Source organism: Chanodichthys erythropterus, chromosome 19 (genome assembly GCF_024489055.1).
Source record: "Chanodichthys erythropterus isolate Z2021 chromosome 19, ASM2448905v1, whole genome shotgun sequence".
NCBI classification, from domain to species: domain Eukaryota; kingdom Metazoa; phylum Chordata; class Actinopteri; order Cypriniformes; family Xenocyprididae; genus Chanodichthys; species Chanodichthys erythropterus.
The window spans coordinates 9398713-9542891 of NC_090239.1; the positions used below are offsets into that span (position 1 = coordinate 9398713).

General features: G+C 37.3%; 10 protein-coding genes and 1 long non-coding RNA gene across 26 annotated transcripts in view; 6 read left to right on the forward strand and 5 right to left on the reverse strand.

The window, feature by feature from the left end:
• Positions 1–469: 469 nt before the first annotated feature.
• On the reverse strand, positions 470–8235 carry prph2a (peripherin 2a (retinal degeneration, slow)). Of its 3 annotated transcripts, none has more exons than XR_010892686.1 (6): positions 8114–8235; positions 6783–7109; positions 4824–5413; positions 3789–4035; positions 1613–1892; positions 470–787 (listed from the first exon to the last, which is right to left on the reverse strand). XR_010892686.1 is itself a non-coding variant. In XM_067369578.1 (6 exons), exons 2-5 carry the CDS (start codon positions 6921–6923, stop codon positions 1683–1685), a joined length of 1188 nt encoding a protein of 395 aa, XP_067225679.1. In that variant the 5' UTR covers positions 6924–7109; positions 8114–8235; the 3' UTR covers positions 470–787; positions 1643–1682. The 3 variants fall into 3 exon arrangements, 2 of the variants coding, with proteins under 2 accessions (XP_067225679.1, XP_067225678.1); XM_067369578.1 differs by having other exon boundaries at positions 1643–1892; XM_067369577.1 differs by lacking the exon at positions 470–787 and having other exon boundaries at positions 1391–1892.
• A 1996-nt stretch (positions 8236–10231) lies between these two features.
• Positions 10232–12027, reverse strand: tbcc (tubulin folding cofactor C). The gene has a single exon (XM_067369546.1). It carries the CDS (start codon positions 11448–11450, stop codon positions 10395–10397), a length of 1056 nt encoding a protein of 351 aa, XP_067225647.1. The 5' UTR covers positions 11451–12027; the 3' UTR covers positions 10232–10394.
• A 171-nt stretch (positions 12028–12198) lies between these two features.
• On the forward strand, positions 12199–25474 carry bicral (BICRA like chromatin remodeling complex associated protein). 3 transcript variants are annotated; one of them, XM_067369145.1, is made up of 11 exons: positions 12199–16219; positions 16355–16400; positions 16518–16566; positions 16642–16707; positions 18015–19397; positions 19483–19537; positions 20955–21033; positions 21144–21289; positions 21378–21472; positions 22251–22353; positions 22598–25474. In XM_067369145.1, the coding sequence occupies exons 1-11, from the start codon at positions 16165–16167 to the stop codon at positions 23056–23058; spliced, it is 2538 nt and encodes an 845-aa protein (XP_067225246.1). In that variant the 5' UTR covers positions 12199–16164; the 3' UTR covers positions 23059–25474. The 3 variants fall into 3 exon arrangements, with proteins under 3 accessions (XP_067225246.1, XP_067225245.1, XP_067225248.1); XM_067369144.1 differs by having other exon boundaries at positions 12199–13252; XM_067369147.1 differs by having other exon boundaries at positions 12199–13524; positions 22598–25473.
• Positions 25475–25651: 177 nt separating this feature from the next.
• On the reverse strand, positions 25652–32454 carry si:dkey-21c1.4 (mitochondrial nucleoid-associated protein 1). 2 transcript variants are annotated; one of them, XM_067369149.1, is made up of 5 exons: positions 32184–32454; positions 30745–31818; positions 26248–26358; positions 26053–26169; positions 25652–25964 (listed from the first exon to the last, which is right to left on the reverse strand). In XM_067369149.1, the coding sequence occupies exons 2-5, from the start codon at positions 31754–31756 to the stop codon at positions 25936–25938; spliced, it is 1269 nt and encodes a 422-aa protein (XP_067225250.1). In that variant the 5' UTR covers positions 31757–31818; positions 32184–32454; the 3' UTR covers positions 25652–25935. The 2 variants fall into 2 exon arrangements, with proteins under 2 accessions (XP_067225250.1, XP_067225249.1); XM_067369148.1 differs by having other exon boundaries at positions 32180–32454.
• A 1057-nt stretch (positions 32455–33511) lies between these two features.
• On the forward strand, positions 33512–40999 carry si:dkey-21c1.1 (uncharacterized protein LOC100150256 homolog). The gene is made up of 4 exons (XM_067369377.1): positions 33512–33666; positions 34156–34277; positions 38296–38407; positions 39324–40999. The coding sequence occupies exons 2-4, from the start codon at positions 34246–34248 to the stop codon at positions 39573–39575; spliced, it is 396 nt and encodes a 131-aa protein (XP_067225478.1). The 5' UTR covers positions 33512–33666; positions 34156–34245; the 3' UTR covers positions 39576–40999.
• A 262-nt stretch (positions 41000–41261) lies between these two features.
• On the reverse strand, positions 41262–51253 carry tepsin (TEPSIN adaptor related protein complex 4 accessory protein). Its single transcript, XM_067369376.1, has 13 exons — positions 51107–51253; positions 50684–50756; positions 50508–50599; positions 49354–49447; positions 48251–48318; positions 47805–47886; positions 46952–47020; positions 46639–46827; positions 46383–46569; positions 45203–45316; positions 44942–45020; positions 44679–44813; positions 41262–43343 (listed from the first exon to the last, which is right to left on the reverse strand). The coding sequence occupies exons 1-13, from the start codon at positions 51143–51145 to the stop codon at positions 42843–42845; spliced, it is 1722 nt and encodes a 573-aa protein (XP_067225477.1). The 5' UTR covers positions 51146–51253; the 3' UTR covers positions 41262–42842.
• Positions 51254–51507: 254 nt separating this feature from the next.
• On the forward strand, positions 51508–53258 carry ndufaf8 (NADH:ubiquinone oxidoreductase complex assembly factor 8). The gene is made up of 3 exons (XM_067370021.1): positions 51508–51881; positions 52007–52117; positions 53057–53258. Exons 1-3 carry the CDS (start codon positions 51801–51803, stop codon positions 53075–53077), a joined length of 213 nt encoding a protein of 70 aa, XP_067226122.1. The 5' UTR covers positions 51508–51800; the 3' UTR covers positions 53078–53258.
• Positions 53259–54598: 1340 nt separating this feature from the next.
• On the reverse strand, positions 54599–86157 carry slc38a10 (solute carrier family 38 member 10). Of its 4 annotated transcripts, none has more exons than XM_067368742.1 (18): positions 85933–86157; positions 85037–85247; positions 84634–84751; positions 83910–83955; positions 83728–83821; positions 82998–83141; positions 79935–80059; positions 73522–73624; positions 71485–71667; positions 69052–69163; positions 67027–67133; positions 64833–64995; positions 60579–60752; positions 60026–60487; positions 59695–59793; positions 58947–58967; positions 57946–58197; positions 54599–57578 (listed from the first exon to the last, which is right to left on the reverse strand). In XM_067368742.1, exons 2-18 carry the CDS (start codon positions 85124–85126, stop codon positions 56413–56415), a joined length of 3459 nt encoding a protein of 1152 aa, XP_067224843.1. In that variant the 5' UTR covers positions 85127–85247; positions 85933–86157; the 3' UTR covers positions 54599–56412. The 4 variants fall into 4 exon arrangements, with proteins under 4 accessions (XP_067224843.1, XP_067224842.1, XP_067224844.1 ...); XM_067368741.1 differs by lacking the exon at positions 79935–80059 and adding an exon at positions 81617–81741; XM_067368743.1 differs by lacking the exons at positions 58947–58967; positions 79935–80059 and adding an exon at positions 81617–81741.
• Positions 86158–99369: 13212 nt separating this feature from the next.
• Positions 99370–105626, forward strand: LOC137007323 (uncharacterized). The gene is made up of 4 exons (XR_010892597.1): positions 99370–99669; positions 102427–102631; positions 104516–104616; positions 105357–105626. It is a non-coding gene; the product is annotated as an uncharacterized lncRNA (long non-coding RNA).
• Positions 105627–111091: 5465 nt separating this feature from the next.
• LOC137008323 (transcription factor Adf-1-like) lies at positions 111092–112412 on the forward strand. Its single transcript, XM_067370290.1, has 3 exons — positions 111092–111260; positions 111571–111752; positions 111936–112412. Exons 1-3 carry the CDS (start codon positions 111110–111112, stop codon positions 112410–112412), a joined length of 810 nt encoding a protein of 269 aa, XP_067226391.1. The 5' UTR covers positions 111092–111109.
• An 11239-nt stretch (positions 112413–123651) lies between these two features.
• The window catches only part of bahcc1b (BAH domain and coiled-coil containing 1b), a 112583-nt gene continuing 92055 nt past the window's right edge, over positions 123652–144179 (forward strand). For 3 of the 8 annotated variants that reach the window (XM_067369023.1, XM_067369030.1, XM_067369028.1), the window contains exons 1-2: positions 124507–124799; positions 133222–133555. In XM_067369023.1, coding sequence (XP_067225124.1) covers positions 133384–133555 — 172 coding nt within the window. In that variant the 5' untranslated portion in view covers positions 124507–124799; positions 133222–133383. Of the gene's footprint in view, positions 123787–124506; positions 124800–131030; positions 131205–132568; positions 132643–133221; positions 133556–144179 lie in introns of those variants that run through there. The other 5 variants (XM_067369025.1, XM_067369026.1, XM_067369024.1 and 2 more) reach the window with 5 other exon arrangements.

Here is a 144179-nt window from a genome sequence, read left to right on the forward strand (position 1 = left end):
AAAGTCACTTCCCTTTATGTCCTTATCATTTTTCATAGTATTCCAGGATAATATGCTGCTTCTTTCCTAAAAGCATAACAGAACTGTTAGTGTTGTTAACATCAATTTTCAAGTTAACCTAGCTTTTATGTGGCTTATCTATGTTTCCATATCATGTTATTGAGCACTGTGAGGTACTTAAATGTACATCACTTTTTAAATACAGATCATACAGTGAAACTCACCAGACATGCTATTCAGATTCACTACCATGTGCCATGTACGACAATGTGACACCGTGTGAACGCAATAATCACATAATTCTCTGCTGATCTTATTGGATGAGGCCAACCTCCCGCAGAGCTCCCAGAATGCCCTGCTCTTTGATCTCAACAAATGACTGGACAACAGAAACCTGCATGTTTTTACAATTAAACAAGTTTTATTCACAATAATAATCACTACGCACCAAACACTGTCCTAGAGTAAAGTCAGCTTTTCTTACAAGTAATTAAATTGTATTTTTACAAAAGGAAAAATATATTTTGTAATAATTCTACACTATTTACATAGACACATAATTTGAATTAAAATAAAATAATTACAAAAAATTACAGGTTTGAGCATAGAGATTCAGTCTCTGGCCTGGGACGTTTCGTGGAGTAATTGTGCAGATGTAAAAGCACAGGAGCTCCCAGCAGTGGGAATGCAGAAGTCACAGGTCAGGGTTTAGCTGCCAGTCTTAAGCTGTCTCCTTAACTCCAGGGGCTTCCTCAAGCGTCCCCTCACCCTGTACCTGGTTATCCCTCTGTACCACAACACACATTGGGGCCTCAAATGTTATTAGTCTCCTAAACCTGCGAAATCAGCCTCTCCTTTCAGTGCTGATGAAATCGTGTGAGTTATCTGATGCACAAAGCAGAGGCATAGAATACTCTTCATCAGGCAGGTCACAAAAATATATTTTATACCCCTTTCCCAAATTACAACCCTGGTACTTTTTTATTTTTATAAAGCATTACTTTAAAATAAAACAAATATAAACAACTAACTTCTTGTTTCTCCATCCATTAGTCAAGTATGTACATTCTCACCTGTACACATTTCATACCTAAGTCCACAAGGGTGAAAAGACACCTGTCTATCTTCTCATAGAATAGAAAGTGTTTTTGTTGCATTTGCCATACCTGTCCCATGACAAATTGTGTTGTTTATTCCTAATAAATAAAAGTACTGACTGTACTGAGGCTAGTTTCCATATTTTTACCTTTCACACTATGCCAAATCTCTGACTAGCCATTCTTAGGTTGAATATCAACTCAAATATGAAATAAATAAAACATAATATGACTATAAAAATGTTTAGTTTTTGTGTAGCAAAGTACAAAGGAGAAAAGCGAAGCTGGTAAAATTCAAATTTGATAGATTTTATTATATTCAAAGCCCCTCTTTTTAAGCCAATCATATGTGAGGTTTTTTTTTGGTAATTTCACCATAATATGGGTTTCTAATATACCAAATTATTTAAAGGAATAAAACTGACTGACAAAGGTTTGTATTTATATATTTTCATCACCAGTTCTTCATTAATTGGCTTTGTCTACACTTTGTGTAGTGTGGGTGCTATAGTTACAGTTTTAGGCTGTGTCCCACAGCTCTCTACCTCAGGTAGGTGTGGCCAAAGTTTGGTGGGCGGGGTTCGCTCAGCTATCAGTGGCAGCAGCCTCTTCATTTGCCCCCTCGTCCACTTGATTGCCTTTGCCCATGGCCTTCATCTTAGCCATGATATCAGTGAAGGTCTCTTTGACAGTTTTCTCCAGGATCCAGCCCTCGCTCTCACTCTCGGGGTCTTCTGGGTTGACCAGCGTGGACAGAGAGGTGTTTATGTACTGAAGTCCAATCATTACTGCAGACTAAAGCAAAGCATGAAAGATACGAGTTAGATAGCGGCACAGAGAGATATGCTTATTCACATTAAACATATGTCAGAGCTACTATCACACATAGATAGATAGATAGATAGATAGATAGATAGATAGATAGATAGATAGATAGATAGATAGATAGATAGATAGATAGATAGATAGATAGATAGATAGATAGATAGATAGATAGATAGATAGATAGATAGATAGATAGATAGACTTTTTTTTGATTTTATCATTCCATTTGTTTTGTTGTTTTACTTTTATATATAATATTACAGTAACACTTTACAATAAGGTCTCATTAGTTAACATGAACTATGATGATCAATACTTCTACAGCATGTATTAATCTTAGTTCATCTTGATGTCAATATGTATTTGTTAACATTAGTTAATGCACTGTGAACATGAACTAATGTTAACAAAAATGAATAAAAATGTGTATACAAATGTTTTGCTCATATTACTTAATGTTAGTTAATACCAGAACTAATGTTAACAAATGAGACCTCAGTGTAAAGTGTTACCAATATTTCTATTAATCTCAGTTCCTTTGATTCTCATTCTGTAATTCTGAACAGCAATAAAATCATTTTCTTATATGTATTATTAATGTTTATGACAGTAATAAAACAATGATGTTCAAAACAATGTATGTTCTTACATTGTTATAATGTTCTTACAAATGTGTATAATGACATGGGTATTACAGCATGAACATGGTTCCTGAGGACTCTTCATAAACCAAATGGCTTAAAAAAACATACTAAATGTTTTTTTTTTTGAAATTCAAAAAATGCAGACAGTTTTCTGTGATGGGTAGGGGTAGTGTAGGGGATAGAATATACAGTTCGTACAGTATAAAAACCATTATGTCTATGGAGAGTCCCCGTAAACAACATATATAAGTGTGTGTGCGTACATAAAATCAATGAATGGAATGTTCTACATCTTTAATTGGTGATTTGAAATCACCTTTTCCAAGAAAGCAAGATTTAGCTCCATCCCCCAGATTAGAACATTTGATCCCTGTGAATCTTCAGTGTCATCACACCATCTCAAACTCCTAATCTCCACCAACCCCTAGTTCAAGGTCTTGTTGTTCCTACAGACTGTTGTAAGCCTGGCAGATTTTGTTTAAATCAATGTTTTTAGATTATTTCTGAAATGTTCTATTACTTCTAATTTTTATATATATAAATATATATATATATATAAATATATATATATATATATATATATATATATATATATATATATATATATATAATATTAAGTCAAATAAAGTATTATTAATATTATTTACACAATCTTTTTAGTTAGATCAGGTAAAAACAGCTCCTTAAGGGAAAGGCTGAGGATGCCTGAGTCATGTATTTTATTTTATTTATCCCAGCAGGTCAATTAATATTTCAGTACTACTACAAGGTAGTCAGAAGATTTATCCCATTTAATAATACTCAGGTCAGTTAGATGTTTTCCCTGATCGTGCCATGAGATGATTGATTGAGTCGGGAATGAGGCTCCTGTCAGTGAACATGCTATGACGTATTACACAGATTAGCCATTACTCCTCTTAACTATCCATCACTTTTGCACCTTTGGGAATTGTCTCATAAAAATGACATGGTCCTAAAAAATCTGTAGCCAAAACAATTTGTAGTTAACAATGACCTTATTAGGGGGCGGACAACAAAAACACCTTGTATTGGTTGTTTACAAGATTAAGTATCTTTACTGGACAAAACGTTCCTTAAGTACTGATCAAAGATCAGTTTGACCTTTACAGCACAATCCATTAAGATAAGAGGTACGTAATGTAAGTGATTAAGGTCTGATCCTGGATCAGCACATCAAGATATTCCAAAGCTAAACTCTTACTTGCAAGAGGGTGACCATAAACACAAGTATCCCAATAGTGTTCATCATTCCACCATAGTAGGCTATAAGAGCGTCTCGGCAGCCACGCTTCCAGATGTTTAGCTCTTCGGTGTAGTGGTCGTAGCTGTAGTGAGCCGAGTTGTTGGTTATTTGCTGTTGGATGCAGGGCCGTGGCGAGCTAGGGTTGCAACAGCTGAAGGGAACGCCATCCATTAGGTATTTTCCATCCACATTGCTGCTGATTCGGCTAAAGACACAAAAAAAAGTTTTGCAAATGCACTTCAGTTAATCATTTTGGTATGATTTATATTAGATTTCAGAATGCATAGTAGTAATCTTAAAATTGGCAAAATCAGTATACCACTGTGAAACTTTCACTTGTCTTCATTTACAATTTCAACACAAAATTCGTTACATGTTCGTGTCTTAGTCAGAATGTCTTGCTGAAATTATTTTTTTCTATGATTGAAAACTGTGAATGCTTACAAAAATAAGCAACGTCCAAAAAATTATAAATCATAACTTCATTATTATTGCTAATATATTTAAATGAATTCATTTATAATGTATATAAATCATTTAAATCACTTTGGAAAACTTTTGATTGACTTTATAGGTTAGATGTTAAACACCAAAAACCTCTGAGATGAAAATATTAAACCCTCTGATATTAAGACTATTAATTTCAATGTCTATTCCAAGCCAATCTACCAGGAATTGAACTGATTGAAAGGGACAGTAAGCTCTGAGGGCAAGAAAATGTGATCCAAGAAGATTAGTGACTAAATCTAAACTGGTTAACATACCTGATACCACTTACACTGCAAATTGACCCCTGCAAATCATGCAGTACCTAGCCTCACTTTAAACTTGCTAAATTATTCCATAAACGGCGTAAAATCACTGCTTTCGGTCAAATGAAATTTCTCTGCTTGTTATCTAAACATCTAAACTACATCTGAACAAAATGGATTAAAAAGAACTAAAAGGAAAGAATGTTCACATTTAACTATTAAACTGCAAAGAGACACTCACTCTTTGACTTCCTTGGCGCTGAAGTCCAGGTAACGGTTGCTCACCCACTGGATCTCGAACCAATCTTTGTAGTTGTTGTTGCCACAGCAACGGAACTCCATCTGCATGAGATCCAGAGTTCTCTTCATGTAGCAGCGACCAGGTGTATCAGTGTCCTTGTAAAACTTCATTCCATTTTTCAGGCCCTCAGCAAGCGTATACTCTAGAGGAATGCGCATGGCAAAACACAGAGCCGCCGTGACGATGAGGAGGAAGTTGAAGAACAAACAACAAATGAGAAAGGGCTTCAAAATGGACTTCCATTTTGCAAACTTGGTGGAGTCGAGCGAGTCATAGCAGATTTTGCCTCCAAAGGCATTGAGACAACATGCTAAAAGACCCACACCAATTAGAATGTTGGGTACAAAATGACTCTCATTGTTGTCCATAAGTTCACTTCTCTTGCGAAGTTCGATTTTAAAGAAAAGGCCCATGCTGAAGACCAGAACACCGGCCATAACAGAAAACCAGTACATGAGCCATAGCATCTGGGCCAGCTTTACCCGCTTCTTAAGGTCAAACTTTACCTTCATGAGAGCCATGTTGAAAAACTAGTTAAAGTCCAGAGAAAGAAAGAAAAAACAGTCTTTTAGCTGTGCAGTGTAGCTTAGAGAAGCTGAACGTTGGAAGTACGTTCAAGGCGCAACGTGTAATCCATTCCAGTACAGCGAGAACTTGATGGCTATTTTCATGATGATCTTCGCACCCATAATAGAAAAAATCCAACTCAGGTTCTTTTAAAGGTAAACGCCAGTGTAATACATTATCTTTACAATCTTAAAAATGGATTTTCATCTACGATACTTAAAAACAACAGTGTGCCCAGGTACTGACACAAATAGTGGTGTCCCTCTATCTGCAAAGGGAGGACAAAAGCCAAGGATCCAAATGATTAAACACAAAGTTACCGTACGTCATCCTAAACCCAGCTAATCGCCCTCATCCCATTTACAGAAATCCCTGGCCAGCAGATGAACCTATCTATAAGCTGCTGCCGTGGCCTTTGATTGGCTTGATTGGTCACATGGTATGACTGGCATAACTAAAGAGACACCAAAAACCATGAAGGCAAAGACTTAAGACCACTACACTTCCACTTCAGGTCTTTGAGTTCATGACAAACATGCCACTGTTTGAGAAGATCTCTAAATTTCTCAAAGTTGAAATATTCATGGAACTAATGATAATGAAAACACTGACACAGTTCTCATTTGTTAACATTATTTTAAACTGCAATGAGCAATATAATTGCACAGCATTTACTAATGTGCAATATGTAAGATTTTTGCAGTAAAATATCCAACTAGGCCAGTGTTATATATTTTGTTCACTTGAGTACAATATCCCGAATGTTTTCAACTATTTGTAAATCGTAAGAAAATTGCAATTTTAACCAAGGATCCGGGACGTGTGAGGAGTCTCTGTCAATTGCATCATACCCGCGTTACCTTCGGTTTACGGTTTTACTTTGTAGAAACCATGGAAACACCAGACGCTTTAATATATTATGTTATGGTTTTAATAGAGAACGAAACAACTGTTTTCAATATTTATAAACAGAAAACTAATTGTTGTTATAGCTCAACATGTTTAGTCTTATTATTTAAATCTATTTTTCTTGATTTTTTGAGAAACACTATTTTGTGAAGTAGCTAACATAGCATAATCAGATGCAGCTTTATTTTTAGTGACAGTAATACAGAATTTTCTCCATCATACAATATGTTTTAAAATGAATTGCATGCCATTTATCAACACAAGCCATCCAGCATTTAATATGATATTCTAAATTTGATCTATCTTGCTGCAGTGTCTAACAGTGTCTCACAGCAGCCGCCAAGCGAACGCACAGAGTAACGTTATAACATGATTTTCAACACACTCAAATGTATCTAATATAATAAAACAGAGCTGTGTTACCTCATACTCATGACTGGAAAAGCGGAAGCGGCGCCAGCGACTGTGGCATAATAAAAGTCCCGCTGCTCGTGAGGCGTGTGTTGCGCAGTCCCTCCAGTGGCCTCGTTCAGCTCCACAACACTCGGTCCTGCTCTGCTTCATACTACAGTAACGTTAATGATCACATCCATGAAAATGATTTCTTCCCGAGTCCAATCCCTATTCTTTTGCACCGGTCGTTGAGGTGGAGATCACATGTCCCAAGATTCCGCTCTCAAACTTGGCGTCATCAAACTACGCCTTTGTTTTGAATAGGCCTCTAGCGGACAGAAATCTTATATATTGCACCTTTAATAAAAGCAATTGTTCATGTTAGTTCATAAACTAACCTTAACAGATACAACTTTCGAAGAAGCATAGTTCATTGTTAGTTCATGTTAACTAATGTAGTTGAATAAATAGTTCACTCAAAAGCGAAAATTGTCCCATAATTTACTCACCCTCAAGCCATCCTAGGTGTATATGACTTTCTTCTTTCAGCCAAACCCAATCGTGATTATGTTAAATAATATCCTGGCTCTTCCCAGCTTTGTAATGGCATTGAATAGTGCCCGAATTTTTGAAGCTCCAAAAAGCACATCCATCCATCATAAAAGTAATCCATACGACTCCAGTGGGTTAATAAATGCTTTCTGAAGCAAAGCCATGGGTTTTTATAAGAAAAATATCCATATTTAAAACTTTTTGAACTATATTCACTGGCTTCAAGCAATGGCCTTACATGAGTTCATGAGAGTTGAGTTCTGGTGGAGGGGTGACCTCTGACCCGACGTATGACGTAGGCATAAGGTGAGAAGGTTAGGTGAGAATTGACAAATGTGGAAGCGCAGAGGATAGAGCAAAACAAAACGCCGGTCATGAGAAGTTTTAAAGAAAAATTCCACACCACATGAACGTCATACATTGGGTCACACTTCCGCTGGGACACAATTCTCCCGTGAACGCACACATGGCTATTGCCGTGATTACAGTTTATAAAGTTTTAAATATGGATATTTTCTTACAAAAACCCATCGCTTTGCTTCAGAAGGCCTTTATTAACCCACTAGAGTCGTATGGATTACATTTATGATAAATGGATGCCCTTTTTGGAGCTTCAAAAACTCGGGCACTATTCAATGCCATTACAAAGCTGGGAAGAGCCAGGATATTATTTAATATAACTCCAGTTGTGTTTGGCTGAAAAGAAAGTCATATACACCTAGGAAGACTTGATGGTGAGTAAATCATGGAATAATTTTCATTTTGAGGTGAACTACTCAAAAATTAAAATTATGTCATTAATGACTCACCCTCATATCGTTCCAAACCCGTAAGACCTCCGTTCATCTTTGGAACACAGTTTAAGATATTTTAGATTTAGTCCGAGAGCTTTCTGTCCCTCCATTGAAAATGTATGTACGGTATACTGTCCATGTCCAGAAAGGTAATAAAAACATCATCAAAGTAGTCCATGTGACATCAGTGGGGTTAGTTAGAAGTTTTTGAAGCATCAAAAATACATTTTGTTCCAAAAACTACTACTTTATTCAGCACCGTCTTCTCTTCCGGGTTTGTTGTACAGTACAGTCCAAAAGTTTGGAACCACTAAGATTTTTAATGTTTTTAAAAGAAGTTTCGTCTGCTCACCAAGGCTACATTTATTTAATTAAAAATACAGTAAAAAAACAGTAATATTGTGAAATATTATTACAATTTAAAATAACAGTGTACTATTTAAATATATTTCACAAAGTAATTTATTCCTGTGATGCAAAGCTGAATTTTCAGCATCGTTACTCCAGTCTTCAGTGTCACATGATCCTTCAGAAATCATTCTAATATGCTGATCTGCTGCTCAATAAACATTTATGATTATTTTCAATGTTGAAAACAGTTGTGTACTTTTTGTTTTCAGGATTCCTTGATGAATAGAAAGTTCAAAAGAACAGCATTTATCTGAAATACAAAGCTTCTGTAGCATTATACACTACCGTTCAAAAGTTTGGGGTCAGTAAGAATATTTTTATTTTTTTGAAAAGAAATTAAAGAAATGAATACTTTTATTCAGCAAGGATGCATTAAATCAATCAAAAGTGGCAGTAAAGACATTTATAATGTTACAAAAGATTAGATTTCAGATAAACACTGTTCTTTTGAACTTTCTATTCATCAAATAATCCTGAAAAAAAATATTGTACACAAATATTTTGTACAATTGTACACATTAAATGTTTCTTGAGCAGCAAATCAGCATATTAGAATGATATCTGAAGGATCATGTGACACTGAATACTGGAGTAATGATGCTGAAAATTCAGCTTTGCATCACAGGAATAAATTACTTTGTCAAATATATTCAAATAGAAAAGTTATTTTAAATTGTAATAATAGTTCACAATATTACTGTTTTTACTGTATTTTTAATTAAATAAATGTAGCCTTGGTGAGCAGACGAAACTTCTTTTAAAAACATTAAAAATCTTAGTGGTTCCAAACTTTTGGACTGTACTGTATATCCGCTTCACTCCAGAGTAATGCTGCTTCTTCTTCTTCTTTCCCGTTTTATGGCGGTTGGCATCCAGCTTATTGGTGCCTTACTGCCCCCTTCTGCTCCGGACCTTTAAGTAACGTTTACAAATGAAACCATATTGTAAAGTTTTAAACAAGTCAATAAAATTACTAATCTACAGCTAATGCATTTTTAGATAACTCTATTTGTATCAAAGACTATAGCCTACATATCTGAATATAACAGGCCACTTGCATAACTACAATTATGTTTAAGTAGTATCATTTTAAAATGTAGTAGTCAACATTTGAAGTGGATTAAAAAAGTTAATCAAGTTGTCCTAAGAAGAAGGTTTTAGGACAACTTTGATGAAAGGTTTTGATGCACTTCAAATGTTGACTACTGTATCAAATGAAATCCTCCATATGTATATTGTTTTGCACATAATACACTTTTTTCCCTGTTGAAAGACAGAAAACAACTGAAATTTGTTACCAAATATATATATTTTTTCAAATAAATGACATCATCTATGAATAAATGTCTGAGAGTAACAGAATTAAATGGGATGGTTCACCAAAAAACTGAAAAGCCTCATGTCATTCCAAAACATGTATAACTTTCTTCTGCAGAATACCAAAGGGGATATTTCAAAGAATGTTGGTAATCAAACAGTTTTGGTGACTTCCATTGTATGGAGAGAGAGAGAGAGAGAAAAAAAAAACAGACATTTATCAAAATATCTTCATGTTCCACAGAAGAAAGCAGATCTAAAGTTTGATTAAACAATGACAGAAATTTCACTTTTGTGTGAACTGTACCTTTAACAACAATTTTATTAAACGATAACTATAGTATAGTTAAATGCATACCAAGTCTTGGTGAGTAAGTAACTACAAATACACAGAGGTGATCACGGTGTTGAACTTTATTATTTTCTTGCAGCATTTTTCTAATACAGCAGCATTCAATTAATTAATAAGCTTTGTAAGTGCAGAATTTGGGAACATTCAATGTTTATGGCATCTCTATATTAGCGTCATATTTTACTGAGCACACAATAATGTAATCACATCATTGTTTTAAGAGGCTGATCCCACAGAATCCCAACTACATATTCTCTCAGTCTCAGGAATGACAGTCCAGTTGGGCGAAGGTGTTCCAGCAGCAAGCCAATTGAAATCATCCACATCTGTCCAATTATTCCTGTCTGGATCAAGTCCGGCTACTTTGTAATGATCTTGAATACCTGGATAAGTCCAAGTGAATGGGGCAAACCTGACCCCATGACAATCCTCTATTATTGCCCGGCTGGTCACATGGACATATATCTGAGTGGCAGTGGTGTTATGGGTGCGCAGCTGCTGACAGGACAACACTAAAGTGCTGTCAGCGCACTGGTCTACAAAAACAGAGCTGGACACTGGCCCGCAGAGGATCTCGCAGCTGCGGACATTTTTGATATGCAAGGTGCTCGGACAGCCATAAAGTCTCACTTTACAGTTTGTCAGATGAGATAACAGAACATCTCGTTGCTGGATCTCCTCAGCTTGCTTGATCAGGACTTGATTTTCAGCATTAGAGAATCCACACTGATATACATCCACTGCAGCATCCACTACCACAGTAACACCAACATCAGATGGAGACTTATCTGTTGTTTGTTGACTCGGTTCAGGCTGCTTACTTGCTCCGGCATTCCTAGATCTGAAAGCGAATTTCTTTTTAGGCAACACCGCCTCCCTCTTCTCAGCAAGAGAGCTCTGGAGTTTCTGCATGGATGCCTGTGCCTGTCTTATTTCATACTGGGTTAGAAACATAATGCTGTCATTGAGAAACTTCTGGAGTTGTTGAATTCTCACAGTGATCTCCTCCAGTGTTTTAGCGGCTTTGTCGCGGTCACTGTAGTTAGAGCTGGAGAGCATCTCCTCGACTGCAGTCTTCTCAGCATTAAAGGTGGACGTGAAGAAATCGCTCTTTTCTTCCTTCACGGCCTGCTTCTCCTTGACATTTCTCCGGCGCTCTGCCTCTTCCAGCCTCGCTTGATCTCTTCGTAACACGCTTTCGGGAACATTGACAGCTGTGTTTGTATCTCCGTCATCATTTGCCACATTAACTTCCACTCCTAGTGCCGCCATGTTGCTTCTCAAAAAAGGTGTGGTAAAAACACGTTGATCATGTGACAATACGTCTAAGCGTGCTGGTCAATGATTGGATAAAGAATCGGTACATTTAGTAACGCGGCTTTCTATTGGCGCATTAGATTTTGTGTTTTCCCACACATCATCACTGGAATGAAAGACTGTTGGACTCTGGCATTATTGTTATATGACAATTATGACAATTGTTGTTACTTTTTTTCTTCTTCTTTCAAGCATTTAATAAATAATAATAATAAAAAAAAATAGATACTGGAAGAAAATTATTATTACTTTGTTTAGACCCCATAGATATTTAGACCCTTTTCTTCTCTCGTATTTGATTCATATTTTATAATTCAAATTATTTATGTGAGATTTATTTTTCACCACATGAAATGTTGAATTTTTTATTTTTTTTTAGAATTGCAAAATGAACACATGACTGTAGAGAAAACAAACAATGGTTAGTTTTTTTTTTTTTTTTTTTTTTTTTTTTGCACAATTTGCCTACTGTTTGTTATTTCTATTTTGATATACCTTACAATTTATACTGATTTAATTTTGTAGCCTACATAATGTGTGTATTGTATGGGCATAAAAAAAAAAAAAAAAAAAAAATATATATATATATATATATATATATATATATATATATATATATATATATATATATATATATATATTTTTTTTTTTTTTTTTACAAATGAATGAAAGTTTTTTTGTTACAAGTTTTTTAAAATCGTATGTTTAAATATGCAAATGAAGCATTATCTAATTAAATATGCGCTAAATCGCATACGTTTCTAAAACAAAAAATCTGAATATTGGATGACGTCAGGTTCAAATTCTCGTTTAAATTTTTTTGACATATTAAATTCAAAGGTTTTTACAGAGGGAATTTTGGCTATCTCTTTCTATCACTCCATAATTCAGAAAATACTATAAACAGCCAAAAAACAAATAATTTTCACCCTTTTTTTGGAATCAAATGTTGTATAAAAACAGGTAAATTATATATCAACAAATCCCTCTGTAAAAACCTTTAGAATAAACATAGGAATAAAACTGTAAAGTTTGGTGTCTGTAAGTGGAGATTTCTGACTCAGAGCAGGAGAAAAAAACTTATTTTGAGAAAACAGCGTTTAAAGATTTACTATAATTGAATATAGACGCAAATAGATAAAGTGCTATAAAATATACACTTAAAAGTGTATTTTGGATATTTTCTTTCCACCAGTCTGAAAAAAACACTTTATGAAAAGCCAAAAATCTCAAAATGCCTGAAAAAACAGTGTTTTTGCCTGTAGTGTCTCCCCTTAAAGTAATGAAAATGTCAATAAATTTTACTTTTTTTTTTTTCTGTCAGTTTTCAGTAGCAACAATCTCAAAATCATATGCAGCTTATGAAAATAAACCAATCAAAAAGATCAAATGATACTATTGTTATATTATATTTCGCTCTAGGTGGTTCACACTTGTGGGTGATGTGCGATCTCGGGACACAAAGGTGTGGTCGATGAGGGCCCCGCCCCCTGTCACAAACACAATTATTATTCAGTTATTCATGCCAGGCAATTGAAGTGATTAATCAAAACAGCAGCTTTAAGTAATATTCTTGCAGAAACCTCAGAAGAAGGCTTTACAGTAGTAAACAAACAGAATAAGAGTTCAAGTAAAGAGCCCTTGGTGTCTAGTGCACTATGTAGTGATGCTGCCTTCTGCTGGAGCCGCACTGCTCCACCGGCCCGTGCAGAGATGGCGAGGAAACCCCGTGGACACGGCACTGCTTTTTCATGACGGTGAGTTTCCCCTTTGAGTGTATTATAATTTTGTGATAAAAATTTCAAGGAAAAAACACACACAACCTCCTTCCTCCCCTTCCTTCGGGGAGGGAAGAGCAAGCGTGGAGAGAGAAAAATCTATCTGAGACTGAGCAGCAAGGACAGTGAGGGAAAAATATATGAGTGGGAGAGGGAGAAAGAAGAAGAAGGAGGAGGAGGAGGAGGAGGAGGGGGAGCAAATTAAAAGTTGCCAAATGGAGATATTGGGTTTCAAGAGGAGTGAGACAGGAGTAAGGGTTTGCCTCTTTTTCAAGTCGTCTTTATGTGATGCAAATTCAAATAAATATTTATGCTTCGCCAACGATTTGTTCTCCGTTCGGTTTTTCCTCGACGAATTCAGCCGTTTCTTAATAGGTGTTGGAAAGGTCCACGACGTCAAGAAGGCCATCAACAACTCGGATCACGAAAGACTCGCTTCACCAAACCTAAGACATCCGTCGCAGTATTAAACGAGCCGTCCGATACCGAATACGCGTTTCCTTTCGCCGCCCGTCCTGCTGCGCTGCTCGGCTGTCAAAGATGCGCAAATACGCCTTTTAGAAAGGCATTTTCGAGACGTGCGATAAAACGAGCCTCTCCAGCCTCGGTCTATTTATGGACAAAGTCCCTGTGTGTTTCTAGCTGTTACTTTCAGCGAGATTAAGGCGGGTTTTGTGCGTCCTGCCCTTGCGCCATGGAGAGCCTTTTTAGTCCACCCAGCCACCCTTGTTTGACAAGTGAATCATAAAATGCGTCGCCTTGCTTCAACAGGGTTTTACTCTGTATTTTGAGGGGTTGCTGTTTTTCTACGTGTCTCTTTTCCGCCCCTTTGACTTATCAGGCAAAGAGGATAGATAGTTTTTTTTTTCTGGTAGAGAGGAAGAAATAATAAATCATCTCCTCCCTCATTTGGCTTGCTAAGTTGACTACAGCCTTAACGAATATAAGTGTTTATATATCACATCTCTAGTACATAGTTTAGTTAATAAAAAACGTTTTTTTACATGCAAATTCAGGTTTTTATAAATATATTTTGAAGTGCCTTATCAAGGACATGTAAAAAGGCCGGATTAACCTGTCATACTTTTCTTTTTTCACTACACTGCTTTATGCTTAGACTTGCTAGTTAAAAACGTTACGTTTTAAACATAACTAGCATATATAAATCCTAATATTATTGACTAATCTTATAATTCATTCGCATCCATAGCCTAACATTTAGACTGTCCTATCAGTGTTTTTCTGTTCTTGTGTGTATGCTGTTTAATTATGAGTTAGTCATTTTCTGCAAGTTCAAGCTGTTTTTTAACAACCCGTTTGTTTTGAAACAAAGGCAGAAATACATATCAATCGAATGCTGTTCAAACTTTTAATCACTTTGGGAAAAACAGACAACGCATTTCGTTCCCTCAACTAATATGTTTGAAAACATTAACAGAAGCGAGTGAACAATCAAACTGGCCAAACATGTTTCACCCATCCCCCACGGCTCTTCCTTTGTCACATTTTCACACATGAATTTTCAAGTTGTTCACATTTCTATGGCAGCTTTACAAAAATATGATATGAAATTACAGTCGAGTAGCATTTTAACACTCCACAAGTCATAACGCCCTTTTGTCTGTCGACTGTAGCGAGCAGTGGCGCAGTTTCAGTCAGCAGCCGCCATTTTGATGTCTCTAGGCTGCAGCAAAGAGTATAGCCATTCTTTATCACACAAATGACTTATGCATTTTTAATCATAAATATCATATTCGTGTTTAAAAACTGAAATGAATATTAGACTGTTTTACTTTTCAATTGTGTTCTTAAACACTAAAAACAAGTTTCCTAGCTGATAAGGATTAAATTGTATTTGGTGCTAAGTCAAATAATTTCTTACTATACAAGAATATCAGCTATATAATTATTTTTATGTGTTTATTCTCCACTGGAAAAAAAGAGAATATACCAGAGGTGGTCACACCATAAACACTAGATCTAAATTTCAGATTCTTATTTAATTTCTGTTTGTCACAAGTTTTCGCATTGCTAACCTAGAGATATGTCAAAAACCTGGTATAGAGGGCTGTAACTGCAGAGAACAGTAATTTGGCCTTTGAATGTCAAATATTTGTAGGTATTATAATAATATTATACCTGAAGTCTCATATTACACCTGTCCCAAGATCGTTCTTTATCATCTGGTGCGCCTTGCATGGCGGTCAATATTTTTTCTTCTTTCAATGAAATGAATGTACTATGTTTTAGCGTGATAATGGTTGTTTTGTTTAATATTTTGTATTTTTAGGGGATTCTATGGTACTAAATTATATTTATGCAGTAGTTATTATCCATTTATTACCTGTGAAACACTTTTTGACCATAGACCTGAAAATGAAATTTCCAACTTAAACTGTCATAAATCTTTAATGCTTTGGAGCATGGTTTGGTCTCTTTTTAAAGACGACATATGATTATTGCTGAAGTGAAAAAAAGTTATATAAGTTTAAGTTTATTGTTATAAAAAAATGTTAATTTCAAATTCTATATGAAATATATATTTTCAAAAACTTTATTTACTTTAAAACTGTGAGAAAATCAAAGCCATAAATCTAAACATGTTGTGTTCCAAATTTGAGATCGATATCTGTAAAAATTAGCTTTCAGTAAGATTTTGTTTGGGTGCAGTGCCAAACGCTTCCACTAGATTTGTTTCCCCATTCCCAAAAATTGCTGTCATTTTTGATAAAAATTGACTTTTTTTTCAGGACAAATTTAACCTTTTCGAAACATGTCCGTGATAGTTCTTTGTGTTCACATAAGAAAGTGCCAAAACCTTTACTGAGTTTTGTACCATTCTGATTAAGTTCAAAATTCTAAAAAACTAAAACAAAATTTTTCTGTCAAAAATGACGAAAAAGCACCAAACTGTTAACACACTGTGGACCCTGACATATTACAATGGTATGTTTTTTTGTAGAACATTATATTTATTAGATCCCTAACAAATTTATATACAAAGTATGTCTCAGTGTAGCCAAACGGCAGGGAATTTGTGTCCATTGTAAAATCTCAAAATCTGTAATTACTGTGTCGCAGGTGTCATGGATGATGAAGACGACCGCCGTCTTCTGGATTTTTTAGGGTAATCAGCTTTATAATTTGATGGTTATGGTTTAAAGAGCTACAAACATAATTTAAAAATATGTTTTCCCCTATAAACTGAACAAACAAGCTTTAATGAATTGTTTTATTTTAACAGAGATGTGCAAGCATTGAATGAGTATCTTCATGGTTCAAACAGTAAATCTGTAAGTATGCTTAAACTATGACATTTGTGTTTTATATTGAAAGGTTATTGACAACTTTTTTTGACATTCAAATAGATTGGAGAAGACGATGTGACAAATGCAGCATTTGGGTCGGCCAGCTCATTCTTCACCAGTGACACCGTGAGTACAGTTAAAGTCCTATCAGTTAACATGTCGGACATATTTGCAACACTACCAGGCAGCTATTTTTGGCATTAAGACTAGCTCCTATCTACTTGAATTGGGAAATACTGAAATCTCAAAAACTGCTTGCCAAACTCACATTTAAAGGTGCCCTAGAATCAAAAATTTAATTTACCTTGGCATAGTTGAATAACAAGAGTACATGGAAAAGACATATATTGAGTTTCAAACTCCATTGCTTCCTCCTTCTTATGTAAATTTCATTTGTTTAAAAGACCTCAGAAAAACAGGCGAAGTTACATAACAGTTACATGTTACGTAACAGTCGGGATCATTAAAATGTACGCCCTCAATATTTGCATATGCCAGCTCATGTTCAAGGCATTAAACAAGCCAGTATTAACGTCTAGATCTGTGCACAGCTGAATCATCAGACTAGGTAAGCAAGCAAGAACAATAGCGAAAAATGGCAGATGGAGCAATAATAACTGACATGATTCAGTTAGGGGGGGCGGGGAGCGCATGATTTAAAGGGGCTGCGCGCTGAATCGGTGCATAGTTAATGATGCCCCAAAATAGGCAGTTAAAAAAATTAATTAAAAATCTATGGGGTATTTTGAGCTGAAACTTCACAAACGCTTCAGGGGACACCTTAGACTTATATTACATCTTGTAAAAACTGGTTCTAGGGCACCTTTAAATAACATATTTCAAATCAGCAACTAAATCTAACATGAGCGGTCCCATAAATGTTGTTTCTTGCCCAAATAACTTTAAAAAGTGCATATCTCAGGTTGTGAGCTTACAATGACAGCTGCAGTGACGTGACAAACATGGAACACACAACACTATTATACTTTACTTAAAACACTTATTTATATTTCAATTTGCACACATCATAACTGTACATAAAAATTGTTTTTTGCACTTTGTCTATCTTGTAAATTTGTATATTATTCTTTTATTCTTTTTATTATCTGTGTCTTGTGTTGTCGCTGTCACTCTGTTGCACTGTGGAGCTTCTGTCACTAAAACAAATTCCTAGTATGTGTAAACATACCTGGCAATAAATCTCTTTCTGATTCTGATTCTGATGACTTAACCAATTTGCGATTGGCTCTTTTATTTAGAAGGCTGTATTGTTTTTTTGCCATATCGCATGTTGCACTTTCTCCCATTCATAGTAATATGAGTGAACCGTCTTGGTAAACATACATTCTGGCAAAGTTTGCAATTAATGGGGATACCTAGAATGGAATTTAGTAAGAGAATCTGAACAACAACTTCTTTGGTTTTCTACTCAGAGTGGCTCCAATGAAGAACTCAAAGATGGTCACAATCATTTGGGAGAGTTTGGGGAGGCTGGTGGAGCTGAGCTTCAGCTCTCAAGCAGTCTTCCGTTCATCGAGGATGAGCTTGACGGTGGATCCTCACCAGGTGGGGTCGATCTCAGTGGCGAGGACCAACCATTTGACATCCTCCAGAAGTCATTGCTGGAAGCAGATATCACAGAGCAGACATTGGCTCAAGAAGCTCTTTTGGACTCCCAGCCATCTCTCATTCCCTCAGCTACCTCCTTCCCTCAGCAGCTGGTCTCTGGAGGGTTTGGAGGTGTCGCGGGTCCTGGTGTGGTGGCACCATTGGCACAACCTCAGGCTTTTATCCAGCAGGTTCCCCAACTACCCTTGCCAAATGGCCCAGCTGGACAAATCCAGGTAGTGGGATCCTTCAATGGCAGTGCCTCCTCTATGATGACTATCAACAGTTTGGAACAGCCTCAGATCCTGTTGAGGCAGAGTGGAAATGTTGTGACAAACAATAGCGGTCAGGGTACCATGTTCACCCCCTCCGCAGCTGGTCAGGTGTCAATGTCTTTCAATAAAGGAGCAATACCACTTCAGAATATTATCATCCAGAGAGGCCCTACACAACAGGCATTGATTAGACCGATTCAGCCTAAACCCTTACAGACAGGGGGACAAACTGTATACAACATCAGCAACATCGGGCTTCAACCTAGCACCACAGCTGCGAATTTAGTCAGTAGCCCCTACACAGCCTCTGGCTCTCCTCAGTCTACTCAACAGGTGAAAGTGGTCAATCCAGCCAGCAGCATTGTAATGCATTCACCGCTGGGGCAACAAGTGCAACCACAGTCCCAGTCCAATCTGCCTCAGGGGCAGTTTTTGCTACCCAGTTCTATTTCCCTAACCCCTGGTACGACTGTTCACAGTTTCCAGGCTGTGAATGGGCAGGTGTTACAAACAAACACTCAAATGGGCGACCCAGCGTCAATGTGCACTACCACCTACTCCATCCTCACCAATCAGAACACAACAGTACAGCTTATCGCTGGGCAGAACTTTTCAGCTGGAGGGCAGCTAATAGTCAATCAAGGTTTGGTCAGTGGAGGTCAAATAGGCCAAGCTTCACCCACACCTGTTGTGCAGGTGTCTCAAAGGCCTGGTGCCATGGCCAAAGTTTGGAATGCCAGCGCGTCGCCTAGCCCAACCCCTGTACAGACGTCCCAGACTTCAAGCCACCTCACCATGGTCAATTCTGGTGTTCAGGGCCCACAGGTTTGTCAGCAGTTATCTGTGAACCCAGGACAGCATCTCCTTATGCCCATGGGCCAGAATGCTCCAGCTGCTTCTGGCGTTTCAGAGTTTCAAGTCTCTCTAAACCAGGTAAAACATATTTAGTTTTTTTACTTTTTTGCCTCTACAAAGTGGTATTTTTTCATTACATTTGATTGTTTCTTCTATTTCATAGGACACAGCAGCACAAAGAGGGCAAACACAATTAATTAATCTCCTTGGTACCAAAGGTAAGACTGCTTTGAAATTGACTACTCTGTATGTTTACATATACAATTTAAAATAAATGTTTTCTATTTTAATATATTTAAAATGTAATTTATTTTTGTTATAGCATCATTCTAATATGCTGATTTGGTGCTCAAACATTTTGTGTTATTATCAGCATTGAAAACAGTTTAATAGTTGCTTAAAGGGTTAGTTCACCCAAAAATGAAAATTATGTCATTAATGACTCACCCTCATGTCGTTCCAAACCCGTAAGACCTCCGTTCATCTTTGGAACACAGTTTAAGATATTTTAGATTTAGTCCAAGAGCTTTCAGTCCCTCCATTGAAAATGTATGTACGGTATACTGTCCATGTCCAGAAAGGTAATAAAAACATCATCAAAGTAGTCCATGTGACATCAGTGGGTTAGTTAGAAGATTTTGAAGCATCTAAAATACATTTTGGTCCAAAAATAACAAAAACTACGACTTTATTCAGCATTGTCTTCTCTTCCGGGTCTGTTGTATATCCGCTTTCACTCCACAGTGACGCTGCTTCTTCTTCTTCTTTCCAGTTTTACAGCGGTTGGCATCCAGCTTTTTGGTGCATTACCGCCCCCTTCTGCTCCGGACAGTGACGGGATTAGGACATCCGCGACATGCACACTTACGCACCATTTAAAAAAATATAGCAATACCAAAATAAAAACAATGTAGAATAGTCTCCCTCAGACTGTAAAGCAGAAGGAGGCGGTAATGCACCAATAAGCTGGATGCCAACAGCCGTAAAACAAGAAAGAAAAAGAAGAAGAAGCAGATTGTGGTTTGAAAGCGGATATACAACAGACCCGGAAGAGAAGACAATGCTGAATAAAGTCGTAGTTTGTTATTTTTGGACCAAAATGTATTTTCAATGATTCAAAAAATTCTAACTAACCCTCTGATGTCACATGGACTACTTTGATGATGTTTTTATTATCTTTCTGGTCATGGACAGTATACCGTACATACATTTTCAATGGAGGGACAGAAAGCTCTCGGACTAAATCTAAAATATCTTAAACTGTGTTCTGAAGATGAACGGATGTCTTACGGGTTTGGAATGACATGAGGGTGAGTCATTAATGACATTATTTTCATTTTTGGGTGAACTAACCCTTTAATATTTTTGTGGAAATTGTGATACATTTTTTCAGGATCCATTGATGAATAGAAAGTTCAAAAGAATAGCATTTATTTGAAATAAAAATATTTTGTAATATAATAAATGTCTTAATTGTCACTTTTGATCAGAGTATTAATTTCTTTAAAAAACAAACAAATATACTTACCCAAAAAATTTGAACGGTAGTGTATATATTATTGCGTGTTTTTTTGCAGCTGAATTTGCTCTCTTGGATCTATAAAATAATTTTTTCTTTATTCTATTAAATATTAGCTGTGAAAACTCCTGCCAGTCAGGAATTGCCTCTCACACCGAAGCGACCTGCAACTCAGCAACTTACTAGAGGAGGAATGTGAGTGCTCAGATTGTACTCTACACCTGTTACATATGAAGTGCGTAATTTATGCGTCAACGAATATAATTGCAGAAATAATGATTGTAACACTGGGCCTTATTTTACAGGGTCCTCCAGCAGTTAAGACAGGATCACAATAGAGTCTTGTCTTCAGAGCGGACACCATTCACTTCATTAAATGATGGCATTGAAAGATTACTGCCCTATCATGTTTTCCAAGGCTCACCACCACGAGATGAAGATTTCGCCAAAGGTGCGTTTTCAACTTTTCCTCTGCATAATTAATATTTATCCGTAGATAAAAATGCCATAGGTTCTGATGATCGTTTTTGACTTTACAGTTGATGAGGAGTTTGAAGCAGTTGCTACACAAGTGCTAACCAGAACGCAGGCCATGGTGAACAAATACAGGCGCCTACTCATGGTAGAAGCAGAGGTAGGTTCAGAACATGCTTTTAACTTTAATGCACAAAAGACCACATATAGTTATTTGTAGGTAATTAACGGATTAGTTCACTTTCAAATGAAAATTAGCCCAAGCTTTATTCACCCTCAAGTCATTCTAGGTGTATGACTTTTTTTCTTTCTGATGAACACAATCGGAGATATTTTAATAAATATCCTGAGCTTTATAATGGCAGGGGTCACAAATATGAGCTGAAGAAAGTGGTTCCATCCATCATAAACGTGTACTCCTCATGGCTCCAGGGGGGTTACGGAGAAAGTGTAAAACTCTCGCAGTTCACAAAGCTTACGCTACGTCCTACGCCTTCCGTATTCAACTTATGAAAATAAGTGTAACTGTCGCGATGCCATTTTAGATTTTCTTTGTACGTTAAATATAGAAGGCAGTCTGGCTGAAGCTAGATATTTTACTTTATAACTTGTTAAATATGGATATTTTTTTACACAAACGCATCACTTCGCTTCAGAAGGCCTTTATTAACCTCCGGAGCCATATGGAGTACACGTTTATGATGGATGGATGTGGATGGAAGCACTTTCTTCAGCTCATACTCGTTGGTATCGCTCACTGTCATTATAAATCGAGGATGCGTCAGGATATTTATTACTATATCTCTGATTGTGTTCATCAGAAAGAAGGATGGCTTGAGGGTGAGTAAAGCTTGAGTTAATTAAGTGAACTAATACTTTAATTACTCTAATGTCACTTGCGTTAATGCAAAACCATTCACTGCTTAATGCTCTTTCAGAGGTCTAGCCCTTCATCAGAAATGGTGATGATTGACAGGACTTTTAACCAAGAGGAAAGGGGCAACTTGACCCAAGACAAACGAATGGTGTTAGTGGATCCAGGTGAGAGATGGGAGCCTGGTTGTATTTAGCTATTTTCACTGTTATATTAAAATATTCCACAAATGTTGTGCGTAAAACCATGTTATGAGTTGACGTAAAGTAATTTTACAGCATTTCCAAGTGGTTTTATTTTGGTTGAATACAATGAAGTAGTATTTGCAACTAAAATGTGTTTTTGGAGGGTTTTTTTGTGATCAAATTATTTAGTATTTAAATATTTTTTAATATTTAAATGCTCTCTCAGATAGCTTCCTGGAAGACTTCTGCTGTGGCCCTAAACTAAGGAACCCAAGTCCTAAAGTCTTGACCCCAGCCACCAATGAGGGCAGTCCCAGCATAATGGAAACATCCCCAAGGCATTCCATAAGTCTCACCATAAAAGATGGGCAGGTTATGAACAGCCACACAGAACCTGCTTATAGGACAGAATCTCAACAACAAGGAATGGAAGAAAACAGAAGATCTCCCATCAAGTGCATCCTGGACCTAAAAAAAAAGAAATCCATCAACCTAATCAGCAGCAACAGTCAACATGCTCACTACCCTACATCTCCCAGCCAATCACAGCATAGCTCTGCCCAGGGCTACCCTTCGAGCCTGGGGCGGGGCCACGAAGAACAACTTCCCTCAGATCATAGTCACACGTCATTGGCTGACACAGACTCTGTGCTCGAGGCTGCCGTGAATAGCATCTTAGAATGTTAGACAGTGCCATATTTATGTTTGTTAGTTGTTCCATGTTAATCTCATTTCATTTCATGCCATGTGTGCGAGCTGAACTCCACGGCATGTGTGAACGGATGTACGTTGGCATTATCACGGTTTGAAATGCACACAGCAGCTCTGACTATGTTGAGGAACAGGAAGTCGAATCTAACGATAGCGATACTCTAATACTGTGCCTGTTCTAGAGAAGTTTACATACGAAAGCCTTTTTGACAATGCTTTACAGGATACACTTGCAATCACACACACATATATGCACGCACACACACACACATACACATACACACAATCAAGCAGTAAGTAAGTGTGATGTTTGGAATGTCAAGAGTAGACATTAATATTTGTAGCGTATCGATCAATATCAGACACTTAGTCTAATAGTCTGTCCACACTTAAGGTTTTATGGTTGTCTCAACACTTATGTTGTATCATTGCAGTAGACTTTGACCAAGTGAGGCACACAAACACACCTGCGCATTTAATTGTTTTTAAACATTGGTTGTGCTCTTTTTTTTTTTTGTTTACTTTTGTTTTTGCGATTAGTTTTGTACCTTACAGGTATGTTACCTCTCCACAGAGACAAAACTGTGTGGTTTTGTGCAGTGGAAAGTTAAGTCCTCAGATTGAGGTTACAATGTTACATGATGTTTATCTTTTTTGTTTAATTCATTTTTTGAAATGATGCATTATATATATATTTTTTTGTGAAGTCTGTGCTGCTCCCTGTCTGGAGAAAATGTGCTGTTTTGCACTTTAAGTTAATATCTCAAAGAACCCACATAGGTGAATCTCATGAAAACATCGCATTTTGACCCAAAATCAATGGAAATAAAAAAGAAATTATATTTTGCAAAAAGAAAAGGAAACCTGTTTTTGGACCAGTAATATATTGCATTGAGGTATGTTTTTTCATCAATTAAGCACATTTTAATCACAATGACATATTTTTTAATTAATTCTAAATTCTTATTACATTTCAAAAAGATATCTTCTTTCTTTAGTAAAGTATGTTATATATTTTTTACATTTAAATATGTGAATTTAAGCCAGTGCAACAATCACTACCAATATTTACAGTACACATTATCACACATTAGACTACAACAGGCTTAATTTCTCTGAGCAAAATATGATTTCTTATTTCTTTCCTTTGATTTTGGGATTTTTCTGAGATTTACCCACATTTTCCCTTGTACGTTGAGTCCCCTGCTGGTCAGGCTGTAGTCTTGGCAGTCAGTTTGCAGTTTCTGCCTCTAGTGGCAGCTTATATTTGCACATGTGGACGTGACCTTGTACTTTACAGATAGCCATGATCACCGCTTTCACAGCCCCTCTGCAGATCACTTCTCTCATTTGCAGTTTTAAATTGGTGAAAGCAGAAGTAGCGATGTCACAGCACATCAGGATTTTCATTCATTATTGGTATATAGGAAATGGCTGTTTACTGAGATAATGTAGTTTGGTTGGAGGACAGGCCCACATTTCATCAACCCATTTTGAGAAATCATTTCTAAAGAAATTCAGTTTTGTTTTATAGACTAGAACCTGTATTAATTGTGCCATTAACAGGGCTTTGTCAGCTTCAACGATGGGAGTTTGACCAAGGCTATTTCAAAAACTGACCAGGGGAGCGTTTCCGAAAGCCAGCTATGGTCGCAAGTTCCGTTGTTATCGACAGAGTTCAGAGGAAATTGCGACCATAGCTGGCAAGCGACGCTTTTGGTGAAACGCACCCCAAAGCAGAGAAACTGCAGTGTGCGGACATTTTCACAAGTCTGCGTTTCCATTAGCATCCATTCCAGAGCCGAAGGGAAGGTTGCTTGTTTTCATCTATACATGTCATCCCATTGTTTTTACATCATTAACACTAAACACCACTGTCTTTCCCAGCAGTTCAACCAAAAATGACAGACAGAAAAAAAAAAAAAAAAAAAAAAAATCTTCTCTCTGATCTGAGCTCTAGTGGTCGGTGTAAGGGAGCATTATGAAAGACCTTCACTTCGAAGGGCTTCTTTGCCTTAGGACAGAGCGAGTGAAAACAAGTTTAAATAGTCTATCATTTGTTTTTACTGGTTTTTGTTGTGCGAGTGTGGCCTTCAGTTATCGTAATACCCCATGGTAAAAGTTGCTTTTATCGTTTTATTTTCTGCATCACCTAAAACTTGATTTGTAATGTTTGTATTACAAAAAATAAAAACATGAAACACAAAATATTTATACTTTTTGTAAAGAAAAAGAATGTAAAACAAAAAAGTTATTTTTATTATGTTAGGTGTACACGTCATACTGTATGTGGTCAGTTCATGATTTGATGTTTTTGTGAGTGTTCATTACAACAGCAGAGATAAATATTAAATTCATTTTGAATACAGCCAATCTGTTGTAATGTCTTCCTTTTTAACAAATTGTGGATATTTACATCTAACAATATTGCATAAAAATTAGGAAATTAAAGTATGATCATGCAAACAACAAACAAAAGAACCATATGACAAAAAGGTAGTGCAGAACAATACTGAATAATTTATTAGATCTCAGGTAAGTCCTCTTTTTTTGCTTGCAGAATAACAAAGTAAAACTATAAGTTAAAAGCATTCTTTTTTTTTGCAAATAAATGGACATTTAGAAATATTTGATACAAATAATTCCATTATCTGCACTTCCAGATAGTTTCCTATCAAAAATTTTATTTCATAAGTACTTTATCAGTCAGTCTTGATACTAACTTTTCAACAAAAACACAGCAAACCTCAACTGTAGTAAACTAATAGTTCCTGGTATTATAATCTTACCCTATTAATAATCGTATTGTGCCCTCATGGCCCTGAACACAATTACGAAGACCACCAAACATCCCTAATGGTACTTCCTCCATCGTTCTTTCTCTGTAAAACAGAATAAAACAGACATTTCAATCACAAATGCTTATGATTATGAGATGTTTGTTGATGACAGATGTTGATTCAGACTCACTGAGATGGGGGTAGCTCCATATGTAACACAGAACACAGTATCCAGTCAACAGCATGGATATCCCACCGATTCCTCCTCTACGAGCATCAATATACTTCCTGTAGTACCACTGCCAACCTGATCGCATAACCAGAAAACACTAGAAAAACCACTAACCCAAATGTTATGTAATATTATGTTGGATAAGGAACAAACCTTGCTTCAACATGGTCACAATCTCTCCGGGTGACACCGGAGTTCGGGCAGCAAGCCAGACACCAAGTTCATTCAATCTGACATCTCCAAGTTTCCGCTGCACTAGGGGCACTACATGAACAAAGGCATGTTTTTGTAATTGGTAAGAGAAATTCATTATTTTTAATGTACATGTCATGAAAACTTGTGTGAAAGCACAACAAGGATATAAGATCAAATGAAAGATTCACATGAAAGAATGAATGAAAATGTAATGGAAGAATGAGATGAGAAGCGGTTTCATGGACCAACATCCAACGTCCCGCAATCAGAATGGCACTGAAGAATCTGCACAACAATTCGAAGATACCTAAATGTAAACCGAAACCTAAATTTTTGGGATTTAACGTTCTTTTCAGGATTGAGTTGCTCAACTTTGGTGCCCATAGCACAATTAGCAAAATGTCAGCTATATTTAAAAGACACTTTTTTAAAATATACTTGAGATTTGTATTATAAAGGGATAGATAAAGTCAGTACAGTACTTGTGTTTTGTAGTACCATTCAATACTGATATTAACAGGAAATGCTTGTGGGCAGCATACTGTTGCTATGGATACCGAACACGACTTCTGTATGCAAGTGTCTATAGAGTGCAATAGTGCCAGCCCACTTTTTCAGTGGCGTTGGTTCCAGAATTATTTTTCCATTCATTTTTCCCATAGGGTTATAAGCCATGAACCAAGCCAACCAGCTACAAGGTTAATCATGGCATTACAAACATTGAGTTTGATTTGAAGCAAAAAAGTATTTGAAAATCAGACAAAAGCATAAAAGGTACAAGACTGTGTCCTTAAAGGCTTTACTGAGGGAAAGAACTACAATCCCATGAAGCATTATCAAACTAAAAATTATGTAAAAATATAAAACTACTAATTTGCTGAAATGTTGATTGTATCTATGAAAACAACAATGTATTAAGTTTATTGTAAAGTATTTTGAAAGCGTAGAGAGACCGACTCGGTTACATTCACAGTGCTTCATGGGAGTAGGCGGAGCCTATGAGATCATTACTTGTTTCGACTCTCTGATTGGTGGAATTTTCTGTACAGCATCATGGGTAATGTAGTTTTCACGACAAATTCCACTGTTAAATACAGTAATTTTAAAAATAAATTGAAATAATGCGGGTTCACAGCTTCAAGAGAAGCATATACCACCGATTAACAACCTTGTAGCTCAGAGCAAGAATGTCTAAAAAGGTTTCCAAGTTATCATTAAAAATGTATTTCCCTATGGAGAAAATGAATGTACTTCTGAGTTTGTAATTCTGGAACCAACAGTTGAATTTAGTGTGCTCTACAAAAAATGCTAAAAAAAATGAATTTTAATGAGTGAAATGCAGTCATTTCAATAGGAATCCAAGAGTTTGGGAATTTTGTCTGAGAGTGAAAGTTTTTCCACAGATTTCACGATGATTTCAGTTTGGTCACACTGATTTACCATGTGGCCTAACCCTTAAAGGATTAGTCCACTTTCAAATAAAATGTTCCTTTTAATTTACTCACCCCCATGTCATCCAAGATGTTCATGTCTTTCTTTCTTCAGTTGAAAAGAAATTAGGGAATTGATGAAAACATTCCAGAATTTTTCTCCTTATAGTGGACTTCAATGGGCACCAAATAGTTGAAGGTCAAAATTACAGTTTCAGTGCAGCTTCAAAGGGCTTCAAACGATACCAGACGAGGAATAAGGGTCTAGCGAAACGATCGGTCATTTTCTACAAAAATACAACTGTATATGCTTTATATAAACAAATGATCGTCTTGCATGTGCTTCCACTTTCCGTATTCTTCAAAAAGCTTACGCTGTATGACCTACACCTTCCCTATTCTACTTACGGAAAAAAACAAAACTGGTGCCGCGTTAGTTTCATAAGCTTTTTGAAGAATACGGAAAGCGGAAGCATGTGCAAGGCGATCATCTGTTTATATAATAATAAAACCTTAATTTTTTTTTGACTGATGAAAGAAAGACATGAACATCTTGGATGACATGGGGGTGAGTAAATTAAAAGGAAAATTTTATCTGAAAGTGAACTAATCCTTTATTAGGTGACTGCACCTTAAAATGTAAGCTTTCGTGATAATTAAATATTAGAAATTGTATACTATCAAATAAAATGGTAAAATGCTCATGAAGTGAACTCTCAGAGCAGCTCTGAAGTTCATGTGACATGTCATCATATAATGAGACTGCAGATGTGTCACACGTGCTTGAGTGCCGCTCATTCACATAGAGACACAGAACATGTAGACTTCATATTTCAATAGCAGGCTTTTGTGGTTTAACTTTCACATATTGCATTCGATTAAGTGTGCATGTCTACTTTTGATTTATTCATGCCAAATTCCGTGACATTCCGTTCGGCATTACACAGCAAATTCTATTTTTATTACTTGATTCCACGACTCGCATCCACATTTTCTGCATTGTGGAAATTAGAGGGCCCCAACAGAGGCCAACTTTTAGTTTCGACTCCTTTTAGGGCAGTTTCAAGCTTTAAAGGGTTAGTTCACCCAAAAATTAAAAATTATGTCATTAATGACGCACCCTCATGTTGTTCCAAACCCGTAAGACCTCCGTTCATCTTCGGATGAGTTTAAGATATTTTAGATTTAGTCCGAGAGCTTTCTGTCCCTCCATTGAAAATGTATGTACAGTATACTGTCCATGTCCAGAAAGGTAATAAAAACATCATCAGAGTAGTCCATGTGACATCAGTGGGTTTGTTAGAAGTTTTTTAAGCATCGAAAATACATTTTGGTCCAAATATAACAAAAACTACGACTTTATTCAGCATTGTATTCTCTTCCGGGTCTGTTGTCAATCCGGGTTCACGACTCTGCAGTGGCGCTGCTGATGTAAGACGCTGATGACGTGTTATCCGGTGCGCCCGAGCTTCGTTTATAGTCTGAGGGAGATGCACGCTGTATTCAAGCTATTCTACATTGTTTGTATTTTGGTATTGCTATATTTTTTTAAAATGGTGCATAAGTGTGCATGTTGCGGATGTCCTAATCGCCAAAAACAATGACGTAAAAGTGCATTACCAACGCCGACAGATAAAAGGATTCAATGGAATCAATTCAATGGAATCAATTCAATGGAAAGGATTCCGGAAGAGAAGACAATGCTGAATAAAGTCGTAGTTTTTGTTATTTTTGGACCAAAATGTATTGTCAATGCTTCAGAAACTTCTAACAAACCCACTGATGTCACATGGACTACTTTGATGATGTTTTTATTACCTTTCTGGACATGGACAGTATACCGTACATACATTTTCAATTGAGGGACAGAAAGCTCTCGGACTAAATCTAAAATATCTTAAACTGTGTTCAGAAGATGAACATAGGTCTTTGGAACGACATGAGGGTGAGTCATTAATGACATAATTTTCATTTTTGGGTGAACTAACCCTTTAGTTAAACTGTAATCTAATTAAGTGAAAGTTGTAAAGAAACATACAACTATCAACCCCTGTTCACAGCAAGAAAGATAACTATAAAGATAACTATATTAGCGTAGCATCCACACCAACACACAATAATGTTCTGTTTATTATAAGCATACACACAGTTGTTAGCCTTGTCCAAATACCCACACTTGCAGTCTTTGCACTTGACCACTTGTCTACTTACATGACGTATTTCCTATATTTGGCCCTAGTGTTCAAGTCAGCGTGAAGACCGCAAGTGTGTGTAGAACTTTTGATTAACCGATGGGACACACTTATAGTGTTTTAAGAAATGCAAGCGTTTACATAACTTTTTAAAAAATTATTATTTTCAGTACTTTGCATTTTAAAATACACTTGACTACATATACAAGGTCTGTTCAGTGGTCGCTGTGTAACTAACAGAAGTCACAATTGTGGTGCTTCTTTAAGTGATAAATAGCAGTTGCAAATGATGTACAAAATACACATAGCCCACTGATCATTGCATCAAAAAAATGTGAAACATTTTATATTTTTCTACCAAATTATATGTAATATATAATTAATTTATCTTACAGTCGTATGTTTTCATTGACATCTCACGATTTCAGGACATGTGAGTTCCCGAACATAATGCATGATGGGATACGCTTAGTGTGGGTTTAGTGTGCATTAAGGGCACTGCACTTGGGCATTTTTAACACATGGGACAGTCTTGCGCACTTACTTCCTGTCGCATACACGCGCTCTCAAGTGGCCAAGACCGCAAGTGTGGGTATGTGCAGCCGTCTACTGCTTTGAATGCTTGTGCTCTTTAAAGCAGGTTGGATTCTGATTGGCTGTCAATGTTGTTATCAGCTGGAAAAAACTTTGTGATCATTATCACTACTGTTGTGTTGTGCTATTCTCTTCATCCTTGGTGTGAAGAGGCTTTTAAAGTGATTTCTCTTTTTAAAAGGATTTCTCTTCACATAAAAATAATGATATAAACAACACATAATCACATCATGCATTACCTTCACTTTGGGAGGATGCCCCAGGAAATCGATCCTTCTTCCAAATATTTTCATTAGCATAGCTGCCTAAAGGTGCAGTGGAGGTTCTGTAAGCAGTCTCTGAACTACATGATAGACTTCTTACACCTTGCAATCTTGAATTAAGGATGTCATCTGCGGGTTGATTAATGGTTTCAGATACAGTCAGTGAGGGAAAGGCAACCTTGGTAACTGCTGTTTCAGGCTTGTTTGATTGTTGCATAGTCTCCAGAGCAGAATCTTTGGATGTTTCAATAATAGGATAAGGCACAAACGGATTATAAGACCTCTTGTAATACAAACTGTAATTGATGTGGTCCCACACTGAAGTCTTGGATGTAAAGAAAGCATGAGCTTTATGCTCTTTTGCTCTTGATACTAGATCGAAATTCTTGTTCTGGCTGTTTGTAAGTCTTTCAAGCTCCTCCAAGATGTGAACTTTTGTTTTGAGTTTTGGATTTTCATGTTGTACACTGCACTCAGATGCAAGGCTAGAGTTTTTCAGAGTGGCTGGCACAAATCCAGGGGGATTGATTTTACTTGTGGTGATGGACAACTGCTCTGATAATGGTGCCATCTTCTTAATGCCTTTAGTACTTTTTCCATTACTTTGAGATGTTCCCTGATTTGGTCCTTTGGAGATCTCAGAAAAGCTTTTATCTCCTTCATGCTTGGATAATGAGGTAGGGCTGCTTGGCTTCTTTGAGACTGGCACTAACAGCTGTAATCTCTCGAGCTCCCTTTGTCTTTTAGCAAGCCATTTGCTTTTAGGTCTCTCCATGTCCAGAGTTTCAGATGATGAGACTTTGACCTCAGTATTTGTGAGAAGGCTGTTGGCATTGTGAATCTCTTCTTTCCTCCTGCTTTTGGAGGTTAGTCTCTCATCAAAGATGACATCAGTTGTCGTTTTTCTATGGATCTTCTGTCTGGAAGTGACTGCACCGAGTTCTTTGGGTGCTTTAACGCTTTTCTTGGGTTGTGCAACTGGTGCCATTTTGCAGTGTGGTAGGTGGGTTTTCAGCCTCTTGAATGGCTTTCCACAATATGGACATTTTTCTGAAAGAGAAAATAATTTGCCAGATATTACAGGACTGGGTTGAAATCCCTGTAATTCTTGTAGAAACCAAGAACTTTAATATTTTCCCCTATATCTCTCAGAAGGAAACATGAAATCACTTTATGAGCAGTTTTCTGTTGATGTAATTCCTTTAACCTAACCTATCTATTACTTAGCTTTATATTTTAAATATCTGTATAACTGCTACGAGTTATTTTTGTCAACTTTCAGTCGAACACCAACATCTCAAAACAGATATGGGCTACTACTAATATCCACAAAACACCGATTTTGATTTCATGGGTTCTTAAAAACTAAAATGGACAAATAATCTATCAAATATGTAGATTTGCCACTCACCTACACTCATATTTTATAATTTCACTGCCATCTTTCAATGGAAGAGGGAAAGATCTTTTCTCTGGTGTCTTTAAGTCAATTATAAACTCTTGAGTTGGGAACCTTCCTCATGCTGCCACTTTTAACCAAGTCAGTGGCATCTTTAACTAACTCGTTTGCGTATATATGAAACTTGCCGTTTGTTACCATGGGAGAAATGCAGTAAAATAACGGACACTGCGATAAGCAATGGACCCGCTAGTGGACATGCTAGATTATTTTGAGTTACGAAAGACCCCGTTAGCCGTCTCTATCAATGCCTGTGTGTAAGAACTGCACGTATATAACGCCGTTGGTCACGTCGTTCCTACGCATTCTTTTCTGGACGTAATTTTATATATATATATATATATATATATATATATATATATATATATATATATATATATATATATATATATATATATTCAGAAGAAATGTTTTTTTATTTTTAAAACGGAATATCTAGTCTTTCCAGATATTTCTCCGAGGTAATTCACATTCTCGCAAAAAAAAAGAAAAAAAGTTTGTATTTAGTTTGTAGTCATAAATCTATCTATCTATCTATCTATCTATCTATCTATCTATCTATCTATCTATCTATCTATCTATCTATCTATCTATCTATCTATCTATCTATCTATCTATCTATCTATCTATCTATCTATCTATCTATCTATCTATCTATCTATCTAGCGACAAAGAACACAACATTTATAAGTAGAAAGGCAATAAACAAAATATTATAAATAGGTAGCCTATATATATATGCCTATTTATATTTTGTAAATATAATAATAATAATAATAATTGTAATATGTATAAATATAATTATTAGGCTAATAAGTATAAATATATGTATATATAATGGTATTTACATGAAATTCTAAAATAAACTAAAACGTATTATATTATCTTAATATAAGTATTACACCATCAAAGTGTCTTACAAGCAATTACAAGTCATTTTAGAGTTCTTTAAAGATTTCCTGAAAATAAAAATAAGGTATTTTCTTTATAAATGTACATTTTTAATATATATATTTTTCAAAGAATAGTATTAAAATATTTTCAAATAAACGTAATGTGAAAAGGGTCTATTTTCAAAGAGTCTAGGGGTAAATGGCGAATTAGCTTTGCGGATTGGACTACAAATTGACGTCATGACTGAATAAAATGTTGAATGAGATAACATTACAAATCAACGGATAATTTGTCTAAATCAAATCCCCGTTTATCTCATGTAGAAAAAAAAACCCTGAAAAAAATAATTTAATTAAAAATAAAACGTTACGTGCGAATCGTACGTCACCCCTCGCTCAAAGGCACGCAAGTTACGTCATTATGACAGCAACAGATGGAAGAGCGAGCGAGTGAGATAGAGAGAGAAAGAATGAGATCCGGCGAGATGGATACGTTGTAACTTCAGAAAATGACTGAACTCAATATCCATCTGTGAACAGAGAGAGGTAGAGTACATCACACCCCTGTCGTCGCTTTACAAACTCTGTTTATTCCGTCTAAATCACTTCGTTGCTTTTGTAGTAGGAACAGTTCATCGCTAAGAGGAAGTAAAGTGAACTACACATAGCATTGTGCTATCTGTCTCTCTGCTTGACATTCTCAACGCACTATTTTTGCATGGCAACATTAGTATCGTTTTGTATCAGCGTGACTTGTGCACACGAGCCATTTTGTCTCAATAATGTCAATTAATACTAGACGTTTATATTACAATTATATATAGATAAGGTGGTTCCCTTCCGTTCTTCGTCACTCCTATGCAGATCATTTTTCTAATATGACTATAATAGCTCAGTGTATCTCACGAATGCTTATTAGCTGATAATATTAGCTCTGAATATAGATATGAATGCTTTCTGCACACCTGCACTGCAATGTAAACGCGTCTGCAGCTTCTCATAATGAATTATATTTGTCATTTCGCTCATCATTAGGGGAAATCTTGGCAGATCCCTTCATTTTGCTGAAAAGAAGCCGGTGGTCTCTGAGACTGAGACTGTTGTGTGCCCATATTTGGCTGTCAAATGCACAGATACGACATGTTGACAGAAAACAGGTAACATCATTTCTACATAATTGTGTTTGCACGCATGTTTCATGTTGCTTTTATGTAACACATGTCCTGTAAACATCCATGTGGCTGCTGTTGTCAGTGTACATGCAGATTTGGTGTAGTACTTCATGTCTGGTGGTTATTTTTAGATGTTCTTTTAGAAGGCTGATCCTCTTGACTAGCTACTACTATATCGGTTAAATGAGTCTGTGCTGTAATGCAGCATCAGGCTTTTGTGTTGATGACATTTTTATTCTTAAATCTGAGTCATAATCCTGCAGTGGACATATTGATGACTAATGGTTGCAATCAAGTCTGCAGTGCTCCATTTCTTAAGACAGGGGTTTTCAGTCTTCTTTCTTTTCAGTCCATGGATAAATATATATGAGAGAATGGGATAGTGAGGGACCCCCAACCTAAAATTTTATAGGCATCTATTTAGTTTCTTGTATAAAAGTTAGTTTCTATAAGGTTAATTATTACATTATTACATTCAAACCCCTTTTTTAAAGGGTTAGTTCACCCAAAAAATGAAAATTCTGTCATTAATTTCTCACCCTCATGTTGTTCCAAACCCATCGGGACACAAATTAAGATATTTTTGATGATATCAATGAGCTATCTGGCCTCTGATAGACTGAAACACAATTACCACTTTCAAGGCCCAGAAAGGTACTAAAGACATTGTTAAAATAGTCCATGTGACTACAGTGGTTCAACCTTAATGTTATGAATCGATGAGAGTACTTTTTGTGTGCAAAAAACAAACAAAAATAATGACTTATTTCAAAATTTCAACAGTGCAGCGCTTCCGGCTTCTCATAAGAACAAATAAAGTCATTATTTTTGTTTGGTTGAACCACTGTAGTCACATGGACTATTTTAATGATGTCTTTACTACCTTTCTGGGCCTTAAAAGTGCTAAGTGTTGCAGTCTATCGGAGGCCAGATAGCTCATGGATTTCATAAAAAATATCTTAATTTGTGTACTGAAGATAAATGAAGGTCTTACGGGTTTAGAGTGACATGAGATTGAGAAATTAATGACAGAATTTTTGGGTGAATTAACCCTTTAAAACATGGGTTTGAATGTAATAATTAATTTTTGGGTGAATTAACCCTTTAAAACATGGGTTTGAATGTAATAATTAATTTTTGGGTGAATTAACCCTTTAAAACATGGGTTTGAATGTAATAATTAATTTTTGGGTGAATTAACCCTTTAAAACATGGGTTTGAATGTAATAATTAATTTTTGGGTGAATTAACCCTTTAAAACATGGGTTTGAATGTAATAATTAATTTTTGGGTGAACTAACCCTTTAAAACATGAGTTTGAATGTAATAATTAGTTTTTGGTTGAATTAACCCTTTAAAACATGAGTTTGAATGTAATAATTAATTTTTGGGTGTATTAACCCTTTAAAACATGAGTTTGAATGTAATAATTAATTTTTGGGTGAATTAACCCTTTAAAACGTGAGTTTGAATGTAATAATTCATTTTCAGGTGAATTAACCCTTTAAAACATGAGTTTGAATGTAATAATTAATTTTTGGGTGTATTAACCCTTTAAAACATGAGTTTGAATGTAATAATTAATTTTTGGGTGAACTAAACCTTTAAAACGTGAGTTTGAATGTAATAATTCATTTTCAGGTGAATTAAACTTTTAAAACATGAGTTTGAATGTAATAATTCATTTTCGGGTGAATTAACCCTTTAAAACATGAGTTTGAATGTAATAATTAATTTTTGGGTGAATTAACCCTTTAAAACGTGAGTTTGAATGTAATAATTCATTTTCAGGTGAATTAACCCTTTAAAACATGAGTTTGAATGTAATAATTAATTTTTGGGTGAATTAACCCTTTAAAACATGAGTTTGAATGTAATAATTCATTTTTGGGTGAACTAACCCTTTAAAACATGGGTTTGAATGTAATAATTCATTTTTGGGTGAACTAACCCTTTAAAACATGGGTTTGAATGTAATAATTAATTTTTGGGTGAATTAACCCTTTAAAACATGAGTTTGAATGTAATAATTAATTTTTGGGTGAACTAACCCTTTAAAACATGGGTTTGAATGTAATAATTCATTTTTGGGTGAATTAACCCTTTAAAACATGAGTTTGAATGTAATAATTCATTTTTGGGTGAATTAACCCTTTAAAACATGAGTTTGAATGTAATAATTAATTTTCAGGTGAATTAACCCTTTAAAACATGAGTTTGAATGTAATAATTAATTTTTGGGTGAATTAACCCTTTAAAACATGAGTTTGAATGTAATAATTCATTTTTGGGTGAACTAACCCTTTAAAACATGGGTTTGAATGTAATAATTCATTTTCAGGTGAATTAACCCTTTAAAACATGGGTTTGAACGTAATAATTCATTTGTGGGTGAATTAACCCTTTAAAACATGAGTTTGAATGTAATAATTCATTATTGGGTGAATTAACCCTTTAAAACATGGGTTTGAATGTAATAATTAATTTTTGGGTGAATTAACCCTTTAAAACATGAGTTTGAATGTAATAATTCATTTTTGGGTGAACTAACCCTTTAAAACATGGGTTTGAATGTAATAATTCATTTTTGGGTGAACTAACCCTTTAAAACATGGGTTTGAATGTAATAATTAATTTTTGGGTGAATTAACCCTTTAAAACATGAGTTTGAATGTAATAATTAATTTTTGGGTGAACTAACCCTTTAAAACATGGGTTTGAATGTAATAATTCATTTTTGGGTGAATTAACCCTTTAAAACATGAGTTTGAATGTAATAATTCATTTTTGGGTGAATTAACCCTTTAAAACATGAGTTTGAATGTAATAATTAATTTTCAGGTGAATTAACCCTTTAAAACATGAGTTTGAATGTAATAATTCATTTTTGGGTGAATTAACCCTTTAAAACATGGGTTTGAATGTAATAATTCATTTTCAGGTGAATTAACCCTTTAAAACATGGGTTTGAACGTAATAATTCATTTTTGGGTGAACTAACCCTTTAAAACATGAGTTTGAATGTAATAATTCATTTTTGGGTGAATTAACCCTTTAAAACATGAGTTTGAATGTAATAATTCATTTTTGGGTGAATTAACCCTTTAAAACATGAGTTTGAATGTAATAATTCATTTTTGGGTGAACTAACCCTTTAAAACGTGAGTTTGAATGTAATAATTCATTTTTGGGTGAATTAACCCTTTAAAACATGAGTTTGAATGTAATAATTCATTTTTGGGTGAATTAACCCTTTAAAACATGAGTTTGAATGTAATAATTCATTTTTGGGTGAATTAACCCTTTAAAACATGAGTTTGAATGTAATAATTAATTTTCAGGTGAATTAACCCTTTAAAACATGAGTTTGAATGTAATAATTCATTTTTGGGTGAATTAACCCTTTAAAACATGGGTTTGAATGTAATAATTCATTTTCAGGTGAATTAACCCTTTAAAACATGGGTTTGAACGTAATAATTCATTTTTGGGTGAACTAACCCTTTAAAACATGAGTTTGAATGTAATAATTCATTTTTGGGTGAATTAACCCTTTAAAACATGAGTTTGAATGTAATAATTCATTTTTGGGTGAATTAACCCTTTAAAACATGAGTTTGAATGTAATAATTCATTTTTGGGTGAACTAACCCTTTAAAACGTGAGTTTAAATGTAATAATTCATTTTTGGGTGAACTAACCCTTTAAAACATGAGTTTGAATGTAATAATTCATTTTTGGGTGAATTAACCCTTTAAAACATGAGTTTGAATGTAATAATTCATTTTTGGGTGAACTAACCCTTTAAAACATGAGTTGGAATGTAATAATTCATTTTTGGGTGAACTAACCCTTTAAGAAACAGTGATGCTCAGTGGTACTCTTACTGCTAGAAAAGATCTGCATCTAAAATATTCTGAACCAGCTCATACAGACCTGGCTGTTATGAATAATTCTATGTATGCTGAACAGAGTAGTCAAAGATGATGGTCTCTGTTCACAGAAAACGCAGACGCAGCTGTGATGCTGATCAGCTCCAGGTCTTGCCCCAGGCAAAGAGGTCTGGAGGTTACTCCTTTCTCCCTGAGGTTGGCCGTGATGTCTGGGACTCTGAGGTAAGAAGATGCAACAGCTGGCCAGAACCAATCTTTCATTCAAGAACGGCCAACTGAGACTGGCGTGACGTTCATTATAGAATGTATTTGGTAAAGGTCCACACTCGGCTCTTACAAAAGTAGAGTTAAGGCTGATTGCAAAGCTGTATCAAATGGATGGTATCTGACCTGACCTTCCATTCCCAATGTGATAAACCAAATTTTAATCTCTTTATTATTTTATTATTTGACAGCCCAATCGTAAGACATTTTTAGCCAAAATATTAAAATAATTTACATTGCATAATAACCAATTTAAAGGAATAGTTCACTCAAAAATGAAAATCATCCCATAATTTACTATATGACTTTCTTCTTTCAGCCGAACACAAAGATAATCAGAGATTTATTTGAAAATATCCTGGCTCTTCCCAGCTTTGTAATGGCATTGAATAGTGCCCGAGTTTTTGAAGCTCCAAAAAGCACATCCATCCATCATAAAAGTAATCCATAATACTTAATTATGGTTAATAAATGCCTTCTGAAGCAAAGCGACGGGTTTTTATAAGAAAAATATCCATATTTAAAACTTTTATAAACTATAATCACTGGTTTCTGGCAGCGGCCGTACGCATGATCATGAGTGAGTTGATTTCCAACGGAAGGGTGAAATCCTTCTCTTACCTTATATCGAAATCATCTTGACATTTTTCTTTAAATCGCTCGTTTCAGACTCCGTTTTGTTTTTCTCTATCCTCTGTGCTTCCGCATCCGCCAGTTCTCACCTAAGCTTATACTGCGCCTATGTTATACATATTGATTTCCTCTTCAACTAAATACTTCTTTTGAACAGTAGTAACTTGTAAACTTTAATCAGAAGTGCTACAGCACAGAAACAAAATCTTCAAATCTTTTTTTTTTTTTTTTCCCCCAACAGTCTTCCAGCAGTGACAGCAGTGGGATTAGCAGTCCGGAGCGCATGGCAGGTGCCAGTTCCAGCATCCAGAAGACTGACCAAAGAGGAGTCCATGTTTCCCAGGCTCCCTGCAGCCCTATTGCTCCCACCAACGCAGCAGAAGAGCCGGCCATTTCCTTGAGCCACAACATCTCATATGATCACATCAACCGTATCTTGAGGGAGGCCCACTTCAGTAGCCTGCAAACTCGTGGGCAGCAAGGTCAAACATGATGGACAGTGACTCTTCCAGCACCCATTGGCATTAAGGAACAATGTACAGGGGACCTTTTAGAGGGACTTTATGGGTCGCTTTAAGGCCTGGCACAAATATAGGCCCTCTAAATGCATTTATGTTCTTTCTTATAGCACTTTTTCATGTTCATAGTGATTATGTGGGGCTCTACTTGATGTGTTGACCATGAACTTCACATAGGTGCTATATAAAAGAAAATCTTGAGAAAATAACATCAAGTTCTTGTAAGCTTTTCCCCTTTACGAGACAGTCACACATGGTGCTACTGCGGTTCTGGGTCATGTTTTACTCAGACATATGCATTTGGCCACTTTTGACACTCTTTGGTCGGTCTAGATAAGGAAAAGAAATAAAATAATGTCTTATTTAAGAGCTGAGGTCTAGAAACCATGTGATATTTGCAGCCCTGCTTTGGAGTCTTTCCAGGATGATCAATAATGCTGTTGTTTACAGAAGATGCCGGTTTGATTCTCACTGGAATTTAGACTCTTTCAGGAAGGGTTTTTTGGGGCTTGACGATTGCTTACATATCCAAAACTCAGGTTTAGAGGATTTCTCTCTGCGTGCCATGAAGGTTGAGACTTCAATTGAGGAACTTGATGCCAGATCCTTCGAAATTTTATATAGCATAGTCTCTTTACCTTAGAGAAAACGCGTACTAGCACATCACACTGTAGAGAGGCTATTCTGAAAATGCATGCTGGACTCAGGTCTGTTAATGTACATAATAAGGCACTCTTTATCTATGAATTTAGAGAAGGTGTAAGCCAATTGACAGGTGAATTAAGGTGTAAATCAAGTGACTGCAAATTGAAAGCCATGTCCGATATTCACAAATGAACTTTAAAATAATCAGAGCTTGTAATATGCTAGTTTAGATCATTCACTGCGCTCGATGTAATACGAGGACTCGTCTTCTACGGGCAGACCAGGAATGACCTAAAATTAGCTTGCACCTAACTAAGCACTCTGCAGTGTCACGTCACCACAAAATCGTAAATATTTTACCATGTCCATACAACAAACTAATGCCGGTGTCTAACCAATATATATAATGGCTTAATTCATTTCAGAATGGTAAAACAAACAGGAATGGTAGTGCTCCTGAATTTAGTATGCACAAGTATAGTTCAGTCCTTTTTAGATACACATCAACTAAACTTCAGCTTAGTCCAAACAGATTGTATGAGGACAGTTACATCATTTCAAGCAGGTTATCCAATTGTGTACAAGATACTGATATACTTTCAACTACTCGGTGCACAATACTGTACAACCCAGGCACTGTGTTTTGTGTGAAAGATTAGCTTTTGATGATGAAAATCGTCCCTGCAGTCACCATTGTTTTGTATGTAGGACTGTATATAATACATAGCTAGCATATATACTATTTGAAATCATTGTTATTTTATGAAATGTTCCTCTGATGTAAATGAAATAAAGATTTTTTTTTTAAATATATGTATAGTTTTTTTAAATTCTATAGTTTTTTTTAAATGTATAGTTTTTTAAATTCTATAGTTTTTTTTAAATGTATAGTTTTTTAAATTCTATAGTTTTTTAACTCATGGTTTTAGTTTTATAAGTTACTGCAACATTTTCACACAAGACAATTCTTTATATATTTAAACACACAAGTTAGACAGTGGTTTGGCAGGATGTATTCTGATCAAACTTGACTATCTGGGTGTTAATGTTTGTTCTTATTTTATAATTCATACAGGAAGACATAAGTGCTTTCAGTTAGAGGAAAGAATGTAGTGCAAGTAGCAGCAACCATTTCTGTAACACTTGTGTTTAACACCACAACAGAAAAGCATCCTGAGTTGTTTCTCAATAGTATCGCAAAGTATTCAGAATGAATTTTAGGGATGTACCATACTGATCATAAAGACTATTCCCAGCCTTAATGTGACTTAAAGGGATAGTTCACCCAAAAATGAAAAAATCTATCATCTACACACCCTCAAATTGTTCCAAACCTGTATGAATTTCTTTGTTCTGCTGAGCACAAAGGGAAATATATTGTAAGCAAACAGTTGTGGCTTCCATAATATTGAAAAAATACTAAGGAAGTTTGGTTACAAACATTCTTCAAAATATCTTCCTTTGCATTTGGGTGAACTATCCCTTTAATGTGAAAAACTAGCAGCATTTAGACAGTGCGTAAAGAGTATGTTGCAGTTGCAATTGTAGGTAGATGTTATCTCCATAAGTACTGGTTAAGACAGTGACCACATTCACATGCACAAAAATCACCGACAGCAACTGGAATTTTCCTGTAATCATGTAGTCAGCATATATGTTCTTTTTCTGCTCTTCTCTGATGGAAATACTGGAGTTTTTTCTTAGTAATTCTGCATAGTGACTTAAACTCATCAAGAGCACATTGACATGCAAAATGTACACTACCTTTCAAAGTTTTAGGTTGATAATATATATTTTTTCATGTTTTTAAAAGAATCACTGAGGCGGCACTTATTTGATCAGAAATGCAGAAAACAGTAGTATTGTGAAATATTATTACAATTTAAAATAACAGTTTTCTATTTTAATATAATTCCTTTAATGCAAAGCAGTATTTTCAGCATCATTACTCCAGTCTTCAGTGTCACATGATCCTTCAGAAATCATTCTAATATGCTGATTTGCTGTTCAAGAAACATCTTTCTTAATATGATCAATGTTGAAAACAGTTATGCTGCTTAATATTTTTGTGGAAATATTTTTTTCAGGATTCTTTGATATTAAGAAAGTTCAAATGAACAGCAGCAGAATCTTTTGTATTATTATAAATAATAAATTTAATGCATCCTAATGAATAAAAGTCCTTTCTCTCAAAAACAAGCAAACAAAAAAATCTTACTGACCCCAAGCTTTCGAAAGGTAGTGATAAATGAACATTCAATCTTCCTAATAAGGTGGTTAAATGACTAAAATTATGATTAATACAAGCATCAGCCAACTGTCTCTATTCAGATTTCTGGAAACCAGAAATGGTTTAATCGGGTCATGGCAATCATGTTACTGCAGACTAAAATTTTCATGTGCATGTAAATGTAGTCACTTGCAGCAATCACAATCATACCATTTTTTTAAATTAATATCACAAGGTTGTTAACCATTTAAAAAAATCTTTCTGATTCTGTACAAGAAGAAACCACTCATAGGCTGAATCATGTGAACATGAACGGAGGGGTTATTTCCCCCCCATGTCAGCACACAACCGTAAATGTATGTTGGCATCAGAGATTAAGGAAGGAGAAGGCAGACACTTGCTCGCTTAATGTGGGTGAGCCTGCAGTTCTGTCACAGATTTTCTCAATCACACAGTCTGTGCCTGTAGTGGCTTCTACACTCGTCTGGGCATCTAACTCGACAGGAACAGGCTCAACCAAACATACAGGTTTGCTTCTGTTCACTAGCTCCATTCCACTGAAGAGCGACAGTCTGGGTGGTTCTACGATCTTGGACGTGTCCGTGTTTCTTTTTCCCCCCTCTTCTTGCTCTCTTTTCATATGAGACCCAGGTGCAGTGCTGTTACCCTGTGGGTTTTGTGTAGATGGGGTCTCCTCTGATGGTATAACAGAGGTTGCTTTTTCTCCAAGTTGTCCTGGAACAAAGGGGATGGTCATAGTTTCAGAGGGCTGGTCTGAAAGTGAAGAGATGGCGGAGGTTGGACGCCCAGCACGGTCACACCTGGGATTTGTGACACTACCAAGCAAGGCCTCAAACTGCCTTAGGAGCTAGTTAGATAAAAAAAAGAATCTGTTAGTGCCATAGAATCACAAAGAGTTAGTGCTAGTTAGTAAACATTAGCTGTATTAGCCTATTCTGCTTACGGAATGAACGTGGCGGCAGATTCATTTTTTTTTTTTCCGTAAGTAGAATAGGGAAGGCGTAGAACATACAGTGTAAGCGTTTTGAATAATGCGGAAACCGGATGTACGTTCAAGGCGATATTTTGTGTTCATAAAGCATATACAGTTGTATTTTTTCAGAAAATGACAGATTGTTTCTCTAGATAAGACCCTTATTCCTCGTCTGGTATCGTTTAAAGCCCTTTGAAGCTGCACTGAAACTCATTTTGACCTTCAACCGTTTGGAGGCCATTGAAGTCCACTATAAGGAGAATAATCCTGGAATGTTTTCACCAAAAACCTTAATTTCTTTTCGACTGACGAAAGAAACACACGAACATCTTGGATGACATGGGGGTGAGTAAATTATCAGGAAAGGTTTATTTTTTCATTCCAGGAAAAAAACTCAAAACTAGTATTGGAACACGAGTGTTTACCACCAGCATTCGCTGTATCATGTTAGTGGATTCATTATGTCGGACTCACTGCAGGTAACTCATAATCTGCAGTTGTTACTCCTGGCTCCTGACAAAAACATTGCATGCGGCGCCTGTGGAGTGTGGAAAGTTACTGGAGCGCGCAGCCACGCTCGTCTCTCACAAGGAATGTCCCGGCAGTGATTGACAAGCCAGAGGGCCAAACGTTTACGCAATGATCGCGTAAACGATTGGCTGATGTTTTTAAGGCCCTACCTCGTGCACAGATTATGTATATTAATGTTATTCCTTTCATTGCACCTAATAAATAGTCTTTTATCAGATAGTAAAGACAGTTTCAAGTAATATTGCAAAAATGTATAAAACAAAAACATCCTCTTTAGCACCTTTAAATAACTAGAAGAATTACAAAGTGCAGTAAACAGTAAAATTATTTGTGCTACAAACCAGTGTGTTTATGATTATGATAATAATAATTCCATGATAACAAATACCATTTTGCAATTAAAAAAACAGCATAACGGACTGTTTTTCTACAGCTAAAATAACTGGAAGTGAATGACAATGGAAGCCTCACACAATCACTCTTAAGTAATAAGGAATAACTCCCTTTAGAGTGGACCGTTTGTAACTTTGCAGTCATTTTTTATATTCAAACAGCAACATTACACACTAAAGAAAGTTGAAATTAAAAAAAAAACATAATAGGTCCTCTTTAATATTAGCCTTTTTATTACTGAATAACCTGCTTCCACTCATTTACACGTGGTTTTCCTGACGATACCTTGGTTGCCTTGTTGGCGACAGGGCCGGTGGTTCCTTCACTAAGTTGCTCGAGGCGTTTGTGTGTGATATTGAAAATATGATCTAGAGAGAGGAAGTCTGAAGACATCAGGCAGGCCAGAGCACACAACGCCCTCTGCAGAAAGGAAATAGAAATTGGTTATGTTGTGCAAATTTTTCAGATAGGTTAAAGAACAACAATTTAGGATGTTTATTTGAAAAAAAATATACTGAGCCTAAATGTAGCAGAATGGGAAACATTACCATCTGGACGATTTGTGTGTGGTCCTGAAGTTTGCGAGAGAGAAGTTCAACAACCACCTCACAGTTGAGAGTTGAGCATCTGAAAGAAAACAGGAGCAAGACATCAGTTATTTTAACTATGACTATACTGACCACAGGAATAAACAACTGTGAAAAGAAGAGTGCATGCGCTGACATTACAATCCAAGGGTGTATTGCAGATCAGTATTGATCAACACTGATACCAAAAATCAAGAACATGTCTCGAATGGAGTTTTTTACTCTTTGATGAAGTACTGGTTCTCTTCTCTGGACAGGAAGACTTTGGAACCATCGGTCAGTCGGTTGATAAGTGCCGTCTCCTGACCACAGTCCCCCAACTGAATGGCCTCCACACTGATTCAAATGAACAGAAATATCTCAGAAAATCTCACGAAACCTCAAAAGAATCAAATCAAAAGAAAAAATAATCAATATACTGTATTTTGCTTTGTGAACATGACGCTTATTTATTCATTCTTTAATGTGAAAATAGTTCAGTACTGTCCAAAGGGTTTGATGTCAGTAAGATTGATCAGTAATCAGTAATTGATCAAAATATTTTTCAAATAAATGCTGTTCTTTTTTAACTTTCTAAACATCAAAGAATCCTGAAAAAATATGATCACGACTTCCACAAAAATATTAAGCAGCACAACTGTTTTCAACATTAATAATAAGAAATGTTTCTTGAGCAGCAAATCAGCATATTAGAATGATTTCTGTAGGATCATGTGACACTGAAGACTGCAGTAATTATGCTGAAAATTCAGCTTTGCCATCACAGGAATAAATTACATTTTAAAATATATTTAAATAGAAACAGTTAATTTTGATCAAATAAATGCAGCTTCGGTGAACATAAGGGACATCTTTCAAAAACATTACTATTTTTACATATACATATAATAATATTTGTTATACTGCCTTTAATGTATGCAGATTTAATTGAAAAAATATTGTATAAATTGTTTATTGTTTAACAGTAATAAAAATAATTGCTTTCCACTGAGAACAATGAGAAATGGTCATAATAATAAAAAGACAAGTTAAACATACTGATTCATTATTATAATGAGAATTTATGCTTAATTTAACCGTCATGATTCAGTGGTCCTAAACATTGCCTCCTTAAAAAAAAAAAAATTATATACACACACACATATATATATATATATAATATTAGTTATATATTCCTTATAAATATTCTTATATTTATATATTTCTTCCCTGTGATTTTGTTGTGAAATATGACAAATGACAATGGGCTCTGTATGCTATTTTAGTTCTGGAAATGAGATGCCAGGATTAAAATCCCCCTTGGTGATGCAATGACCTGGCATTAATGACCTCAAACACTTGAGAAAGCAATGTGTGTTGACCTCCATCAAGAACAGAAGCCCTGTAGCAGTCTGTCCCTTACCGTTCTGATAGGTCACCACTCTCCCGACTCGCGCCGGAGTGGCTGCCCGAGCCGCCCGATTTACTGCTTCTTCCCAGTGAGGCCTGGCTGGCTTCTGCAGTCTCCTGGGATGAGTTGTGGGAGGAGCTGTGCCCACTGTCCGTTTCCTCCCAGCCTCCACCAGCCTGCCCTGGGCACCTGTGAGATGCTAAGAGGAGGAGAAATGGTCATTTCTTTGCTTTTATTCACTGCTTTTAAAATCTGGTGCATGACTCACCTCTGTGGCCGTGGGATGGGATGTTATAGGCACATGCTGGTACTGCCATCTCCACAGTAGCAGAGGGCGCCACCACAGCGTGGTAGTGATTGTCATGGAGACGGATGCCAGGATGCTCTGTTGGAGGAAGGACAGCGCTGGCAACCACCTCGGCAGCTTTCTGAATCTTGTCCAATAGAGTCCCTCCACCTGAACGAGAGAGGGAAACATTGCGTGAAACAAAACAGGACACACACCGGTATGCTTTCCCAGCTGTAAATATTAGTGTTGAGCTCAGGACTTGGATGAATAACATTAAATGTCTGTGTCTTACTGGACTCTTTCCTTCCTGGGCTGTATCCAAACCCCTGCATGCCAGACCTGTGTGACTCTGAGCCCATTCCTGCAAAAAATCTTGGTATATGTTATTCATCCCTTTTATTACATATGTTATGTATACCTTTTATTCCTTTTCGGATATTGCCCTTCATGTAGTTTTATAAAGCTGTTTGTGAATGTAAAAGGTCTGCAAAGTTTCAAAGTGCACAATAAATAGAATTATTGTCTCCCAAAAGAAAGAACCGATTGTGAACTGTCTTACTTCCTGCATGAACCTACTTAGGTTTGTAACAAATTTGCATAATGCCAGCCTATGGTCTTCACGAAAAACATATATTTTGACCTGCCCTCACACACTGTAGTTGTAGCTGAGGCCAGAAAGAGTTTAGTTTCATGTCGTCGACATGTCGAGAAGATGCTGTTTTCTGTGCTGCAAAAGCAAATACACTTTGAAGGCACTTCCAAAGGATGAGGACTGATATGGAGGAACTGATGACATTGTTACTGTTTGTATCTTTGAGGAATCCTCTGGAGCTGAAATTCAGATATGGTAATGGATGTTTGGTTTCCGACATGCACTGTAAGCAGTAGACCAATCTACTGGGCCATCTGACCAAAAAGAGCAGAGTAGACTTTTGGAAAGGAGGGGTTTAGAGAGATCACTGATTGAACCAGACATTGGTTTCGCACAATGAGTGAGAAAAGAGGTGATGTTGAAATGTATATTATGAGAAAATAAAAGTTTTTTTGACCTTGGATTCATGTAAACCTATTGTAGGAGACCTCAATAACAAATTAGAAACCTTTAAAATAGCATAATTTGGTAAAAATACCAAACTAGCACTCACCCACAGATTGTGTCACTGTTTTGTGTGGAGACGGTCCAGAATCTGAGGACATGGTATCATTAAATAGTAGGCTAGCCAACTCCTGTATAGAAACAAATGCTGGCTCAATTCAGACATTTATAACAAGAAACAAATAACAAATAGACAGAAGAGTGACTGCCTCCTGTATTAATTATATACTGCATATTCTTTATGAATAGAAATACATCTGTGTTTGTTTACTATATATTTACCATAATAAACTGTAAAACATACATTAAAGTAATAAACAGAAGGTCAACGTGCAAGACTACAAAAAAATAATGATCACAGCAATGACTAAACTGGAGTTTAATGGGTCAATGATATCGTTTTGTCTTCACAGTTACATTTAGGACTAGATGGTGATATCCCTTGCTTTTATTGCACCTTCCTGAGAAGAGTGGGGAACAGAGAGAAAGCTTTACCTGAGCAGAGCTTCTGACTTTCTGAAAAAGAGCACTTCCATGGATGGGGTCCGGGGGGCCACTGTAGACTAAAAAACACATAATACAGTCACCCTTTTTATTGACTTGAAATCTACTCTAAACATAACTCATTTTATTTACTTCTTTAAAATACTCTACTGTTCAAAAGTTTGGGGTCAGTGTAAATTTAAATATATATATTTTTAAATAAGTCTCTCATGCTCACCAGCGCTGTATTTATATATGAAAAATACAGTAAATACTGTGAAATATTATTTCACTTTAAAATTGTTTTTATTTTAATATATTTTAAAATGTAATTTATTCCTGTGATGATGAAGCTTAATTTTCAGCATCATTACTCCAGTCTTCAGTGTCACATGATCCTCCAGAAATCATTCTGATATGCTAATTTGCTGCTCAATAATTTTTTTATTATTAATATTAATGTTAAAAACAGTAGTGCTGCTTATTACTTTTGTGGAAACCATGATACATCTATTTTTTCCAGAATTCTTTGATGAATATAAAGACAGCTTTTATTTCAAATACAAATATTTTGTAACATTACGAATTTCTTTACTGATGCTGATTCTCAATTTAATGTCTTTACTGTATAAAAGTATTAATTTCTTTTAAGAAAAATTTTTACTGACCACAAACTTTCAAACTGTATGTTCCTGCTGATATTGTGATTGATTTAACAGTGCATGTTATTCCAAAGAAGAAAAAAAAAAAGTGTTTGCAAACTTTCATCAAAATATAAATTATTGCTTTGCCTTTAAACGACTTTCAAATTTTGCTGACATCACCAATCTGTCCAATTTTTCATGTCATGCAGAGACCACTTTTAACAATCCAATCAATTCCCAGTGGCTAAAATCAAGTCCCACCTTACATTTTTTATCTCACTGAATATCCAAGTAAACCAGGTTGGAAAAATAACTGCATCTCGATTATAAGATTTCACAAGTTTCTGATGCTCTGGTTTTGTTTGAAACATTATGTTTTTATGTGTGTACACCGACTCCTAAGAATCAGTCAATATGACTTCTTTTAAAAAGTGCTACAGTGTTTACCTAGAAATGTTTAGACCTGCTTACCTATTACTTCCTGTATGAATGTAGCATTCCTCCGTAGCTCTGTGAGGAAATGAGGTGGTCCATGGCCACATAAATGCAGGAGAATCTTCAGGACCTTCGACAGGGTTAAAAGCACAATAAACACCACAGCACAGCTAAAATCAAGATTTCAAAAACACTTAAAGGTGCAGTATGTAAGATTTTCTGTCCGCTAGAGGTCACTAGAGGCCTACTCAAAACAAAGGTGTAGCTTGATGACGCCAAGTTTGAGCGCAGAATCTTGGGACATGTGGTCTCCACATCAGCGGACGGTGCAAAATAATTGGGATAGGACTCAGGAAGAAATCATGTTCATGGATGCGATTATTAATGTTACTGTAGTATGAAGCAGAGCAGGACCGAGTGTTGTTGGAGCTGAACGAGGCCGCTGGAGCGATTGCGCAACACACGTCTATATAACGTTACTCTGTGCATTCGCTCGATACTTGTTTGAGACACACTGCAGTAAGATAGATCGATTTTAGAATATCATATTAAATGCTGGATGGCTTGTGTTGATAAATGGCATGCAATTCATTTTAAAACATATTGTATGATGGAGAAAATTCTGTATTACTGTTACTAAAAATAAAGCTGCATCTGATTATGCTATGTTAGCTACTTGACAAAATAGTGTTTTTCTCTGAGGCATGGTAAAGCATGGTACTCGCAAAAAAAAAAAAAAAGATTAGATTTAAACAATAAGACTAAATGTGTTGAGCTATATTACAATAATTAGTTTTCTGTCTATAAATATATCAAAACAGTTGTTCCCTTGTCTATTAAAACATGTAAATATTAAAGCGTCTTTGGTGTTTCCATGGTTTCTACAAAATAAAACCAGAAACCGAAGGTAACGCGGGTATGACGCAAATGACAGGCGACTCTTCACACGTCCCGGAGCCTTGGTTAAAATTGCAATTTTCTCACGATTTACAAATAGTTGCAAACATTTGGGATATTGTAAGTACTCAAGTGAACAAAATATATAACACTGGCCTAGTGGTTTTTGGATATTTTACTGCAAAATTATTACATATTGCACCTTTAAATTGAGCTTACCCTTTGCAGGGTTTGAACCTACAACCTTCTGGTTACCAACCCAAAGAAGACTGAGCCATACCACCCTATCTCACCTTAAGTTTGACGTGGCAGGACTCCACCTGTAGTCTCTCCAAGAGGTACTCGAGAAGACACTGGCAGCAGCCCACTGACTCATGGGAAATTTCTTAGATATCATGACTGTCAAGGTCCACAGCATTCATTTTCTCCTATACTTCTACTCTCTTCTGTAATGCCACAAAAAGGATACTTCCAATTTCTTCAAAAAGATAGCCGGGACAAGGCGATTCGTCATCTGATGTTGCTCTCATAAGCGTTGGCACCTGTGACACAAAAAAGAGCTGAGCAGAAGTACTGTAGCATTACCATGTACCATGGCTGGCTACTATATACTATGAATGTAACATGGTATTTATACTATAAAGCACTCTGTGGTCAAAACAGCATGTTAGGACCACGGTACATCATGTCCAAAACACCATGGAAGCACCATGATATTATGGTCATGTATTTTTAAGTGTCTGTAAACAGAAATATCAATTATATGCTGAGATAAACAGACTATTTAATAACTGCTAACGTCAGATATCCAGTGAACAACGTTGGAAAATAGATTTGGCGTAAAAATAGATAGCTGAAATGACATTACATCCCTGTTGTCACGGATACGTACTTTCTGTAGGAAAACCAACCGTTCCAGTAATGTAGCCATGATGGAGAAATCTGTGTTTTTTCGCCTGTCTATGTACCATTGCTCACAGGGCGGGTGACCGTGCAGGTCCTGCCTGCCCGAGAATATCTTCTTCACAATCCACACAGACCTCTGTTTAGCTCACCCACTCTGATTCGACGCGGATCTTTTCAGTGAACCGGTTCAGATATATTTGTTCACGAATGACTCCTTTGAGAGTCATCTGTTCAAAGGAATCGATTCGCGGAAATGAATTCAAGGTGGTTGTAGCCAATAGAACGCGGTCCTAAAGAACACGTGACTGGATACGGAAGTTTTTCCGGAGTGTATTTCTTGACCATCCTGAAAATGTCTTTGAAATCAACTCGTGTTACTAATGGCTCTTCACCATACGTAGGAATCTACAACAGAAAAATCAACCAATCAGAAAGCAGTGCAGATGTTTCTCGGTCCAGGTTAACGCTTTGATTGGTCGTCAATGGAAGGTTTACACACGTTATCTCAGAGGTCACCAACATGGCGCTGTCCATCCTAAACATACACACTACATAAATCTCTGAGTGCATGACTTTTGTGTATAACTGTGATGGGTTATAGTGATTTTAAATGAACGTCGACCCACCAAATTATTATTTTGCTGCTAGATTATTGTAGGATATTTTCTATTTCTTGAACTATGTCTGGTTCAAATGCTTGGACTCGCAGCAGAGCGAAAATGAGACTCTTCCCAGAGCTGATGGCTCAGTGCTCAGGAGAGGTATTGCTTCAGTATTGTCATATGTGTTTGTGTGTGTATAGATAGATAGATAGATGCATATATTATATTATTAGATGCATTTATTCTTTGTAAAACTGTCTGTTTTTCTATTATTACATTACTAGGCAGCTGCTTATGGGAAATGTGTGGCCGCCACAACCACTGGAAAACAGGAGCTGACCAAAAACATGTGTGTCAAAGAATTTGAAGCACTGAGAAGCTGCTTTCAATCTGCTGTGAGTGTTTTATTGTCATTATGCTGCATGTAGACTAGTATCCCTTTCACACAAACCTACATTAGAGGCATGGTTAATCAGAAAACAATGTTTAAAGGATTAGTTCACCCAAAAATGAAAATAATGTCATTAATTACTCATGGCTATGCCGATTAAGACCTTCCTTCATCTTTGGAACACAAATTAGGATATTTTTGTTGAAATCCGATGGCTCAGTGAGGCCAGCAATGACACTTTCTCTCTCAAGATCCATTAATGTACTAAACAATAAACATATTTAAATCAGTTCATGTGAGTACAGTGGTTTAATATTAATATTATAAAGCGACGAGAATATTTTTGGTGTGCCAAAAAAACATAATAAGGACTTATATAGTGATGGCCGATTTCAAAACACTGCTTCAGGAAGATTCGGAGCATTATGAATCCTTGTGTCGAATCAGCGGTTCAGAGCGCCAAAGTCACGTGATTTCAGCAGTTTGACACGCGATCCGAATCATGATTCGATACGCTGATTCATTTGTGCTCCGATGCTTCCTGAAGCAATGTTTTGAAATCGGCCATCACTAAATAAGTCATTATTTTGTTTTTTTGGCGCTCCAAAAATATTCTTGTCGCTTCATAATATTAATATTGAACCACTGTACTCACATGAACCGATTTAAATATGTTTTTAGTACATTAATGGATCTTGAGAGGAAATGTCATTGCTGGCTATGCAGGCCTCACTGAGCCATCGGATTTCAACAAAAATATCTTAATTTGTGTTTCAAAGATGAACGAAGGTCTTACGGGTGTGGAACTGCGTGAGGGTGAGTAATAAATTACATTATTTTAATTTTTGGTTGAACTAACCCTTTAAGATTATAAAGTAATATATAAATTGTATAAACAATATATATTGTTGGCCTTTCCTAAGGAATTGTTTTATATTTGCAGGCAAAAAAGGGAGTAAAGTGAACAACATCATGACAGCGCTGGAGATCATTTTAAATAGCCAGTAAAACATTTCTGATGATCTTTTGTCTTCTTTCATAGTTGCTTTTGTCATTTCTCATTGTAAATACATATATATATTAATGTGTTTCAAATGGATAATTGTATTGTGCATAAAACTGCAATTTTTTTAAATAAAAACATATCGTTACAATGTAATATATAGAGGCGGTTTGGACTGAATTATATCACCATCTGCATCATTACTTTGCTGTTTTCACATATCAATATATCAGAATTGGGATAAAAGAGACAGACTAATGATAACCAGACGTTCTGTGTTGTTTGGAGTGTGTAATTGATGAGGGAGTGTCAGAATGAGAAATGAGATATGAGGTGTTACGTGATGGGTGGTCATTATCACGCCCTTGACTGCCGATTACAGATCAGCACTCGAGTCGGGCTCCAAATTTGGACTCGCTCCTGAAATCTAGGATGGCGGTTTTAAGGGTTTTGTTTCCAATCAAACAAAAGCAGGCTGAAACATGAAAGGCCAGCTGATTAATGTGTATCCGTGGGGTGTATGTCACTGGCACCACAAAAGATTATGGGCTCTTAGTCGTCTCGTATGGAATGTAAAGCTGTGCCACTGTTAAATACACCCTTCCTGCACAACCTGCACCCTCATTAGCCACATGTTAATTGATAGAAGGGCCATAAAGGCAGCCACTAATGACTGGGGATCAACAAATGAAGAATGGCTCTGGTATAAAAAAATATGTTTCTAGCAAAGCAATGACCTGTATATCTATAAGAAAACACATGCTACAGGTTACACTTTAGCTTAGTCACAATCAATGTTTGTGGCCTTCCTTCATATGGGCTTCATTTGCACATTTTCGGTGCACTACAAGGTGTTAATTGAAAGAGAATGGTCATGTGGAAATGGTTGTGTTTGGTCCAAATTGGCTATAAAATCTAATGGTTTAGGCTGGGGAACTTGTCTTGACATTAAAAAGGGTTATGCAGACGATCAGTTCTGTGCATATACTGAGCATTAAGGCCCAGGTATACTTCATTTTCCACGTTCCGCTCAGTTTCACGAATAGTCGAGCATGAGAGCCTTTCAAATTATAAACCTTTGGCCATGCGCACTACCTAGTGGGCTTTGTTTTCATGGTGTTACATACGCTGTTGTACATAATTCTGAGAGCATGTGAAGGCAGCATTAATGTAGCACATACTTGTCCTTTACCATGCCAATGCTTGACATGGCATATCAACCAGGGACAGTAACAAGTTTTAAACATTTCTAATTCTTGTATAGTCATCAAACATGCTATTTTTACAACCTCATATTAATTGATAAACAGGATATTTGTGCTTTCAACAATTACTTTGTAAACATATATACACATCACTATAAAATTTAACCTAAAATGCTAAACGTGAGGGGAAAAGATAATGGACATAATTTGTAAACTTTTTTTAAAGGATAAACAGGAGAAATATAAACACAAAGAACATTCTGCACAAAAATGCTGTTACACAAGTCATTTTATTAATTTAACCCAATTAAAGAACAAAATAAATGGTTTAGGCCACACAGTTATCAACTTCTAACATGTATCAAGCTTTTTTTTAGAGGTCTCCACATCATCTGGTAACTTTTAAACACCTGTACATGGATAAGTAAGCAATGTTACTGAGAAGGCAGCATTTCATCAATCTCTTATGACTTTAAACCATCTCTCTCTCTCATATATATATATATATATTTGTTCTTTTGAAATATAAAATGTAAGATCCCCAGTAGCAAGATCAGGAAATTTATCAAAAGAATAGTCAATTACCATGACTAGTTTAACCAGAAACGTATATAAAAATGCATTGGGGGGACGCAATCCACACACAGTGTGGGTGTAACAGGCTTCACATATACATCACTGCAGAACATAAACCCATGAGGCACTGAGCAGAATCACATCTTCATAGGCAAAACATATGCAATATAGAACAACAAAGCAATGCAACCCTGAAAAGAAATCCAATGCACAGTGAAAACAAATAATTGACTGTGGGAAATGGTCATGTTATGTTCAACACTTAATTTAGGAATCTATATATGGTCCAATTTCAGACCAACCTCAAAAGATGAGAGTTGAGTACTTTCATAAAGTGATAAACAGAGTCACAAACAAGCTAAACATACTGAAACAAACTAGAAAAGAAAAACAATATGCACAATAATTATACTCAGCTACAGATCAGACATTTTGCATCAGTCGGAACATCAAAGATTCTCATACTTCATTCACTTACAGCTGGTTTGACTAACTATTAGTTAACTATAAAGTCAACTTTTAAATATACTAACTATTAATTATCATAAGTTAACTCTTTGGAAGGAAAATCTGATACTGCAGACCCACACTGAAAGACACTCCTTTAAAAAGGCATACATTTGATTGCATTTAAAAAAAGAAAGAAATTAAGGGAAAAAAAGAAGCTTTCATAAAGGACTTTGGATGAATATGAAAGACAATTCTCAAAATTTTCAGGATTTTTCTGAAAACCATTAAGGAAGTCTCTGCCTGGACTCCCAAGAGTACAAGGTACAAAGATGTCAGTGACCGTAGTCTCAGATAAGAACCTTATTTTTACCAATCAGACTGACCACTGAACATGTTGGCAAAGGTAACATTTAACACTCCATGTTCATTATACAGAATAGCAGAATGAAAACCCTAAGGCACAGTAAATGGTCCAATAGTTCCCAGAGAGAGAAAAAAAAAAAAAAAAGGTCCTAGGAAGATAAATTATTTTTTAAAAATTCACCTCATATTAATTGTAAAGCCAACAGAAGTTTCTGGCTTCTATTTCCATTCACAGAAGGTAAAACTTCATGCAATAACTACATTACATTTTACGACTTGGCATATAATTTACCATAGCAGCCACAAGGGGGTACACTTGTGCCGTTTTCCTATGCGATGGTCCAAAACACAGTATTCTGAAAAGCCCCGCGTGCCCATCAAGGCCCATTTTTAATGTGATGCCCGCTCAGTTTATTACACCAGACATTCTGTTTATTGCACCAGATTCAGCAAAATCTCACACAAAACAATAATGGAAGCTCATAAGAAACTGTGGATTCAGTGCTCCCGGTGGACAACTAAAGGATCAAATCAAAGTGCCCACTGTCATCATGAACCCAAAAGGAATGTTGTGTCTACTTTTAAAATGAGGAAAGAGATTCTTCTCACAGCCAGATCACTTCGTACGTTTTTAAAGCGTGCATTTCCGCACGTCCATTTGAGAGGACCATGTGGTTCCAGAGGTTGTTATTCCAGAGCAACCTACTGTAACTCTTCATTCTCCTGCCTCTGAAAAATCTGTTTAAGCTGGCGTGTGTGAACCAGAGACCCTGCCAGCAGCTGTCCCTTTAGGTCAGCGTTTAAGTCTAAACCTCCTACGTCCTGCAGAAGATCCAGGTCAGCACCTCCTCCACCCTCAGAGTCCACAGATCTGCGCCTCCTCTTAAGGTCCACCCCTCCATCCTCTCTGCTCCTCTTTTCCTCTTTCTTCTCCTCTTCTAGTGGGACTATGTTCTCCTTCAAGTCCCTGCCTCCTTTTTGCTTAGGCATTAGATGGAGTTCTGCTCGATCCTCATTCGTGTCAATGACCTGCTGTAGTTGGTCTAGCCGTTCCTTCTGCTCAAGTATTCTTTTCTCCTTCTCAGCACGTTCCATGATCTCTTTATCCGTCTTCTCTCGTTCCTGTTTTAAACTCTCATCGTTAAGAATTCCCTTTTCCCGCCGCGCATCAATGGCCTGTTGCAGCTGGTCTAGCCGCTCCTTGTGCTCGAGCAATCTTTTCTCCTTCTCGGCACGCTCCACGATCTCTTTATCTATCTTCTCTTGTTCCCGTTTCAACCTCTCTGCTTCAAGCCTTTCCTTCTCTAGCTGTTCCTTTTGCTGCCGTACGCGTTCTAGCTCTTGCTCACGTGCCAGTTCCTCTCGTCTTTCCCGCTCCTTCCTCTCCTTCTCAACACGGGCCTGCACTTCCTTCTCAATCCTTTCCTTATCCAACTTTTCTTTCTCTATTCGCTCCTTCTCTGCCTCCAGTTGGGCCAATTTCTGTCTCAATATCTCCTCTTTCTCAGCTAGAGCGTTGGGATTGATTTTGGATGGTTCTGGCTCTTGTTGGTGCAGCGGAACACCTTGGGCGTCAACCTCTGCAGATATTGCTTCGCCATGCCTTGCTTGGTTTTTCAGCTCCAGCTTCTTTTTGAGAACTTCAGCACCTCCATCTTCCACTGATTCAAGGGCATTGTGGGGAAGACCGGCTGCAATGTGAGCCTCTTTTGCTGCTGACTCTTCAGGAACCACGACATCTGCAGCTACATGAACTGGCTCACCCTGGGGCTTTTGCAATTGGTCCGGAGTGACTTTAGACTTCACTGCCCCCTCTATCCCTTCCAGCTGCCTCTGCACAGCATTCTCCACCTCACCTGCACCCTCTCCTACAAAAGACATGATGTGTTTCATTACTGCACTGCATGCAAAATCACTTCAAAAGAGAGCACCAATACTGGGATGCGTTTCACATACAATGATGTAACCCGCTGTTTGTGAATGTTTGTTGGAACTATGGTTTCGGAAAAAACTTGAACTATGCTGATAACAGCGGAACTTGCGAACATGGCTAATGACGCTTTCGGGAAACGCATCCCTGGTCAGGTTAATTGAATCATTCTTTTTTTTTTCTTTTCACTACATGACTAGGGCCACAATAATTTGTTTTCAAGTTGTCAAGATCTCAAATAAATGAGAAGATCGGTGCCTGTATTGGTACCACCATATGTATGTATCTGACTTTTAGAGACTCACCTGCTGCTGCCTTTGGTTCAGCTTCTGCTTCCTTTACTTGATGGACCTCCTCATGTTTTTCCTCCTGGTCCAAATGTCTTTTCTGCTGTTCTGCTACCTTTGGTTCTTCTTCTCCCTCCTTAATTTGGTGCATCTCTTTGTGTTGCTCCTCAATCACCGCTAGAAGTTTTTCCTGTTGGTCCAAAAGCCTTTTCTGCTGTTCTTGCTGCTCCTTAATTACCTGCAGCAGCACAGCATGGTCCAACTGACCCTCTGAGGATCAGTCAAGCAGAAAGGAAAAAGAGAACAAACAATCACCCAACATGCCTTGCAATATACAATAAAACATAAAAATGTGATTATTAAAATCCTTTCAAAACGGATTTAAAATCTGTTGAATATAATTAGTGCAATTGTCTATGGCTAAAATACTTGTCAGTCTGATTGTTTATCAAATTAAAATAGATTTTTAGTTTTTTTAAAGGAAATGTTAGTGGTGACAAAACCTGCCACCTTGATGTGGTAGCTGGCCCGATAACTTGCACACTATTTGCTAAGCAATGTTCAGAACAAGGTGTTCTGAGCCTCTAAAGTATTGTTAAGTTTTTATAGGTGGTTTCTAGAGTGTTTCTATGCAGTTAGTAGTGCATTGTTAGGTGGTTGCTAGGCAATTGCTGTGTTGTTCTGTGTGATTTTTAGTGCTTTCACTGCTTGCCAGTTGCTAAATAGTTACTAGGGTGTATCTATGTAATTTGTATAGAACAAACTGTTTTTATCACATTGATCATAAAAAAGAGACAGACTAGTGATCCCAATTAAAAGGAGATACTATTACCACAGCTATAATACTATATACATACATATACAGTAAACTAGATGAATAGCGGTCAATGTATAAACACAGGTAACAGACTATTGGTTATTAACAGCTACGATTGAAGGGTCGAAATGTGAGAGTTAATAGCAAAGATGACAGACTGAGTGGAATAAAAACAGCAGATATAAGTCACATCATCTCGTACCTGCAACAATCTTTTTAATCACTGTAGGAGGCAGGAGTCCATGGCACAACAGAATGGTGGAGGAAGATAAGAAATCGAGAAACAAAAGAGAAAAAGACAGCAGAAAGAGTGCAAAGTGCCTTAATAAAAAACAAGCCACGTGAAAGATTTGGTGCTTCTTTGGGGTATATCTGAGCATAGAGCATGTGACATTTCAGATGTTGGCCACAGAAAACAGAAAAAATAAAACGGTTAGAAAAGAAAAAAGGCAAGATAGGTTTACATATCAATGAATACCTTCTAGTGTATGGATTGAATTAAATTAATTGGCTTAAAATTATCTTGTATTGTGTCCTTAATATTATTACACATTAAATCACGGGTAAAGTTGCTGCGTTTAATTATTCATTATCATTGTTATATATATATATATATATATATATATATATATATATATATATATATATATATATATATATATATATATATATATATATATATATATATATATATATATAAAACTATAAACATATGATGAAGGGAGAAAGAGAAAAAAAATTCCACCAAGAAACAAAGTAGAAACAGTCTGACCAGGATTTATGAAGGATAACAGAACCAGGCAAAGACAAGAACTGTGAGCTCACACATCTGACTGAATAACACAACAGAAAACACTATTTTTCAAACCACCAGCCTATATACAACCTACATTTCAACCCACACTTCCTTTAGATTCTGGAAAATGTTCTGTGATGGATAAAGCACTTACCTTCCATCTTGTCCCCATCTCCATCCTTGTCTGCTCCTCCATCCTTTACATCTGGAACCTTCTCTTCCTTGTGCTCCTGCCCAAGAAGCTTCTCCTTTGCTGCAGGAAGCACAGTTAATGAATGAACAAATCATTACAGAGTGGAAAAGGTCATATGCCTGGACCTTATGATGTGCCATATAACCAGAATATTAAAAAAACCAAAAGGTCACAGACGCTGTTTACAAGCTACTTAGAGTTTATCAGTCATGTACGCTAAACAGAAACTAGAGTTTACTTTTATGAAGATCTGGGAGGTTGCCATGTTCAATCTAACATTGTGTTCACTCACGTTTCTCATCCTGGGGTTCAGGGGCTTTGTCCATCTCCTCTGGGATCTTCTCTTTGGCCGGTTCATTTTCATCACGCTTTTCTTTAACTTCAGGCAGGTTTTCTGGTTCTTTATGTACCACCAAGGGCTCAACTTTCTTCAGATCTTCTGGATTTTCTGCCTTGTCCAACACTTCATTAGCTGCATGCTGGTTCTGATTTACAGCCCTTTTCACCATATCTTCTTTTTCTTTTGACTCCTCTTTTATAGATTCCTCTCCTACCTCTTGTGCTTGCCCCGCCCCCTGCTCAGCAAGAAGCTCCTCCTCCTCTCTGGCAGGCAGTTTATGTTCTTCCTCCACAGCTACAGGTTGTTTCTTTTCATCCTCTAACTCCTCCTGGTTTTTGATCTCATCTATCTGAACTCTGTCATGAGGGATGGGCGGCTCATGGCGGTGGGCTTCCCCTTCTGGAACTGCTACACCTGTAAAAGATAAGCCAGATCTCTGCAACTGCTCAGAGGTTTTCATATGTCACAAAGCCATCAAAATTACATGGCTAAATGAATGCATTACCAGCTTCAGGGCGATCCAGCTGAACCTCCTCCTCCTTATTCTTTCCCTCAGCCACTTCCACAGGTACTTTAATTTGAAGGGGCTCTGCTGCTTCCTTCCCTGCTAGCTTTTCAATCTCTATTGGGGGTCTATCTGGCTTTTCTCCTGGATCAGGATCCACTCCCTTCTCTTGCACTAGAAACAGACAAACTAGATGTGTCAAAAAATATTTCAAATTTCTCTGCAAGGTAAAAGGCATGTCATATTTATCCCATAGCTATGGTTATCAACCTATGGCTCTCAGGCTTCACGTGGCTCTTTATTGATGCTCTCAAAGTTTTGTTTTTTGGTTCTTTAATTAGATGTAATTTGCAGTGTGACTCTTTGACGAAGACCCTATTTTAGGTACCAATCCAAATAAAGCAAAATTATGTTAACACTGCATAGGCCTTCATTATGGCAAAAATCCCAAAAATTGATCCGGTGAGATTTGACTGGATTGTTAAAAAGTGGGCGTTCCATACCAGAACAGACCACCGCAGCTAGTTGGGCAGGGTTTCTGCACTACCAGTTGAAAGTTTGGACTTGTACACTATTTCCCCACATTCAAAATAGAAAAGTCAACAAATCAAAACTATCATGTATTTTCTTGTATCTTGTAGCAGCACAACTGTTTTCAACATTAATAATAATAAATGTTTCTTGAGCACTAAATCAGCATATTAGAATGATGATTTCTGACCATGTGAAACTGAAGACTGGAGTAATAATCAGGGTTTCCACTCTTTTTCAGCGATCATTTTCCAGGACTTTTCCAGGACATTTTCAATTTTACTATGGCAGGAATAAAAGACAAGGATCATGCCCTACAGTAAAATATTGCTCTCCAAGTCTTTAAAAGGCGTACAGTTTATTGCCATGACTTAACTATAAAATCAGTTTTTGATGAGCTCTCAATCATACATTATGTCTATGGAAGCTTGTTTCCGCCACAGAATAAAAAATTAAAAAAGTTAATTGCGACTTTTTATCTCGCTATTCTGACTTTTCTCGCAATTCTGAGTTTATATCACAATTATGTGATATATAATTCTGGCTTTATAACAAAAAATTACAAGTTTATATCGAGCAATTCTGACTTTATATCAAGCAATTGTGAGTTTATATAACAATTATGTAAGCCTGCAATTGTTTTAGAATTTTGAGTTAAAAAGTTGCAATTACCTTTTTATTTTTTTATTCAGCGGCAGAAACAAGCTTCCATAGTTTATTGCCATGACTTGACTATAAAATCAGTTTATAATATAAGCTCTTCATCATACATTATGACAAATTGTTCTTGTTTCCAGTGTCCTTTTCATAGCAAAAAAATATTGAAACTATTATAATGTTTTGTTTAACTATTTGAAAATAAAAATATTAGTCAAAGACATGAATTGTTTCAATCCCGCATTTAAATAAGTTAGTCATTCCCAAAACTTTGCAGTGTGTATATTTAGCAGCATGAAAAACTTTTTTTTTTTTCAAATTGCAAATGGGTTATATACAGATTTTCCCTTTTTAATCACTGCAGCTGTCAATCACTTCAGTGGAAACTCACAAAGTTCTGCACTGTTGTGAAAACTCCTGTTATAATCAATGAAGCTGGCTACACTGCACAATGAATCTCTTATTGACCTTATATTGCATAAAAAGTATTAGTTAGCAAGTTAGTAAATCAGGTAGCTGCTTACTAATTAACATTTTCTGCACACATTTGAGCAGTTAATAGCATTAGCTAACTGCTGCAAGTGGCAACACAAAACTAAACATCATCATTGAAAATACTACTCTCATGTCAAAACTCACCATTCCTGAACATCGCACTTTCTGCAACTAACAGTAATTGTTTTTGGCCAGTGATAAACTCTTTGTTCTCAGCTGAAGAACTTTCTAAAAAATAATTTGCAAAAGGACAACAACAAGATTTTCCAGGACATTTTACATTTTATCTAATTTTCCATGGGTTTTCCAGGACTGGAAAGTTTGTCATCAATTTTCCAGGTTTTCCAGGACGAGTGGGAACCCTGATAATGCTGAAAATTCAGCTTTGCCATCACAGGAATAAATTACATTTTAAAAAAATTAAAATAGAAAATTATTTTAAATTGTTGTAATATTTCACAAGGGACTATGGATGAAAATGGGCTAATTTGGATAAATCAGCACATTTTACATTGTCATGTATTATTAATGTGTATTGTCCCTGATTAAATAAACAAAATAATATTGCTGTTTTTACTGAATTTTTAAGTGCTGACTTGGTGAGCATAAGAGACTTTTTTTTTTTTTTTAACAAAGTCTAACCGACCCTACTTTTTTAATGGTCATGTATATGACAGGTAGACTGGGTAAACCCAGCCTGATGTGCCGGCGATTTGATTCTGCCCGACAACTCAGTCTGGAAACCCGTACATTCATTTCTATTGCTTCTGTTACACTTTTGCGGGAACCAATCACAGACTGGCTTATCCACCTTGCTCGCTATTGGCGGGTATAACATGATGACGATAGAGAAGCGACGGCAAGCAAGACCATCAATCCAATTCCTTTTAACCTCTCAACGATGCTGAATGACTTCTTTAGTTTAGCAAACAAATCGCTCGAGTGGGTGTAAATACCACTCACTTTCATGTTTTTTTTGCACAACCTGCAAAAATCGCTCGATGCCATTGCTGCTTCTGCAAAGCGCTGATCAATGCTACAAACCGGTACAAACTAAACCTGTCTAGAGTTTTTGCGTCGCTCTGCAAAGTACGTCACCGGGATCATTGATCTGATTGGTTGAAGGACTGTCCAATTGTGTGAATAATGCTCGTTGATCACGCCTCTTGTGCAGTAGAAAATACATACAGACTCCTCAGACCATTAAATTGAGCTTGGTCTGGTGATAGCCAGACAATATGACAGGTGGTTAGAATTGACAAATTAGAGGGTTTGGTGACATCAGTCAAAAAGTTGTTTTAGATAACCTGTGTGAGTTTTTTTTCTTCTGTTAAACATAAAATAAGGTATTTTAAAGAATGTTGTGGATGGTAGCCATTGACTTCCATAGTAGGAAAAAAAAATACTATGGAAGTCAATGGCTACCGTCAACTGTCTGGTTACCAACATTCTTTAAAATATGTTCTTTTTTGTGCAAGATAGCAAGAAGCCTGAAACTAAAATCTGTGCATGCTTTTCTGCTGCAGCCCAGTATTAAAAGTCCCACTGAAAGTGCCACATAAATACCAGTAGAGGGCAGCAGAGCATGAAAGACCAACAGGACATGAGCCGAACCGTAGAGGAGATTTCTAATAAGGGTACGAGATGGATGCTCAGTGCTTTCCATATAACCTTGGCACTTGTCCTGTGCAAAACAGCCTTTGAATATTTACAATGTCCACCCCTTTCTTTAACCTGAGCCTGTAGTGTACTACCATAACAGATAATCTATTGCACGACAGCATTTATGCATACGTAGAAAGGAGTTACACATTTCAAATGAGAAAGGATAGCAGTCTTGATAAACATTATCTATGGGAGCGAGACAAGAAAAAGGGAGTTGAAAAGAAAGAGCGAGCATATAGTATAGGGGGTGGGGTGTACTTCCCTACAATCCTGAAAAGCAAAGCGTGCCTGTGTGCACTCATACAGCTGCAAACGCACACCTCTACATGCCCGCGGGCCCCATGTTCCACTCGCTCACTCACTGAGCCCTGCGTTTTCATACAGCTGCCCTCACCAGCACGCTGTAAACAGGAAACAGGTGTGGAAGTGGGTGTCCGCTCAATGATAAATGCCAGTGTCAGTCAGCAGGAGGGAGTGAGAGGGAGAGGAAGGAGGAGTGGCAGAACAGAAAAGGAGAGGTAATGGTGGATGAAGTTGTTGGGACGCTCATGGTATGTGCCTTTTTATGAGCCTCTGTCCTGTATCGGCCTGTGTTGGAGGGAACACTGTTGTTTCTGCCCTCTCCCAAATTTGGACGCCCTCCCATCTTCCTCCCTGGCCGGAGCCATAACGGGAAAACGCCACCGGCCGTTTCACTGCTGCTCTGGGACACCGAGCGCTCAGGTTTGAAGGGCGTCATTCAGGTCACTGATTCAAACAGAGGCCTACTACTGGAGCTAATCATCATTTGTGCTTCTTCACAATTCTTTCTCATTATAACATCCTTTCAGAAATTCGTTTTCTATTTTGTGTCATTTATTCAACTGATGATAACTCTCTCTTCACAAATATTAGGCATAGATGTACCTAGGTCTTTGGGCATCTCATGGGGGATGAGGATGGAAAGCTTGTCCTCAGTTTTTGCGGCGACATCCAGAGGGGGGTTTAATTTCTGTGGCTCGTTGGAGGAAATGGACAGAGTGGTGAAGGTACTGATGAGCAGGATACCGAGACCAACCCACAGAACCAGCTATAACAGAAAAAGAGGAATGAAGAGAGAAAAAGAGAGTTAGTGTATACAGTCATCTGAAATACAGTAAGATCAATGATGAGATGCAGATTAGTTTTCTTTTTTTATTGTCAGGCTCTATTAAATGCACTCAAAAATCTAATAAAAAAATATAACTTATACAGGCAACGATTTTAAGGGTTAGTTCACTCAAAAATTAAATCATGTCATTCCAAACCCGAAAAAAAAAATACATTAAGATATTTTTGATGAAATCCGAGTGGTATCTGAAGTCTTTTTGTTTAGTTTTTGCGCACAAAAAGTATTCTCATCGCTTCATAAAATTAAGGTTGAACAACTGTAGTCACACGCACTACTTTAACGATGTCTTTGTTACCTTTCTGGGTCTTGAAAGGTGCAATGACGTTGCTGCCTACAGTGGTTCAGATACCTCTCAGATTTAATAAAAAATATCTTAATTTGTGTTCCGAAGATGAACGAAGGTCTTACGGATGTGAAACGACATGATGGGTGAGTAATTAATAACACAAATTTCATTTTTGGGTGAATTAACCCTTTGAATACACCATGCCTTGATTATATTTTTGTGGGAAAATGGTGTTACTCAGATTATAATGAAGAACAAAATCCACATTGCTCAAAAAAAAAAAAAAAAGTCACATGATATTCAAAAAATACTTTTTACTACACTCACAGGTATTCAAAGTTTTAGAGATTCATTTTTACTTAATGATTACACCACTTACAAAAATAACTTGCAAAGATAAAACTGGTACAGTTAATAAAATGGTAATAAATGGTTCCACATCTTTGATCTCTGTAATATAACGTTCAATGTCCTAATGTTTGTAGTTCACCTAACATACTTCACTTTCGCTTTACACAGCTTGCATTTTGCATACATCTTTTCAAGCTCATTCTTCCCTTGGAGATGATGAAATCCAAAGTTTGTCCAAGTGCTTGCCCTCACTGAAAATGGGAAGGATGTATTTGTTTCCCTCCCTCCTTTGCTCAAGGATACTCCACTTCTGCTGCACTTCCTGCTCATGGTGTGAGGTGTGTGCTCTCTAAACTGTCCCAGTGCTGCATTGCTCTGCCCAATACACTAAGCTGGCAAGGGTATCTTTGGCATCCTATCTACAATAATGTCCTACAGTCCGTAATGGTGCCCCAAACGCTGATGAAATCTATTAAAGCAGGCCCTTCCCAGTTTCACTGCCCCTGATCTGTGGGTATTCTTTGTGCATCCGTGGACCTGGACATGTCAGGCTGCTTGGCATGAGATATGGAAGAGTGGCATTATACACTCATGCCAACACAAACATCTGCTGAGCTCATTATGACAAGAAGCTCTTTTGGAATGATCTTCGCTCCAATATCAGAAACACCACCCATTTGGGTGGAATCCAGAGTATGGGAAATGACCCTGGTGGCAAAGACTCATGGGCATGGAAGTGTGGCATAGTTGGCACTAAAGAACAATGAACATCAGTATGTTGCTTGCTCGCAAACCACACAATGCAAAAGAGGTGAGGGAGACATCAGCATTGTGGTTACACATCGTCTAAGATGAGAACTCAGTTGTTTTCACTCTATTGTGAAAGAGCAAAGGCATCTGTAATTTGGGCAGGAGACGGAGGGGGCACAGCTCGAGGCACAGAGCCAGACAGTGCCAGCACACACACTGTGGGAATGACTCCACACAGCTTGTCAATGCACTTGCAGGATATCAAAATTAATGACAAACTCCATTACAAAGAGAGAAGAGCAGCTGCCCTTTCTTCCTCACACACAATCCAAGTGCATTCTTATTTCATCTCACATCAGATATCACAGACAAAAATGGGATGTTTTTTAATGTTTTCGAAGGATGTCTTGGTTTGCTCACCAAGACAGCATTTATTTGATTAAAAATATAGTAAAAACAGTACTATTGTGAAATATTAGGAATTTAAAATAACTATCTTATTTCAATATATATACATATGTCAAACGAGTAAAAAATTGACCTCAGTTTTAGGTGTGTCATACCTGTGCAGTCCAGGCGTTCTTCATGATCTTCTTGTAGATGAGAGCTGGGCAGATGAAGCAGATCAGACTGCCCATGGTGGCTCCAGTCAGACCCAGGATGGTCTCCACTATGGCATGCAAACACATACATACATTCATTTTATAGAACCATTCTGTACAAATCACAAAAATGTGGGTGCACTACTAATTAAGAAACTAAAAACATAAAAATCATACTATATAACCAGTAGTTTTGGCTCTAAAATATGATTGGACAAGTCATATTTGAAGCTGTAAAATAGCCCATGCACATATCAGCTGAATTCTATATTAATGTATTAAGTTGCTACATTACAAAACAAAACCAAAGTTAAGGATAATGACAATTCTTGGAAGAATTGATTTGTGTATTCTGCAAATTAATAACTGTAATTATTTATTGGACATTTGTGTATTTTATCACTTTTCTACTTGCACTCTTCTTTGCATTGCTCATAACACTTTCTATAAACTTCTAATTGTTACAAATGACTTCTAAAATGTCTTGTGGCATAACTAAAACAATTTTTTTTAAAAGTGTACATTTTAATAATTTTATTCAAACTAATTTTCAAGAAATACTTGTTACTTTACGATAACAAGTATTTCAAGTATTTTTAAAAATTGACTATATATACACTACCATTCAAAAGTTTTAGGCCTGTTTTTGAAAGAAGTCTCTTATGCTCACCAATGTTGCATTTATTTGATCAAAAAATACAGTAAAACAGTAATACTGTGAAATATTATTACAATTTAAAGTATATGTTTTTTATTGTAATATCCTTTCAAAATAATTTATTCTTGTAATGCCAAAGCTGAATTTTCAGCATCATTACTGTAGTCGTCAGTGTCACATGATCCTTCAGAAATCATTCTAATATGCTGATTAGTTGCTCAAGAAACATTTATTATTATCAATGTTGAAACAATATTTTTGTGGACACTTTCATACATTTTCTTTCAGAATTCTTTGATGAATAGAATGTTTAAAATATAATATAAATATAAATCTTCTGTATGCATCCAATATTCATTTGTTAAAAAAAATCTTACTGATCCAAACTTTTGAATGGTTGTTTAAATATAAAACATATATTATATTTTTAAAGAACTAACTTAATATAAAAAGGTAATATTATCAGATTTTTTATGATATTTAAACTTACTGACCTTGACACACTGTAAGTGATATAACCAACAGTTTGTAAAAACAAACAAACAAAAAAATCACTGTAATGCACAGCCTTAGATGGCTAATTGCTTTAATATATAAACCAAAATACAACAGCAAGCTGATCTAGAAGTGTACAAATCCATTCCAACCTGCACTATATTCAGACCCAACATGAGAAGGCAGTTTAAAGCAGAAAAAAATGGCACAGGCAATCTACACCATCTCATCTCCTGAATCACCACATCCATCCTCCATCAGTCTTTCTCCCCAGACCGCTCCATCACACACTCCCCCCTCATCCCTCTATCTGCCTCCTACCATCTTCCCTCCATGCTGCCCTTGTGTTGCAAGGCTGGGCAGTGGGCCCAGGGGGTGTTTTTCATCCTGAGAGCAGCCATATTGTTTTACTCAAATTTATGCCCTGCAAAGTCTGCTTCCCTATGGTTGGATTTGTGGCCGCGAGGACACGCCAGTGGCCAGCGGAGCCGTCATGGAGGACAGAGCTATGCCTTTCCCCCATTCAATCGTCTCTGAGAGTCTCACCTTCCCCTCTCTATTAGTCTAATTGGGCCCAGTGAGCCAAATGGAGCCCGCGCCAGCGACAGCCAATCTCCATGAAGAATGAATAAAACATGGCCCACCCCACCATCGCCTAAAACACATCTTTATCATCCTGTTCAGCTGATAATGAATGGACGGTACCGAGAGGAAGGATAAGGAGTGATTGACGGAGAGATATTTTAAAAGGGAAGATGAAGTGGGGTGTGATGTCATGACGGTATTAGGGAGAGTGAAACTTGCGAAACGTGAGTACACACAAACAGACTTACCATTAGGAATGAGGATGCCGCCCAACATGGTGCCAAAAACAATGCAAAGAGTGATGCTCTTGAAACGAAGGGGTGGCATATACCCTCCTGCAGCAAAGGTGCCATCCTTTTGCTGAAAAACAGAGACAAACAGAGCACCTTCAAACCTGTTACTAGATTCCAGACATGTTCTCCAAGCCTCTGTTATGGTTGAACAAGTGAAATGCATGTAAGGATATTGGGTTTGGCAGGCAAGCTTCATAAACCCCCCTCCGCTCTGTTGTCAAAATGCCAGATTTAACGACAGCATAAAACCCTTCGCCCAACCGCGAATCCAACCGTGATTTGAGCTGATTCAGCGTGGCAGTAGTGGTGAGACAGCGAGCTGAAGTCTTGGCTGCTTTATGGAGGAGATCTGGACCTCTTCTCATCAATCCAGCCCCTTTTATTTCCTCTTGAATCTCTCAGCGCCCCAGCAGTGCTGTCCGTGGAGGCTGGATCACTGGTGTCTGAGTAGTGGAAGGAGACTCAGGGGATCTCAAGGGATCCATACCAAGGGACAGAGCAGGCAAATGCATGCTGACTGAGACCAGACTTGGGGTCTGACATCAGCCCTGTGTAAATCTGTTAGACTCAATGAAGTCTTTATTGAGTCCATTAAATTTAGCAAAATACTTCTGCAGCTGGTGCGGTTTATGTGCACCAGTAAGAAGGAGACACCTGAGTTTGTCCAGACAGTGCAAGGTAAAGGATTTGAAATCTGGGCCAAGAATTTGAGCATTTTAAAAAAGGGGATACATATTGTGGGTTAATTTGGTGTGGACAAAATGGGATGTCATTGTTGATACGTCCAACCAGGGACGTGCACAGGAATTTTGAGGGGCAGTTGCTCTGACCTAAAAAAAAGGGCACTCCCCTACCAACGCCAACGAGATACCAACCTTTCGCGAACTTGCTTCCAACACTCGTTCTCATGGAGGCGCGGTGTGCATGGAAGGGAGGGGCTGTGCGCGCGCGAGTATGTGAGAGAGACGCATGAGTGAGGGACGCAGGGAAATGAAATGTAGATGAACGTTTGCTCTATGAAAGACATTGACAAAGACGAAAAATAAGGACATTTAATCTATAATTTTATTTTATTTTAGTTAGTTTTGCCAAACACACATTACAGTTTTGGTTATCGTTTTTTTTTTTTTGTAATGCCTCGTTTTTATTTTTATTTCAGTTAATGACGGTGTTTTTTCCCACCTAGTTTTCGTTTTTTCGTCCGTTTTCGTTAACCATTATAACCTTACTCACCTTTCCGACAACGTTAAGTCGTCTCACCCGACAACCGCGACAATCTCCTTCTAGTGCCGCTCATGCTCAGCTCAGGTGCCGGTCGCGTGCAGCGCTGCAGCCAATGAAACAGAGTTTGCCCTTCCCCTACTGACTTTCACTTTCGGACGGGAGCCCAAATATGGAATTGAATGAGGCTTTGCAATTTTTTTTTATTTATTTATTTATTTTTTTATCTAGGCCTACGTGAAATTCTGCATTTTTTTTTACACCTCGGAAGGGCAACGTGAGTCGAGAAGGGCATATGGGCAGTTGCCCGGGCAACCTGAGCAACCCCCCTGTGCACGTCCCTGCGTCCAACCAATCACAATACACATCACTTTCGACAGTTCTTTCTCAAATCTACTTCAAAATAGGTCAATACAAATCTGCACTCTTTGGTTTCAAAAAAGTAAATGAGAAATGCAATAAAACAAATGAAAACAGAAAGCAAGCAATCAACGAAGTGCTGGGGATAGAACAGGGGTCATCAAACTGGGGTCTGGGCAGGATCATTATAGTTAGCTAAAACTAACAAAAACATTTCTGTTAATAGAAATTATTAGTTCAAAACTTAAGCTAAACAAAAATTTGAAATGTTGATTTGGCAATAAACTGAAATAAATTTACGTTGAAACACTAAAATGATAAATAAATAAAAAAAACAAACCTAAATAGAAATATAAAAAAAATATATATATAAATAAAATGACAAAAGCACATAATGAAATTACTAAAAAAATTAACTAAAATTAACATGAAAGCTTTTATTTTTATATTTTTAGTTAATTAAAAATATGAATAAAAAAAACTAAAATAAAAACTAAAAGCCACCAAGGGGTTTAGTACTAGTTTAGTGAGAAAAGTTGTGTAAAAATGATTTATAAATATAATAAATAAAAATAAATAATTAAAATTCACCAAATTTGACAAAATAGAAAATATATATTTTCCACATAATATTTTACACATATTTATAATATTACATTATATCACACATTATATATTGCAGTATAAATATAAATTACGTTTTATACATGAACATAAATTGCTGTTTTAGGATGGTGGTCGGTCACAAAGGAAACAACATATTCAGGGGGTCCACGGCATTAAAAAGTTTGAAAATCCTTGTCTTACCTGCTGCTCGAATAGCATGGTGTTGATGGCCTGTCTGCAGGGCAGGATCATCATGGGGAAGCCCACAGCCACAGACATCATAAAGCCCACACGGATCATCTCCGTTACCAGGTTAGATGGAAAGTTCATCAGTACGTTCCCAGCAATGTTATCTGTGAAGCTCACATAACCGAAGAACCCTACCTGGAGGAACACAGTACAAAGCATTCAGTAATGTGATCCATTTTCAATTAAAACTAAAAAATAGGCAAAAATTGATTTATTGCAGGACTCTGTTTTGCCCATCAGGATTTGACTGGAGAGGCTCAGAAAGTTATTATATTACATTAAAATCACCTAAACAATTTTTGCTAATGCACTTTTGTACATTCTTTTGCGATATATTAATATATCACTGCAGTTTTTCAATTTAAAAAGATGGATACTCAATACTGAAGTAATGTTTGTTTGTAGGGCAAGCATGAAGAAGAATTCTGTTACATTGGCTTTCCACTTCAGTATGTGGTTCATCTGAGCAAACATATAACTTCTAACAGGGTCACTTGATCCTGCTTGAAATGATCAGGACTAATACTTCTTATGGCATTATACAGAAGCGGCCCAACAGAGATCCATGTCTCCTTCCTTGTCTCTTTGATGACCTCACAACCCCTCCTGACTGTGCAATGATATTGTTTTTATGTGATGAAAAATAGCAAGCTGATTTTCAAAGGTCTTTAAAGCCTATCGGCCCCCTGAAGGCCCTCTCTACAGAGAAACAAAGCAGTGCTTTCCCTCCTTTCCCGACCTTGCTGGCCTTGATCTAGCCGCAGAGGAAAAGGTTCCCTTCAGTAGCAACACCAGGGAGAAGTCCTTGAGCCTGCCACAAAACTCCCTCTCTATTCTATTCTACAAACCCTCCCCTGAATCAATTCGGCTTTTGTTCAAAGAGAAAAAGCAAAAAGATGATGAAATATAAAAGTAGAATACAAAGAACACTGTAAAAAAAAAAATCACGAGCAATATTATCTCTCAAGGTAATGTTTATACTTCAGCTTTCAGAGAAGAGAATGGGGACCAGAAACATTCTGACGATGTCTTAAAACACATTCCACACAAAGTGGCCCTGAAAATATTTATGAAGGAATAAAAGAGACACGGGATTTGATGTTGATGGAGCGCGTCAGTGTATATGGGTTACAGAGGAACGTGCCAGTTGGTCTGACCTCATCGTCTGAGTTCTTTCTGTTCCTCTAAGCCCCGAATGGGAATTGGGAGGACATTCCAGGGTATCATTGTGAACCCAAAACCCACAAAAAGGGGAGGGGGGGCAATCACCTGTAGGGGACGGATATGGATCTAAGAGCAAGAACGGGAGCCGACGGCAACTCTACCATTCTTGAATCCTTATTTCTTTCCAGTGTCTGAGGGCACATGCTCTCAGGAGCCAATGAGGACAGAGCAGCTACAGAGCAAGTGTTTATGTGCAAGTTTTATATACATGCTATAGTTTGTATAAACAAAAAGAATTGTAATCATACTTTGGGGTCGATTTAAGATTTTATGTTTTTGAAAAAAATCTGATATACTCACCAAGGCCGCATTTATTTGATCAAAAATACAGTCAAACAGTAATATTGTGAAATATTACATTTGAAAATAACTTATATTTTAATATATTTTAAGAGTCACATGATCTTTCAGAAAACATTCTAATATGCTGATTTGCTGCTTAAGTAATATTTCATATTATTATCAATGTAGAAAACAGCTGAATATTTTTGTGGGAAAAAAAATCATATTATTTATAAAATAAGATTATAATAAAGTAAGAAAATGAGCACTTCTCATTTGTCAGAAAATAAAAAGCAAAAATAAAAAATGAAAATGGTCAGATTTTCTATACTATATACATTTTAAGCTTTTAAGTGACACCCATGACTAATTAGCTACTTTAGTCACTCCAGAAAAGGTTAAAACAGAAGAAAAGTTAAAACACAAAAAGTAAATGGTTATCGTTTATCAATTAACAGCAGATGAACTGTCTCACACACTTACTGTGATGTAGAAGGTGGTGACCACATTGAGGGAGGAGGTGAATATCGTGCTCATTCTCTTCACCGAGGGCTCATCCAGGCTGTCATAAGTGGGTAATACTTGCCTATGGAAGAAAAAGCTTTTTATATACATCAGGCTCAAGATGCATACCTTGAAGTGGGTCAACACAAGTTAAGACTATGACATACTGTTGATTACCACAGACAAAAATTCAGTTGCAGCTCATATTTTTGATATAAAGGTTTATATTATTTCTTTCACAAATGTCAATTATTATTTGAACTGTAAAGAAGTCTAAATCATTATTTAACAGTGTTCTAGGTGGAAGAACATTTGGTTGTGCATAACTAATGTAATTATTGTGGGTCAATTTCTTGTTTCTTTGCACATATCATGTGAATGTTACAGGGTCTACCGGTTTTACATGGACTTATCCCATAAGCTTAAAGTAAACATGATGTTTATACAAACTTAAGAACACCATGTGGTAATCGACAGCATGTTACAGATAAATTCTTGCATCAAACCCAAAGCATTCCTTTAAAATACTCTAGGACATATTATCATAACAGATGCACAATTTGTGCAGTGTCAGATTTATAGTAATGTTATGAGAAAATATAACAAATATAACATTATGTGAAATCACATAAATGCTTATTTATGGGTTAACTCAAACTGACCAGTCACAGTATAATCATTATTTAGCATAAGGACATACTGAACTGTGCATTTGAGCTCTAGAGACATAAACATGCAAGAGAGCAAGAGAAGCAGGAATTTAATATAGAAAGGCCATCACTCATTTCAGACATACAAAAGACAAAATGGAGGAAGGGTGGGAAGGAAGGAGGGAGAGCTGAATTGGATGAAACAAGCACTGATAAAGGGTTCAGTATCACAGAGAAACAAAAAACAGCTACAAAAAGAGCAGGAAAAAAATCTATGTCTGTCATCAGGACAACCAATAAAACCAGACGCCAGCAAAACATTAAATGGGGAATTTACAACGGCTATATATTATCGACAAGTGCTAGTCAGACTTTAGCATGTTATAAAATTTCCTGGCAGTATGGGCTTTTATTCGGTCTCTCTTGCTCTCAGCCCACTCACAGCTCTCGTAGACACAGTCAGAGCCCATTCCAGCTTTTATTGGGATATACAGTACCACGTTCTGGGCTTTTTAAGCCAACGCCTGATCTCACACCAAAGGCCAGTCTGTCTCATAGCTGGAACCCACTCGCAATAAAAACCAGAGTAGGAAGAGAGAGAGACATCTATGCAGACTTACACATTTTATGTGTATTTTTTTTCTTCATTTTCAGCTATTCATTACAGTATTTGCAACACAGCACTGTTTTGATATTGCTCAAACATTCCTTTTCCATTCACACTCCATTTGAAATTTGAAAATCTCCCATTGACTGCATTAAATTGATCAAAAGTGACCGTAAAGACATTTATAATGTTACAAAAGATTTCTACTGAAAATAAATGCTGTTACTTTCTATTCATCAAAGAATTCTGAAAAAAAAATAATTAGAATTGTTTCTTGAGCACCAAATATTAGAATGATTTCTGAAGGATCATGTGACACTGAAGACTGGAGTAATGATGCTGAAAATTCAGCTTTGCCATTACAATAATAATTAAATTTTAAAATACAAAACAGTTTTTACTTATTTACTGATCAAATAAATGCAGGTTTGGTGAGCATAAGAGAATTCTTTCAAAAACATTTTTCCAAAAAAATAACCCCAAACTTTTAAAAATGAATAGATGTTGCGATTGTAAAATTTGCATAATGTATTGTATAAATGTCTACAAATGTCTCCAGGAAGACTAAACCTCTATGATCTGAATGTGGCAATCGAGGATTTGTCTTTTAAGGCTGGTAAATGCTCCCTTTGTTTCTCCTGAGAAATACTTATTAACTGACACCATTTAACAGCCAATGGTTGATTCTCTTACAAAACAAGTCTCATGTTGAGTCTCATGACAACGAGATGTGCAACACGTGATTATGTGTAATTTATTCAGAATCTAAAAATCTGACTTTATTTATATAAGCCCTAGTATTCCTTCAGGAAACGCAAATATACTTCTATAAATTCTTTCAACGTAAGTTTTGATCTGTTAAGTTACCAACTGAGAGAGATAGAAATAAAACGGGGGAATATGTTAGTGGCATGGCCAATTAAATGCTTTTACAGCCATGATATGAATGCAAAATAGAATTCAGACATATAACTACAGAATTATATAGATATATTAGAATTCAGTGTCATAAGATGGAGAGAAAATACCCCAGAAAAGCCATTCCTGATGAAATACAGTGAGTGTGAAGGGGGAAGATCGTGATGCTACAATCCCACTGCAATTTCTCTGCACCTCTACCAAGTGTTGACACAGTAATTATTTTGTAATACTGCTAAAATGATCCCGTCATAACACCTAAAGCTGTGAATCTGTGACTTGATGCTGTGTAAGCTGACATGACAATTTTACGATAGGAATAACACCATTATAGTGTTTACACATTACAGCGGTATTTACACATTAAGCAGGAGCCGTATAAGGGCACCAATGGACCCAGAATGCTGCTCGTCAATGAACAGTATCTGTTCTATTAGTCAAAAGAGCAACCAGGTCAACTTTTCTCTAAAGATTCAATTTGGCATCAAACAGAGCTCGTACTAAATGTACTAAAGTAATAAATGTAAATGGATGGGTAAACGTAGGCGACGACAGGAACTGTTTGTGGTCGGATCAGAGGTCATGTAGCGCCGTCTCGCTCTTCTAATGATCGGGTGTAAGTGGCATTGTATGTCAATGCTGGCCAAGAAGTCACAGCCAAATATCAATCATCACCCTTCATAGAAAGAGAGTGTGTGTGTGTGTGTGTGTGTGTGTGTGTGTGTGTGTGTGTGTGTGTGTGTGTGTGTGTGTGTGTGTGTGTGTGTGTGTGTGTGTGTGTGTGTGTGTATATAAAGGGGGTGTCACAGTCAGCCTCAAGAACCGCATTACCTCATCCACACCAGAATCCAACACTGACACCTCCTCCACCCCAACACCCTCACTCTCAAACACACACATACACACATTTGTGCTGGCATCCGCACACTTAGACACCTCAATTCTATTCACTCCCAAACACATAAATACCTAGACACACACAAACATGCACCATGTTAAAGATAACAGAAGGAACCTTATATGCATAGGCCTATATGTGCACGATATGTAATAAAAAAAGTTACTCTTATTTATTTTTTTGTCTGATTTTTTCTAAAAAACATTAAAAAAATCTTGCCAACCCCGAACTTTTAAACAGTAGTGTATATATATATATGTTTAAAGCTGCAATCCATAAATTTTGCCTCTTTGTCGCCATCTCTGTTTGAAACCTGCAACTGCAGTTATTTGCGGAATTATCATCTTTACGTGGGTTGTGTTCCTCAGTGCGGATGAATCTAATGTTTGCTGTCAGTCACCACACCAGTGTGGATACAGTTCTTCGGAATCACAGATTCTGCATCTTGGCAGTCCGACCAAAATGAGAATTTCTCCGCAGTCCGAAGTCTTTTGCTTTTGACTATGGGTTAATCTCCGGTTGTCACTAACGATTGACATTTGGACCTTTCTGGATTACAATCCTCCATCAAAATGATACGTTTAATTATTGCAGCTGCTGTGAAAAAAAGGCTATAAATGATCTGCCGCCGGCAGCTTCCTCTACATGCCATTATAGCCTACTAGCTGGGACTCCTTTATGTAAACAGACGTAATGACGCAAAGACGAACGGCTGCATGCTCAAATTAGGGCTGGGACAATATATCGATGCATCGCAATTTGTGGATCGATTCTGATATTTTACAAATGCATTGCAATTCTCTCTCGAATCGATTCTGAGCTTAGTTTTTAACAGCAGATGGCGCTCTTGGCAAGTTTTTAACCGCACATTTAAATGCTCAAAAAGAAGAGCGCTGAAGAGTCTGAGAATGTACTTGCACCTCAGAATGCTTTTATGACGTGAGATTAATGTAAACAGCCCACTGCAAACACCCTTGTAATTCACTTAAAACTTTTTGAACTTTATGAATGATTATTTTATGCAAGTTTCAAGTAGTGTGTGTAAGGAATTGGAAGGAAGCAGAGTACGGGTGTTTCTAAAGCATATAGTGCCATCTCTGAGAATCATTTCGAGAAAGAATCGAGAGAGAATTGAGATGCATTTGCGATGCATATTTTTCCCTGGATGTTTATAGATTAATTGTTTAAACAGGTCAAAAATTGTTTAAATTGTTTAGACAGGTCAAAACTATGATAACCATATGTGTATTGTAGAGATTTTTTTTTATATGATGTAGATATAGTAAAACTACAGTAAGAATGATCTGCACAATAAATTAGAAAAGAAAAAAGAAAAGAAAAGAAAAGCTGAAGGAATTGGGAGTGGAAGTGAATGGACATTGGTGAATGACGTTAATGTTGTGAAACATAAGAAACAGAAAGAAGTGAGTAAATTACGCTCCCTGCCCAAACTTGAGAATACCTGACCAGGTAAACCCTGAGATTACCAACCCCCTGCATGGTTAGTATATTTGAGCTAATGAAAAGGAAAGAATAGAGACATAAAATTAGTTCAAGATGGAGAAAAAGAATGTGAATTCTTATCAAAATCTTATGGACAAATGTCTCTCACCAGTATCAAAGAGCTGTAACAATGTTAACTATGATCTCAACATTAGTCTATGGTACTCCCACAACATATCATAGTTTCAACAAAGACTGTGTCAGTGCACAGTGGTTGAATTCTTCAGGGGAAGATCCGGTCACGGTGAGCTCTTTTTGGATGAACTATGATAAGCTTCAAAAACTCATTCCATATTTATGAATCATTTATGCTTGTATCAAAATGCACTGATAGTTCAACTGACAAGTTGCCAACTGACAAAATAGATCAAGACAGCCTTGTGGGTCAGTCTTTTATTGCTAAGAAAACTGAAGCTATTCAAACACGTTATAAAGGGAAAGAGGCCTTTCATGGTTAGGAATAGTTCGCTCATAACTGAAATGCATTCTGTCATTACTCACTCACCCATTGTTCCAAACCTGTATGACCTTCTTCCCTTCTTCCAACATTTTTACATGGCAAGTTCTCTTTATGCACATGTGCGAAAGAGATTTAAAAGCTACAGCTGAAGCAAGACAAACAGTGAATAAAACTCAAATGTTGGTCTTTTCCTCCATGAAAGAAAGAATGTCATATAGGTTTGGAATGACATGATGGTAAGTAAATGATGACAGATGTTTCATTTTTGGGTCAACTATGCCTTTAAGGAACAGAGTTAGTATTAAGAATAGGGTAAAAACAGTACGCAGAGGGCAAAAAGTTAAGCATTCCACGCAGATTAGTGCCACACAATTTCTAAGATATTTGATAAAGATTATAGTTATGACAAGCTAAGCAGCTTCAAAGGTCCATTTTCTCAGAGCAAACACTAGGTACATCAGCTCTTGAATGTCCTTTTGCACCATTAAAATGGAGCCTTATATTAAAGGGATAGTTCACCCAAAAATGAAAATTTTATGTTTATCTGCTTACCCCCAGGGCATACAAGATGTAGGTGACTTTGTTTCTTCAGTAGAACACAAATTATGATTTTTAACTCCAACTGTCGCCGTCCGTCAGCCGTATAATGCGTGTCAATGGTAACACAATTTATAAGAGTCAAAAAATATGCTTATACAAATCCAAATTAAACCCTGCGGCTCGTGACGGCACATTGATGTCCTAAGACACGAAACGATCGGTTTGTGCGAGAAACCGAACAGTATTTATATCATTTTTTACCTCTAAAACACCACTATGTCCAACTGCGTTCAGCATTCGCTAAGTGAGGTCTGATCGCGCTCTGACAACGGCAGTGATGTCTGGCACTCATTGAAGTATAAGCGCGAGACATCACTGTCGTTGTCAGAGCGCGATCAGACCTTGCTAAGCGAATGCTGAACCAGCTGGACATAGTGGTGTATTAGAGGTAAAAATTATATAAATAATGTTTGGTTTCTCGCACAAACCGATCGTTTCGTGTCTTAGGACATCAATGTGTCGTCACAAGCTGCAGGGTTTAATTTGGATTTGTCTGTGCATGTTTTATTTACTCTTATAGTAGAAGTTCCCATTCACTCCCATTATTTGACTGACAGACGGCAACGGTTAAGAGTTAAAAATCATCATTTGTGTTCTACTGAAGAAACAAAGTCACCTACATCTTGGATGCACTGGGGGTAAGCAGATAAACATCAAATTTTCATTTATGGGTGAACTATCCCTTTAAGCCTAACTGGCCTGATTTAGGCAACAGAAAGGAGGGGACAGGCAGTGCGAGGATTGGGGAGTACTTACGACTGACAGGCAAATGCCATGCCACAGATAGGGATGCAGCGAAAGACGCCGTCCCACCGAACGTAAATGACCTTGTTCAGCCACTGGCCAGTGATGAGGCCATGTTTGAAGGAGGAGAGCACCATCTGTGGTGGAGGGGAGAGCAGGAGGGTTACAGAACATTCCCATAAAGAAGGGAGAGAAAAGGACGAGGAGGGCAGTGATGATGCTGTGATAAAACTCACTGACTATGAAGAGAGCATGGAGACCCTGTAATCTGTTTAAAAAAGGGATTTAAAGACTTCACCCCCAAAATTAAAATTCTGTCATCTTTTACTCACCCTTATGTCTCAAAAGTCTTTTATGCTCAACAAGGCTACATTTAATTGATCAAAAAAACAGTAAAAGCAGCAATATTGTTAAAAAAAAATTTATTACAATTTGTTTTCTATTTTAATATATTTTAAAATGCAATTTATTCCTGTGATGCAAAGCTAAGTTTTTAGCAGCCATTACTCCAATCTTCAGCGTCACGTGATCCTTAAGAAATCACTCTAATATGCTGATTTGGCTCTCAGGTAACATTTCATATTATTATCAAGGTTGTACCACTTCATATCTGACAGCCGCGAGACCGGACGAATGCGGTGAGTGTATGTTAGAAATCAGGAATTGTGAGAGAACATTGTGATTGGTATGTTTTTCTTGGGTCTTGGGTCAATCAAACTTGGGTCTTCAGCCGGCATAGTTTAATTCCAGTTTGGCTAGAGCACTTTTGATAATGTCTAGCATTAGGCCAGTAGGTGGAGAGTAGGCAGACTTTTGTAGCTGTAACACATTCTACCACATGAGCGTTTACACTGCGAAAGCAATCCGGTGCGTTTTCGACTACCTCTGGAAGTAATCGAAAGTGGACAAGATCAAAACGTTTTACACCCCGTTTACAAATGTATTTAGCGTCGTCCATTTGTGATCCAATCGACCAAAACGCATCTTAATACCATGTCGAAACAGGGCCTTAGAAGCTTGAAATCATCAAAACAGCACTTACTTTTTCTGTTGTGTTTCATGGTAGAAAGAAAGTCATAATGTTTAAAACAACATTATGGTGAGTAAATCATAACAGAATTTTCCTTTTTGAGTGAACTATTCTTTAAGGGGAGAAACAAAGGAACTCATTTGCCAACTAATGGGGGAAAGTCATATTGAACAAATCATACTGATCAACTTCCACACATGGTTTTCAATGCCAGTTCATCTCTGAAGGACAGCAAAACTTTCTAGTTGCATGCAAAACAATCTTGAAAGATAAAATCTGATTGCTACACACATTTGCAGAAAACATTTGCAGCAACTCACCACTTTCAAAATCAAATGCACCAGCCCGTGTAACCATCTGTATCGCCAAACCTATCAGACCTGCTTACCCAGTCGTAAGAAAATAATTCTAGCGGGAATATATCAAGGGACGCTGGGTATCACCAAAGAGTCGAGACAACTCTGACGACCCACAATACATATGAATTCTGCCACGAATGCACTGACCTCACGCATTCACACACACAAAAATACCCTGAGCCAGACAGCACCGACAAACAGAGCTTTAGATTGGATGAAGGTGGACAGAGGAGGAAGGGGATTTTGGGTAATGTAGCTGAATCCATGGCAGTGGTGCGGTCCGTTCTCTGGGGCGGATTACTTACGGGTGGCAGCAGAAGGTGGTGGCGATAATTGGCAGACACTGTATGACACCCTTGAAGCGCCACAGATGTACTTGCTCCACCCAGGAGCCACTGATTATTCCGTAACGCAGAGACGACAACACTATCTATAGGCCGGCGAGTCAGATGGTCAGTCAGAAGTCAGCATCAGGAATGGGGGCGGGGCAGTGGTTCAGATGGGGGCAGAGGAAGACACATAGATGGTTAAATGCTAGACTAATAAATTGGGTTGGGGAAAAGAACGCCCTGTGGAGCTGGATAAAAGGTATATAACCAGTAAAGGTAATTACACTGTGATGCAATTGAATAAAAAACTCCAGGAACATCCATGTTTGCAATGTCAATGTTATAATAAATATTCAGATTACATAAAGTTGGGTCAAAAAATCAGGACCATTAGTAAAAATGCTTCTATGTTGTGGGGAAAATGCTTTTTTTTTGTCATTTTATTATTATAAATGGTATTATCAACATAATCCAAGTGAAAACTGGTGTAAAACCTGAATTTCAAGCATTTTTTGCTTCAATGGAAGAACGAACACCTGACCGTCTTTATAAAGAGGTTCACATGATCAATATCACATTTAATTACTGACCTAGAAATAATGCAATATAATGCAATTAAATATCTATGTCTTATTCATTTTACACTTCTTTGTTTTACATTTCTCAAAAATCTAAAACTTACAGGTTAAATTAGAAAATTTCAATATGATCTCAGCTATTTTTCCCCCACTGTATACAACTTGAAAAATATGTAAATTGATTATTCAATGAATTTGATTTAAAAACTGCTCTCTACCGCATTCAACATCTTTCCCTAATACAGAGTTTTATAATGTTCTCTGTTCTGTGATGGTTCTCTTTAGTTAAGAGCTTACACTTCACTTTTAAGCCTCTGAAAAATCCACAGACATTGAAGTCCTGCTGCCATGGTGATGCATATTCACATTGTATTCACAAAAATCAGCCAATCGCCATATTAAACTTCTCAAAAGAGACAGAAATTGGCCAATTTCATTTATAAAAGCTATAAATGAATTCCACACATACTTAATACACTACATCATTGAAGTGACTTTCAAAAACATGTCCTTAAAGCAACCATAATGAGCAGCTGTAATTTGAAGTGTTTGAAAGTCATGTTGAAGCGCCCTCTTACGCTTTATAAAACACATTTTTATATCATTTAATTAAATATTCAAATAGCTAAAAGATCAATTACCCCTTTAGTTCCTCGTACCAATGCAATATACTATATATATATATATATATATAAGTAAACTGTCTACACCTAGATGAGGGTGTGCTGACGGGTTTTACAAGGTTGGAGTTTGGAACACTGGAAAGGGGAACGACTCACCGTGAACATGAAGAGTGTGTAGAAGATCAGCGCCATGGCTGAGAACGACTGGATGGATGACATCATGTTTCTCTGCAAGCTGAGGGGCAGTACGACTAACAGCGAGACCGAGATCAGTAACACGATACGAAAGCTACGTGTCACCTGAAAGAGCAAAAGGAAAAGCAGTTACTGGCAAATTCAGGGCATCAAAACTGAAAAAGGAAAATAAAATAAAAAAAATAAATAAATATAAATATATATATATATATATATATATTTGTTATTACTAGTTGTTGGTCGAATGATATTGGTTTTCTGATGGCCAATGCTGATATCTTAGAGAGCAGAGTGGCCAATGGCCTATATAAAGTCAGTATATATAGCCTTGGCGATATAACATTCAACCACTAGTAAGAAATATTTATGGCCAGTAATATTTCTCAATTCACCCGACATTGGCAGGTGTGATAAAAAGTTCATTTTCACACAGAAACTGTGATCTAATCTACTCTAGAGTTATAAAACATCTATGAAGTGCTTTTTTTCTTTTGTAGCTCATCACTCTTTAAAGATAGGGGCCTTTGATTTTATCAGTACAAGAGGTTTATGAACAAGGGCAATGATCTGGAAGTTCTGGGAACTGCATATGAACAATTAATAGATTTGTAAGAAATGTGTTGGAGTAATAACAGGAGTTTACCTAATTTTAGCCACGTGACAACCTAAAAGTAGGAAGGTTATTTCTTACCTGCAGCCCAAGCAGCTGAGCAAAGAAGTTGGACCCCAGATCTGCGATGACGACATAGAAAGCAATGCATGTCCCCAGCATGAGGCCAATCATGCTGAAAAGAGAGAGAATGTCAGCAGAAAATACAAGCAAACTTTATTTCATTCATGAGGTCGAATTTCATCCCTACAAATGCATCTTACCTCAATTCCACAAGTGCTTTGCCTGGTTTTCCATAAGCATGAAAAGCTGGGAAGTGAGAGATAAAGAGAATAAAGGTAGACATATTTCAAACCCAAAACCAAAAAAGAAAGCTTCTTGCAAAAGTGTCTTGTAAAAGTTAATTTTTTTCACCCATTTGATAATAAAGGTTGTACATTTTCTCTTGAATAGTATTTTTAATGTAACACTAGTATCAAAAACATTTCTGCGGCAGGAGCTCTTTCAGTCTGTGTTAACGGTGAGTTGTTGGTTCCTTGCTTTTTCTTTCAATCTTGCTTAATCGTAATGAAAAAAATTTAACAGATGTTGCAATCTTGCAATCTGGTCACCTTATTTAATGAACAATACAATGAATGCATCACTGCCAGATTTTCTATTTATTATAATCATTAAAATTACAACTTGTAATAATTGCTTTAATGAGATCATTGTTTCTGCCTAAATGAATACATGATTTGTATTATCTTACAATTGTAGATTTTTGACATATGGACATTACTTTGACACAGTCACCTCTGATAACAGATTAATCTGAACTGTAATGTAGAAAAATGAATTGCAAGTGCAATACAAATAAATGTGAACTGAATTGAATTAATTATTCCACAGTAATCCACACACATGACACTTTAAAAAATAATTATATGGTAAATGATGGAAAATGAATGCAGCCTCTGGGTGTTTGTTGCTTTTGGCCACTCTCACCTAGTCCAGCATAAGTCCTGCGTTTGGTGTTACTGGCTGAGTGGACTAGAAACATGCAGGACTGGTGGGTCATCCATGAACAGAAAAACAACAACAATGTGCCCAGCACAATTCCACACTGCAGAGAGAATGAAAAAGAAAAACTGCTATAAAAAGTAATAGATGAAAACAGATGTCCTACATGTTTAAAATCGAAGTCACATGCTTACACTGATTATTTTACTGACACAAAATAGTGTGGACAAACTAAAATTGCATCTTATCAATTTCTGATTCCCTCTATTCACAGATTATTAACCAGGAAAGTTGTGTGTAAACAACTGTGAGCGCATTTGGCAGACTTCAATATATGGAATCTTCCCATCAGCACACTTTCCCATAATGCCTTTAACCATGTGTTTACCTGTTTGAAGCAGAAGGGCATCGTCAAGACACTCACACCCACAATGCTGTTTACAACGTTCATGATCAGACCCCAATTTGACGCAGTCATTTTGGCTCTCGGACACCTGAGATCTCTAATGTCCAGACAGGTGTGTGTGTGTGTGGTGCTTAAGGTTTATTTGAGAGAATTGGGTTGACACAGATGTCCTTTAAATGTTTGCTATAATGCTCTGTGGAAACAGAAGAAAAAAAAAACATTAGCATTATCACATTCAACCTTACTGAGACTTTTGTTTTTGATTGTATATGCCTTGTAAATGAAGAGAATATACAGGTTAATACAAAACAGCAATATATAATCAATTTCAACAATTAAATTGCTTATTTATTGATTAATTCATAATTAAATGTCATGCTGTATGACAAGAATAATATGCAAACAGCTTCTGAAAAACAGTAATTAATGCAAATCAATGTATACTATTAAACAACACCAACTCCAAATAAACTCTGAAATATAAAAAAGATGCTATACTGAGATTGATATAGAAGATTTCTTTCCATGCTAAATGAAAACAGATCATTACAGTATGACACCACTATTGTTGGTTTACAGACATGTCAGTTCACAATAAAAACACAAATGGCAGAATGTTAGACAGAAAATATGCTTTTATCTTGAATCACTGGTGAAAATAAACATTTTTAATCTATCAGATTAATATTAGAGTCATGTGACTATGTGTAACTATACACTTTTACACATCAACTAGTTATTGTATACTACATATCTAATTTGCTCATTTAATGTTTTTGTATGCAAAAATTAGCATTTCTCATAACTAACCACACTGACAGTTTATAAAGTTTCCCATCTCAGGACTGGGGAGGTTTTAAAAAAGTTTGTTTACATACCACGTCCACACTTTTCCCATCAGTCATTCATTTCTTCTAAGTCACCATCGGTTCATGACTTTTTTTAAAACGATTATTAATAAACGTCCGGTGATGTTTATGCCGCCTGTATAAAGTTACAGGAGATTCAACAAAATATTTAAAAAGATATTTCACGAAAGAGGCAAAAAAAAAATCCTTGTTTCCCCTTATCTGTAACCAGGAAGTACGCACAGTGCTGCCAGTGTGGCGTTACCACCAAAGACACTAGTGCACCCTGCTGCCTCCAGTGGCCAGGAGCGGAATTACACGCTGCCTACATCGTCACAGCATGTCACGTTTAGTCACGTTCACTTTCATTTGACGAATATTGCTGAAATTGGAAATTGGCGGTTTGTTCGTTTTGTTTTCAAAGTAACCAACACCTGCAATATCTTAGAGTCCCGCAATGCTTTACTTTGACACACGGTGTAGGTTTTATGCATGCAGAGATCACATCAATGGCTCTGTCTGTCAACAGCACCTACACAGACGAAACACGGTGTTGTTTCATTTGGACAGAGATTTGAGCAGGAAAGGGAAACAGGAACAAGGGATGTTGATCTGCAACAGGAGCCCTGCGGAATCCGGGCAACAGAGGCTTCTGTTCTGTTGCTAGTTTGTATGGAGGAGAGAGGTTGGGACCAGTGTGCCCCAGTCAGGCATATGCTCTCCTGGGAGGGGATTTTAGTGTGTTGTTTTAGGGGGGCTGGTTTTGGGTAGGAGACAGGAAAAGTCTGGCTATTGTGTACCACTGGCCTTCGAACCTAACTGACAAGTCAGCCCATTGGCCGGAGGGTCTTGTCACTCCACACCTAATCCCTGAAGATTGGAATTAGGCCCAAGCAGCAGAAGGAGAGACCGTGGGCAGATTGCTGGGCAGATTTGGCAGCGGGGGGAGAGAGATTCTGTAGCCAGCAAGAAATTAGACACAGGCACCCGATTGAACCGCTGACCTCCAGGGGAAACCCCTGGTCAGCACGAGGTCACGGGAGCACAAAGCGGGGCGATGAACTGCGAGAGGTCAAGCATGCATGCGGCTGAAAGAGAGCCTTTGTGAGCTCAGGCATGCACAAAATTTCCCATCAGCCACCAAAGTCACAGGCTCCTCAGGAAGCCAAGGAAGGGGGATGAAACCTGGCGACGGAGAGTTGCAGCGCTTGATATGTGTGTGTGTGTGTGTGTGTGTGCAAGTGACCTCAGAAAGGACACACACAGACTGCGGCTGTAATCACATTTAATTACACATCAACCAGCCTTGTGAATGAGGTTTTTAATGCAGACTCTCCCTGCACACAAAAAGACTGACATGTGCAGCTAAACATTGCCTACCTTTGTCCTCCTAAAATCTATTAAAGCCCTCTCTATTAACCATCAGCATTGCTAAAGGCTGCAGATAACGGCCATTATGTTGATAATTGTGAATAAAAGGAACAAAAGATGTTTTTTGTGCAATGAGAATGGTATGCCTCAATCAACCGTTCAACCAAAGGTCGGACCTATTTATAATGGGAGCCTGGTTGAATTTAAGGGCTGATTCAAATAAAGAAACGAATACCTGTTCCTGTGCCAATAATCTGTCAGCGCTTGTAGTCAGTAATCAATGGTTTAAGTATTCTAAACAGCCCTGTCTGTGTTTGTTCATTGCAGTGTTACCTGTTTTAATATGATTCTCTAAATCAAATCATGAGTTTCAAATCTATTTCAAATTCATGGTGGTGTGTTTTAAATACAATAAACTCAGTGATGAAGATAAGAAGATCTGTTTAGAAGGAAATCCTTTAGAATGTCTTGTTCTGCGTACGTTTGTGTGTGATTCAGAATCGAATTATGATATTTTTTTTCAAATTCGTTTCCTGAGTTTGGAATGAGGTAGCAAACAGGATGCAGGATTTGCAATTTGAATTTGAATGTAAGTACAATTAAAATGAACTGAAATTGAAATGACTGTAAATTGTAATTGTTTTAAAATTGCTACATTTTTAAAATGGTTTTAAAATTATTGAAGTTTGTTAATAGATAGATAGATAGATAGATAGATAGATAGATAGATAGATAGATAGATAGATAGATAGATAGATAGATAGATAGATAGATAGATAGATAGATACTAACAAAAAGCACCAACACAGTTCAACAAATATATACACTGCCATTCAAAAGTTTGGGGTCAGTAAGAATTTTTTTTATTTTTTTGAAAAGAAATTAAAGCAAGGATGCATTAAATCAATCAAAAGTGACAGTAAAGACATTTATAATGTTACAAAAGATTAGATTTCAAATAAACACTGTTGTTTTGAACTTTCTATTCATCAAATAATCCTGAAAAAAAAATATTGTACACAAATATTTTGTACAATTGTAAACAATAAATGTTTCTTGAGCAGCAAATTGACATATTAGAATGATTTCTGAAGGGTCATGTGACACTGAAGACTGGATTAATGATGCTGAAAATTCAGCTTTGCCAACACAAGAATAAATTATATTTTCAAATAGAAAACAGTCATTTTAAATTGTAATAATATTTCACAATATTACTGTTTTTACTATTTTTAATTAAGTAAATGCACCCTTGGTGAGCAGACGAAACTTTTTCTAAAAACATTAAAAACCTTACCGATCCTACTACTTTTGAGCGGTAGTGTATGTACTGTATACATTATAAATAAATAAATAAATATATATATATATATATATATATATATATAGTGTATTTTTTTCTGTCAAATGCCTAATTCAAGATTAAGGGTGAAAGTTTAAAACTTAATATCAAAAACAAAATATCAGGGGAGATATGTCCCCTTCGATGTCTATGGCAGTTACTCTGATTTAGGGAGAACATTTTGGAGATGACACAGAATATTAGCTGGTGCTTGAAAACAGTGTTCATTGTTTCATGGATATTTCTTGTTAAATAAGCAGAACACGGCCACAGACACATCGATGCGTCACTATGTGGGGGTCAGTAACGTTGCTGGGAATTTTTCCCGCATAACACATGCACAGGCAGCTCTTTGGCATGTGCATATGGACAGTAAAAGTGTCAGAATGACATTTACACCATTAGAACGACTAAATCTCTCTACGTTACAGATACTGCTATTACGGCTTTGGGCGAAGCTCTCTCACACACACTCAAACACACAAGATGGCAATTGTGAAGGGAAAAACTGTGCATTCAGTATTTACTTGGCCTGACAGCTATAATTTCGGTTTTCACACAGCTTAAAGATAGGGGGTAATTAAAGTGAGAATGTTTTCCTTTCAGATTAGTTGTCCTGTCCATTTATCAGTTGTCTGACCACATGTGTACAGACGTTGGTTGCCTGTGAAGCACTCACTGAAAGTCAGTCTTTCAGAAAAAACGCGCCAAATTGTCTTTGCCCATTAAAAGCTGCTCTCCACCCAAACATGGCAAGCGTCTCGGCTTGAGAGGTGGCTATTTTACAGGCCTAAAACATTCCTCTGCCTCTTTCCTTCCGTCTTTTGCTGTACCCGACCCATCCCTCCCCCCGTGACTGCCAACTACAGTGGCGTCTGTTAGTACATCTCAATCAGGTCTTCATGTTGAATTGGGCTTAACTAACCCCTCTCAAACACCCATGAAATAGCAGAGAAAAAACTTGTCATAAATCTTTACATGGGGGGGGAACCCTCAGACTCGTAAAATAGGAGGGTGACAAGAGTTGCGCTGATGGGCTGATCTATGTAGCCTCTCCTCTCAAAGTTATGCACAGCCATCCTCATACAAACCCGCCATATATCAGCCACGGGGGATGAAGGGTCCGGTCAATGGCCTGGCCTGTTACATGCGACGGGCACAGAAAGGGCCCCTGTGTCGGCTCCCGTCGAGTTCCTCCAATTAAAATCCTTTTTTGAGACATGGTTATGTGCGAATGCCGACACTTGACTGATTTTTTGATATACAGACTTGGTAGGTGGGTCCGTGAGGAGAAAGAAGGCACCTCATTCCTGTGTGGCGGTGGGGAGTGATTGGGGTGGTTTTAGGTTTCTGTAAAACTAACGGATCATTTAGGACTTGCTTGATGAAAGTGAATTCTAAATATAATATATTACGCCATAAATGCTTTGATTCGGCCTCAGTTTACACAAGCAACGGCCACCGTATGCTTCTGGAAATCTTTCTATGCCGCTTTTGGGCCTCTCAATAATTCTTTGAGAAATCTGTGTCGGCAGTTTCTCACTAATTATAACCCTCATGGTAAAAAGAGAGGAGACAGTGGCAGCTCAGTGCCTTAAAAGAGAAAAGCATAGATCACAGATGATTTTAGTGGCCCCTCCCTCTTCTGCCCCTCCCACTGAAACACGGCCAATCACAGGCACAGTGCTCAGACCAGATGCATGGCTCACAGCTGCTAAGGAATTAGTGGGGTACAGCCAGTGCTCCCCTAACATTACTAATGAATCTCTTTTAGATGACTTTCATGGCTTCACATGCAGCAAGTGAGCTACCCAGCCCCTGCCCTCTGATTGACCCCATCCTTGGCCACGTATCTTCTTTATAGTGACTGAGGGGAACAGATGGGGTACAGGAATACCCCCCTTTCCTCACCCGTTTTTCACTCTTTCGAATAACCATATAACCCCCACCCCCCTTTTTATGGACCATGACCCCATAATCTCTCTCTCTCTCTTCTCCATCAACAGTGTAGCTTTATAAGGCTCCTTTCTTCTAGGGAAGTGGATGTGTGCTGCAGAAATTTTTACAAATCGAAGAAATGTCTTTGATGAGGTCAAAACTAAATTAACATACCTGGTACAGGAGAGTTTTGCTTCATGTTGTCGTTCACTATGGAGGAGACGTTCCTGTTGACACATTTCAGGCATTATATCTTATTATTCACTATGCTGTCAGTGTCAGATATGTTTAGACAGCAAAATACATTCGAGTTATGGTGCATTTCTTACTTCTTTATTTTGTAATATTATGTCATTTTACTTTGATTTTTTTAACAATACCTAACAATGCTATAATAATAATATAAAAATTGTAATAGCATTACTCTTTCTGCAGATAACATCGATACGCCTTTAGGTGGCGGCAGGTGCCTGTCTTTATGAATAAGTTTTTGGAACCATTCATTCAGATTTGTTTAAAAAAAAAACTCTGATTCATTCAAAAATGACACAAATAATGTGCTGCAATTGGAACCGAATACTATCATACTACTCTTTCTTTTTTTTTCTTACTATATCTTTCTATTGTATAAAAAGTAAGTAGTATGGTAGAACACGGTTCTGAATTCAGAAAAGGTCTACAAGTGATTCATTGAATCATTCATTGAACCGATTCATTCGAAAAGACGGAATCATTCAAGGAAGGAAACACCACTACTGCATTATTCCTCTGTGGTTTTTAAAGATGTATTGAAGATGTACTTAAAGACGTGTTTGAAACGTAAGTTACTCAATATTAACTACCTGTTTATTGAACTGTATAAAAGCAATATCACACAAGCGGCCAATTAGGCTAACGTTAGCTGCACCTCAAAATGGCGGAAACCGTCATTGCTAACGTGACGTTTTTGAACTAGAAACGGAGACTTGTTCTTACAAAATTGTTCTATATATATTATATTGTTCTTTTGTATTATATTTATGAAAAATAAGTACCCTGCTTGTTTATAAACGGCCATAACACATACATTTTACACGTGATATTGCTGTAATGTATTTTTTTTGTCCACCAGTCGTTGATATCTTACGTTACATGTTCAGCATTCGTAAATCTATTTTCATATGTATATGTGTATTCACACTTACATGCATACTCCAGGATTATTACAAGCTACTGGGGGTTAAAGGTGCAGTATGTAAGATTTTCTGTCCGCTAGAGCTCGCTAGAGGCCTATTCAAAACAAAGGCGTAGCTTGATGACGCCACGTTTGAGCGCAGAATCTTGGGACATGTGGTCTCCACATAAACGGACGGTGCAAAAGAATTGGGATAGGACTCAGGAAGAAATCATGTTCATGGATGTGATTATTAATGTTACTGTAGTATGAAGCAGAGCAGGACGGAGTGTTGTGGAGCTGAACGAGGCCGCTGGAGCGATTGTGCAACACACGCCTCACGAGTAGAGGAACTTTTATTATGCCACAGTCGCCGGCGCCGCTTCCGCTTTTCCGGTCATGAATGAGGTAACGCAGCCCTGTTTATTATATTAGATACATTTGAGTGTGTTGAAAATGATGTTATAACATTACTCTGTGCGTTCGCTCGGCGGCTGCTGTGAAACTCTTGTTGCACACTGCAGTATGATAGATCGATTTTAGAATATGATATTAAATGCTGGATGGCTTGTGTTGATAAATGGCATGCAATTCATTTTAAAACGTATTGTATGATGGAGAAAATTCTTACTGTTACTAAAAATAAAGTTGCATCTGATTATGCTATGTTAGCTACTTCACAAAATAGTGTTTTTCTCTGAGGCGTGGTAAAGCATGGTACTCGTAAAAAATCAAGAGAATTAGATTTAAACAATAAGACTAAACGTGTTGAGCTATATAACAACAATTAGTTTTCTTTTCTGTCTATAAATATATCAAAACAGTTGTTCCCTTGTCTATTAAAACGTGTAATATATTAAAGCGTCTTTGGTGTTTCCATGGTTTCTACAAAATAAAACCGGAAACCGAGGGTAACGGGTATGACGCAATTGACGGACGACTCCTCACACATCCCGGAGCCTTGGTTAAAATTGCAATTTTCTCACGATTTACAAATAGTTGGAAACATTTGGGATATTGTAAGTACTTAAGTGAACAAAATATATAACACTGGCCTAGTGGTTTTTGGATATTTTACTGCGAAATTATTACATATTGCACCTTGGGGCAGCTTGAGGATGAACCTTTTCTCCTTTATATATATATATATATATATATATATATATATATATATATATTTTATATGATTAAAATCGCTTTGTAAAATAATCCCACTAGCCCACTGGAAAAAGTCCTATATGGCCAGTCCATTTCTGCTTACATCACATTCTCTTCAACTCCCTCTTCTTACCCAGAAACTAATGGATTTCTTTTATTCAGTGTCTCTCCGCTTTCCTTTTTGATCATTTTGTCAGATCTAATAGGCACATACACGCACATGCACAAACGCACACATACAATTCAGAAGGAGCACAGCAGCTGAAGTGAACAGGAATCAAAGAGACATTGGGGATTTTTAATGGCTCCAAATGGCCATACAGTGGTGACAGTGTAGAATCAACATCCATCCATTATCTCAGCATAGCCTTCACGAACACATGCTCTGGAACACACACACACTCACCACACACACACACATACTTGCACTCAAACACAGGCCAATACAGACAGGTACACACTCACCCAGAGAAAGTGTGTCACACTTGCTCTGGGTCCTCTGGAATCTCAGACCCTCTCACTTTTTATTACCCCATTTCCTCCTCCTCCTCCCTCGTTCTGTGGCGCAGAAATGCGTGAGGATCGCCACAGAGCAGCTGCTGGCAAGAGCTGCAGGTTCGGGCCAAAGAGAAACACATTATCCTGTTATAAACAGGAAATGTCTTCTTAAATAGCCATAAGTAAAGGCTTCACTGCACAGTTGGACCCTAGAAACACACTATTTTTTATTTCATGTCGAAAGCCGGCATATGTAAACATAATCACACATAAATCTAAACAGTTATTATTTCACAGTCTGCCTTTTATATATCCTCATAGCACAGAGAACATTTGTGGGCTGGAAATGCTGTGAAGCTGTTGTTTAGCATGTGGTTGCTTATTAGCTTATCTATGTTGGTACATTATTTGTGAAAATATTGTGAAAGTATTTGAACACTTTTGAACACTAAAATTGTATGAGTAAAAAGTATAAAAGTATAGGTAATGCCTTCCTAATTTTTATTTATAAATGTTAAAGAAAATATTTTAAAATATATATTCTTATAAGATTCATATTATATATTTGCCAACTTTGTAGTCAATTGCTACAGACCTCCAAACTTTGTGTGGCCTTCAGATTAGCTCAAGAATAGTGCGTAGAGAGCTTCATGGAATGGGTTTCCATGGCCGAGCAGCTGCATCCAAGTCTTACATCACAAGTGCAATGCAAAGTGTTGGATAAAGCACACCGCCACTGGACTCTAGAGCAGTGGAAACGTGTTCTCCGGAGTGACAAATCACGCTTCTCTGACTGGCAATCTGATGGACGAGTCTGGGTTTGGCGGTTGCCAGGAGAATGATACTTGCCTGACTGCATTGTGCCAAGTGTAAAGTTTGGTGGAGGGGGGGTTATGGTTTGGGGCTGTTTTTCAGGGGTTGAGCTTGGCCACTTAGTTCCAGTGAAAGGAACTCTTAATGCTTCAGCATACCAAGACATTTTGGATAATTTCATGCTCCCCAACATTGTGGGAACAGTTTGGGGATGAATCCTTCCTGATCCAACATGACTGCACACCAGTGCACAAAGCGAGGTCCATAAAAAGATGGATGAGAGAGTTTGGTGTGGAGGAACTTGACTGGCCTGCATAGAGTCATGACCTCAATATATGATAGAACACCTTTGGGATGAATAATAATATGGGTCAATGACGTGACAGGTCATTTTTTGACCAAAGGCCTTAATAAAAACAAAGATATGACATCCAAACTATGTAAGGTAGTACAACTAGATCTCTTTTATTGAATCCAAAAGGTTGTAAATATATTTTGACATATATAAATGTATTTTAAATATTTTGAAGTGTCAAAAGGTCATTCGTTTTAACCGTCCCATGGCCAATACAGCGATTTCATTTGTGATTAAAATATCTTAAAATGAAATAAATATATATATATTATTCTCCTTTTGCCATCTAGCTAGATATCAGCCTGTTAGCATTGTTTGAAAATGTCATTTGGTATAACCAAAAGTGTTCATATAGCTATATAATTATATCATATAATAATTATATAAATGTCTAGAAGTATTTTTGAAATATATCACAGTAGAATATATTATTTTATCAAAATATATAAGTATAACTTACTTAAATCATTGTATAATATTTACACAATTATTTATATAAGGATTGGATGGATTAATCAAAAAAGTTATAGGGACTTGGTTATTGTTGATTGCATTTTGAGATGTGGGTGATGCACTCTAAAAAAATGACATTTGGATTAAACATTACGAGATTAATAAAAGAGAGAAACATTTATATGGATGAATCATTCACAATAATATCTATAACATTCATTTAGAAAATGAATTTTGATTTCAGGCCGACTTTAAATAAATGCCACTTGGTTTAATATTTTGTGATGTAATGCAATGACATTTGTCATGCATTTTCATGCAAGAGTAGCTTAAGTGTCCAAATACTTTTTGCTGCTGTACTTGTGTATTTTTTGGTTACCGTTTGTGTGTTGTCAATGGCCCTGGTTTTGTGTTCGCCTGCACATGAGTGAGGCCTGCACACAGACAGTGGCTGTCCACATGAAAGCCTTCACTGTCCCCACAATCTTGCCTTTGTTCTTACACTGGTCTGATCAAGGGCAGTCTTTGTGAGCTCCTTGTGCCCTGCCTGCGTGCACTTTCAAGGGGATATTTCTCGTCCATGTCTACTCCTTTGCTTTCTTCTCTCCCTGAAATTTAGCTCCGTAATTCTTGCCTTTTTCCAGGTAAATGAAAAAAGAGGGCAACGCGATTGATGTGTTTGGCGGCTGTAGTGGATGCAGTGGTGTGGACAGAGGAAAGTGGTTGAGGAATAAAGCCATGTCTTCCCTTTGTCATTACATCCTCCTCCCCATTTGTTTTTTTTTCGCCAAGTGTCCTGAAACAACAGTGCTGCTCTTTATTTTCTGTAATGGTGCTGCTTTTTTGCTGTGAGTCATTGACTTTGTGCCAAAGCCACATTTTCCAGTGAGTTTTGAGCTGTAAACCGCATCAAAAGGAGGGGTGGGGTGGGGGGTCATTCCTGCAGTGAGTGTAAATATTTGGGCACAGAACACATAGTGGGTGGCACTTTGTGTTCACGAGAGAGGAGTGGCATTGCCATTGGACACACAGAGATAAAACTGTTCCCCTCTGTGCACAAGCGCAGGAACTAACCCTTTACCCACCTCTCCTTCACTGCTTAATTAGCTCTTATGAAATTAGATGAAGCCCACAGATAGACTGCAAGGGGAATTACTTGCATTCTGGGTCTCATAGCTGTGACTCAATATTCTGATCAGGTCTATTGTCTGTATTCGAGGAAACAGGTGGTCTGGTCAGGCAGGAATGAAACTAGATTTTTACATTTTCTGAAGAAAAAGTCATGCTTGACCCTACATATCTCACCATAATGCTGGAGTGTTCTGGGTGGTTTCTAGAGTCTATGGGAATTTTCCGTCCATTTTATCATCTTTCAGATGGAAATCATAATTGTTTAGAAAAGTAATAGCACACTCTCCTCAACAAGCAGCAAAATTTGAGGTATCACTCTTGTTTGCACTACAAACTGCGGGGTGATTTTAAAAGGATAGTTCACCCAAAAATGAAAATTTTGTCATTTACTCACCCTCACGTTGTCCCAAATCTGTATGAATTTCTTTCTTCTGCTTAACACAAAAGAAGATATTTTGAAGAATATGCTTAACCAAACAGTTAATGAGCCCCATTGACTTTCATAGTATGGGGAAAAAATACTATGGAAGTCAGTGCTGCCTACAAAGGCAAAAGAACTTAAAGGGGACCTATAATGCCCCTTTTACAAGATGTAATATAAAACTCTGGTGTCCCCAGAATGTGTCTGTGAAGTTTCAGCTCAAAATACCCCACAGATCATTTATTATAGCTTGTCGAATTTGCCCCCATTTGGGTGTGAGCAGAAACACGCCGTTTTTGTGTGTGTCCCTTTAATGCAAATGAGCTGCTGCTCCAGGCCCACTTTCCAGAAGAGGGCGGAGCTTTAACAACAACAACAAAGCTGGAGAATCTCATGCAGCCAAAATGACGATTGTCAGTAACGGCGTTCAGACTTACATTGTTCAAACCGGAGTCGGACACTGATGGAGAGACTCAGGAAGAAGTTGCAACTTATAGACTGCAACTGGACATTTCTGAATGGTTAGTGGATAAATGTATGTAGTTGCTGTGGAGTTGATTCAACTCATAGACTAGCATGTGGCGTCATGTTAATCTTTTGTGCAAATCCAGTGTTGAATTGACCCTCGTTTGTGAAGCAGTCTGGCGTAAAATGACGACATGGCAACAACACTCTACTACAACAACTCTAAAGCAGTAACTTCCACATTATCAATATTTGGTTGCTGACCACCATTTACAAAATCATTATAGTAACACCTGTATAAAATCTAGTGACCATGGCATTTACTTTGGATGATTTACAATTGCTTTGTTAAATGGAGCAGTTTGGTAGTCTATTCATTGGATAGCTGACTAGCGTATTTGTGTTATAGACTGCTAGCCTACTAAATGATGTAGATTGTGATCTATCTAATTTGTCTAATGCATCTTTTGTGTTACACAAAAGTCATGCCTTTCAAAGCCATCTCAACCATCATTTTCCTTTGAGAGCAATGGGCCATCCTTAAACTCTATTAATCAAAACAACCACTCAACTATATAGTTTTATCGTGCATCAGATGTGATTCAGTGAGAGATGTATGACACAGGCTACACTGTGATTTAAACACAGCAAACTCACAATAAAACAAAGGCAGAATACCATAACTCCAGGCTGGCACAGTAACTTCTAAACAAGGGCTAAACATCAGAGTACCCTAACTCAATTTGAGCGTTCCATAACAAAGGCAAAGCGCGGTAACGGGTGTTGCTGTGTTCTGCTTTGGTTTCTCCTGGGCTTTTGGAAGTTACCGTTAAGACAACCCATTATTCTCTCGAAAAAAACAACGGAATTGACTCAAGATACTTATCCATATGATAAAGGAGGTCTTGAATGTCCCAAAAATATCAATAACTAATTTTCGACCAAAAATAAAGCAACTGCCTTTTGCCTTTGTAGGGCAGAATTGGGCCCATCAACTGTTTGGTTTTCACCATTCTTCAAAATATCTTCTTTTGTGTTCAGTAGAAGAAATAAATTCAGGTTTAGAACAACTTCAGGGTGAGTGAATGGTGACAGAATTTCAATTTTGGGTAAACAATCCCTTTAAGTTATTTAAATATAGATATTGAGAAGCTTCGCAATTTGAAACACATAGCATAGCATTAGTTACATCAGAGTTTATTACTTAAAGGTTAGAGGCTTAGTATGAGCAATAGTAATAGTGGTGCTATGGCTAACATTACTAATTAGTGTAAGCTGCACATCGATCAAATAAGTTTTATGAAAACCAGCAATATGAAGTGAACATTTGTGCCCTGAACATCCTAAAATTGATTCAACCGCACCCTAAAGCAATGTTGTACATAACCACAACCATAGCCTATATCTGGACAAAAGGAAAATCCGACCTCGGTTTGTCCACAGGGACTGTTTAGCGCAGTTGGAGCCTGTTCTGTCAATAACTATGATTATCAGCTCACCGAGGTCATGCTACAGAGAGAAGAGGGGCCTCGGGGTGTCAGAGGTGGGCGCATATGCCCACAAGGTATAAGGACCTGCACTTCTACAACATGTGGGTGTACTTATATACGACCTTACCAGAGTCACCCCAGCCCTGCCTACCAGGGCTCTAATCATAGTCTCCATGTCCTCAAGCTACATGGTGTGGTCAGCAGACATTCTGGCTGCAGTGGAGAAACTTCAGCTGCCCGCATAATTTTCTCCTTTTTTAACTGAATCTCGTCGGTGACCCCGGCCTGGCCTCTCGCTCACCCCGGCCTCCGCACGTCTAGTACCCGACCAAAACAACTTTACGTTTTCTCCTGCTCAGACACTCCAGTACAACTCAGACTTCCAGAGTTCAGCCAATCGTTTTGTTTCAAGGCAATAAATTTGAATTGTTATTGTTCGCCCTACTATTTGCAAGCGAGTGCACGTCTGTGTGTCAGAGCGCGCTGCATGCGCGAGCCACAGGTTGCACATTTGGTTTTAATTGCGGCCGTTTCAGTCCAGGGCAAATGGAAAGCACATGGAAACCCCTCCACCTGCCTTGAGTCAGCTACTGACAGAAACACAGCAAATCACTGACAAGAGGAAGGGAAGCACTGAAAGAGAGAGAGAGAGAGAGAGAGAGAGAGAGAGAGAGAAAAAAACGATAGCGAGTTGATAGAGGCCGTGCAGTGAATAATTAATGATGGATCCGAAAGGAAAATAATCTTTAAAAGGTAACGATTAACAATTAAGACTTCAAGACTAATGAAATGCAAGCAGACAAGTTGGTGCAGGTAGGGGGCGCTGTAGGGTCTGGGTTTTTCGTTGGCCACACAGGATCCTTGTGTGCAGTTTGGAAATATGCCTGTGCCTGGCTGCCTTGATAAGAAACACATGCAATTCGGACAAAGAGACTCCTCTTGTATGATTCCCTCTGCTGAGGCGAGAACATAAACAAGCCGATTCAAATTAAAGAAGCCAGTGTCAAAATATTTAAACCCACCCAACCTGGGCTGAACCGATTTCAACAGAAACAAGACTGCTGCCCACTGAGATACCGGCCTAGTCGCTTGACAAAAAAAGACTTTTTGATCCAGCAACAGAAGCAAGTGATGAAAACTGTTTTATGGAGAGATAAAGCATTAAAGTGATTACAAAGAGTAAGAAAAAATATTTCCATCAGCTCTGTGTTGTTATCAGAAATGTGTTTGAATGACCTTGTGCAGTTCAAACCACGTACTGCATTATATATAGACAGCTATACAGACCGATTCCTGCATTTAATACTTTGAACCTTCACTGTTTAAAGGTCACTGGTATTTCTACTGTCCATAATGCAAACAGTCGTTTTCATGCAAGGAACATCCTGTGTTGTGTTACCGCTTATAGAGGCAGACAGCTATCACATGTGTGAGGCTAAAGTGTTTTTACTACTAAAAATAGTGTCTGTGGGAAAAATGTGTGTTTGCTGACAAGTTTCATTCATGCTGGTTTTGACTAACTGTATGAACAAGCAACCTTTTACAAGCCACAGATTTGAAAAGTTCTTGGAAGCTTGTTGGAAATTGGAATGCACATACTTTTTCCAAGTCTGTCACATAAAGCGTATTCTGCACACTGACATACAACATGCTTAAGGGCTACGAATACTTCCATTTTTAATTTATCTTTGCAAGACAGGCTTGTAAACAGCGTTTGCCATGGAAACCCATTTTCACATCAGTAATCTATTATTACTGTGACAGAGTACAGTAATGGTGACTTTATTTCTCACAATTATGATTTTGTATCTCACAGTTGTAACTTTATTTCTCATAACTGCAACTTTATTGTATTGTGGCTGTATTTTAAAATGTGATTTTACATCTCACACACTGTAAACGAGAATTGTTAGTTACCTTTAAAATTTTGAGTTCATTGAAATTAAAAATTTTAGTTAATACAATGAAGGTGATTGGTTTAATCAACAGAAACTCAAAATTTTAAGTTATATGAACCACATTAATTATTGAATTTGATTTGACAAAAGGAAAAATGTTGTGATAACAAATCATGATTTTTTTTTTTTACAGTGCACAGTTGCAACTTTATTTCTTATTATTAATAACTATAATTCACAGTGATTTTGTCTTAAAATTGCAACTTTATACTTCAAAATTGTAAATACATTTTTCGTAACTGCATGCAACTATAATGTCTCAAGTTTCACAATTGTGAAATTTGGACTGTATTTCACTATTTCATAACTTCAACTTTATATTTATAGTTTACTGTTTAGAAACAAGAAGTGAAAAATCCAATCTACGCAATCGTTTTGAGCAATCACAAAGTGTCTCATTTAACTATATTAAAATTGAAGTAGTTTCTTCATTATTTCCTGCCTATAATTTGTGTAATCTTGAACTCAACTTAATTAGGGGGCACAAGGGGATCTTGCGTTGTATCCAGGTCCGGTTGTGTATCCCTGTGATTGTCTCATCAGTGTGAGGTGGGGCATCCCATACCAATCAGCAGCACTCATCTCCCATCTCATTTAGAGTCACTTAACTCCATGCTTAACTTCTCTGTGCCATACGCAAACCCTCCTGCTCCCTTCAGCTCTTCTGAGGTCACAGCCAGCCTACCAAATGAGTTTCAAATGTTCATGTTATTTATGATTAGGTATCAATTCACTCTACAAATCCCTTGCAGATGTTTTTGTCACTGCAAGCCTCTTCCACATACATAGGCTTGTATATGCGTACGTGTGTGTGTTAGAGAGAGAGGGTCTTGTATGAATTATACATACAGCAGGTGTTACTGTTTACCACTAAGCCTTGAGCCTGGGTTATACATCACAGGCGTGGCAATATCATCTCAGTTCAGGCACGGCCGAAAATACATTTACAATCTGACCCCACCCCCCCACCCCCAAAAAAAGAAATAATAAAAAAAAGAACAACAACAAGAACTGCTAAAGTTTATTATTTAGCAAAGTAACAGAAAATGGTGGTTTAATGACAATTCCAACTAATAAATCAGCATTGTATTTTACTTTATTTCATGATTTTACAGGCTGCATGTTATATTATCGCTCATATTTCTTTTATTTCATTCTTTCATTTTTTAAAATTTTTTTTTGTTCCTTATTCATTCACTTGCATTTTCAAACCGGTAAATAGGACACAAACCAATCCATCTTTAGTGTCTTTTTAGCCTGTGCTGTGCTTTTACACCAGTAGGTGGAGTCTTCAAAGTATCTGTCATGTATTCAATACTTTTTCCTATGTGGTGATATACCTTCAAAAAAAAAAAAAAAAGTATATAATATATATACATGAGTGCTGCTGTGAATTACATAACATTTAAATATGTGTGTATTATCTAATGTTTCTGGTCTTGTTGTGCATGACTCATCTGTGCAAATGACACTAAAGCAAACAAAATATTGCTCATCTAGATATATCATCAAAATGTAATAAATACCATAACCAATCAGTTCCTGATGGATAAAATCAATTCCCTCTTTACATTTTTCTCTTTGAATATCTGGTTTAACTCTGAAATATTTAAAATATGGGAATTGTGAACATGCGTTTGCATGTTTCCTTGCATAACATGAACACATAATGTTATGTTATTAGCATAATTTAAACAGGAAGTGCAATTATTATTTGTCTCTTGATTCATAGAAGTGGGCTTTCTAGTAATGTGACTGAATTTTAAGAAGAGGGACTGAATGTTGCAGGCCTCACCGTTCGACTCATTATACAATTCCCTCGTGGCCTCTCCTAGAACATCTCTCTTACTGAAACTTACCCTTTCAGATCTCATCAGTCATAGGTTACACCCGCTGACGGGTCTGCCTTGAGATTGACGCACACATCTTTAAACACACATACACTGCCTTACTCCTTCTTTTCTCTCTCCCCTGTAAGGCATTCGCAGTCAAGCAAACCTGGACACACCACACACATACAGCGGTGTCCTTTGGGGTCCTCCACACGCCAGGTCTGTGCAGTTCTGAGAAGCTGAGATGGGACTTAAGGCTCAAAGGACACGAGGAAGACAGCGCACATGACCTTCCTCAACCCCTCTTTTCCTCTGCCTCAACATCTGGTTTGGTTATCCCTATCCCTGCAGGTGATCCCAATCACACACACACAGTACCTCAACAGAACACACATGCACACACATGCACGCCACCTCTTGCCCTCCGTCCATTAATCGTATCAGCCACATCATGCCCTCTGCTTTCGCCGTGATTGGTAAAGTAAACCCAAGACGTGAAAATGATGTATGAGCTGCTCTGCTACGGAAACGACAATCGAGCAGAACCTCAACCTCAGCCGGACCCCGCTGTGCCGCTCTCTCCCCCTTCGAAAGACCCCACTCTTCTCCCAGAAATCCTTTTCTCCCAATAGGCAAGACACACCTGTCCTCCTTATATGTCACAACGGTTTACAGGCAGGAGTTTTTCAGCCCTTTATTGGAAGCATCTGAGCCAAAGGCTTGTTAGAAAGAGGACCTGCAGAAGGCAGTTGCTGGCGTATGTGCTTCCAAAACAACATCTTACTGTAAATGCAGTTAATTTTTGAACATTTAAGGCCCATTATGATAAATGCTGCACAAGCTTTTGTTGCACAGTAGAAAAAAGTCTTGAGATGATGCATTTTGTCATTAGATTTTTTTCAGTAGTGCAGTGGATTGTAATGATTCTGCGGAATGAGAGCATTGTGCTGTCGTTGTGAATAATAAAAACATCAACTAACTGTTGTCTCGAAAGACAATGTGGGGTTCATTTTCAGCCATCTTGTCGTTAGCAATCACACTGCTATTTCTCAGCCTAAACACACCAAACGCTGCCACAGCTTTCACTGTAGAACAATGATCATCTCACTGAACCATAATTCTGTCCCTTGAACCTCACAGAGAGGCTGTAATAATTAAGAGCAGTACACTATCACTGAATAAAAGCATTTTTTTTTCTTTCCATAAATGTAACGGATGCACCACAGTAATGCATGTTAAATGGGTGCCTCTGTGTGTGTGTGTGTGTGTGTGTGTGTGTGTATATATATATATACACGTATATATACAGTCAACCCACTTGTTTACTAGTGGGTGCAGGACACTATAGTTAATTTATGTAAGTGAGGATAGCAAAATAAAGTAAACTGTGACATATTATACCCAAAAATTTGGAACCAAAAATTATTCAGACACTTTCACCTGAACATATTTTGCTTAAGTGTTATCTGACATAATTAAGATAATTTTTTTTTTTTTCTGACACAGTTTAACTCTGAGATCTTGTCATATTTTATTAATTTTTTTAAACTATAGTGAATAAACTGTATTAATGATTGAAATGTTCAAGGTGTTTGAATATATATATATATATATATATATATATATATATATATATATATATATATATATATATATATATATATATATATATATATATATAAAACGCAAAACAAAATGAAGTAGCCGTTTATTGTAATTCTATAAAAATGACTTGAAATTTTAGTGTATATATACTCTGTAAAAAAGAAAGTAAGTTACCTGGTTGCCTTAAAACTTTTAGTTCATTGAAATTAAAAATTTGAGTTAATACAATAAAGGCGATTGGTTTATTCAACAAAAACTCAAAATATTATGTTATCTGAACCACATTAATTATTTAAGTTGATTTGACAAAAGAAAAAAAATCATAAATCATGAAAATAAGTTTTTACAGTGTATGTATGCATGTATATAAATATATAAAAAAATATATATATATACACACACACATACATGCATACATACATTTTTTGTTCACTCCAAAATGTAATTATTATAGAATTACAGTAAACGGCCACTTCATTATGTCTTAGACAGTAACTAAATATCAAAACTGGCTATAGGCTTATACAAAGCAAGGTTTTATCACAGCTTACCTCACACCAGTCCAAAAGAAGCACGCATTCATCAAATTTTAATTAACCAACAGTATATATATATATTTTTTTATCTTAGTGGAGAATTGTGTGCAAACCACAAAACTGCAAGAAGAAACTGATGGTAGAAGAAACAGACACAGATGACAGAGGCCTGTCTCACATCTTGTCTAACATCTTGTAAGTTACTGAAACACAAGAAATTACACATTTATGCAGCGTACTATGACAGATAAGTAATTGGCACCAATGGTCTCTATGATCAACTTTGCTTAGCTCACGATACTTTTGAGAAACTCAGCCCAGTACGATTTTGTTCACACGCATATTTACCAAAAATGCTGTTACGAGGCCTGTGAATTAGAATGCCGCTGTCACTCTTGCAAATAACTAGTGTGTGAAGGTAGCCACATTAAGCATTAATCACCATATTCTGCTGCTGTGTGAACGTGGCCATACAGACTTGTCAGGCCAAGTTTCTGAACACAAAACAAGCATAATTGATGTGTAAAAGTGGGCAGTGTTTCTGTTAATGAATTTGTGTTTTTGACGTCAAAGAGTCAAGAACAAGTTTAGTTGCTATTTCAATTACTGCTCTTTTTTTGTCTGTTTAGGGTGTTTTTGTTTCAGCAGGCTGTTTTCATAGACTACAATTGATTATTTAATGACAAAAATTATATTATATTTTATTTGTAATTAAAATTTGATCTCAGAATTTGGGAAATTAGATGCAAAATATATACAAACATGACAAAAGGTATTAATAAATGAGAAGTCAAAAATATATTTATTATTTTATTATGAGACAGAAGAACATTGTTTCTCTCACTTTCAGTAACACACACAGACCAAACCATATATTAAGAATTTTTAGGGAGTCGGAAAGAAGCTGATTTTAATGATGTTTTTCTGATGTTAAGATTCTGTGACGCACAGATGATGGCTGTCTTCCCACAGGAATCATCCACTGAGACTTCATGGGGATTCTTTGGATAAAAAAATTGTATTGTCATTTACCATAAAAGTCATATCAGTTTAAGGGGAGAGGTTCAAACTCTGGTTTGCTTTTATTCTCTGCTGTGCTGCTCTCTGTTCTGTGCATGCATGTTGAGTCAATGTATCGTAATACATCCCCAGGAATCATAATTACATTAGTTTGAAAAGATGTCAGGGGTGTGCATGTGTGTGTTGGGGGGGTGTGGGTGGAGAGGGAGGCTCATCCCATTTTGTGGAAATGCTGAAACTCCAGGAGGTCTGACAGCCAATTAAATAAGCACCAATCCAGCTCCACCCTACCCCCACCCACCCTTCGCTCCAAGACCCCCTGCACCTCCTATTCAACACTCATTCCTCACTCAGAGAGGCAGACAGAGAAAAAGCGAGAGCGAGAGACTAAGGGAGTGAGAGACAGAAAGAAAGAGAGATCTCTATTGTCATCACTGTCTGTCAGTCATAGCCATGGGCCTTGGAGGTAAAGCCGATAGACCAAAGAGCAGAGAGAGGCCATTGAGTCTTTGGATATGTTGGGTACCTTACAAGTCTGGGTGTTTTCGGTGGGGATTCAGCACATGGCAGAATTCAGCTAAAAAAAGAAAAACCCCAGAAGCCCAGTCAATGGCCAGGACACCTGTAAGGATGGAGAAAATGATTGACCCTAGCACTTTTATATGATATGTTAAGCATGACAGGAGAAGACGAAAGTTTCAGATTTTTGCTCTGCGTCCCCTCAGTCCAAATCAAAGTTTTCATGGATAGCCAGAAAATGTCTGATCTTATATAAAACAAAATCCAGTACTTCTAAATACAGTATTCTACAATATATTCTTCAGTCAGCAACACTCTCCAACAAAAAGAAAGAATGTAACTTGCCAATCTGTCTTTTGCGAATATTATTATTGCTGTCAAAACATTTGTAAAGGGATTAAAAGTGGGGGTCATAAAAAGACACACAAGGGAATGAGAAACAGAAAAGAAAGAAAGAACATTGCATGAAATACTCCCCAAATCAATCTCTGATCATCACTCAATAGTTTGTATCAATACAGTGAAAGAATAAAAGTCTTAAATGCTAGTGAATGGACATTCATCATGGCCACTGCATCAGAATCTGCAGTTAGTCTTTTCACATCCTCTTTGGTCATTACATGCAGAGCTCAGAGAACCACAGGAAACTGAATACTAAAGAGAGAAAACACGCACACACGAGACTAAACACGTTCATGGCAATGTTATAAAACTGCTTCGATACAGTGTAACTTAAAAAATAAATAAATAAAACAAGAACTTGCAGGAAAGATCCAGGGTCATTCAAAACCGCATATTACATAGTTGTGAGAAAAACATGGATAAAAACAGACATGCTTCTGGTTTGACTTATTTCATTACCTAAAGAATATGCCCTGGTTAATTCTATAATGTTTTTAACATCTGTTTGCCATTGTCTCTGTTGGCAATTTAATCTGAAATCACGCCCTATTTGTCAAAAAACGCCTTTAAATCACGTTTATTTTTTTCCTTTGCGTTTTTTTTTTTTTTTTTTTTAAATATTAAGTCACGTTGCTTCAAAAATGTATAAAATCCATAGCCAAAATAACTAAAGGAAAGATGCACGTTTCCAGAAAGGATCAGAAAGGTATTTGGATTTACTTTAAATAGCCGGTTAAATGAGCACGGCGGCTTTGGACTTGTGTTTAACGGGCTCTCCTGTGTTTTACAGCGCAGGATTCTGTCGACTTGGCCGTTGTGTATAGTGTTCTAAACGTTTAATAATGTTCAGCTAGCACACTTAAAGCATAGAGTTTAAGTTGTAACTTTAAGAACAAGTTTATCGTGTAAAAACAGATGCATTTATATTATAAAAAAATAGGCTTTCTGCAAAAATATGGTATTATCTGAGCGGTTACTGTGGATGTTATTAATTATTATTATTATTAAAATATATAATTATATAAATATGTAACATTATTAATATATTAATTGTTATTTTTTGTTACAAATGATAATATTTAGCTAGATTTACATGGGTGGAATATCTTGAAAACTTGCTGAATATAACTAAAAATGATTAAAGGAATTGTTTTTAACAACTTTGAATGTTCCATCAACTCATCGCTATTTTTGAACTTTTCAAATAAGCATTTGCTTAATTAAATTTTGAGTTTGACGATTTTCAGTTATGACTTTTCTTTAAATAGTTGCAAGCTCTTTGTCTTCAGTTGGCCTCCAATATTTCTTATGATACATTTTAGAAGGCATGAAGTGATATTTTAGTTCTCAGCTGGGCTCCTCAGACACAAAGGGAGAGGTATGAGGCTGCCTCAGGGGGGCGAGAGAGTCTCCTGCCTGAGAGAGTTCAGAGTTTTCCATTGAACACTTACGATGATGCACCTTCTGTCTTGATACAATTGGTAACACGGTAAAATAACTTAATAATAGTAAATCAACAAACACAGATCAGTAATTCATCTACATTAAATTTACAACATTTATAAAAGTATATAAATCAAGTGTGTATGACATTGTCTATCACTAGACGTTATTGCATACATTAAGCTCATATAATTTGTTAATGTATACATTAACAAATTGTATGAGCTTTACATAATGTAAACAATAATATTTAATGATATTAAAAGTAAAGGTTATTATAAATCGTTACCAATGCAAGTTGTTTAAACTATCTGTCTTGAATGCTTCAGCTGATCATAATGTTAGCAACTTCATATAGGCCTTTCTGCATAGGCCTGAGAAGTTCGTGAACTAATTTCCGGCCGTGTTTTTTCTGTCTTCTGAATTTTTTTTTTTTTTTTTTCTCGACTTAATCGAAAGAAATAAAATTAAATGTAAACAAATAAATGCATAATCATTATTTAGTAGGCTATATACGTACTTATAGCTTTGCATCAAGCATTTAAACGTTGGTACATTACTCTACGCTTACATAACACATAAAGCTATTATATGACCATATAAAATGTCACACATTAACTCCTCTGCTATCTTCAACGCGTGTTAACAGTCTACAAACACACAAACAACCAAACAAATAAATAAAAATTGACTTATTGGTAGGCCTAATTGTAAAATTGCCTATGCATAGCATATCTTTCAGGTTTTCGTATAAACCACCTCATTTGAATTTATTGTAAACATTACTCGATTCGAATATGAAATAAACAAGAGCTTTTGGGGGTTTTCTAAAGGGTTTACACTGTAAATATACCAAATACAGTTGGCAGCGAGATGTATTGTCAATGAAGTGAAAAGACTGATAACACGAACTATATGAGAGGCCCTACTGGCCAGCAGCCTGCATAAATTAATGAATGTTTTATACGTCAAGTACCCACGTCAATCTGGAAAATCTACAAAACACAGATGTGTCTTTGGTCTTGAAAAAAGAATCGAGGAAAAACTGGTTATTTGGCCTTCATCCTCTACTGGCCGTCGTCGGAGTAAGGCTTTGGGTCATATGCAGGCTGTTGGTCTGGCGTGAATTTTTTTTTTTAGAAAGATTGAGTAATTGTAAATCACAATGTTCCATTAACCATAATAGGGCCTTACCACAAAAATGCGTAAATTGACTGTCTTGATTTATTATAAATTTAGCCTTTTCCCTCTAAGAATATACTGCTACTAGCCTAACTCCGTCATCGTATTCATAAAAACCCCTTCTGCTCAAGTCAGTTTGAATTAACTTCAGAAACTCGGCACTATTCGCTGCAGGGCTCCGTCTATTGTTATATATACAGAAAGAAAAAAACGAGGAAAATTATTTATTTATTTTTTTGTGTGTGTTCTTGAATTCTTGTTTTTGTTAAGTCACTGCACGAGGTAAACCGGTTATGTTGTCTATCTATATCCTTCATATAGGCTACCCAGTTTATCGATAATCTAACGGTTAATCTCAAAATACAAAACATAAATACAAACATATAGGCTTAATGTAAAAATATTATCAAACTCCCCCCCCCCCCCCACACACACACACACACACATATATATATATATATATATATATATATATATATATATATATATATATATATATATATATGCCTGCATAAATTTAAAAACGATGTAGGTATATGGTTTATATACATACATACATTTTATATATATATATATATAGTAGATAAGTTGAGAAAATAAAAAAGGCTTGTAGTTTGCTTTAGATTTGGGGCAAGATAATTAGGCTATATGGAGCCTATACGGCAATGTTGAATTGGATTTGCTTTTGTGCATGTTGATAAAAACACACATAAAATGTGTTCAATTATAGCGGTACAAAACACACAAAAAGCTTTTTAGTTTTAGGCAATTGTGTCATCCACCAAATGTATTTCACCACCACAAATATAATTCTTTGAACTCTTTATAGGGTTCTAAAAATTCCACCAACAAAATCTTAATAAACCCTTTATTTCTGACCCATAGCGTTATAAAAATCAGACGACAGATCTTAAAGACGATATTTACTTAAAGACGATTAAAAAAAGAAAAGAAAGAAAGAAATCGTTTGTTTGTGTATATATTTTTTAATAGACACGCAACAAAATATGACTCATAATTAATAATAGGTCGAAATAATGTAACAAAAATACGTTACATGACCAGGAAAATAGCTTTTATTTTTCACACTAAGAAACAATACATCAGCTTACAGTATTTTGGTCCTGAAAACATGATGTGTAAATGTAAAATAAATGCATAATATAGGCCTAACAATAAAAATGCGAACTTAATAAATAACAATTTAAGTCTCTTTCAATTACTAAATCAGAATCACAATTGTAGAAGGCTATGTGCGTGGATTTAAAATAAAATGAATTTAAAAAGGTGTGTATTCGTTATTTTTAGAATAATTCGGCTTTAACATTCAAATACAATTTAACATGTTTAAATTCTTACATAAGCTAATATGCCTATAGACAGTAGCCTATACCAAGGATGACTATGAAAATTGCGTATAAATGAATAAATCCTAACTTACAGCATGTGTATTACCAATGACCCAAACAATTGTCCTCTAAGAAATCTGTGGATACCCAATTAATTATTAATATATGTCCCTTTGAAAACAGCCTGTAATATTATTTATAAATAGGCTAAATGAATAAATCGCTGTATCCCACCTTAATAGCAATGTGACCTCCGAGACATCCCCTGCATATAAAACATCCTTGATGTGAAAACGACGAATTTGTTTAACCACACAAAATTTCTTTTTCTTTTTCCAAATCTTGCTGAATGTCGCGATTATCTTTACCATTACACACATTATCGTACGAATCCTAAATGCAAGTAGAAGAAAACAAGCAAGCGCGACATTCGAAACTCGCGCCAAATTCCCAAGTCTCTTGTTGGTCATTATAGGCCGGAACACACCAAGCCGACGGTCGGCCGTCGGGCAGTTTTTCTTCGTCGGCCGACTAAGTTTCCTCGGTGTGTTCTGCACCGTCGGCTGAAGTTGGTCCTCGTCGGCTTTGTTTCGGCCGATTCGAAATGTTGAATCGGCGTTGGACCTCGTCGGGCCGTCGGGCCATATGATCATTCTGATTGGCTGTTCAGCTAGCGAACCAGTGCATGAGAAAAGAAAAACGGAAGTGACGAAGCAAGTAAACGACGAAGTCAAGAGGGAACACACATTGTTTACCTTAGGTACGTGAAAGACATGGCTATCTGGAACGAGGCAAGTGAAGACGAATTGATCAACATGATCCAGGAAAGGCCGGGTTTGTATGACATTACGGAAAAATGTTATGTCAACCGTGTGCTGAAAGCTGAACTGTGGCGTGAGATCGAAAATAAACTCGTCATATCAGGTAAGATTTCCTTTTTGGCAATTGAGAAAGCTTGTTTGTAATTGTTCAATAGTCCATAGTAAAACTAATATAACCATTTTAGTGTTTTGTGTGTACCAAACTAAGTTTGTTTATGGAAACAGACAGTAATTAATATGTGCTGTGCTAGCATCTCATATTTCATAATAATATTAAAGTTAATCAAATTGTTAATAATATAATTAACAATACAGCAAAAAGTAACATTTGTTGGCATAACAAATACTCATTAAAGTGACAAAATAAGCAGCCATAACACTTAATGCTTACAAAATTTTACTTTGTCCCTCAGAAAAAGAGCTCAAGAAGCGGTGGGATTCATTGCGAACCCAATACATGCGTTATAAGAAACAAGGACCCTCAGGAAGTTCTGGAGCTCAGAAGACTGGCAGGCAGCAATGGATCCTGAACCGCCTGCAGTTTCTAGAGCCTCACACAAAAAGGAAGGAGAGCACTTCAAATCTAATGATCATGGTAAATAAACAAATATATTTATATTTATTTATTTATTTATTGTTTAATTTCAGAATAAAATAAACATTTTGCTTTTTGTAAGATGGCAAGTGCTTCTTTAAAAGAGTCTATTCACAAGTAACTCCGCATATTAAGTCAAGCCATTACATTAACTTGTCACATTTGTATCTTATGTTTTTTAAGGAACCTGCGGCTGATAGTGATTCCTGTTCACCCTCAGATGGTACCAACAGTGACACCTGGACTGGCACCCATGAAGACCCCAGCTTCAGTGATGCTGACCTACGGTCAAGTACACCCTTGGCTGAATCCACCATCTGTGGAACTGAGTCCACAGCCATGAGAAAGGACCATTTGCAAAGCTCCAACATAAAACCAAAGCCTCCAGGGAAGCGCAGGAAGATGCAAGACGAATCCTCCAGCGAGGAATCCACAAACTTGATGCGCACCATCGGCAAAACTCTGGAAAAGTTGGCATCACAGGAAAACACCAATGATGCCATCTCAGCTTACTGCAAAAATCTTGAACACAGAATGCGGAATTTGCCACCACATCTACTGCCACATTTCCAGCATGAGGTTGATAATTGCATTTTCAAATATTCAGTGGGCCACAACCATGCACTGGATGCATCTTCCAATCAGTATACACACTTGTAATTTTTTATGTAGCAAAATTGTAAACAGATATTGTAGCATTTAGTAAATATGTCACGCTTAGTTGTACGTTATATTAGAGTACTTATGCAAAGTTTATATTTCTGTACATTTTATTTATTTTAAATACCAACTGTTGATATTTTTCTGTAAATTACCTTAATGCTATTTTTGCACATTTGAAAAATAAAACACTGACTTGGTGTAAAAGGTACTTAACTGTTCTTTATGTAAAAAAAAAATCACAAAACACAATGATGTAAAAATATAAACTTTATTTTGCAAATTCACACCATTGTTATAAAACATAAACCAAGGTCAAGGGGGAAAGAAACAAGTTTGCTACATGCTTATATTTTGCCCCACTGAAAGGGCACTGCACCGGTGTCCGAATTAAAGTACTGGCACAGTTTATCCCTGAGCTGTTTGGCGTGTGTTGTACTGTTGGTTGTGCGTGGCAGAGAGGCCTGCTGTAGGCCAGGGTCTTCTCTCCATCTTCCAGGGACAGTGTCATGATCTTGTTCTTCCTGGTCGATTCCTGCCATGTACACTTCACAGCACTCTTTGCGCAGAAAGTTGTGCAGAGCACAGCAAGACAAAACAATGTCCTCCACTTTGGCAGTGCTTTGAATATTAATGGTGGTTAGTAGGACGCGAAAACGATTTGCCAGGATGCCAAATGCATTTTCAACCACCCTTCGAGCTCGCGAAAGTCTGTAATTGAATATGCGTTGCTCTACAGACAGCTTGCGGTTCGGGTATGGCTTCATGAGGTATTCCTTTAAGGGGAATGCCTCATCAGCCACAATGCAGTAAGGGGCCAGCTGGTCTGATTCAGGAAGTGGTGCAGGTGCAGGAATGTTGGATGTTCTTTTCTCCAAGGCATCCTGCAATGAGCATCCCCCAAACACTCCACCATCTGAAATGCGCCCGTTGCAGCCCACATCAACATACAGAAATCTGTAGTTGCTGTCTACCAGTGCCATAAGCACTATTGAGAATGTATGCTTGTAGTTGAAGAATTTAGATCCAGATCCTGGAGGGGGACGAATGTTAATGTGCTTTCCATCCAGAGCACCCAGGCAATTTGGGAAATGCCACTGATTCTGGAATCCAACGGCTACTTGCTGCCACTCTTCCACTGTGTCTGGGCACTAAAAAACAATATAATTAAAAGAAATTAGTTTAACTCGTCAGACCATTAATAACTCAGTGATTTTGACATTCTTGAATTAACCCTGCAAAGCCCACTTCTGCAGAATTACAACATCACTTTCAAAAATTTAAAAAAAAATGCCTGCAAATGTTTTTTTCTCTCAAGATCACATTTACATAGTTAATGGGTTCTATTGTTCGTCCTCACAATGCTATTGGGTTGAAGAAGTGTTTATAGGTCAGCATTAGGCTCTTTATGTTTTGGATTTTGGGGGGAGATGCCTGTTGCATTGTTCAGGGACAGGTATGAATGGTCTTGAATATGAACCTGTAAGTGCTCTGGGGGGATGAATGTGTTCTTTTAGTATGATAAGTAGAGAGCATAATAGGCCAGCCAGACTGTATTGTTTGAATGTAGTAGTGGAATTTTATTTGCATTGAAATTATAATTTGATGGATAATACTTAGATCTCTGCCCTCGACACATGGTCTACCATCCTGTCTATTCTTTCAGTTTATCTACTACAATATAAGACCCTAAAATTACCCTTATTAAAATGTAAAAAAACTGAAAAATCTTTAATTTCTACATCAGAGGCCTCCTAAAACAATATCTGAGAGATCAAAAAAATTGCTCATTTTTGGGCTAAAACAAAAAACATTAAACAGATACATGTATACCTTTAGGTATTTCTCTTTTAAGACTTGGTAGATTGCTGCACAGGTTTCAGGAACAAATTGCTGAATTGTGGACATTCCCACCCGGAATTGGTAAGAAAAGGCTCTTGAAGCTTTCTCCTGCAAAGATTACAAACACATAACTCCACTATTAATTTTCCACACCTTTTACAGAGTCAAATCTAACACTTTTAATGCATTTGTACTACACTACATTAAAGCAAATATTTTTTTATCAGTTATTAAAGACATTGTGCTACAAACAACCATAATAATGTTTTATACATTGTGTCTTTTTAAAGTAGGCTACAACTGGATACAAAATAATAAAATTCTTTTCACTTTTATAATGCTTCATAATACACCAAAATAAACACAACTGAAAAGGTGTTTTAATGAAATGTTCAAACAACGAATAACCTTACCTGTTGCCAAGAACCGTAGTGTAATCATCAGACGTTCCCCCACGGAGATACAATCCCGGTAGTTCGTGTTTGTTCTCTGTATGATTGGACTAATAAGTTCTTTTAACATGTGAAATTGAGTGGGAAAAAAAGCCGAGCGAAATTTTTAAAACCACAAGTTTCCTGTAACTCGAGCTCTCGACACAGGTTCGGGAAAGCACCTTGGGCCTGTCTCTGGAGTATCCATGGTTTCACCCATTTAGTGCGCTTTCTCCGTATTTTTCTCATCCGCTTCTTCTTTTCCTCTTCCACAAGCAAAAGACCAAGGGCTGACAAAGCCAGTGCCATTTGCAACGTGTCGGACATTTTTGAAATAACACGAATCCGTATGTGATGAGCGAGAACTGGTTTTTCATGCACCTTTGTTTATGTTTTGTATCCCTGTAGCTCTTCCGGTCTCCCTAGCAACGAACCATAGCAACGAACACAAACTACTGCCACCTGCTGGCATGGAAAGGCATTTCATCTCACGCAGGCGCAGAACGGACGTGCTATTTGGCCGTCGGCTGTCGAACGTCGGCTTGGTGTGTCAGGGCAACTTTGGACCCAGACGCTGCCGACGCCAGCCGACGCCAGCCGACCCCGCAGTCTGCTTTCGTCGCCACTAGTTCGTCGCCGTCGGCTTGGTGTGTTCCGGCCTTAAGACGCGCCAATGCTGCATCGCGTGCTGATCTTGTAGTGCTATTTGGAAACATTTACAAATACTCGACATCCGTGACCATGTTGCATGACAACATTACAGCGTTACGTGGAGAAGAACGTTCATGTTCTTGGTGCCATTCATTGCCTTTTTAAAGACTACATGTAATAACAGCTCTCGGAGAAGACTGCGAAATAAGCTATCTAGCCCTCCCTCTGCTCCAGACGATACAGTCCGTTCTGCAATCTTCCTCACTGTTGTATTCCACAACAACGATCTAGACGTATCAAAAAACGCAAGACGTTTGGCGTGTTGCAAATCTTCCGTTGTAGGTCCATTTCCACAACAGCGTTTGAAGCACCGGAGGCGCGCCATTCTTCTTAACGCAAAATCACAGGCGTCTTTAGGTAGCAGTATTGGAGAGGAGTCGTGCAAGGGGATCTCCCCTCCCCAACCCAGTCGCTGAGGTGGATAGGGGGAGGGGAAACCCGCTGGATCTACGGGAGGGAGCCCTTGGCCAGCCGCGCAAAAAGGAATTCCCACCAAACGTAGTCTATATTTAAGGGGGATCCGTACACTCGATAGACAAACAACTGCCACGTTACATGTGCATTCCGGTCGAGCCACAATTTTATTTAGACCTCATAAAACGCAATGTTGGAGAAGCTGCTCTGAAATACAAGGAACGGTGTGTGGTTTATAGATAAGATAATTTGGAAATGAATGTGACCCAGTTCTTTCCACGAATAGATTAGGGCAATCATACGTTTCATAGCTTGTTCCCAATGAGAACATCATGAAATATCATTAAATTCAACACGAGACAATTTTTGTTTAAAAAGAAAACGGACTCTGTTGGAGCTTATCGTGTCCACCTTAAAACACGAGCTGAGCTCTTTCAAATGGAGAGAGCTCATGATGGTGGTTAATGCCCTGGTCAGATGTTCTGCTTGGCTACTTTTCGGGAAGCTAAGACTATTGATTTGCAAAAACAAAAGGGTACTAATAAAAATATCAGAAAATGTCTTAGAATAAATTAAGTGATGGTGAAGTCATCAACAGATCCGTGTATGCAGTCTGGTGTAGGTTAAATAAATAATGTTTCTAGCTATTGTTATGTGTATTATCTGTTAAACATTGTATAATATAAGTATACATTGCATAATCTAAAGGCCTGGAGAATTGCAGTGTTACCGAAAAAAGTCGAGGCATGGAAATTTGGAAAGTATTGTGAGTTGGGGTTTCGCATTTCAAATGAATTACTCTCGGCTTTCCAACAGTCGCAGTTCACACCTATGTAAACGCACCCCGGAGGGCAACAGATTTATTTGCAAGAGAACTATTTTACCCCTCCTTTTTACCCTCGACTCGGTGATGGATGGACGATCTCTCTTTGTCTAAATGCAAATAGACTTTAACCCTGAATTAATGGATAACTCCGTAGAGGGGTGATTACTCGACTTTCGGGTTGATCTGCCTTTCTCGTAGTCCGTCTGTCACCAGCTACATGACAATTGATCATTTGACGCACATTTGGTGCACCCCCTGAATGTGCGAATTACTACCACTCTAGTCTAGACAATCGAGTTCAACTGACGGTGTTCCTTCTACACGGGTTTATTAATCAGCTGGATCGATCTATCTATCTATCTATCTATCTATCTATCTATCTATCTATCTATCTATCTATCTATCTATCTATCTATCTAATCAGCACATTTCATTAAATTTTTGGTGTAAACAAAACATGGGTGCACTGTAAAAAATATTTTCATGATTTGTTATCACAATTTTTTTTTCTTTTGTCAGATCAACTTAAATAATTAATGTGGTTCAGACAACCCGATCTCACAGCAATTCCTACGTATTTTATGAGGTGGCTAATTTGTACGAATTCGTAAGTTTTTTGCTAAATCGTATTTTACGAGTTGCCAAATTCGTATGAATTCGTATGAATGACCTACCACTTACCCCGCCCCTAAACCTACCAATCACTGGAGTTTAGACAATTCATATGAATTTGTACGATTTAGCCACCTTGTAAAATACATAGGAATTGGTCGTGAGATAGAGTTGGGTTTAGATAACATAATATAATATTTTGAGTTTCTGTTGATTAAACCAATCATCGTATTAACTCAAACTCAAATTTTTAATTTCAATGAACTCAAAATATTAAGGCAACCAGGTAACTTACTTTTTTAAGTTAAACCAACATTTTTTTTACAGTGTGAATGGATGGGTGGATAAATTAATTAATTGATGCTTCACTTAAAGTAAATTAATTAAGATATTAATACAGTTCTTTTCTTTTTCCGAAGTCACATTTTCATTTTGTTGCTGTTAAGAGAGTTCTGCATGTCAGCATTGCATTGCAATAAGTAGCCAATAATGTTTGGAATTTTGGATGCAATCTCCAACGTTAACTCTGATAAACATAACATGGCTGTCATTTACCCCTGAGCTGCAGACCCCCTGTGGTGGTCTGTAAGGAGCCCCATTTAAAAGCTATAAAGAACACAGCAGCGCGTGCAGAGAGGGGAATGGGAAGGCATTTTGGATTTGATTTGAAGTTTTAGGATCAGACAGTAGATCTGTTCATGAATGCAGTGGGTTTTTAGAGACTTGCTCTAAAAATGCAGAAACCTTATTTGTAAATTATTGTTTGACTTTTATTGCTGCAATTTACCAAGTAGATCAGTTCGCATTGTTAATTTACTAATCCCCTTTCCTCTGTTTGTGTAATGTTTTTGATTGCGATGTTTCATACATGCTGAAACTTGTAGCACCAGGGTTGAGCATTTATAATAATGTAACAAATAGAAAGGTCTGAAAATGTGTGTGCAATACATGTGTGTGTGTGTGTGTTCAGTTGTGTCCTGGTCTTCAGCACGACTTGCACATTATTACCAGGGGTACTAAAATTTTATTTCCAGCTAACATTGTCAGGATACAGAGTGTGTGTGTGATTGAGTGTGTGTGTGCGCGCGAGAATATGTGTATAACAGCACTATTGCCTTTTGCCAAGGGGGGCGTTTGCTCATGTAGCTTGTAAAACTCAATGTCTGGGCACCCTTTAAGCCTTCCCTATGAAATATCACTCGTGTTCTTGCTGTCCAGTGATAAAAGAGCCAACAGGATTTGGAACTGATATATACAGAAGAGGCCACCTGTTGCAGAGGACAAGAGAGATACAACATGAACCATTATCAGTACGCAATATTATGCATCACGTAAGACCTCATTTTGTTAATAAACCATATTTTTTAATGCATGTGAAAGTAATTTTGGTGTTAAAAGGATACATATAAGCAAATATGCACACTTAAAGTGGAAGTTCACCAAAAAATATAAATTTTGTAGAATTATTTTTTCACCCTCATGTCATTCCAAACCCGTGTGACCTTTTTGGAACGACACATCATTGAGTAAATTATGACAGAATTTTCTTCTTTATCTTTTTTTGGTGAACAGTTCCTTTAAAGGGATAGTTCACCAAAAAATGAAAAATCTGTCATAATTTACTCAGCCTTGAGTTGTTCCAAACCTGATGAGTTTCTTTCTTCTGTTGAACACAAAAGAAGATATTTTGAAAAATGTTGATAACCAGACAGTTGACGGTATCATTGACTTCCGTAGTATGTTTTTTTTCCTACTATGGAAGTCAACAGCTACTGTCAACTGTCAGGTTTGGAACACTTGTGGGTGAGTAAATGATGACAAAATCTCATTTTTGGGTGAACTATCCGTTTGTGACTTTCATAGGAAAATCAAAGATTTTCTTTCTTTTACCTATCTTTTCATAATGTTTTGGGAAAGTGCTGTTTGCGAGATAATTAAATAGTTAATAGATAATTAAAGGCATGAATGTGATGTAAAAGTCAACAAACAGATCAAGAGGTCTAGGCCCACAAACTAATTCCATCCTTCTCTTATTTTTTTCCTCTCTTTCTGCTTCTCACATTCTCTCCCTTAAATCTGTTCCCGTCCATTTTGTGGCTGATGGATTCGGTTGTTCATTCTTCTCATAAAATCAAATCAGCAGTGGTCTTGGGACCTTGGTGTGTATGAGAGGGTGAACGCAGGGTCGTCTCGTTCTCTCTGCTCATCTTTAAAAAGAAAGCGATGCCCAAGGCCTGGAGATAGAGACTGATAAAAGGCAGCAGAATGCGAGAAAGAAAGGAACGAGGGACAGTGGGGAGAGGGAGGAAAAGAGATGGTTCATTGTTGGGTGGGCCGTCCCATCACTTGATGACTGTGGTACTCCTCAACCCTGCAGCTGGGTTCTGATGCCCTTACAAACTGTCTTTCTTCTTCCCAACAACAACCATGGCTTCGGGGGGTCACAGAAGATGTCTGCCCTGCCACGTGATGGCGCTACAGATGTGGTGAGGGAACTTCTTTAACAGCCAGGGCAAAAAGCAAATGCGTCAGATACAAAGGGAGGGTCACAATACTGTCCTTGTATCTTTCTCCCAGCTGCTGTATTTAACAGCTGCAATAAAGAGCTTATTTGAAAAACCTGAAAAAAAGAAGAAATTGAATGCCTCAGACTTTTTAAGGGATGTCTCTGTTTGTCGTTCTCTCTGTACTACATCTAATGCCTCATGCATATGTATGCCAGTGTTTAAATCAGACCTCTAGCTCTGATCTGAAGATAAAAGAATGAGCACTGCTCAATCCTGTTCACATCTATCAACCTTTGACCAAGTCATGCTGCTGTGGATTTGGAACTGGTTTGGTGGTGTGAGCACTGAGCATTTCTCTTTATTTTCTTATTCATAAACATGTGATAAGGATCAGGGAATTAACACCTGATGCAATTCCTTGTTTTCTAAATACCCTTAGTGCAGTGTTTTGCACTGTAGTTTGTTTGTTTTTTTATATATATAAAAAAAAGAGTTTTACATTCGAATTTGTCAATTGCCATGTTTTTCTCTTGGACACAACAGAGTGAAATAAGAGCACTTTCACCTAGGCCACAGACACACTGCATAACTATTTCTTCTCTGTGTTCTACCAATGATTTTACTATAGAAAACTTAAGGTATCGACAGCTGCATTTAGCTATAGCTAAATCCGCATCGCGAATCATTCCGTGCTTCCAAGAAGTCACATAGGCCTATTTTACCAAATTGAAGCGGGCAACCATAGCAGTGACGTCACTCTATTTTGGACACTGACAGCTTGTCTGGGTTACGATGCAAGGAAAGCACAAAACACCATGGTAGGTGTCTTTACTCATTCACAAATTTTGATTCTGTTTCTTCCCACTACAGTTCCTCACACCAACCCTGTCTGAGGGAGGTCCGCATGTCTTTTAAACTTTGCGAGAGAGCGACAGATTTACGACCAACGAGCATAAACAAAAGACGCGGCCTCTATCGACTGTTTTCTAAAACATGCTTGGCAATATTTCTATCGTTAATATAACTATCCCCGTAAACATCTCCGCCACATGTTTTTTATTGTATTTTTTTAATTCATTGTCTGTGAAAAATCGAATTGTCGCTATGGTTATCACTTTATCACTAGGCCTGTTTCAATCATCAATAGCCTGTTTCGGAAGTGACTCCTGTATTTCCGTACACACACGGGACGATAATTTAAGTGATTCACTTAGTATGTAGCCTATTTAAACGCTACTGTCACTTCTGGCCTTTGAGTTGCTTTCAATGATAAATTTCTTGGCAGTTCCTGCTCCTTTGTCCATTGAAGCATAGCCTTTAGCCTACTATCAAAAAATCTAAAATATTTTGGAAATCATGGATCTTTTAGAAAGTTTTCCGTTTATTGGATTGTCGACAGCTTCAGATCGAAAACAGGGAGGAATTTAGAGTCTTATTTTTCTAACATATTACAGCTGTGATCACAGCGGACTAAGCACAGACAGGTTTACTGTGATTTCTCCAGTGGGGATAGAGATACGCCCTTAACATGTGATAGGTCTGTCCAAAGGCAAAATTGCAGGCACAAGGAAGAAAAGTACTATGTCTGTAGGCCTAGATATACTTTTAAACAGTAGATTTTTTTTTTTTTTTTTTTTTACCTCTTAAGACATATTTTAATGGTTTTCCTACAATTATTTAGCTGTAGTGACTTTTTTTGTTAAGGCTAGTGAACATACCTACTTTAAATTTAATTTGTCATAAGTCCATGTCCTGTTTTTTTTAAATATTTTGTCATCTCATGGTATTTGCCTGTGTTTTATTTAATCCACCATTCTGATTAATCTGTTAATCTCATCATCTCAATGCTGGTCTGGAGGGGCTGAATGATGATTGAAAGGCCAATGAGGATTTGTTCTCCTATGAAAATTACTGTATTAAATGACATTTTAAAAATAGATTTATACATTTTGTTTCAAATATGCAATATACGAGGGCAGGGCAAGAAAAATCTTTGTACAGAGGGACTGATTAGATTACATTTCAATTGAAATAAATGGAACATGCATTAAAGCATTCCAGAATCAGTCTTATATTTGCATCTTCTGACACTTATATTCTGGTAGGACTCTGTCCTTGCATTGGTACAAATAAGAAGCATGGATCTTAAGTTCTGTCACACTGTAATTTTAATTAACGCGTCCATAGAAGATAAAGGTTAAGAGTTTGTAGCAGGATACCATCATTCATGCTTTCATGAATATGGAGAGGTTTAGCTCCATCACTTTAATCTTCCGTTAGCTGCCCTGAAGCTTGCTTAGTACAGACAATAGTGTTAATTATTCCATGCTTCTCTCCTTCAAACACTTACCATTCTCATATGTTTATGCAACAAACAAGGAAGTGCCCAAAACACACAGTCATTAAGAATATTCACCACACAAGCAAATGATGGTTATAATTTCTGCCATCGCAGTCATGCCAATGACATTGTTTTTAACGGCACAGCAGGGTCATTTGGGGTTAATAAGTTTGTGTCCATGAAAAACAACTATAGGCAACTGACTTTTCTTGTCCTCCCTTGATTGATCCCTTTTGAAATCGTATTCATAAACACTGTATATGCAATATATGTAGATGTGCTCTGTTCAGTCAGGTTCCTGTTGTCCCCAGCTTAGATGCATAACTTTTTAAATACACTTAGACACCTTTGACTGCTAATTATGAGTGTGCAGACGAAAACATGCTAGCAGATCTGTCTCTGATTTGTTTGTCATTTGGAGTAGGCCTGCTCGCAGAATGTCCATGTCTGATAAATATAATATGACAACTGTAACTGTTGCATTCAGCACCTTTCTGCACTTCGTAATAATTTCATGAGCAAGTTGTAAAGCATCTTTGGGTATTTATAGCTAAGCATTGGCAGTCTGTGAGGGAATTTTTTGGGGAGGCTAATATGTAAATTGATTACACCAATTACATTGTATCTGGTTTGTTACATTTATATATATATATATATATATATATATATATATATATATATATATATATATATATATATATATATATGCTGACAGTTATGCTCATAAAAGTTCTTTTTTTTTAAACAAAGATTATTGGTTATTATTTACAAAAAACATAGGCTACTAGTTAGTCTTTCTACTTCAATTTTTTACATTTAATTTAATGCCAGTTGCCGTTTCTTTGTAATTATTTGTGAAATTTACAACACTGTAATAAATAATTGTTGTTTAACTTAAAAAAGTAGTATGTTACCTGGTTGCCTTTAAATTTTGAGTTCATTGAAATAAAAAATTTGAATTAATACAATGAAGGAAATTGATTTAATAAACAGAAACTCAAAATATTATGTTATCTTAACCACATTGATTATCCAAGTCTAATCAAGGCAAAAGAAAAAATGTTGTGGTATATAAATATAAATATATATATTTATTTATTTATTTATTATTTTATTTATTTATTTATTTTTATTTACAGTGTAGCAGTAATGTAATGCACTCTCACTTTTGCTGTTAGGTTCATTTTGAACACATTTTTAGTAGGCTCAGCCTGCCTGTACATCACTTTAATGATATTTATCACTTAATGATGTTCTCAAAAGTGTTGTTTCTTTGTGTAAAACTTTTTTTTTTGCCTCGAGTCGAGTTCACCTTTAAAACTGCGCGCCTGTTTAGCAGCAAAGCTGTAACCCTTTTCAAGTTGGTCTTTTAACTTGCAAAGGTATGAAAAGTAGCACTATCAATATATTTGTATAAGTCTTGTCTGCATCGCTAAAAAGGTCTCACTCGATCAGTGCTCACGGGACTGAAAGCGTTAATTTTCTGACGTCATCATTCCCGGGGCGGTGACCTTAAAGGTAGGGGTGGGGGCAGATTTTTGCTCCGGGGATGAGTGGGAAATGCTCCTCGCTTTCAAGGCAAATAGCCTGTTTTGGATGTAAAAACATAACTTGTTTGTAAGAGTCGGGCATTGCTTTTCTTTCAGGACAACAAATGTATTTTGTAATGGATTGCCTGTGTTTCCTCAAGGTAAATCTGTAGTTCTTTAAGTAAACAACATATTGAAGCGAACGTGTGTTTGTGGTGTTTCTGGTACTGATCTTATCACCTCTATATGCTATCATGTGTTCGCAGACACATTGGATTTATCGAATGCATTGTGTCAAAAACGCGTATGTGCATTAAGAGTTAAAATCTGTTTGAAATATCAATATTCTGTACAGTTGTTTCGATGCCTTCTAATTTCGCACGGTCACGATCGACTCGTGGTTTTTCTGCGATGTCTTTTAATTTACTGAAGTTACCACATGAAACCGGCTACTTTAGTTCGATTAAGGTAGGTTGTTTTTGCAGATCATGTGAAAAGTCCAATATGGTGGAGAAAATCTGATTAAGTGTATCCAAGTTCTATACGACGCAAAGAAAAGGGGTCGCTTTCCCCCTAATCTTTTCCAAGGTCCCGTTCGGTGCAAACATGCAAAAAAGTAGAATAGTTCAAGGTGTGTTAAGGAGTTGGGGTATGCTCAAGAGACACGTGCCCTCTCCCCTAATTAAATGAGGCAAAAATGCAATGGTCTGGATATGACAGCAGATTAAATTTCGTTCGCCTCTCCATCAATTTTCTGTTTAATGTCACTGAGCTCCATTGTGGGAGAAGAGGACGCGTCATCCAGCCATAAATTTGTGATTATAGAGGCTCGAGGAGGCAGTTGGCTCTATTCGGACGGATTTGCTCCGTACCTTCAGATAGATCTTCAACAAGCAGAAACCATTCAAGTGTCTTTTATATACCATTTAGGCTTTAAAGAGTTTTCACCGGACTAGACTATGATTTAAGTAGTCATGATAAATTAAAAAGACTCTATTTGTTTTTCCAAAGATTTGTTAAAAAGCTCTGCACGAGGAAAGGACACATCAGACGGCTTTTTCTTTATCAAAGATTTGAATCCAGATCACGGGCGAATTTCCCCATTTTGCATAAATCAATAGTCAACTCTTATTCTAAAAATATTTTCTGTCTGGATGGACTTCCATTTTTATAGGTAGGTGTTTTCTACTCATCTGATTGTGATTTATTGCAGCCATCAAGACTTTTGCAGAAGTATTGAGAAGATCGTGCAATAGCTACATGTTTACTCGTTTGTTTGTGTTCTTTATGCAGCACGTATATGGGTTGTCAGAATAAATAATGGCTTCCCACAAGGCTGTTCTTGACATTAAAATACACTTTTCATCTAAGATACAGCTACACCATTCGACCAAGAACTATTTAGCGGTCAGTAAAAAAGTGACTTTTGTAGTATTTTTTGAGAAGTCAAGCCCGTTTCTAAAACTGGTTTTACATTGGCTTTTAATTCAATATTTTAAGACTTAATCAATATACGTGCATGTACATTTGATATGGGAATTTTACAAAGATACCAAAGTGTTATATCTCGGAAGATTACTATTTATTTAGGGTACAAAAGACAAGCCGTTCTGTGGAATATGGGAAAGGGCCTTTTGATCGGATATTTTGATTCTTCTGACTTTTTCATTGTTTGTGCTGGACTATCAAATAGTTTACCTCACAAAAAAAAAAAAAATCTAATTTTAATAGTTATAAATTATATTAAATTAAATATAATTTATTTTAATTTTTACTTATTGTTTGAGTACACATGCTAAATATTTGTACTTTTGTAAACAACATCTCTACTATCTCGTTTAGTCATTTATAAAGTAATTCATTGATTCGAATTTAGTCATTTGTATTGTTTTACTCGCCCAAGGTTACCAGGTTATAGGGTCAAAAAAACATTTTTACTGTTGAACGAAACATGTATTGATGGTAGATGATTTTACCCATTCGTTAGCCATTCGTGAAATTTAATACTAACTATACATTTGTTTATACAACCAAATTAAACTCGAAATGACTTAGTTTTGTTCCCATAAAAATCAACTTGTATTAAGGGACTTCTGGAGATACACTTAGACGTCGATTGATAACAACGTGTAAAACACTCAATACATAGCTGTGAGAGGAACTATGAAGATCTGACACCCACCAGGCTGTGATACAAGCATATAGGCCTACTACATAGGCTACACTCAGATCAAGACAGGACCGAGTCCCATGTCAACCGAGTGGGCCACTGACAATCCTTAAAAAGCATGTGCTGAGCCACCCCCTTAAGGATTTTTTGACTCTTTACATACAGACTCATTATCGCTAATGCAAGCAGTGTAGACAACCATATATTGCGTTGTGTGACTACATCTCTCACAAGATTTTTTATAATGTTTTTAATTGGTTGCACTTTGTTTTAGATTTATGGCAGCATCAACAGCTCGCAGTCATTCCCTTGTATGTGGATACTTTTGTAACTCGTATTTTGAACAACGGTACAACACGAAGGAGATTACTTGAAATAGGTATTGATGTAATATTATATTATTCACTAATTTCCTAGTAATTAGACCACTCATCCGATTAATATTCAATTTCTTTAGTCACGTTAAATTTGGGAGATAAGCTTTAAGGAGCATTTTCGGAATTATAACAGTTTTTAAAGGTATTTATAAGACAGTCTCATTAATGAAGCACTATGGGGGGCAAGTCTTCAGTTTCTTTTTCATTATAAATGGGTCAGTCAAGAATTGGTGCATATCAACGGCATATTTACTTCCCCTTCATCTGCGCTGTTTGGTGCTTTCGTTGTTCTAGAGTACTAGGATGATTTGCAAGATAATAGCAGAAAGTTTGAGTATTTTTTGTTAATTAAATCAAAGCAACGTGTTTTTATTTATTAATTTAGTTTTGTTAGATTCATTTAGCCTACCTCTCTATAGTTTGACTTCTAGCTTTTACAATAAAACAGGTCGTAATGAGGTAGGTTTGTGCCATTTATGGGGGTGAAGCAGTACTTCCCTTAATTGGACACAGATGGGCTTTTACTATCGATAACGCTATTCCCTGGAATTTATAAAGGGCAGCTAGTCGGTATTCACTCTTATTGGGAGTTGTTTTTTATCATTCAAAACTATCCCTGGGCCTGTATCACCTTAAACCCAAAATATTCTTCGGTTGTTAGGGTTAGGGTTGGGTTTCCAACCCCATAGCTACATTTACATTGATTTAACGTATCGTTTCAGGTAGAGTTTTGACTTCGGTGTCAGGTCTGTCTAACATTACTCCCTCATATGCGATTCCTAAAATCAACTGTGCTACGTCTTACTGCATCGCTATGATTTCGTTAGACCGTATTGTTCTTGCTTGTAAAGTTCTGGTCATCGACACAAATAGCCTAACGTTTCGATCAGTGACAACAGACCCCAAAACACACACATTTAAACCAAATAGCCTATAAATGGTTATTTATAATGTCAACGTTATAAATACAAGTCCCTATTTCAGATATATACAAACCAGTACTGCATTGGGCCTTCTGAACCGTTTGTCCAAGCCGTGTGTGTACACGTCCCAGATGCCTGACACTTACCAGCAGAGGCCAAGTCATTTCACAAGAGTTCTGTAATTCTGATGGTTGCAAATGTTCAAAAGTAGCTCCGAATATATTTCACTTGGATATCAAATGCAGTAGCCTAACTTAAATCATCAAAATGAGAGGAGAGGTCACCAAATCAACCTAATTTAGATCGTGTCGTAGGTTTAAGACGCCTGTGCACTCTCAAATCGATTCTTTTTCAACCAGTGAATAAAGTAATTTGATGTTCCTGTATCATTTAGCAGGGACGTGCAGTTTTATACTATATGCTCGTTAAATGATTTAAGATTAATAACTAGTAACACAATAATGAATTAATTAATTAATTGTTGGGTTTTTTTCAATACAGTGGATGTTTTAAAATCGTGTTTCTCGTGCAATTTTACGAGCAGACATCTCTGGCCAGTGAGCGAAATGAATGTCTTGACTGAACATGCTCCATCCTCGTCACCAGTTATGGAGTGCATTGTCACAATGATTCATCCAACGGACGCGTACATAAAATCCCCTAACCTACATGGACGTGTAGGCGCATGTAAAGCATCGTTTATACATTCGACAGAGTGGGCTCTAGTATTCAGGCATCCTTATTCTTTTGCCAAAGGCAGACTAGAGGGATCTCGCACTATCTAAAACTGGTGTGCAACTTAGGCCTGACAATAACTGCGTCTCTGCGCACCCTTGGCCTATACGCTGGTGACAAACGCCCCGTTCCGGTAGTTTGAATGTGGCTGGAAGATGGAGGGAAAGTGTCAATCAGAGACGCTTCATTGATCACGGACAATGCCGTTCGCGGGACTGGTCTGTTTCGAGAGCAATCAGTCACTCCGCATTAATTATCCCCGCGTCCCACAGTAGGGCAGCTCGCGCTGGCACATGGACAGTGTGTCTGTTTGTGTGTGCGTTAGTGAAAGAAGAAAAAAAAAAAAAAGAAAGAATGTGTGTAAGTGCGCGCGTGGAGAGAAGAGATTGTGTGTGTGTGTGTGTGTGTGTGTGAGAGAGAGAGAGAGAGAGAGAGAGAGAGAGAGAGAGAGAGAGAGAGAGAGAGAGAGAAAGAAAGGAAGAAAGAAATACAGTGAGTTATACGTATATATTACTATATGTATTTATACGAGCCTGTATGCGAGAAAGAGAGTGCCTTTGCTTGTGTGTAAATGTGTGTTTGCATGGGCTGCTTGTGTGTGTGTGTTATCCGTACACCACTAAAAATGCACCCCACCCCCACCTTTCAAGTTGCGAAAAGAAGCCAATAAAAACCCAACAATAAAAGGGTCTTTCTTGTCACTAAATAAATTAAGTGCCGATATCTGCTTAAAGCGCTGCACCTCTTTGTATATTGCAGAACAGAATTCTTTATTGCCCCAATGTTATTGCTTTTTTTTTTTTCAGGGTTTTTTTTTTTTTTTTTTTTGGACAGAAGGGTCGGTGGTAGGGCATAGCACACACTCTGTAACAATTACTGTATAGTTGGTTAATACAACGACTGTGTACTTTGTCATATTTTGCAACTTGATTTCATTCTTCTGTGGCGAAAATTTCTGTTGAATCTGATTCACAGTGGCATTTTCTTTCAGGACTGACCTTATTTCTCTCTCTTTATCTGTCTTTTTCTTTCCTTTACAACAAGCCCACGCCTACAGGATCATAAACAATTTATACATTAATGGAATGATTTACTGAACTGTTGATTATTAATTGATTCCACCTTGTGGAATGTTGTATCGTTTCATTTAAAAAGTTCAAATAATTATATAGCTTTTATTTAAGTCTATTGACATTCTCTCTTTTTTGTTTAGATGGCCTCAATTTTATCATTTTTTTAAACTATATGTAGACCTATAGCTATGTAAAATACATAAAATATGAAACCTACTTCAGTATGTGGTATGTAATATATAGGTAACTGTTCTCTATATTGGTAATCACAAGGCTATATGCCCTTTTTTCCAAATATATTGAGCAAATATTAAAAACGTAATATTCGTTATCCACTATAAAGCTAATGGTGGTCGACGCCTCTTCCCCTGCTTTATTTATTTATTTATTTATTTACAAATAGATGCAAGAAAATCCATGCTGTTACATTTGGACGATGGTAACAAAACGTATTGTACACGTTCATGAAATTACAGTTCTTTTAATGGTTGATCTGAAGTTGCCTTAAGGTTTGTGTAATGGTGGTACGCAGAAGCTTTTGCTGGATGAAGTTTCATGGGCTGAAGTTAAAGAGGTAAGGAAAAAAGAAAAAAATTGCAGAGTAGCCGAAAACGATACAACAAAGCCAAAACAGTACAGTATGTAATATGTTTATTGATTAAAAGAAAGTAGAAAAAAAAAAATCTGACAGGCAAAAATATATTTTTATATTTTAATAATAATGCATTGTGTGCTTATACAAACATTATAATATACACAACAATAATTTAATAATTTCTGTTAATAATAATTTTCCAGTTCCATTTTCCAGTTCACTCACCCAGGTTTTTGCTGAATTGCATTTGTACCGAAAAAAGAACGGCATATACCAGTTCGTATTAGCGTTAGTTAATATTTTACAGCCATTTACTACTTACTGTTATTAAACATCCACTCAAAGCTATAAGTCGGAGTCAATGTGAAGTTTTTTGTTTAAATTTCATTGTAAAAAAAAAATCCTCAGTATAGGCTACGCACGCTCGTTTTGGTCGCTTTTGCCTTCATTTCCAGCCTTCTCGTGTTTTAGTCTTTTAGATTCCATGTATTAGAATTGTCATGTTGCTGTTGAACTAAGCGATATTAATCCGAGAATCTATACTTTAAATTTAATACAACATGTAATTTCCCCCTTTTTAACGCATTCCCTTTGATTAAGTCACTCTTGACTCTCCTTTAGCTTTGGGGCCAACGAGGTTCGCCTAGGGGAGGCCTTGAAACCGCCCCTCCTTATCTCCTTTCATCATCCAGCTCTGGGCCGCCTTGAAACCGCAAGGCCAGTAATTGCTTTTTTCAGGCAGCCCAGTGCGGACTGGACAGCAGCCAATCAGAGCCTTGTTTACATTCTATGATTGACAGCGTTCTGGCAACACGCCAACCAATCAAACCATTTTAAGAACGAGGCCCAGGATTTTAACTCTTTGTTTGCCATTGCTCCATAGTTTGGGCTTTAAGTGATTTACCATCCTGATGTGATCTGGGATAAATTTGTTAATTTGACTGCTGCTTTGTTTTTTTAAATTGAATGATACCGTATTTTTCACAAAAGAAATAGAGAGTTTATTTAGCTTACGTTTGGCTGGTGAGATGTTCAATTACATATTTAATTTTTGTTCAGTTAGTTTTTTTATTACTCAGTGAGACACCGGCTGTCATTTAAAATAATCATATGATGGCAACTAATAATGTGTCATGTTTGCAAAGCTTGTCTTAAAGCAGGGTCAAAAACTCAAATGATGCGAACTGCGTTTCTTCTGTAGTTTGAAGTCATTTAAATAATGGCACTCTTGGCTGCATAAGTAACCATGTGGTCGTGCCTCACACTGAACTAGTCGCGAGACAGGAAAGCTCAAATAAAGCGCCCGCCGTTTTGTTTAGTTGATCCAGCTGACACGCCATTGGCTCAGAGCGCCATCCAATCGGAGCCACTGTTTATCCTGGGGCGCGCTGCACGAGCTTATTGACATGTAGGTATTAGACCAATGGGCGCGACTGCTCCCACAGTCACCTCCCCCTCTTCTCCTTGAGTGGCACTAGCAGATTCAGGAAAGAGCCTCTGACTGCTTGTACGGGGCTCGATTCAGCAGAAGCTCTTACTACTACGGTGCATCTCCGAACTTCTGCACTGCACACGCACTGCAATCAGCAGACTCTAGGATGTAACCATTTCCATATGTTTTTATTCTGCTTCTGCTCTCTTTTACGTATTTTTTGTATCATGTTTTTTTTAAATCCATTTATTGTTTTGCAAGGAATAACTTACCAGTAAGTAATTCGTTTATATTGTATTTATATGCGTGCAATAATAAACATTTGCCTTCAAGAGCTGCTCTTATTTTTTTATTTTTTTAAGAACATCTGGCGTACTACAAAATTAGGGAGTTTGTGTTGCAGGGGGTGAAAGAAAAATATCCCTTTATTTTCATCCGACTCTATTGCTTTGTTTGAGCAATGATGATGATGATAATAATAATCATTACCATTATAATAATAGAAGATTAGTTCAAGACTTTACTCTGTTTGAATAAAGAATGCATTTCATTTAGAATTTAATGTCTTATTGACTAATAATGGGGAAAAAAATATACACAATCTTTTAATTCTACTTCCATCTGCAAACTGCTATGCAATGGACGTGATGGCAGAAGAACATAAGCGCATTTACCATACTTGTAGAATGAATATTGGGCAGTTAATTATGAAATTACAACTGAACATATAGGCCTGTTAACTAGCTAAATTTTTAGTTTTCACATGCTTTTATTACATCGACATGTTTTACATTGAAATACCACGATTCCTAAAATTGTCCGGATTTTAGCAGAGTTTGAAATGGCATTTCCTAACACTCAAAACCTTCTTTAGGAAACCTGTTCTTTCATGTGCTCCTCCTCACCTCCCATCCGTCCTCCGAGCCAAACCTAATAGATCTCAGATCCCAATAAATGTTAAACGTTCGGCTTTGGTTAATAGTGGGAGGTTGCTGCGTTCAAATTCCTCATGCTTTAAAATTTCTGTCCAATTTCTTTTCATGATGTACAGACATGATACATGTTTGCTTAAAATGTCCTTTGTCAGCGCAAAAATGGTGCACTACATTTAATTCTGCGCTTCAGAGAGCTTATTCTGTGGGTATTTTATCGTTTTCTCATTATTTGAGATTTTCTTTACTAGCTAATGTTGTGTACGTCAATTCACTCACTGTTCTACAACCTCTCTCTTTTCAGTTTTTGTGTTTTTAATGAAAGCACCAGGCTACAGAAATGTGGCACTGCAACCATCCTTACTCTCAAATGGGAACTTCCAACGTTTTAAGGCCTCATTCAGCAAAACGCTGAAACGTTCTGAGCGTCAAATAGCCTATCTGAAGATACGATCTTTCGTTAATATTTTGAAATTTAAAATGTCTTCGTTTTCTTCGTTTTCTGGGATTCGGTGTGATAAGGAGAGCACCATTCGCGTGAGCTTTTGTAATTCTGTTAAGCAGACTTTCTAATTATTGCCTTTCAATGTTCAATAGTCTGGCAAAAGTACTTTACGCAAGCATGTTATGAGGATGCTTTGAAATAAATCTGGTGCATTAGTAATACCGCATGACAATTCTCTCAGTGCACCATTTTGCCATGACAGGACTCCATCTGCAACAGCGTAAGATGTTGCTTTTACCCTTGATTTTCGGAAACTTAAGGACTAGAGGCCAGAGGTGAAATATAGACGCCATCATCCATGTGTTGTTACCCCATATACAAAGGTTACAGAAAACCTAGTTCAGACGAACAAAGCAGTTTAATGAAGAGAAAAGACTGAGATATACTGATCTAGGAAATTACATTTAGTATAGTTTGATGCATTCGATGGAAGCGGTCATACCAAACGTCAGCGATTTTCTTAATGTTCTTTATCTCGTCTAGTGAAAGAGACAGAAGGACTGCTTTAGCTTTGTCCATTTTCCATTAGTTTTGCTTAAAACGTCCTTGGGTTTTCATATGGATACTGTAAGAATGTATTGATCTTGGCATCTCTCTGTGAATGGTATATAGCCTGCAGTGAGTCTTCTGTGTAAAAGTGGAGGTGTGCTGCAAGCTCGCGCAATTGTGGTGAGATGAGAGAGACGAGCGGAGAATGTGTAGTTTAGGCAGCAGTCGCAGCAATGGACGTACAATGAAGGATTACCATTACACATCTGAAGGATACTAACATGATACGATCTTGTGGATTTGCATCAGTCATTCGTGTAAGTGGTTTGTAATTTAAACTACATTTTATGATTTTTGTGTTGCAGAAAACATGACTGGGACATACTTTTTTGGCCGTCAGAGCCAAAACTGTGCTGAATGCAAGACCTAACCGAAACTCTTAACGGAATTATAACATCTGGGCGGCGTTTGGTTCGGTACTCGTGGTTTCCCGCTCTGGATTTCGGATTTAACGTTTTTTTATCGGGATGGAAGGCCGGGATTTCGCTCCTCCGCCGCACCTTTTGGCAGAGCGAGGCGCGCTGGTTCACAGAGCCGCCTCGAGGATCACTCCTACCGGGCACACGACAGTGCAGCATCCCGGTCACTTTCAGCCTGGGAAATATTACCCCTCACATATAGCGATGCCTCCACATTCAGGTAAGTGTTTGTGTTCCCCCGTTGTGAAGTGAATGCTTTTAAAACATACTTTTTAGCAGAATTAAATTGCCTAACTTTAGAAAAGCGCATTGACGTGTACTTGTACTTACTTTTTATTGGGAAATTAAGGTCTTTCTGGAGATAAGCAGTTGCTACGGACTGCTTCTGACAGAATTATAGCGTTTAATTGAACACTTTACTTGCAAAATGTCTGACATGAGCTGCAAAAAAGGGTCGTTTGTAGTTGATAGCAGTGCTTTAGAAAGCGGACCAGAAAATTACCTTCAACCTTAACTTTTACTAGGCTTAATACATGTAAATGGAATTTATATTTGTTAATTATATTTTTGATGGTTAATTTAATATTTTGTTTTGTAAATAACGAACTGTTACTTTATAGCTGTTGTTTCGCGCTCATTCAGACATCTAGTTTTCTTTTGACAAAATAAGTTTTTGGTAATATCTATTCAAGAAAAGCCCCATGATTTTGTGTTAATTATTTGGGTGCATCTTTGAGTGGTTTGCTGCCACAGCTGCTTTAAGTTAATAACACAAGCTTTGGTGTGTGTGTGTGTGTGTGTGTGTGTGTGTGTGTGTGTGTCTGCGCTGTGGTTCGAGAAGTCTCCAAGATTAGGGTCAGTAGCTCTGTGTGTATGTGTATGTGTGTGTGTGTGCTAAAAGAGGCGTCTGTAATACCAGAAAATCCGGTTTCTATATTGAGCGGTGATGTGACGGGGTGCGAATGAGTTGACAGTGCATGCATTAGATTTAACAAGTGTCTCCAGTACCTTTGGGGTAGAGGTACACATTGCAGTTTGGTTATTAATGATATATAAGTTCGGTATGTGTATATCAGTCTGTGGATGCTTCATTTGTAATTAATCACTGAGAAAATCAGTGTACATATGTACATAATTCCATAATTTGTCATTTTTTAGGCTATACAACTTTTCATATTGTTGAGGTAGACACCCTTTTGACTGACGTATTGTTTTTAAGAATGTGCTCAGCAGTTTAATAGTTCTAAACAATTCATGAAATAAATTCCATTTGGTGTTGTTTTAGTTGGTGTGCTTAAATATATTTTTTATAATATATTTGAATATTATTTTATTACATTATATGAAACTAGGTGTGTGCATTTAAAATGTATTTCGATTTTGGGTTTCCTATGCTTCAGACTCAAACTAAATATTTTCAGTCGAATCCGTGACATTACATTCCCTGTGATTTAAACTCAGCTGACGTATTTTCGGTCGAATTTGAAATCGACGCGTGACGCTCGCCGTGCTGTAGACTGAAATTTCAGAAGCGAGATCTATCACAGCGCTCGCTGACCCTGATGGTCCCCGGCCCACGGTGAATGCGCGCGGGTACTGATGGGGTCGTTAGCGGCTGTCTTTCTCTCCGGCCTCCCGCTGCTGTATACCCTCACCCACTGCCTTCTTAAAAGTAATTTTTATTTGTTCCTTACTCAAATAACTTCGCCCTATACCCCACACAGAGACAAACAACGAAAGTCCACAAAATAAACTCCATAAGCCTCTTTTACGATAGCTGCTTTCGAGAAAATGTAGCCTACATCTTATGGCGTTATTTTTCATCTCTAATGTATTGAATCGGTTCATTGTCTCTTTCTTCGACGACTGTCGTCGAGCTGAATGCGTTTTAAAAGCCGCACCGCCGGTAGATTGATGGATTTTGTTGTGCTGCTCAGGTCTCGCGTGCACATCAAATGCTGCTCTGGCAGTGCGCGCGGATAATGTGTACAGTAGGATCTCCTTTTCTTCTTTCTTCTTTCTTTCCCCTCTCTCTTTCTTTTCTTTCCCCCATATCCTCAGCAGATGTCTGTAACGTCTGCCTCAAGGCGGACGCCAGCTCATGCCATACAGGTGCATCATTTACTTGTGTATGTGAGTCTGTGTGTATGTGTATGAGTATGTGTGTGCGCTCGTATCAAATTCTTGTTCTTCCGCTGAGGCTTTTTTAATCAACACAGGTGTCTTTTCTGCTCATACAGTCTAGATAGTATTAGATGATACTATGTGTATTATTTTACATCATATACAATAATTTATTATTAAGTTTTAGATCTTGCCCTTTTTGTTTGCATGGAATTTATATATATATATATATAATATGTGTGTGTGTGTGTGTGTGTGTGTGTGTGTGTGTGTGTGTGTGTGTGTGTGTGTGTGTGTGTGTGTGTGTGACCCTGGACCACAAAACCAGTCATAAGGGTCAATTTTCTGAAATTGAATTGTATACATCATCTGAAAACTGAATAAATAAACTTTCAATTGATGTATGGTTTGTTAGGATAGGACAATATTTGGTCAAAATACAACTATTTGAAAATCTGGAATCTGAGGGTGCAAAAAAAATCTAAATATTGAGAAAATTGCCTTTAAAGTTGTCCAGATGAAGTCCTTAGCAATCCATATCCACTCACAAAAAGTACATTTTTGATATATTTATGGTAGGAAATTTACAAAATGTCTTCATGGAACATGATCTTTACTTAATATCCTTATGATTTTTGGCATAAAAGAAAAATTAATAATTTTGACCCATACAACCATACATACGCCATTATTTTTTGTTGGCTATTGCTACAAATTTCAAATTTACCCGTGCGACTTAGGACTGGTTTTGTGGTACAGGGTCATATAAAAGCCTGTTCCTGCCTTTTGTCTGTATATACATTGTTACATTTTTTAATATATGTTCCCTTTTATTTAAACTGGATTATTTCAGACACACTTGCATAGAAAGTGAAATCCCTAGAGTGTAGACATGCAGGATCGGAGCAATGTGTAAAAGTCCCTTAATGTTTGTGAAATTAAGTAAGAAATGCATTATGGTATGCTCTTTCAGCCAGAACTACCATTTTCTAATGGTTTTATTCAGATAAATACTGATAGATTGGTAGATGGATTAAGAGAGAGAATAATTTAGTAATTCTCAGATGGAACAAACACTAACCCGCAGTTCAATTAGGTGGCACCCCGTCTGTCACAGTCATCCAAGTGGCCGTTTGCCCTCACCCTCAGCGTTACAGAGAGTTATTTTGTAGCTTTGTGCTTTAGCAGTCATGTTTCTGCAAAAGCAGTGGTCTGCCCTGTCAAACCTCGGCCGGCCTTCTTTCATATCACTTCTTCTTCTCGCTTCTGTGTGCCTTGAGTCCTGATTTAACAATGCTGTCTGCGCTGCTGTTGATCCTAACCTGTCTCACCCTCCCTGTCCACTCGTTCCTCTGCGGTGCAGCCCTGTTCCGCACCGAGGTACTGCTGCCCCCGGGCCATTCGCCTTTGATAGGGCTTGTAGTTTAAATTAGTTGCGTTTGCTGGAATCTAGTTAGTATCTCTTTTTCTTTCTCTCTCACTTTCACCTGTGTCTGTCTCTGCATCATCACTGGATCACTTGTGATTCATGGGCCTAAATGCATTAGGTCATTTTTGGAATATCCTCAACTTGATTTTTGATTTGTATTGAACGTTTTTGTTTGATTCCATCTTCATCCTAAACTTCTGAAATGGCATGCTTTTCTTCAGCTGCTCCAAAATAGGGGAGACGAGTGAAAGTGACTAAAAGAGAGAGAGGTAGAACAGGAAAAAGAGCGGCTGAATGTTTCCACCTGGTTGGTAATCTGGCCCAATTACCTCTGCTTGGTAGCACAGAGCCTGGCGTGTTCCATCGCCACTCACTATGCCTGCCAGCTGAGTGCTGTGCGCGAGTGTATACGATGCTGTGTGTGTGTGTGTGTGTGTGTGTGTGTGATTCAGCAGAGCCTCGTTGGCAGAAGCGACATCGTTCCCCCTCCCCTCCACCACACAGTCTCTTCTTTCACTGTTTGATGTGCCTCACTAGGCTGAGAGAGTCCCAGCGCCCTGGCCCAACTGCACCCATCACCGCTGCCCCTCAAACAATGCATCTGCACGTCATCAATGGGGGCAGAAAATCATTTATTAATATTTGATACGTACACCTTCTTATGTACACCTATAAAAAATTTATTACCTGCTGCAGCGCCCGGAATATCATCACTTTCGATGTCTGTGACTATTGATCAGAGCTGCGTTTCCCAAAAGCACAGCTGGGCCATGAATGTCATGAGGACCGATATGGTGCTTTCCAAAACGCTGAAGCCGCTGTTGTGTCAAATTCTGTCCCCCACCAAATTATTACCACCCTTGTATTGGTAGGTTTAGGATTAGGTGTGGGGTTAGGGTTAGGCAATCAGGCAGTGACTTAAACGAGGGGGTAATAATTAGGCAGGGAGTCAAAATTCGGCACAACACCGAATCACCTGCATTCATCTTAAAAGGATAGTTCACGCAAGAAATCTTCATTATTAATTAAGGCATACTCACCTTTATGTCATTCCAAATTTTCTTTCTTTTTTCTGTTTAACACAAAAGAAGGTATTTTTAAGTTTTTTTTTTTTTTTTTTTTTTTTTTTTTTGGGACATCTATGCAATTAAAATCAATGGGGTCTAATTTTGTTTTGTCGCTTACTTTCATTTTATAGATAAAAAATATCTTCTTTTGTATTCCACAGAAGAAAAAAAACATGAGGCTGAAAAGATTATGGAATTAAAATGTTAAAGCACTGGATATGTAATTTAAAATCTAGCTTACTCAAATGAATGTGATTGTTTTATGCTTACAAGATATTTCCTAACAGTTTGCTATAGATTTAATGCAAAGCAGGAGGGTTTAAATGAGGAAGTCAGAGTAAATGACACTCTTCTTTGGCATGCATGGCAACTGAAAATGCACCCTATTACACACCTGACATATGATACGGTGTTTTCACACCAAATCTGAAAATTGTCGCCCTTCCGACTTGGATTTGTGCAACTGATACTTGAGAACTGACTGGGATAAAAATGCTCACTGGGAGGGCTTGTAATATGCACACAGACACAATCGCACACAAACACACATAAGCTATCCTTAATAACGGATGCAAGCAAATAAGGGTCAGTAGACACACACACACACACACACACACAGTTCAACTTTTAAACCCTGGGTTCATCTGCTGTGCATTGGATCAGCACAACAATGAGGCAGTACTCTGGGGCGCCATGAGCTACAGAGCTCATTTATACAGCTGTCAGACTCCCTCTTTCTTTCTCTCTCCCTCCCTTTCTCAATCTCCTCCTCCTCTTCCTTCTCTGTTTCCTACTGGCTTACATTTTCACAAGAAAACAGCCCTCCTGACTCGTCAACATTGCTGTTTGGATTTCATCAGTTTAACACCCAGCATTTTTTTTTATTGTTTTGTTTAGCATGTGTATGTGATTCTTTCAGCTGTCTCACTCATTTTTACACATTTCCTTAAGGGGGTTGCACGTTTCTTCTCGGAAAATTGTAAGGGGTCTCTTCAGCACTTTGAAATTTAGTTTATACTGCAGATTAAAATGCAGTGTATGTTCTTGTTAATTTAGCATGAAACTGCAATGTTTAAGTGTCTAATGTTTGTGTGAATAGTTATAAAAAAATCTGAATTGAATCTAAATGAGTGCTGTACAGTTAGGATTTTTTCTGCTATCCTAGTTGGGCCAATAGGTCAGATTTTACTTGCCATGCCTACATTTCCACTGGCCTTTTATTTTATTTTATTTTATTTTATTTTATTTTATTTTATTTTATTTTATTTTATTTTATTTTTTAACTTATTGTTTTTTTACTTTTGTCTAGAAAAAAATATTTTTGGTTTATATATATTTTTTATGTCCGTAAAATATTTTTATATGCCTGCAATATATATATATATATATATATATATATATATATATATATATATATATATATATATATATTATAAGAATCTAAAAAATTCACATAACACACTGGTCAAGGCCAGGGGACCATCTCTTTTTTTGAACCCTTTAAATTCACTGGTTTTGTACAGGGTTTGAGAAAAATATGTTCTTTCTTTCATGTTACGTGTGTGCGCTTACATGCTGCTTGCTACATCCTGTGAGCTACTTTTCATTGTGACACCTCGACTGATGGACTCAACTACCACAGCATATTATAACCATGTGGGGAATCTCTCTCTCCTCCCGCACTGCTTTCCGTCTCTTCCACTGCTGTCATTATTAAGACCAAACTTTGACTCGGCCTGCAGCCAGCTTTTGTAAATGAGAAACAATTTTGGGATTTGGCTTAGAAAATAAAAGCCCTCCACATTGGCTTTGATGTCTGATAGTAGAGAGAAATGACATTTTAAATAGGCTGCAAAAACAAAACCTTGAAAGTGCTTCCATTCTGTGGTGAGGATGTGTGATTGGACAAGGAAACTAGTGACAGTACTGACTGCTTGGAGTGTGTGTGCTTGAAGGAACTGGGAAATCCACTTCCCTTTTTTTTATTTTTTTTGGAATGTGTGTGTGTGTTCTGAATCATGGATGCTGTATAATTTCTGTGTTTGTGCATGTGTATGCATACAGTGATCAATAATCGATCAGTCTGTGTGTCCTCACCAAGGTCAGATCGTCCCGCCTTGGCACACACAATTGCACACATAATTTCACAGTTGTGCTGAGCTCATCACCATCAGATACTTAGATGATATCAGGCAATATCATCTAGGATTTTATGCTGCAATGGCATCTGACACCTGTATGTACCAGGTGCACACACACACACACACACACACACACACACACACACACACACACACACACACACACACACACACACACACACACAGCTCTCCCCAGTCAAGATCCAAGCAGAATCCGACTACCTTATTCATGCAGTTATCATTTAGTACTTTTTATGCTTGTCACCATTTTGCATTATTAAACAAATTTTATCTCACGGTTCATATTTCGATATTTGGGTATCTTGAGCAGTATGTGGCAGTATGTGATCGTGCGAGGGTGGGATACCACACAGCAAGCCGAGCGCTCCAAATGTATGCAGAGCCTTCATTAAATATACATAAAGCATGCTTTTTAAGGACACGTCGCTTCTACACCAGTAAAGGAAAAAAAGCACAAAACAAAGATTAGCATCAGGAATTCAATATTAATCAGTCTCGAGGGACACACATACGCTCTCTCTCTCTCTCTCTGTTTTCTTCTCTTTCTCCTCTCTCTTGTTATAGCGAAGGCTTTAATTCGAGAGGGACTTGTTGCTTTTGAGCCGCATGTCTGAATATTTTCATGTTCTCTGATTAAAACAAAACTCCGGTTGACGCATTGCCTTTGTCTTTGGCCCGTGCTTTGATTGCTTGTTGAGTTTTCCTTGCTCACTTTCATCCCTCCCTAATCGTCTTCCTGAATCTTTTTGTTTGCATTTTTATTATTTATTTTTTAGGCAAGAACTTGCTTGTTTTTTTTTTCTCTGTCTCGCTCTCTATCTGTCTGTCTCTCTGTTTCTGATTAGCGTTTCTCAGACTCAGCAGGAGGTTGGCTAGCTGTGGGGGAAGACAGTGCCGTGACCACCGTGACCACACAGTCATGCCTGAACACGGAGCCAGCCTTCCATGCATCCCATAATAGCCCCTGTTCTATTTCTGGACTCTGGCCTTGCCATTTTTACCCAGAATGCACAGAAAAATGAAGCCTTATTTGACCACATGAATTCTCAGCTTCACTCCTCCCACAAGTCGAATTCTGCAAAGCGAACAACATGTCAAAACATGTGGGTTTCATTCCAATAATCTAAAAGAGTCCTCCCTCTCCACACCACCTAGGCCCCCAAAATGCACTGATTTAACACTAAACTGCTTAAACAACTATGGCTTGGCTGGCATGCTTTGTTCTGTCTAGCTTGTGCAGCTGATCTCTGGTCAGGTGTACTGTGTGGTCACGGCTGGCTCAATTAGGACACAAACCTGCTCAGCGGCTATCAGCATGGCAACATAATGACTGTGATTTGGATTGAAGAGGAATGCATGACTACATACAGAGGGGCTGTTGACAAGGGAAAGTGGCATGTCAGTGTGTGGATGTGTGTGAAAGTCTAAAGAGCCTACCCTTATTATCGCTCTTTTCCCATAAACAGATCTCTAGCTTTGAAAACGAATCGGCTAACGTCAGTACACTTGTTTATTTAATTACTTAATTACACATTCAGACCCACACTCACATACACATATACGTGGGTATTGGTAGCCTGGTGAGAATAGCTCTGGGCTGGCGACCCAAACAGGTGTGATCCCAGATAGGGGTGACCCACGAATTGCAGTGTTACTGAGAATCATGGTGCCCTTGGGCAGGGTGGTTAACCTGTGGTTGCTCCAGGGGATCGTCCATGTAATTAATACTGTAAACTGCTTTGAATGAAAAGTGTCTGCTTACTGACAACAAGTAACCAATTATACAGCAAGTTTCTTTGTGTAATACGTTTATTTTTTAAAAGATGATGCAGCTTATGGGGTTGGCGCACATGATAGCGTGTACTGTTATAAGTCTCTCCTGAGTCAGAGTTTGCATGGCAGCAGAATAAGGCTTGGGGCTGCTGGTAATCCCTCTCTGGGCTCTGAGTTTCTGAGCTTTGCTCTCACTCTGATACTGGGTGGTTAGAGGGGGATTAGAGGACTTCATCATTCACTGGACCCCAGAATAGAGGTATGGGTGAGGGTGAAAAGAGGGAAAAAGGAAAGAAGGAATGAAGAAGTTAAGAAAGGGAGGAAGGAAATGGAAGAAACGGAGGAAGCAAGGAAGGAAGGAAAATAATTAGGAAAGGTGAAGCAAATGAAAAAAGGGAGTAAGGAAAGAAAAGGAAAAAACAAAGGAAGGTAAGTAAGAAAGAAAGAAAGAAAGAGAAAGAAAGAAAGAAAGAAAAGGTGGAAAAGGTAGGAAAAGGAATGAAGTAAGGATAGAAGGAGAAAACAAATAAAAAGGCAGAATGCATGAAAGGAAAACAAATTTCAGAAATAATTTTAGAAGGATGGAAAAAAAGGAAAAAGGAAGAAAGAAAAAAAATATTAGTAAAGGTGGGCAAAGGAAGTAAAATTGACAAAGTAAAATGAGATGAATGAATTAAAAGTGGAAAACAAAGAAACATGGGAAGGGAGGAAAGGGGGGAAGGTAGGAATATGGAAGGAAGAAAGGAAGGTGAAAAGAAAGGAAAGAAATTAAGAATTAAAATTATTAGGAAAGTTTGCGGGAAAGGAAGGAAAAGGAAGTAAGGAAAGAAAAGTGAAAACAAAAGAAGGAAAGAGAAGAAAGGAAGGGAGGGAGGAAGAAAAGTAGGAAGGAAAGGAGGAGAAAGGTGTGAACATGGAAAGAAGAAAGGAGGAAGGAAGAGGAAGAAAGAAAGAAAGTAAAAATGAAAAATGATTGGAATAGTAAGGAAAGAAAAGTTAAATCAGAAGGAAAGGGAATGGAGGAAGGGAGGAAGAAAAGTAGGAAGGAAAGGAGGGGAAAGGTAGGAACATGGAAGGAAGGAAGGACAAAAAAGGAAAGAGGAAGAAGGAAAAAAAATGAAAGAATGAAAAAATGATTAGGAAAGGTGGGGAAGAGGAAGGAAAAGGAAGTAAGGAAAGAAAAGTGAAAACAAAGCAAGGAAAGGTAGGAAAATGAATGAAATCCAAACAGAAATGTAGGAATTAAAGAAATGAGGTGGGAAGAAAGAAAGAGAAAGAATGGACAAGAAGGATGACAAGGAAAGAAAAGAGGGATGGACAGATAGGAAGGAAGGAACGAAGGAATGAAGGAAGAGACAGACGGACAAAAAAGAAAGCATGTGATATATGTGTAAATATAATGTATATGTGAGTGTGTGTGTGTGTGTGTGTGTGTTTGTGTGTGTGTTCTCTGCTAGGTTTATGCTTCAGCGAGAGTGCTGATGTCATGTAGACACTACCAAGATTAAAGTGCTGCACCCGCTGTCTGGGGTGTAAACACTGCCGGCACATTAAACACTGCAGAGAGAGAGAGAGACAGAGACGGTGGGACGGGGTACTGGAAACCATGTAAATGAAAGACAGAGACAGTGACAGAAAAAGATAGAAAGAGAGAGAGAACAAGAATGAGTAATAGAAAGCGAGAGTGCGGGTAAATAAAGAAAGGGAAAGCTAGAAATATAGGAAAAACGAAAGGCAAAGCGTCTGATTAATGAAAGGGAAAGTTGTGTAAAGACTCTGAAGGGCTCACGGCACATCAGCCACAGTGCATGCTCATTAATGCGGGGATCTCTGAGCCTTCATCTCTCTCTTCACATCATTTGCATTGTTTTTACTACAGCGCTGTAATTATAAGATGCGTTTACTTGCGACACATCAGTGTAACGCTGCTTTTGCTGCAAAAAGAGCCTCATGCACACTACGCAATAGATTATGGGATTCATCACGCATATTTTGATTGGGTAATTCTTGTATTCCTGTTTTTGTACTTCAGATCAACATCCTGCATCTGATTATGGAGGAAATCAGCAGTTCTCAGGAAGCTGGCGGAAATCAGGAGAAAATAAAATAGCCACAAATAATTTGCCTACAATTTTAATGAATGTTTACTATAGTGTTTGCAATGATAATGAAAATCCTTGTACTTTTACCTAGTTTTTTTTCCACTATAGTTTTGTCTTTGAGCTAAAGTTCAGTCCTTCCAGAGGAAAATATTTAATGTCTTCACTATGAAAAATTATTTTCATGAAC

Bases quoted from the DNA above. Each gene is read 5' to 3' on its own strand.
- prph2a (XM_067369578.1), bottom strand. From the start codon at position 6,923: ATGAAGCAGAGCAGGACCGAGTGTTGTGGAGCTGAACGAGGCCACTGG. The intron at 4,036-4,823 runs GTGAGTGTCTCT...TTGTGTCTTTAG, and splicing joins AGCGCCAAGGAAGTCAAAGA to CCGAATCAGCAGCAATGTGG. The intron at 1,893-3,788 runs GTAAGAGTTTAG...GCTTTGCTTTAG, and splicing joins TTATGGTCACCCTCTTGCAA to TCTGCAGTAATGATTGGACT.
- tbcc (XM_067369546.1), bottom strand. From the start codon at position 11,450: ATGGCGGCACTAGGAGTGGAAGTTAATGTGGCAAATGATGACGGAGAT.
- bicral (XM_067369144.1), top strand. From the start codon at position 13,162: ATGCTGCCTTCTGCTGGAGCCGCACTGCTCCACCGGCCCGTGCAGAGA. The intron at 19,398-19,482 runs GTAAAACATATT...TCTATTTCATAG, and splicing joins TTCAAGTCTCTCTAAACCAG to GACACAGCAGCACAAAGAGG. The intron at 22,354-22,597 runs GTGAGAGATGGG...ATGCTCTCTCAG, and splicing joins AATGGTGTTAGTGGATCCAG to ATAGCTTCCTGGAAGACTTC.
- si:dkey-21c1.4 (XM_067369148.1), bottom strand. The intron at 26,170-26,247 runs GTTTGTTCCTTA...TTATGCGATCAG, and splicing joins TGTGACCATGTTGAAGCAAG to GTTGGCAGTGGTACTACAGG. The intron at 25,965-26,052 runs GTGAGTCTGAAT...TCTGTTTTACAG, and splicing joins ATGGAGCTACCCCCATCTCA to AGAAAGAACGATGGAGGAAG.
- si:dkey-21c1.1 (XM_067369377.1), top strand. From the start codon at position 34,246: ATGCACAGATACGACATGTTGACAGAAAACAG. The intron at 34,278-38,295 runs GTAACATCATTT...CTCTGTTCACAG, and splicing joins GACATGTTGACAGAAAACAG to AAAACGCAGACGCAGCTGTG. The intron at 38,408-39,323 runs GTAAGAAGATGC...TTCCCCCAACAG, and splicing joins GTGATGTCTGGGACTCTGAG to TCTTCCAGCAGTGACAGCAG.
- tepsin (XM_067369376.1), bottom strand. From the start codon at position 51,145: ATGGCTACATTACTGGAACGGTTGGTTTTCCTACAGAAA. The intron at 47,887-48,250 runs GTAAAGCTTTCT...GTTTCTATACAG, and splicing joins AAGTCAGAAGCTCTGCTCAG to GAGTTGGCTAGCCTACTATT. The intron at 43,344-44,678 runs GTATCGTCAGGA...TTATCTAACTAG, and splicing joins TCGCCAACAAGGCAACCAAG to CTCCTAAGGCAGTTTGAGGC.
- ndufaf8 (XM_067370021.1), top strand. From the start codon at position 51,801: ATGTCTGGTTCAAATGCTTGGACTCGCAGCAGAGCGAAAATGAGACTC. The intron at 51,882-52,006 runs GTATTGCTTCAG...TTACATTACTAG, and splicing joins TGGCTCAGTGCTCAGGAGAG to GCAGCTGCTTATGGGAAATG. The intron at 52,118-53,056 runs GTGAGTGTTTTA...TTATATTTGCAG, and splicing joins GAAGCTGCTTTCAATCTGCT to GCAAAAAAGGGAGTAAAGTG.
- slc38a10 (XM_067368742.1), bottom strand. From the start codon at position 85,126: ATGACTGCGTCAAATTGGGGTCTGATCATGAACGTTGTAAACAGCATT. The intron at 80,060-82,997 runs GTGAGTCGTTCC...CCTCCACCACAG, and splicing joins ACACACTCTTCATGTTCACG to ATGGTGCTCTCCTCCTTCAA. The intron at 60,488-60,578 runs GTAATGCATTCA...TATCTTTTACAG, and splicing joins GCTGGATCGCCCTGAAGCTG to GTGTAGCAGTTCCAGAAGGG.
- LOC137008323 (XM_067370290.1), top strand. From the start codon at position 111,110: ATGGCTATCTGGAACGAGGCAAGTGAAGACGAATTGATCAACATGATC. The intron at 111,261-111,570 runs GTAAGATTTCCT...TTTGTCCCTCAG, and splicing joins AAATAAACTCGTCATATCAG to AAAAAGAGCTCAAGAAGCGG. The intron at 111,753-111,935 runs GTAAATAAACAA...ATGTTTTTTAAG, and splicing joins CTTCAAATCTAATGATCATG to GAACCTGCGGCTGATAGTGA.